This window comes from Nesoenas mayeri, assembly GCF_963082525.1.
Source record: "Nesoenas mayeri genome assembly, chromosome: 3".
Classification (NCBI taxonomy): domain Eukaryota; kingdom Metazoa; phylum Chordata; class Aves; order Columbiformes; family Columbidae; genus Nesoenas; species Nesoenas mayeri.
The window spans coordinates 47,208,844-47,353,022 of record NC_137544.1 but is presented as its reverse complement, the minus strand read 5'-3'; the positions used below and the strand labels follow the sequence as shown (position 1 = coordinate 47,353,022).

The 144,179-nt window shown below is 41.9% G+C and overlaps 2 protein-coding genes across 2 annotated transcripts; both read left to right on the top strand.

The window, feature by feature from the left end:
* Positions 1-39,296: 39,296 nt before the first annotated feature.
* Positions 39,297-50,008, top strand: OSTM1 (osteoclastogenesis associated transmembrane protein 1; the record flags this gene model as incomplete). The annotated part of the gene is made up of 6 exons (XM_080341643.1): positions 39,297-39,641; positions 42,628-42,742; positions 44,261-44,358; positions 45,757-45,921; positions 46,749-46,914; positions 47,222-50,008. The coding sequence occupies 6 exons, from the start codon at positions 39,297-39,299 to the stop codon at positions 47,275-47,277; spliced, it is 945 nt and encodes a 314-aa protein (XP_080197769.1). The 3' UTR covers positions 47,278-50,008.
* Positions 50,009-78,762: 28,754 nt separating this feature from the next.
* On the top strand, positions 78,763-138,781 carry SEC63 (SEC63 homolog, protein translocation regulator). Its single transcript, XM_080341109.1, has 21 exons — positions 78,763-79,088; positions 96,115-96,214; positions 97,183-97,297; positions 100,920-101,032; positions 103,553-103,614; positions 107,164-107,222; positions 107,965-108,015; positions 110,576-110,684; positions 111,336-111,430; positions 114,126-114,258; positions 116,180-116,272; positions 122,409-122,563; positions 124,294-124,441; positions 125,966-126,048; positions 127,708-127,767; positions 127,995-128,153; positions 128,880-129,038; positions 130,026-130,127; positions 135,619-135,717; positions 136,543-136,647; positions 137,160-138,781. The coding sequence occupies exons 1-21, from the start codon at positions 78,965-78,967 to the stop codon at positions 137,301-137,303; spliced, it is 2,268 nt and encodes a 755-aa protein (XP_080197235.1). The 5' UTR covers positions 78,763-78,964; the 3' UTR covers positions 137,304-138,781.
* The last annotated feature ends 5,398 nt before the right edge of the window (positions 138,782-144,179 follow it).

Genomic DNA, 144,179 nt, shown 5'->3' with positions numbered 1-144,179 from the left:
TAAAGAATGTGGCAGCTAAGCTTCCTAGGAAATAACATTTTCCCTGGTACCAGTGTTTTTTCCATGCTAGGGAAGAACAGTGTTAATTTACTTGCGCATTTCCAGGAGACTTGAATGAGTGAGGCCTTCATAGCAAAGATGCCACATTGGCATCTCTCACTCCTGACCTTCCTGGATATTTGACCATATTTGCAATTGTACCGCTTGACTTTCAGCCCATCTCAGTGCCTTGCACCATTGCAAGATGTGCCCATCCTCTCTTCTCTGCCTTTAGGGTCTCTTAAAACTCATCTGCAAATGGGGAAGGTCTTCAACCTGCCTGCTGCAACTGGGGACACTGTTGCTCTGCAACTGTTTGTTGAACTCTTTGTTGCCTGTGCTAAAGGCCATCTAGTACATGTGACACACACTGGTGTCTTCAAGCAAGTAGCCTGATGTTTTAGTTTTAGCTCAGTCTATTCTAGTTTTGCTGTAAACTGATTTCCTTGAAACAGTTCTAACCTAATTGTAAAACCTCCTGGTTCTGGTTGATTTGTAGACTATAGCCACTTATACCTTTTTCCCTTTCCAAGAGCGAGTGTAAGCAGCCTGAGGGGAATCTGGTGGGTATAAAGCAGGCTGGTGACATTTTTGACGTCTGTTTGGACTTGGCCTTCATTTTTCTTGTGTCTTTCAGGAAATGCCTTGGTAAGGCCATCAAATAAGCACCAGTGGGCTGGGCAACACTCAAACAATAAGGTTCTTTGAGTAATGTAGATCAAACCCATTTAAGATACAGCAAGACAAAAGTAATCTGACAGAAGAGCTAGACTAGCTGTCACTCAGCAATGGAGTCTACAGAGTTTATTGCAAAGTTTTAGGGCTGTATAGCTGCCTTATATCCATTTTTCATGTCCCTCCTTTTGGTCAGATAGATGCAGCAGATCTGCTTCGGCGAACTGGGTTTCTTCGGCTTTGTTTGGGAAGCCGAACTGCCTGAACAGCAATAGATAAACACCATGACTACAACAGAGCTATTTGTTCTCCTGTGAATTTGGCTTCTTTGCTGTGCAAGGCCTTCTGGGCAGGGCAGGCTATACTTGCTGTCCAGGTGATGAGCTAATGGTTTCTTGTTTGCAAAGTGCCACCTATACTGGGCTGAACAACCTCTTCCAGCCTTTCCAAAGAAAAAGTAGGGCTCTAGTTTTCAGCACCATGGTGCTGACAGAAATCTGCTAATCACCTCCTCGCCACGTGCCCAGCGAGTGTAACAGACGGTGGAGTCACAGGTAGATTAGGCATATATTTTTCATTTTTCCCCAAATTTGTGCTATTAAGAGGGATTACTCTGACAAGGTTGGGAATATTAGGGACTGGAAGGGACCTCAAATGATCATCTAGTCCTATCCCCCTGCCGGAGCAGGAACACCTAGATGAGGCTACACAGGAACATGTCCAGGCAGGTTTTGAATGTCTCCAGAGAAGGAGACTCCACAACCCGCTCTGGGCAGCCTGTTCCAGTGCTCTGTCACCCCCACTGAGAAGAAGTTTTTTCTCAAACTTAAGTGGAATCTCTTGTGTTCCAGCATGAAACTATTACACCTTGTCTTATCATTGGTTGTCACCAAGAAGAGCCTGGCTCCATCCTCGTGACACTCACTCTTTATGTATTTATAACCATTAATAAGGTCACCCTTCAGTCTCCTCCAAGCTAAAGAGACCCAGCTCCCTCAGCCTTTCCTCATAAGGGAGATGATCCACTCCTTTAGTCATCTTTGTTGCCCTACGCTGGACTCTCTCCAGCAGTTCCCTGTCCTTCTCTAACTGAGGGGCCCAGAACTGGACACTATATATATACATATATACATATATATATATGGACCTGGATCTGCTGGAACCCAAGCTGGAGAGACTTGGAGTGTGTGGGGAGGTGTTGTGGGGAAGGGCAGGTCCCATGTGTGAGCCAGGGGTATTGGGCAGTGCTACAACCTGAGGGTGGGAGCAACAGCAGCACATGTGAATAGCTGCAGTTTGCAATGAAGCGGGTTTGACCCTTCATTCATGGAAAATCCTTCAAGTCTGAAGGGGTGTGTGCCCCTAAGGAGCGGAGTAGCATTGGTGTGAGAGCAGGAAATACTTGTGGGTTTGTTTCACTGTTTTCTGCCTGGGATACGTGCCCCAGTGCACCATGCACAGGAGAAGCTACACCAGCCTGTTTGCAAAAAAAACCTACTTGTGTTGGTTTAAATGTAGATTTTTGGTAGCAGGACCATGGAGATGAGGCTTGCTGCTCTCAGACATGAGCTGCCAGTGAAGTGTTTGAGGCTGGGAAAAGTTGTACCACAGTGCTGTGTAGCAGGCATGACAATGCCATGTAAAAGGAGTTCCCTGAAAGGCTTTCGGAAGTCAGAGCAGCTATACAACAGCCTGGGAGCTTGTTAGCTCCCTTGCTACATCTGCCTTGAGATGAACAAGAGCCCCCATCAATGCCATTTCGCCCTTCGGTACCTCAGGCCCTGCGCCCACCCCACCTGCTCAGGACAGACACCCAGACAGACTGACAGACAGACAAGGATGCACTTGCTCTTCCCCCTACACTTCTTTTTCTCCCCTTTTTCCTGCATGGCTTTTTGCTTTTAAAGGTTGCTGCTGACAAATCTATCTATTTGGGGCAAATTGTCAGTGAGAAACTTCCGCTCGAACTCTTTGGGACAAAACTGCCTCTTTGAAAGGGTAAATCCCGTTGCATGAAGGTCTGAACAATGGCCAAATGTGTTGCTGCTACTGCTGCCGCTGCTGCTGAGGCCGAGGCTGTGACAAAGAGCGGATTAATTGGTGCCGCGGCTGACTGGTTCGAGATGGCTCCACTCAGCCCGCGCTGCGGGGAGCCCCATTGACTGGGCCCCGAGTCCCACTTTTCACAAACTCCAAACAAAAGTCAATTTCTTTTTTATAAGGCAAGGGAAGAAAAAAAAAAAATCAGTTCATGTTTGAGCTCGGGAGGTTGACTTGTTGGATTATAGGGCGTCATGCTCTCTCTGTCTGTCTCTCCCATGCTTTATAGTTGCTTCTTGCGCTAAGAGAAGAGAGAGGGGGGAAAATGGAAACAAAAGTGACCCATTCTTATCAGTGTGGATGTGAGAGTGGGCCCTGGGGACAGGAAGGTACCAAACATCCTGGACTCTGTGACTGTGCTGAGGACACAACCAGAGCTCTTATTTAGTGGAGATAAACTTCACCAGCTGCCTGACGCTTTCTCAAAGGTGTTTGTAGCACATTCAGTCCTGAGGTAGATGGTAGCACTATCAGGGAAAGAGGGTTAGTGTGATCAAAGTCAGCATATCCATCCAGAACTTTATGACTGGCAAAGTCTCCTTCTCCCTTCTAAAGGGATGGTTTTCTCAGGTGAATGTGGGCAACACAACTTGATGTCTTGTGTCCTCCTTGAATAACCTTTGGATTCCTCTGAGTCTAATCAGGTCCCACCAGGGAAAGCAGAATGAAGTTCCCAAGTGGTACAGGCCAGGCACTCAGAAAAACTATGATATATATAGGAGAAACCAGAGAGAGAGAGATGGAGAGAGGAAAAAGAAACAAAACCAGGGCATTACTCTTGTGCATACAGATGTTAATAGCCATTACCAAGCTGGCACAGTTTCTGCAGCTGAGGTGATACTGCAGCATTTTGGGAAGTTAATCCCTGTAGTTGGTTTGATAATCTTGTGGTATTTGAGATATCACTTAATCAATATTTAGCTTTTCTTTTGGAAAGTAGTGATCCCCAAATAAAAGAGAGAGGCTATTATCAGATGTAACTGCTGACCCTCTCCTCCTGGCGGTGGTATAGTATCAGATCTCCTAGTTACCTGCAATTTATTTGCATATATTTTGCCTTTGCAGGAGGACATTTCACACTAGATTCTATTTCTCCCTTTTCTTCAGAATGGGTCCTTTGATCTGACTCTCACTAATTGCTTTGACACACAGGGGAGGGAGTAGTGCATCTGACAGTTAAAGTTAATTCCCTTGAATTTTTAAACATAATTTTCTGTGATCTGTTATTATGTTACAGGAAACAGAGTGTGTTTTACCATCCACAGCTTTGCTGCAGACTGTATGCAAGTAAACAGAGCTGGAAACTAGGGCAGAAGGGTATAGAGTGTGGCAGTTTGATTTGAAGGTCATGATAATTCTCATGTTACGTGTCTGTGCGCTCTGTGCATGAACTTTTCTAAGGTACATGTAAAGTGATTACAGATTCTATTCCATCCCATCCACTTTTCAAGTAGAACTATCTTCGTAAAGATGGATACAGTGAGAGCCAAACAGCAGGAGTATCTTTTCATGTTATCCATGTAGTGCTCTGCAAGTATAGCCTAATTTGGAAAGAGCCTCTGGCTTCATTGCTGAGCTATAGGATTTAACTCCTCCCCAAACCTTTGACTGTGGCCTTTGCTCTGCCACTGCATTTGCTTTTACCCTGTACAATGTTCTTTGGCTTTCGGCTAAGATGACACTGGAAAGACTCCACTAGTGTCCTAGCCTGATCTTCTACCTGTCTTTATTGTATAAGTATACATAGTTCAGAATTAATCCATCTCTGATTTTAACAGTAAACAGAGAGAGCCATGAAACAACAAATCTGTAGAAAGGTGAAATTATTTGTTTAATTATTCTTCCTTTCCTTCCTCCTTACAAGAATCCATCAAGGAAACTATGAAGAGATGAGAGGTGAAATCTCTCATATTATACATTAAGTCTAGCATAAAGGTCTGTCGGAAGCAGAGATTTGTGTGTTGGGATTTTCCGTACTGTTGGGTTTGCCCTGAAAATCTTCTTGGTTTTCTAAGAGGAGCTTCATTAGTGCGCAGAAAACAATGCAAAAGAATTATCGTTTTCATTGTGTCCCTATACTTACACTTCTGGCTGTCAGCTACCAAGCTCTCCTAAAACTAAAGATGGCAATTTTCAGTAGAGCAGCTGAGTTGTGGGGAACTCCAAGGGAAGGAATAGTCTGATATGTCAAAGGTGTTGGAAAAATCAAAGGGAAAGAGGCTGGAGAAGAGGTTGTTAGAATTGACTAGAAGGACATCATTAGTGATTTTAGAGAGAGCAATTCCTGTGGAGTGAAGTGGCTGAAAACCAGACTGCTGAGTGTCAGAGAGGTGAGTTCAAGAGAATGGGAGTAAACTAGTCATTTGAAAAGATAAGAGGTAAAGGAGATGAGAAAGGTATAAGGGCATGTAGAGGAGGGTTGTTTTTGCAGGGACTTCAGAGTATATTTGAAAACAGACGAAGACGGCGATCCATAGAAAGAGTATGCTGGTGAGTCTGGAGAAGGAAAGTGCAAATCAAAGAATGAGTAGGGATGGAAAGAGGCTGAAGGGACCATAGCAGGGAACGTATGAAGTAAGGATTTTTCTTTTACAAGGCTGAACGCAAAGATGCAGAGGATGAACACAAGGGTCCAGACACATTCACCAGATCATGTGTCTAGATGAAATAAGGCAGTGCAGAGGCTGGCAGAGTTAGTAGTTAGTAGGTCTGGAAGGGCAACAAATGAAGCAGAGAGGAGAGTTACAGGTAACTATCATCAGATTGATGGGCTAAAGGGAGAACAAAGCAAGACAAAGAAATCAGAGCAGCCAAAAAGTAACTGGAGAGTGCACAAGGTGTAAAAGGCAGAAACAGCTATGCAGGGAGATCAGTGACTCTCTGTCAAGCTGGCAGCTGAAACTCAAAGCTTTTAAAATAGGACTTGAGCTGCAGAAGTCAAGGAGAGAAGCCCAATCAGCAACAGTGAGAAGGAACAATTACCAGGAACACACTATAAGGCAGTAGGTAAGAAAACAGGAGAAAGGGATGGGCACCACAGCTGGCAGATATAACAGAATTTACAGTGAGACAAAGAGAACTGGGGAGACAGCAGTGCCATTGTGTACTGCAAGGGATTTTGACATATTAATCTAGTTTCAGGCATTGCCATAGAGGTTTCCAAAGTCTGTAGTCCTGACTCGGTTGGAGTAGTTGGGAAATAGAAAGGAAACTCCTCAAATAAAACAACAGGCAGGAAGAATCTATGGATTCTCCTGTTTTCTTTTTCATCCGTATAAACCCCTTGGAATCCTCAGATCTTCTCAGGTATCAGGATTTGAATCCTGGACTGATGGACCTGCCTCCTGTTGTTGCTGCTCCCTTCCTAGAGAGTCTGCTGTTCAGCAATGGCATCTACTGCTAGGGCTGAGCAAAATGCTTTCCTTTCACTTCTAGTTTTCTCTTTAGTGCCTGAGATCAACACATAGGTGCCTAGATCAACCTGAAGGCACTTTAAACACCTGATTTTGGAGATTAAGCCTTTGCTTTCCCTACATCTCTGCTATTGAGCAATGCTGAGCAGCTCAGTCACCCCTCCTGTGTCTAAGACTGTTTTGTAAGTCTAGTCCTGCTCATCCATAAAGCTCTGGCAATATAAAGGAGCTTTTAGAGAAATAAGAATATGAGTTGTACTTTTTTGTATCACAAGGACTGCATGGACAGCTCTTGGCTTCCAAGAGAAGCAGGCCTGTTGCGCTGAAACTTTACCAAGGTGATCCTTGCACAGGGTGCTGTGTTTGCTGGTACAAGTTAGGCAACAGAATAGAGCTGAGTTTTCATGTCTACTAGACATGCAGATAAAATAGTAGCTACCAGGTTGCCAGTTGCACTGGGCTTCACTGTGCTCACCCAAAGCAGGGTCATCTGCCCAGCCCCATTGAGTAAACCTGTAACATCACTGCGGGAACAGCTGACTGTGAAGACGATACTCCTGCAGAGCACCAAGGTGATCAGAGTTGATCAAGACTTCTGCTTCTCAGAGCCCAGGCTGTCTCTGCCAGAGTGCCAAGTAGGTAAAGACACTTTTTTTTTTTTTTTTAATATAAATTAAGCACATTTGATATGGAAACCACCAAGAGGCTCAGGGCTGAGAATGTAGCAAGGTGTATTTTCTAGTCCAGGCAACAATACTGGAGCTGTAGCTCTTGCATTTCCCAGGGTTCAGCTCCAGTCCTGCCAAGGAAGTTGGAGTCAATGTGCTACATGCTCAGGACTTTGCTACCAGTTTGACTACAAAAAGATAATTTTTGTATTTTGAGAAGACAAGGTAAATGCATTTATGGAGCCCTGGTTTACGCTGTCTGCCAGTAACTTATTTTTATTGTTATTTGTATGAAATTGTTGTTGTTTCTGGATGACAAGTGAGCACAATTTAATTTAATTGTACACCACCATGTTCTTCTGCAAGACTATCTGGCAAAAAAAATTTCTTTCATCCAGAAAAGGGTAGGCTGATCTGGAAGGAGGCATCAGCCTGTACCTGCTGTGAAATATGACTTTAATGTCAGAAAGTAAAGTCCAGTTCTGGGTATACATGACCCTGTGAGTTGTGTCAAGGAGCGAGATAATGTATGTCTTATTTGCTGTGAAATATTTCTACAGATCATTTATTTAGTTTGAAATAACAAGATTTAAACTGTCATGTTCATTACTGAGGAAGAAGTCTTATGCTTTATTCTGTTGAGTGTTAACCAGGTTTTCCCAATTAATTAGTCATTGGATTATTTAGGATGCAAAGGCAGTTAAAACAGTATTAAAAGATATCTGTCTAAACTATATTCATTAGAGCTCTCTCTTGTACTGTATAAACAAATAGAGGAGGTTAATTTGACTTGACTTTAGAAATCCGAACTGCAGAATTTGTTTTCTCCATGTCTCTTTACGCTTAGAAAAAGGCATTTTAATGCTGCATTCCTCAAATCCATTTTATATTATAAAATTTGGATGAGATTAATTGTATTGTAAAAGTACCAATCTAGTAGACAGCCTAAAAGCAGCTGTCTGTTTCCTGCCAGGTGAATTCCAGACTGGTCTTTAAGGATATGTCCTGGTTTCATCTGGGACAGAGCCGATTTTCTTTCTAGCAGCTGGTACAGTGCTGTGTTTTGGATTTAAAATGAGAAGAATGTTGATAATACATTTATGTTTTAGCTGTTGCTAAGTAGTCAATGACTTTTCAACTTCTCACACTATGCCAGGTGCACAAGAAGCTGGGAGGGGCAACAGCCAGGGCGGCTGACCCAACCTGGCCAAAGGGATATCCCATTTCATATGACATCACACTCAATATATATTTTGGGGGAAGCTGGCTGGGGGAACCACTGGTCAGGGACGGGCTGAGCATTAACCACCAGGTGGTGAGCAATTTCATTGTGCATTACTTGTTTTATATATTCTCTCATTATTAGTATTAGTATTAGTATTAGTATTACTACTACTACCATTACTACTAGTTTTAGCTGCCTGATGGGTTAAACCACAGCAGGACCTTGCTTTTTAAGAGGGTAAAAAGGGCAAAAGATAGAAGAAAGGAAATATCATTGTCTCCATCTCACAAATGAGGAAAAGGAGTGCAGAGGGACTGAAGATGGGCTTCATCTGACCACAAAACAGATATCTGCAGTACTTAATGTTCAAGTTTGGTATATGGACTCTTCATAGTCAATTGGGAGAAAACTATTCTGGGGCATGGTTCATCCTTCATGTACCAGACATCCAAAATAGGCATTTCTGGGTTAGTAGTCATATGACATGTTCCACTGATTCTCAAGGCATTCAGTCTCACAAGGCTCAGATGCAGATATCTTCACATGGATATTAAAAGTCAGGTGGGGTGAATCCACTCAGTCTCCATGTCACATGGGAGATTCGTGTTCATGCCTGAGAATGAACCCAGTTTTCCTCAGAACCTTATCAGTGATGCCCTTCTCTGAACACCCCTTGCTTTAGTACAAATACTCTTCTGAGGCAGAGCCTGGGGATCCTGAAAGCTTTCATCAGTCTCTAAAGGGCAATAAATAACTATTGATGTGGGATCATTTGTACCCCACAATGTCTGTCCTCTGGAGAGTCAGGTAAAACATTGCCTGATTGCGGTGTTCATCTGGAGCAGGATAGAGCCTCGGGCCTTTGTACATCCTCCAGCTGTCCAGTGGCAGTGACTTCCAGAGGGAGGGAAGGTGTGCTGCTTCTTTGCTGGATCGTGATCCCGCACATGTCATTAGATTATCTTTCCTCAGCAGTCAAAGTCAGATGATGCGAAACCTCCTTTGGGACCTTGCAGGCAGAAACATAGAAGGCATTTAACTGAACATAATTTTTGCAAGGTGCCACTGTTTATATATGCTCAGAGTTATGAATCGACCACCAGGCTGTTCCTAGGACATACAAGGGACACTTGGGAAGATGATTAATATACCTTACATCACTCAACAGGAGAATAGAACAAAGAAGCAATAGATGCCATCTTACACGCCAATTATTCCATTAGAAAATGTAGATATGGCAGGATCAAACCATCAAAAAAATAATGTGGCTATTTGAAAACTCAGACTTTTGGTTTGACATGTTGCATTTTGCATGTCTACAGCTTTCATACCTGATCAGTTCAAGGCCTTCTTTAAAAAATGCTACTTCAGTGAAACATAATTCCTGTAAAGATGGAGAAACGGAACCAAGGTCAAAGTGACCATTTACCACTGCAAACCCATGGTAGTGAGGGATAAAATTGGAGACAGCCTGATTTTGGGGCCTCTTTTAATCACCGTATCATGCTCCCTACTCAGTTAATTAAAAAAAAATCCTCCAAACTATTCTGTCCTAGATTTTTTTTTCTGATGTAAATTTCGAGCTCAGTACATTCTGTCCGGGAACACAGGTTGTGCAGTCAGATGTTTGTGCAGGGATGTACAACTGTATGTTTATATTGGGGAGCAATTATTACTCTCTTCTTCCCTGCTCTGTTGTTCTGTGCTGAGTAGAGAAAACCAGGAACAATTAATTTCATGTCTCTTCCATAAGCCAAAGAAGCACTCTCAATCTTTACTTTCAGGAAGTAATTAACTTCAGGTTTATTAGTCAAGTTGTGCTATGAAGTTTCAGTCTTTCGTTGTACACTGTGAATTTTAATTACAATTTATTAAAATAATTTAATTGACTTCAGTCAATGAGCGTGAATGAGGGCAGAATTTCCCTGAGAAAGCTGTAGACAGAAGAAAAGGCCACCCATCCTAAATGCCTTCTGCCTGCCCTTTTTTGGGTTGCATCAGACTGTTTGAAAGAGGGCTGCATTTATCATCTTTGATGCCTCCAGCTCAATGGTCAATTCATATTAGATTCCACAAAAGGCAGTGAACCAAATTCATCTCTGATACAATTCCATTGACTTCAATGGTTTTACCACAGGGATTAATCTGGCCTAATATTATAGTATTAGAATGCGTGTGTGTGTACTATTAGCCCAGACTCTTTGCTGGAGATCATGCCGTGTAAAAGCTGATAGCTGCTGCAGTTGCAATTTGCTCAAGAAATCCAATTCCTTTTGTTGACCCACTGAAGTTCACATTCCAAAAAAAAAAAAAAAAAAAAGAGACTCAAACCCCCTCCAAATCCCTAACCAATTTGAAACTGCAGCTGAATTTAGATGCATATTTGCTAATTTGGTTTATTATGCATGCAAATATTAGTATAAAAGGTGTTTCAATTATTTTCTAAGGCAGGGACCTATGCATTCTCCACAGTCACAAAGAGTTTAAATGGAGTTATTTTTCTCTGCCTATAATCGTTCTCCCTTTTAAGTACCCAGGCAGAAAAAGTAAGTTTACTGCTTCTAGCACAATGGCTCTCTTCACTTTTAGGTTTGGGAGACCTGGGTGACCTACGAAAGTTAATTAGAAGGTTAACAAAGACTAAGGCAGAGTAGAATACAGCGCCTCTCCTCCAGCCAAAGATGTCATCCATTAATTAGGGAAATCGTTAAGGTGGCCTTTATTGAATCCATAGAAAATCGGCAGTTGGCGGTCGACAGTTTTGATCAGATTTTCCTCTCCCCAATAATACTACCCTTAATCGTAGGAGACGCGGAGGGTTTGGGGTGGGATGGGAGGGGTGAAGGGGAAAGTGTGTGTCCGCGTAGGGGGAGTATGTGTTTCAGCGACATTACAGTTAAACAGCCGCCAATTGTGACGGCTTTGATTCTCAGGCTTACATGGCATACTTTTTCCATGATGTAATCTTTATTGAACCTGGAAGCTTGGGGGTGGGGGGCAGGGGGCAAGTGAAACTTGCTGCTGCTGCCACTGCTGTCTCTCAGCCGCAGGAAGCCATGGAAGTTAATATTGCAGTCATCGTGGGCAGAGCTGGCTGCTTTTGCATGGTAATATGCTATCTGCCTCCCTTTCTCTCCTCACCCAAGCTGTCTGCTTCTTGCAATGAGAGCAAACAGCCATCTGCACAACAGACCCTTCATTTCTCAACAAATACATTCACTTCAAAGTTGAAGGGCCTTTTTGAAGACCTTAGGTTTTTTTTTTTATACTCTTTTTTTCCCACTACAGTACCAAAGTGGTGTTGCTATGGAGAATTTCACGTGAAATGTTAGACAGTCCTGGCATTTTAACATGTATATTTTTTAACCTACTGGGAGAATTGGCCTTTACTGGTTTAGTTTTGACAGTTTTCCCTACACATTGAGTACGCCATGTCAAGAACAGTGATTACGGCAAGTCCAGCCTGTGCAGTGTTGTAACCAAGTGACCTGGCATTGAAGAAGTGTTTTGTTTGAACATGGGAAGCCATCACCTTCTAGGAGAGGAAGGCAAAGACAAGGGCTAGTGCAATCTAGGATGTTTATGTTAAAGCAATACCACTCCAGCTCTGATGTCCTGAAGCCTGTGGCCTGGAGCTATTGGTTTGAGGGTTTTAAAAAATGTGGAATCAAGAGCTGTTTGGATATCTAGAGGACTATATCCTATGCAGCACGTGGCACAAAATGTCTTAGAAAGATTTTTAAAAAATAAAACAATTTAATGAATAATACTTTAATTAACTGGTCTTCTTCAGGATAAATTATGCATAGTTGCAGGCCATTAAAGACCAACAAGCTTCTGAAAAAGTCTTGTACTTATTCTTGCACCTCATATTCTAGTAAAAAAACTTCTTCATCTTAGCATGAATTTCTCTACCAAAAAGAATTCAAATGTGAAATATCGAGAAAAAATGGCTACATTTTAGAAACAAGTTTTAATATGCACAGGGCACACATCTCCCTCATTGCCTATATCATTCTGTACACAGTGGTTGACAGTACTTTATTTTATATATATCCTATAAGTCAAGCTCTCCCATAAAATAATTCAAGCTTACGTAGTATTTTTAATGTGCAAAGTATGTCATATTGAAAGCAAGTATCAGCACAGAAACAGAAGCAAAGAAATGCCCAGCTGCTTCTGATATGCGCCATGTGACCCTCAGCTTTTCTGCGTCCTTCTTCTTGTGTCAAAGGGAGATGAAGCAAGGTATACTCCATGAGCAAAGCTTTTTCCATGCTTAGAAGAGCTCCCACAGAATTGTGATTTGGCCTGGAGAGGCGTTGTGTTCCCACAGCTCTGTTTTGGACCTTGTTCTGCATTAGGCTAAGAGACAAACTAACTCACTCTTTGTGTAGCCACTGAGATCCCCAGATAAAGTGCTATAAGAGGGCCACACACTATTATTCTTTTATTATGGAGCAGCAGTGGCTGTTCAAGAGTTACTGTGGATTTTTATATGTTTTCCTACTGCCTTTTGTCTTCTAGTAGCAGCCCTGTGGCTTTGAGAGCTTTGGTCTCCAACTAGAGGGGAGTTCCTAAATTTAAGGTGGCATCTTTGGGAAGCTTTTGAAATTGTTCTGGGTAGGTGAACGCAGAGTCTCTGTTGCTTAGACGTGTTTTTGTATCACTGTAGCTTCTATATAAAAATGCATCTGAGGGTGGAGAGCTGGTGTCAGTGTTAACTTCAACACTCCTGTGATGACTTTCCTGACAATATTGAACAGCATTTGTACAAAGCCTCTGGTGAGCAGTGCATTATGTGGAGATGTTGCCAAGAGTATGAACAGCATGAAATCTCAAGAGTGAGAGGAGATTTTTACAGTCATATCTATAAGAAGCATGTGAATGAGGAGAAGGTGACTTACAGATCTTCTTTTCTCAGCTGATACTCCTGGAGGTGCAGCTGAAATCTGTAACCTTGGTATGGAACTTTACTGGATTTTTCACATGATTTTTTTTTTTCCTTGGTGGCTGTGACTGAGTTCAAAGCAAAAGAGAATCATTGCAAACACCATTTGACAGTGATATAGTTAATACAAATTTGAGGTGACTGCTAAAGTGTGTACAGTAGTATTACTTTTTAAACTATGTTTAATATAGCAGCACTAAGTGACTGAGAAGGGAGGAAATGGTTTGTTGTTTTTTTTTTTTTTAATCCACTTATTTTAAAATTTCCTGCAATGGCACAGGAGTGTATTTTTCTATTCAAAGGGGAGAGAGGAACACCTGTGAAGCTTATTTTTTTGACCTGTTTCAGACTCCCACATCAGGACAAGATGAACTGTGCCCTCAACATGCCTGTTTCCCTCCTTGGAGTATACAGAGGATCTGGACAACAGCTTCATCTGAGTTAGGCTCAACCTTCAAATTGAGCACCGTAGCTAAACCAGAAGCATTTTCTAGTGAAGGGGCACCAGCACATCTAGATTTCAATGTAACACCTTGTAGGAAGTCATGAGCTGAACAGTAGGAAAGGAGAATCACTGAAGAGCTATGAGGTGGAAAAGGAGTTGGCTAGACAAGAGGAGACAGCTGGCTATGCTGAAAGGGGAGGTGCCAGATCAAGGAAAATCCCTCCTGGAGTTTCTCAAGAGGGTGCCCAATTTATCTTTTTAGTATATACCTGGGTGCAAGATATAGCAGCATCAGCTACACAGGGGACAGAAATACCCAACAGGAAGAGCTGATGGTCTTTACAAATAGAAATAAGATTATTTGCAGTCATATAAATGCTCTTATGGATGAGTTGAAAGGATTTCCGTTTGAAGCCAGAAGTTCTTTACGTAGAAATGAAAAAGGGGAAAAAAAATCCTGTCCGCACTCTGACCATGAGACTCTGAAGTTACAGGGTTGCCAAGAAGGCAAATGCAATTCTAGGTTATATCAAATGAGCTGTTTCCAGTAGAGAAAGAAAAACAGGAATGCTGTGCTCTGCCATGCACTTAGACTTCTGTGGAATTCTCTGAACAAAACCTGCAGAAATGGAAGATATGACAAGTTACTAAAATAAGGGCTAAAGACCCAAGAAAAGAGCATGAGACTTCGTAGAAGGGATTAAAGCAACATCTGAAGGCTTTGCTGGAAGGCTTGGGAGATGGCCTGCAACTGGAGGTAATATTTTTGAGGGGCAGCAGAAGCTGGAACGAATTCAAAATGGATGAATAAGGAACCAGTAACCAGATGGCTGAGGACCAGCAGCTTTTCCGGGGACAGGGGAGGCCAAGGAATCTTTGGCAAGCTTGGAGGTTACTAACTAAGCAGGATGGCAGTGAGGATTTAAAACTCTAAAAATACCAACAGCACAAGGTAATCAGAAAGCTGCAAAAGTCACAAACCTGATGTGGAATTACAGCTGTCAGAGGACTTCTATTGCCTAGCTGTCCCTAACACTGTCACAACTGCAGAAACTGGAAGGGAAGAGGTCAGACAAACTGTCTAAATATATATGAAACTGCCAAAAAAACCTGCAGTGAATGATCGGAGGAAGCAAGCCCGGCACCTTTTTGTCAATATTTAATGTGTGGACCACATCAGTGGCAGAGAAAATGCAGAGCACCAGTGCTTCCCAGGAACCAAACAGGTCTGAAGCATTACATGCAGGAAAAAAAAAAAAAAAGACTCAGTTGTCCACTCCATTTCTGAAGCCGGGCACACAATCTGAAGCCAGAAACCAGCCTGGTAGGTCAGGGCTCAGCAGGGATCTCAGAGAAGAGAAAGAATGAAAGAATCTACCTAAGCTGGGGGGGGGAACCTGAGGAGCCTTCCCTCCTGGCATCCCTCCAGCAAGGGCTGCCAAGATGCTTTGGCAATGGACCAGTTGAGAGGGACTCAGCTAGACTTGGCCTGGCCAGCAAAGATCAGCAAAAGGAGGCCAGAGCTGTTCTGAGAGGTGATGGAATTTGCCATGGGGCTCAGGTGCTGCTGTACGCTGAAAGGGGACGCGTCTGCGGGAGAGATGCAGGAGCCCAGCCCTGTGGACATGGTGAGTAAAGGCCAGAGCCTGATAGGCGGGATGGGAATCCTCCTGATGGCACTTCTGAGTAGTTAAAAGAAATGATATAATCAGTTTGTGTGATGAGGAAAACGGTTGCTAAGGGAAGCAGCCCCTGTTAACTGCTCATTTAAGGGTACAGGTAGAGAAATGCTGCATTAAGAATAATGAGGTGTGTGGCCAAAACAGAGTAACTGGTGGTACCCAGTGAACAACCTTGCTCAGCTTTGAAGGGGAAAAATTGCAGCTTATTGACCTGAGTGTCAAAGTGTGGAAGTAGAAGGGTCCGAGCAGCTGATCTAGCCATCTACCTAAGATGACTGTGGCCAAATGTGTGAGGGGTTACCAGGTCTGGGGAACAGTGAGCACAAGCCGAACCTATAGGTCATTGCATGGGCATGGGCTGAAGAGAGGAGAAAGCATGATGGGGACTGTGCAGCCTGCTCTGCAGCTTGCTGTAAAAGGCCAGTTTCTGAGTGGTGGGGTCTTGCTGCGATGAGAGTGGACTGATGCCCTTGCAGACGTCTGTGCTGGTTTGACTGAAAATGAATTAATCACCCTTCATGCAGTTAGAAACCTTTGTTTTTCATAGCTGGCGTGGTCAATATTTGGATTTAGTTTGAGAACAAGAAGATAACACCCTGGAACAGGGTTAAAGCTTTTAATTGCTTTGGTCTGTGAGCCAAGGCCTCTGAGCTCTGCCCACAGGTGTGAGGCAGCTGGGAAGGGTGGCATAGATGGGGCACAGCTTGACTGACATTCAGGCTCATCAATGAGAATATTCCATGCCATTAGGAGATTTGTGAACTTCAGGCTGGTTCTTTTGCAGAGCTGGAACAGAGACCTGTTTGGGGGGATTCTGTTTGGAAATTTCTTTAGATCGGCCTTTGCCATCCTGCCATTTTGCAGAGGCCTCTGGACCCTTCTACCTTTTTCTCTCTTCTCTTCCTGGGATTGTCTGTTTAGGATCAGGTGCTGCTTCCTGGGACTGGCTGCTTGGTACCAATGGACTTAGTGAGGAACTGCACTGAGTATCTTTTTACTTTATATTATATTTCCATTTTATACATATCATGATTAGTAGTAGTATATTGGTGTTATTTTGTTACTTTATTAAACGGTGTTTATCTCAACCCAAGTTTCTCCTTTCCCTTTTGATTCTCTCCCCTACTTGGGGTGGGGTGGGGGGGAAGCAAGAGGGCAGCTGTCATGGTTATATTGCTAGCTTGGGTTAAACCACAACAATGTTGCATGGTTGAAGTCAATGAGCTCAAAGCAGCTGATCTATAGGGCATGGGCGACCTTGCTTGTAGGAGAAGGAGGTGTCATAACAGTCTGTACGCTGCTAGTAGAAGAAAGATGGGGATGATCCAAGATGCGTCTTGAGATCTGGGAAATCTTGGTAGTGAATGTTCCTGTGCATCAGGGTGGCACCTGCATAAACAGGTTGCTTTGGAGCCATGGTGCAGCTTTGAAGCTAATCCTGTGGTGACCCTCACTTGCTGCAGGTTGGCTCAGTGACAGAGCAGCTGGAGTGAGTATAAGCTCACCACCTGTCAGAGAACACTACTTGGGAAGCTCAGATGCCCACCAAACGTGCTCCAAGCATCCCATCCCCTTGTATGGCGGGGTGTTTGGTCCAGGGAAACTGACTAAATGTTACATGAAGAAAACCCCTCAGGCTGAATGCAGTTTAGATTTGGAGGCCAGTAATTGTTTCAGTCCTCTGTTGAGCCAAAGTGCTTGCTGCCACAGTCACTGCCAGGGGATATGGTAACTGTGCAGTTGTGAGTTATGGGCAACAAACAGGGAAAGGTTGAGTGCTTGGTCAGGATGTCTTTTAATGACTTTAGTTAATGGAAAAGACCATGAAGCTGCGCTTCTGGTAAGGGTTCAAGGACGGTTCCTCTTAGTCCTAAAGTCACTGGTTTTACTTCATAACGAAGACTCAAGGCTCATTTTTAGAGGCACTGACCCATTAAACTGCCCCACATGTGGGCAGAAGGCATTGTACAGACCACTGAAGACCTAAAGGTGCCTTAAGCAGCAACTTGGATGTCATCCATGGGTCTGGTTAAGGGAGACAAGAGTCTGTGCCTCAGTGCAAAGTATAACATGCTGAAAGAAATAAACACCATAGTAGGTGCAGTTGCTGTCAAAGGACGATAACACCTTGGATACCACAGTGTTTCAGTCTGTTTTCCATACTGGGTTTTAAGAAGAATTGGCAAGTGGCAGTGGAAGCAAAGAGCAGTGGTGAAGGGCAGGAGACAGCATTTCTACTGCGTCAGTAAGCAGCACTTGAAAGTGCCGGCTTCTGGCTGACACTGAGTGATCTTGGAAGCAGTCACTGCAAAATAAGTCCCTTTCAGCCTGTCTACTGTGCCGAGATGGCTCTGGGCACACTCAGAGACTGCTGGTAAGAAAGGCCGCATTTACAACCAGCCTAGGATCAGATCAAGGCTGCCACTGAACCTGAGCTTCCTGAAATGGGAGTTGCTTTGAAAAGCAGTACCTTCTCATGGACCGACAACCCAACGAGAGAGAGTTTTCTCAAAAAACAAACAAACAAAAAAAGGACTGGGAACAGGACTAGGCAATTTCCCAGGCAGTCACAGATGTGCAGTTTGTAGAGCTCTGAATTTACTACGAAGGACTTATTTGTGGATTTGTCAGTACTGCAGAGGCATGTCATGAAATGTGTGAGAAAGAGACACCAACCGCAGTGACATGTGAGACTTTTAACCACTTTCAGAATTAGAGTTGCTTTTGTCTTGGCAAATCCAAAGTTGAAGATCTAATATCAGCAATGGTCTAAGTAACTCAGAGACTTTGTGAATGGGAATTCAGAGAGGCAGTTTGCCTGGAAATGAGGGAAGAGGTTGGACTTTGTACTCACCCATGTCCCAGAATAAGAAAGGTGCTACAGACATCTGGTCCCAGTTACCTGATGGAAATCAGTTGAAAGTGTTGTCCTGAGTCAGATTGTCTGGGAGAAGTTTTGTAGAAGACGAGATTGTCTCTCCATTTTCATGACATGTTCAGGTGCAAAGGTTTCTGGTGGGTGCCTTGAATGCTACTATACACAGGGTCAGATATGCCACAGAAATGAAGCTACTTCCCAAAGACTCTGCCTTGGATGTAGCAGACTGGGTAACTACAAAAATCTATTGGCAAATGTACCCATCCATGAATACTGCAGAGCTGTCAGCATGACAAAGAGATTAAAGAGAAAATGATGTAAAATATGAGAAAACTTATCCAGTGGTGGTTCTGGTACAAGCTGGTGATCTGAAATACCTCATAGCTCAGTTCCAAGCTACACAAAAGTTTAGAAACTGCCAGATATTTGGAGAATGCAAAAAATCTTAGGCAAACTATTAGAGGATTTGTGCTGAGTAAAGCACTAGAAAAAAAAGCATAAGAGATTTGGCAAGAAATTAGCTCTTTGCAATAATAAAGCTGTTGGGATAGACCAGATATACAAGAATAAGGAAGAGGGTTAATGATTTATCGGAGAAGGCATGTAGAAAGTAAGCCCGAGACTTTCTTTTGGTCTCCTGAATTCCTCCTGCAAACAGGAACATATTATACAGCTAAGGACTGTAGGTCATGTCATCAGCTGGGAGAAATCAGCATGGCTTCATTCACTTTCATGGAACTACACACATTACTCCAGCTGCAAATTTGGCTCCTCTGCTCTTCTGCTCCACTGAGTGAGCTGTTTTTCCTGGCAACTTCTTTTGTTTGTTTGTTTGTTTTTTGGGGTGGTGGGTCGGATGGGGTGGTGGGAGAAGATCAAGATGCATTCTCCAAGAGAGGACCTTGGAAATAGTTGGGAAGATAACTCCTTACACAGCCACCCTTCTGCACCTGAAGTCAACCCAGCATGCACAGTAGGGCAGTTCTCTTACACCCTGCTGCAGAGAGAAGCCACCTTTCTAACTCCCTCTAGCTCCGTGGTGTGTGTGTAAGACCTTAAACTCAGTTTCAGGAAGAAGGAAAATAAAAAAGATGGATCCTCAAAGTTTGCCTTATTCTGATTGACATAAGTTCCTGTTTGCATTTCCAGAATACACAGACAAAATGCAGAGCTATGTCAGAGTGAATAAAATGTAACCCTACTTGCTGCAGTAAAAATGGATGAGGGGGAAGACTGGGAGGGGAGAGGATAAACTGAGGACATGACCCAGGAGACAGTGAAAGGCAGACACCAGATTTCATTCTGCATCCTGTACAGCACCTGACCCAATAACTGACAGCTGAGAGGCTGTGAGGCTTTTCTGTGGCATTCAGAACTGAGGAGGGGGGTTTGGTAGAACCAAAGATGTGTCCTATGAGCATTGTCCTATGAGCTGGAGGAGGACCTGAGAGGGGCAGTGGCACCCACAGAGGAGACTTGGAGGGAACAGACTTTGGCAGATGGAGACTGAGGCAGGGTGGGAGGTATGAAGGTGTCAAACTACAACAGAAGGAACTGGGGGTATTTCAGGTCTGCAGCGCTAAGAGACCGTGCTGGGGAAGACAGGGCCCCAGAAGTGGAGAAGATAAATCTCTGCTTGGAAGAAACATCTGCAAGTCATAGAATCACAGAACAGTTTGGGCTGGAAGGGACCTTCCAAGGTCATCTAGTCCAACCCCTCTGCAATGAGTAGGGACATCTCCAACTAGATCAGGTTGCTCAGAGCCCCGTCCACCCTGGCCTTGAATGTCTCCAGGAATGGGGCATCTACCACCTCTCTGGGCAACCTGTGCCAGTGTTTCACCACCCTTCATTGTAAAAAATTTCTTCCTCATGTCTAGCCTGAATCTCCCCTCCTTTAGTTTAAAACCATTACCCCTTGTCCTTTGAGCAGCTCTGTGCTCTGTATCTGTTCAGCAATGCCGCCTTAGCAGGTCAGGATGAGGGGATAGGTGCCCCTGGGGTACCTCCTCCTTACCCAGCCTGTAGGACCCACTGCCTCAGCTGCTAGTCCTTGCACTGGCCGAACCTGGAGGTCCCCAGAGAGACCTTCTGTGCTTAGCACCCTCAAATGCAGGGGGAAAGAAGGGAGAGTGCTGCATGCCTGTGGGAGCTCTCCTGCTTCAGGGACACTCATCAGAGATACAGGCTGGCAACGAGAATGTGTCACTTCTTAATCGATGTTCTAGTAGTCTGTGGAACCACATTGCTTTCAAAATCACCACATCACAAATAAACTGCAAACCCAAACTTTCTGATTTGTGAACTCTAAGCTGTCACAGGCTGTGCCAGCCCATGCTTAAGTTCAGAGCACAGCATCCCTCCCCAGCAATCACACCCCAGCACACCACCCCGCCGAGAGCCTGCAGAGGCAGCTCAATGCTCCCTCCGCCGGGGCTGTCATCCAGGGAAGCTGAGGAAAGTCTGTTCTTTAACTCTGGTGGGCCTGGGATCAGGTTATACTCCTTTTGAAACCCCTGCCACATGTGCAAACAAGTTGCACTGGGCGGTGTAATTTGAGAGCGAAATTAAAGGAAGAGGTGATACACCAACAGCATACACAAAACAAGGGAAGCAATTCCAAATTGCAAGCTGCCACAGAGCGAGGACTTTTTACATAATAGCAAAATTAGGGTTTGGATGACTGGTATTCTTCAACAAACTTTTCAGAAATATTTCCTGGAGCAAACCCAAAGAGAGAATCCTCATTTACCCTATTCCTTTCAGAAGTAATTGAATTCACTTGTTTAGGGTTTCTGCCTCCTCCACCTTTCATTCAGCAGTGATGTGAATTCTGCTAATCTCTCTACAAAACAGTCAATCTCCTCTAGTCTCACTAACCATCATTCAGCCACCCAGTAATGAAAAATTGCTTTGATCCTCTCCATTTACTTCATCTCTAAAAAACATCTCCATTAAAAAAAAAAAAAAAAATCTTTAATAAACTCTGCCACCAGAGGAAAGTGTATGATTAGTTCAGTAGAATTATTTTTTTCCCCCGCAGTGGGCTGAGAAACCCTGCAAGGTAAGAAGTCTGCAAAAGTGGCTCATATCTTTCGGAATGGGTATACGGCATTAACATGAGTATCCAAATGTTTGTGCAAGCCATGGAATATACATATAGGAGAAGAGGAAAAATGCAGGGAGTGGATTAGTAGGCACTCTTTCTGGATACCACATTTACAAGTAAACCTCAGTTACAGATTTTTCAGACTACAGCCATCCTGCTGCATGTAGCTACCCAGTGCTGTATTCACACTGTATTAACTTGGATAAGCAGGACGGTGCTTTCGACATCTACTCGGGGAGGAGATCTGAAAACCTTCTCCCCAGGAGATTACATTCCTTGCCAATCATCTATCAACTAGCCAGAACACTCTCCCCACATTTTTGGGGGGCAGCTTACTGCAGCCTCTCCACCTTCATTGAGTGTACACTTTCAGTGGTCCATTTTCAAATATTAATTTTCACAGCAATCAGTGAAAATTAAAATCTGTTCTGAGAAAATAACACCCACATTCCTTCTCTGTTCTCCTTGGGAAAAGTTCAGAATTGCAGAAAGTGTAAAAAATACTGAACTTCTGTCTGAGAGGGGATACATAAAAATTAATCCTTCCCAGTGCTCATTTTCTTCAGTTCCGAGGAAGCCAAAAACACAGTCATTTCTGCACTGGTAAAAGTGGATGCCTTTTCTCGTGCCTCTGTATCCCTCGGAAGAGAGTACAGCCAGCCTGATACAGCACAAATCTCCACTAATTTCTGTGATGAATTTGCAGGTTAATTTCCTCCTGCCTACTATTTTGAGTTGTCAGATCATGAGATCTGCTGCTGTAAAATACTCTTAACACCTGGAAAAAAGTTACCGTGCTTTGAAAGTCATGTAGCACTCTTCAGGCGAGAATCGCAAGGCACTCTGCAAACACTTGGAGCCAGATCAAGGGAACGCTGTGAGTGAGTCATTTTACTTGAATGAAACACACTTCCATTCCCCACACAAATATGTGTCTATATGTGTGCTTTTATTTTCCTAGACACATTAGTTTTAGTTATTTACCCATTTGTGCTCCAGATAATTACATGCTGCGGATTCAATTGGATGCAGATTTATTCTTCACTTCCTGTCCTAAATTCTCTGCAATTAAACAGCTGCTGTGTGCTTGGTGTAATAAATTTACACAAAATCTGGGATGGTTTGGCATAGCAGAAAGGTTGTTTGGCACGGGCTGAGGATGGCTACGTTACGTACAACTGGCAACCCCTGCATGGGTTCTGCTTTCTCTCCCAAATGAGAATTGCCCTACTGCTATGCAACCAGAATGGGCTGCTTGCATGACAGAAATGTTTACAAATTTATAACTTGTTTTACTTGGCTGTTTTGAATATTCTCTCCTAACCTGGGAAAAAAAAAAATCCTTAGGTTTGCTGGGCAAAGTCTTTTGGGAAGACTTAGTTGGAAAGGAACAATAAGAAATTCTTCAGGAAGCCTCTGTCTGAGGAAATACCTCCACATCATTTTAGCAGGTGGAGCTTTCTCCCCTCACTGCTGAGAAGGGTGGGAAATAGAGGAGGAGGCTCTTTTACATATTTCTGTACATCCCACAGTATTTTGCAGCATTTTGCACTGTAATTAGTAAAACGCAGATTAGATGGTGATCTTATCCTTTGCAAGGGCACACAGTGCCCAGCATCTCTTACTCCTCCCTGAACTGCACCCATCCACCTCCCCTGGGAGCAGGTTTCACACACCCCTGAATCAGACAAGAGCCCTTTTGACATCTGTCCATCGTCCACACAGTCTCCCTGTCTCTGATGGCATCTGCAGCCTCAAATGACTGCAGTCAGTGTGCCAGCATGAGCAGCACACAGTCCTTTTTGGGGCTGAAGATGTAAGGTCTGCTGTAGTGGGGCCTGCAAATGGGAATTAGTGATGCGCTCTTGCTTATGAGTTAGCACACGTGTCTTTTTGTTTCCTGATACCTTCTGCATAATGAAGTCAACGAGAGTTAAAGTCCTCAGCTGCAATTCACGTATTCATTAATCGCCTGCAGTAACAAGTACAGATATTACAGCGCATACAGTACGCTTATTACCAGTGTAAACAACTTGCTGGATCCAAAAAAGAGTGTTGCAGGAATTAGGTCCTATTGTATTGAGCTGAAGATGAGTTAGTAAAATTTGCTATGCGCTGCTGCCTAGGCCCAGACGGCTGCGATCTGATTATTGCACAGCAGTAATTCTGGATCTTCAGGAGTGTCATTGGGGTTTGCTGAAGACCCACAGGAATTAAGAGGGATTTATCAGACCCTGGAAGTTGCTAAAAAATGCCTAGAGAAATAGCACATCTGAAAGCAAGACACATTGTTTATTTAACTTATCAGTTCAGGGGTGAAATGATGCCCAGGCAAAAGCAGAGAGCAGGTCATGCTGGGTTTCTTCAGCAGGAGCTCCCGAAATAGCTTATTTCTCAAAGATTGTCCCCCAGACTGGCTTTTGGGGTCACTAACTAAGACATACCCTTCTCCCTAAGGACTCTGAAGGGATTTCTGTGGTGTATCTTCTCCCACTCCATGATGACAGAGTTGCACTATTGTGGTTCCCTTCAGAAACCCTCGCAGGGTACCCGTTCAGCTGCAGGACAGCAGATGCTTCTGAAATTAAAGGGAATGTGACATGCCCAGGATATTCTTCATAGGAAAAGCTGAAGGAACTCAGTTATTTTCAAGAAGAAACATCCATCTCTTTCTTCCGACTCTTTCCAGAACCTGTATGCCTACCCCTTCCCTGGAAATATCCCTGTTGCTTCACTTCAATAAACAACAAACCCAGTACACCCTTGGGCCTTTGGCATTTGGGGAAGGATAATTTTCCATTTCTCAAACCCCTTTGCTTTGGTTATAGAAGATTTTGCCTCCTTTTTTTTCCCCTCATTGAGCAAGGGAGGAACAGGATCAGGCCCATGACATGATACTATGATAGTTCTTGTGCTTTCTGCTCCTCAAAGGTTCAACTCTAATCAACATTTTCTTCCTCCTGTGAAATGAAGTCAGAATTACCAAGGCTTCTTGTCCAACTATAAGGGAGCTCTGAGCCAGATAAAAATACTGCATGGATGGGAGCGGTTAGGAGGTTATTAGCTCAAGGCTGCCTATGAAGATGTATGGAGAGGAGCATCTCTGCAAAGCAGGCTGACATGTTTAGTGACATAAAGTGGCTTGACTGTTAGCTTCTCTTTTTTTTTTTTTCTTTCTAAATGACAAGACAAAGCCATCTCTGCTCTCCAACACCCCTCACCCTCCCAGCCATCCCTTTCCCCCTAGATCCTTGGTGTTTCTTCTTTTTAGAGGGAAGAAAGAAAAAAAAAAAAAAAAAGAAAAGAAAAAAAAGAAAAGGAGAGAGACATTTTCTTTCACACAAGCTCTCAGAATTACAGTTCATGAACTATTCAGTAAACTGACCGGCATGAACCTCCCTTCAACGGCCTAATCTAAGGGGTGGATCTATGTGTTTTGTTGCTTGTCAAAAACAATCACTGCTCGGCCCATTACATTTACAGCACGTCGTCCTTTAATTGGTGTAACACACTGAGGCCTGAAAGGAAGAAAGTCCTACAAAAGCCCCCGAGTGAATGAACCCTGACTCACACAAAAATACTCTTCAGAAGTTCAGAGCTGGGCACTAACAAGGGAGGTAGAGAGTTAGCTTGAAAAGGGGTTAAGTTCAGAAATGTGCCACCTTGAAGACCCTCCCATCAAAGCCATGATAGCATTGACAAGATGCAGGGGGAAAAAAGTTAATATTCCGGCCTTTTGGGCTTGAAGGGAAGGCAGGGAAGGGCCGGAGATTCCTCCCGGCTCCCCTTCCTGGCCTAACCCTTTTCACTTCGGGGCCGTTCTCGTTGTGTCCTTCATCCGCTTCAGAAAAATACGAAAAACAAAACAAAACAAAAAACCACAACAACAAAACCAAAGCAAAACAACAACAACAAAAAAACCCACAAGAGAAAAAAAAAAAAAAAACAACACAAAAAGCGAAATGCAGCCCAGTTCGGGCCAGCGGAACGCTAACCCATCCCGGAACAAAGCCTTCCCTCCCCGCCCGGCCCCCTTCCCCGGCCGCTCTTCCCGGCCCTTAATGGTTAGACTAATTAACAAAATCGATGTTTAAACGCCCGAAGCCACACTTCGCGGGGAGGGTGCTGAGCTGTGCAGCCGCTGCCCAATGCCCCGCGGCGGGACCGGCTCCGCGCACCGGCCGCACCTCCCCGGGGAGACCTGGATGGGGCCGGGGCCGGACCGCCGAGTCCCCTTCCCTTCTACCTGGTACCTCCGCTGACACTTTTCTTCTTCTTCCTCTTCTTCTTCTTCTCTTCTCCCTTCATCTTTTTCCTTTCTCTTTTTTCCTTTCTTTGCTTTTCTCCTGTCCTCCACCTCTTACACAGACTGTTGCTGCTGCGGGATTTTTTTTTTCTCTCTCTAAAGATACAATAACTATTTTTATGTAAATGGCAAGCCTTGGGTGGGTCCCTAGGGTAGAGAGTTAATGATTCTTCTTACACCGGGCTGTTCTTTCACTTTTCCTGAGCACACCATGTTAATAAATTAATGCACCTTTCATTGCTCCTACACGCATCAAACCTCAGCTTTGTATTTTGCGGCCTGACCCTCGTTCCTACACTTTTGTGAGCAAGTTGCCCCCATGCTAAGGCTGGGGCACTTTTAAATGCAGCTCCATAGTCCTACCCAGGTTTGTAATCCGTCAAAAAGCCGTTGATTGCTGCAAGCGTTACTTTTCATTAAGAAAACTTAGAAGCAATTTGGAAGAACCCTTCTCAATGAATGCATTTACCCCCAAATGCTTTTTATTCTTCGCCTATACTTGATGAGTTTCTCTGGCACAAATCAGTTCTTACAGGCACAGAATGGGCAATCCCCTGATCCCCATCAATTGTCATCCAGAGTTTGGGCCACTTTGACCGCCAATAGTGGGGAAGTCAGAGCTAATCCTCAGAAGGAATCACGGGAAAAGAAAAGCAACAATAACCAAGTCAAGCGTAAAAAATGAAAGAGAAATCTCTATTATCACTCACTACATTTCCCAGCGATGTACTGAAAAAATCAGCTCGTTTGTCATTCGAGTCAGACACCCGGAGAAGAATATGGGGTCGTGGTGGGTTGGTAGACTCACACGACGTAAGGAACAATATTTTAGAGCAAAAGGCCTCTTCATTTGCCAAATCCTCCTCACATCCGCCATAACCATTAAATACAGACTGACTTTATTCTCTATGGGAAGAACAAGGGGAAAGGAGCCTTCAGCCACATAGCCAGACAAAAGTCCAAAGAGCTGGGGACCGGGGAGGCGAGGCGGGAGGAGAGCTGCCACCCTCCTCCTCCACACCGGTCCCGGGCCCTGGGTCGGGAGTCTGCGGGGGGACGAGGGCTGTCGTGGGGGGAGGGGGGTGGTAGTTATTTGGGAAGCGAGGTGTCTGTCTGAGGGCGTGTGAGCAGGTGAGCTTGCAGGGAAGATAGGGGATATGTGTATATGAGCGTGCTGGGGGCAAGCAAAGAGGTGTGTGGGGGTGCATGTGTGCAAGAAGGAGTGTGCAAGGGGCTTTGGGGGTGTGAAGAATTTGTATGCCCTTGCTCGCGAGTGTGCAAGAAACGGAAGGGACACGGGTATCCACGCGTAAATACGTGAGGGTGGGTCGTGTGCGTGCGCGGGAGGTGTATCCACCGCGGCGGGCGAATGGAAAAGAACACCTATGAAGAGAAAAAGGTGTGAACACGGGAGAAAATGACCGATGGCTATGGGTGCGTGTAGCCGGAGCACCTGGTCCTGCGTGTTTGTGCAAGGCGGGGCTGACCGCGGAGCTGCTGGGGGCGAGAGAGACAGTGAGACTTTTGAGAGGCGGCAAACATTGCCACTTTCCACGCTGACACCTACAATTAGCCAAAAGAAGGCCGTGAATCCTTTACTCCCCGGCCAAGCGAGGGGCAAAGTTAGGCGCTAATCGCCAGCTGCCAAGCCTCCCGCGGCTGATGCCTCTCGGGCAAGCAAAACAACTTTATAGCCACCAGCACGGTGCTGCGCGCCCTGGATTTTGTGGGGAGTTTCCCAAAAGCCCCACGAGTGTTCTTCCTCCCCGGAGGGCTACCAGAACCTGAGGGGTCTTGCTTGGGCTCGGGTCTGTCTGTACGGGTAGAGATGGGGCAAGACAAGAGGGGAACAAGGGAGAAGACAGTAGCCACGGTGAAAGGAGGGGGCGCTGGCCACATTCGTGCTCCGTGGGGAAGGATGTGTCCGGGTGCCTGCAGGCAGCGACAGGGGGAGGCAAATCCCAAGCCTGTCCCGCCTCGGCGCGGCCCCTCGAGCCCCCACGGCCGGCCCCGGGCGGCGGTGCCAGCGGGGGCGACGGGTGCTTCTCTGCCCGCGGAGGTGCGGGATCTGCTCCCAGACTTCCAGGCTGTGCGAAACGCTCTCCCTAGCTTTTGGCAACTCGTAGCTGCCCTCAGGCTCATGGGTGCCTTTAAAATAAAAATATTTATTATTTTTCATTAGCACGAGACTTACTTTTTATTCGGTTTACTTAAAAGCCGACGAATAAACCATGGAGCAAAGATGAGATTTTTTTTTTTCCTTCTTGTCGTGTCCCCCTACCCCGCAGATTTCAGGGCAAGCTCGGCACTTGCTGCGGCCGTGTTTGCCCCAGACGCCCGGGCTGCTCGGGGCAGTCGGAGTCCCACAGGCTCGGTGCGGCAGCAGCCGCGCACACTGGGGCCCGGCCCGAACGACCGCCAGCCCCGGGGACCGGGTCCGGCCCCGCTCGGCAATCCCTGCCGGGGAGCAGCACCCCAGTCGCGCTGTCCTGCCCTGGATTTACATAAAAGTGCGGTCTCTTCGCATCATCCCTCATCTCGGAAAGGGTGCTTGAAGAACTCGAGACACTCTGCAGTCCTAATTAGTGATTTTTGTCCTCTTGTTACGGGGCTCAGCATCTCATGCAAATGAACTCTTCATCGCCGGCACCATTACCCCTGCGCCAGAATTAACTGACTCTTATCTTTAATGATATGCCGCTGAACTTCTCGGAGCCCGGCTAGCTTTTTATCTTGATTACTCTAATCAATAAGAAATGATAGAGTAGAATTATAAACTCTATTGCCTTTTGAATGTTGCCGACAAGTCCTCTAGAAGCGCCCCCCTTTCATTGTTATTTATTAAAATGATCTTCATCTAACAGCGGATGCAAATAGGGAAATGAGCCAGCGAGGGGGCCCGGCACGGAGGGATCCCCCCGGCTTTTGGGAGTTCTGTCGGGGGTGTGCACAGATGGGGGCAGTGGGGCTTTATAAACAAATTGCTCTTTTTTTACGAGAAGCGCGAGTCAAAAACCAAACCAAACAAAAAACAATAACTAAAAAACCACATCAAAACAAAACAAAAATCCAAAGGAAAAAAACGGCCACAAAACAAACAAAAAACTCTACAACAAACCAAAACACCAAAAACCAACCCACAACCTCCCCAAGCACTCTCCCTTCACAACAAATTAGGACATAACCTTCCCACTCCTCCCCGAGGCCCGGTGCCCCCGGGAGCTGCCCCGGGGCGGGAGGGTAGGCACAGGCGGGAGATGGGGTGCTTCCCCCGGGGCAAGCATCCAAAGGGCCCGATCCTGGACTGCTTCCCCATATCCCAAAGGAGCCAAGGGCAGGGGTGCAGGATCCGGCCCGATCTCCCCTCGGACCCGCAAGGCAAGCAAACACCCGGTCCCAAGCGCCGGTAACAGGGGATCAACATTAAACCAGCAGCAGCTCAGGTCGCCGTGGCGGAGACTTTTCCCCAGCCTCCTCTCTGCAGGTCTGGCTGGGAATGAGCCCCGCACACCGCAGCCCCAGCTCCAGCCCCCTCGGTCCACACGAAAAGCGTCTTATCTGTCAGCAGTAATTAGATATCCTTGCGGGGACAGAGAGCTGCACGGCACCAGCACTTTGTCTCGGAGGGAAAGAAATACGTGGGTATGCGCGCACACATACACGCACGAACAGAAAGCGCCAATTTTGCCGCTGCTTGCTTTTTTTTTTCTTTTTTTTTTTTTTTTCCCCTTTTAAACCTGAAAGAGTGAAACTGGAAGGGCCGGGGATCGGTCCGTCGGTTCCGCTCGCTCCCCGGCGGCCCGGGCGGCTCCTCTCCCGCGGCAGGCGCAGCCCCTGCGAAGGAATTCGGGCACATCCCGGGCTGGCAGGGCGGATCGTTCCCCCGCAGCCGTTCTTCTGGTCCGCCCCGCTCCTTTCCTTCCAGCGAGGAGTCAATTTGCTGTCAGTGTTCGAGATTTTAGCTAAATTGTTAGGTGGGTTTTGGATGCAAATTTTCAGAGCTGTTGAACAGAAAAGGATACATTTAGTTATATGCATTAAAATGAAACATTTTTTAAACGAATTTCTAGGGAAGAAACACGTTGGCTTAAATCAGAGTGGTCTGGGGGCCATAATTTCTTCTCATTATGAAGGGTGAATTTCACAGCATTTCCAAACCGCGGTGAAGTTATTTCAAATTCCTGGCTCTTTGCGATCTCCCATCAGAGAACTCTCCATATTTGTTTCCTGCCGGAATCTTCAAGCTTGTTCGTAGCGTACTAACTCCTGTAACATTTTTTTAACAGTTTATTTACTTCCAATACTTTCAGTATGAACCTGTGCTTTTGGCTTAGGCAGATAATTAATCAGAGAAGATAAACTGTCGTAAGATTCAAGATGAGCTGGACGGCAAAAATAAAATTAGAAATCCACGAGGGACTAAATTGTTTTTCTACCCTTGTATCTGGCGTATTTTTTTTTTTTTTAATATTCAGACGACACATAGACACATAAAATATGTAATTGGTGTATAATGGAGCAGTATACAAAGTAAGACTATCAAAGTAGTCGTAGGCATGAAAATTGAAGTTGTATGCCACAAAGGCAGACCCTTTCATGGGGGAAGGGCTGAATGTGGCAAAATCATGTAAAATCTCTGTTCTCAGTAACATCTCGTTATTAGGAATGATGACTAAACCTCCAGGATTATTCTGGACTGTAAGTTATCAAGAGCCCACTAATTTCACATTAAAACCCATTGACTGCAACGGCGTGATTGAAGGGTTTTTAACAATTAACATAATCAGAAAATGAGCGGAGATAATTTTTATTCAACTCATTACTTTTTAATCATGTATTTCTTTTAATTAATATCTGCTCCCGGAAGATAACAAAAAGCCGGGTCCCAGCGCGGCCCCGGGCAGGGGAGGCGACCCCGGCGGGGCGGGCCGGGCCGGGGGGCCGGGGGCGGCAGGGCTGGGAGAGGGAGGGGACCTGGGGGCCGGGGTGGGAGGCCGGCATCACTTCTAAAGCCACCGCCGGGGCTGCAAGAGCGGCCGCTCCTAAAAAAAAAAAAGAAAATAATAGAAAAAAAAAACACCAAACACCAACACCCTCCCTCGGGAGCTGACCAGGGGGACACGGCTTGTGTCCTCTCAGTCCTCTGTCCGACCCCCCCAGCCCCCTTGCCAAAGGGATGCAGGACAGCCTTGGCACATCCAGGGTCCCCCTGCAGGGTACCCAGTGAGTCAGCTCTCCCCGACCCCTGCCTGCGGCGCTGCCCTGCACGGGAGGAAGGGGTGAGGGTTTTTTGGGGGGGTGTGAGGCCGCCCCAGCTCCGGGAAGGCTGCCTGTGCTGCCGCCGGTGCCCAACAGGTTGCTACTGCCTCTATTTTCTGGCAGCCGGTTGCTCAGCCCCGCTTCCCTCCGCTCCAGCCTCACCTGTGATTTGGGCGGTGCGCCCGGCTCCCGTCTGCCAGACGCTCGGAGCTCCCTACTAGCGTGTGTGGGGGTGCGGGGGCTGTACCCGTGTGTGTGCGCTGGGTTTCATCGGCTTTTCTGAGTCGTTTAAGCCTCCCCTGTGTAAGTTCAGGGCTTGTGGTGAGGAGGGGAATACCTGGTTTGGCAAAACAAACAAACAAGCAGACAAAACCCCCAAATCTGATCTCTAGATTTCGGCGCTCCGAGGGAAAAAAAATCACGGCAGCTCTCCAGAAGTCTTTGGGGGAGGGAGCCCCAGGGGAGACTGCACCAGCACTGTCCACAGAGCTGTGAGTGAGGGGAAGGGCACACCTGAAGTCTGTCCATCCATCCGTCCGTCCGTCTGGGCACTTATCTATCATCACCACCCCCCGCCACTCAGCTTGACGCCTCCCCACGTAAGTCGGAGTCCTGTAGGAAATTGCCGGGATCACCCCATCTTCATGCTTTTTATAATTTGTGGACAAAGATGCACATGTTTTGAATAGCTGGAAGACGGTGGAACATCAACTCACGTCAGACACAGAGTGTAAGACACGAACCTGTTGCTTTGCTGCTGTAAAAGGGTTCCCCAAACTGCTAAAGAATTTACAGGTTCGTGTTGAATGAGTAACTCCTCTCGTTCTAAAACTTCTATTAATACAGTCTAGGAAGAGTAGGAAAACAAAATTTTATTATTTTCTAGACTCCCACAGCCTAACCTCTATTTTGCCACTGAAAATTCCCTTCTCAATTAGGTTATTTGCTTGGGATCCCTCACTCGTGGGAGGAGGCAGTGTGACTGTCCCCTTGAAGCTGGAATAGGGCTAAATCCTGCCAGTTTAAGATTTCAGGAGCATGCTGTGGCCAGGACCGAGGACGGCCAGGGTGCCTGCATTGGCTCTGTGAGCAGGCTTCTGCAGTTCTCCCAGCAGAGAAAGATCGAGTACATAGTATTAGATCAATTTTAAGACTGGGAATGGGTTGTGTTTTGGTTTTTATGTTTGTTTGGTTTTTTGGTGGTTTTTTTTTTTCCTGTTGTTTTTGTTAGGGTTTTTGGGTTTTGTTTGTTTTTGAGGGGGGTGGAACTGACATTTTTTTTAAAATGAAAAAACTCTAAATGGAAAAATATTTGAAAAAGAAACTTGGCAATGGATGCTGTGAGGTGTGACGGTGACTGTTTACAAAATTTCATCAAGTTTTCAACTGTGTGTAACCTTTTGGAAGTGCTTGCTGGCTCCTGCTAGCATAAGGAAAGCCATCTGATATTCAATATTATGTTTGTAGCCTCTTGATCAGAGTGTGCTCCCCTTCTTAAATGCACGCAACCTCCGTGAGCTCCACTGAGCAGACTTGCAAATTCACACACGAAAAAGTTTGGCCCTTTGTAGAAACCACAATGGACCAATGCTGGCAACATACCCCAAGCAGGAACAAGGCTTGACTCTTCCTGAGTCCCTCACAGCTCCCAACAGCTCAGAGCCCCCAGCCTGTTTTGGGGTGTGGTGGCTGCAGAGGGCGGGTGGGAAGCAGCTGTGGTGGATTTCAACCATTGCGCACCAGGCTGTCCCCTCCAGTGGTGTCCTTGCTGACTTCTCACCAGCAGGCATCTTGCTGTTATAATAACCTAAAATTGTGCCAGAGAGTCTTGTCTTTTCCCCAGAATCAACATATGTGGGGAGTACTTCAGGTAAGACTGCAACTCTGTAGGATAATCGGTGCTTAAATTTTGATACCTTTACTGAAAGAATTTGTCATGTTTATGTCATCTTCTGTTACGGCTTGTCTTGCTGTGAACCTCTATCCAGAGAAAAAAGGTAAAAAATTTATTAGGGAAGTATATTAGGAAATAGATAATTTTCTACTACTAAGTAGTGCCCATCAGCTCTTGCACCATTGCTTCAATCCCAGCCATGTGTGGGCAGGAAGGACTCCTGCTCCTGTGGGGTGCTGGGGGCTGTCCTCCACTCACTCATCTGCGGGGGTTGCAATACCAGGAGTGAAGCTTGGTGGGTGCCCAAGCAGATCCAATGGTTGCTAAAGCCTGGCCATTCTCTTCCCTTACGAACCATGGTTCAGGCCTCTGCTCTGGGAACCTGATGAAATTCAACGGAGATGTATGAGTAACAAGAAATAATCTGTGCAGAAGAGAAGAACAGGTTTGTGTTGCTTCTTTCTGAAGAGGAGACTGAAATGAAACCACACCGACACTAGGGTAACTAAAATCAGAGTGTGGCTCATTGGGTATTTCTGAGCACAGGCAGTCATCCACACTTCAGTGAGCTATAAAAAGAATGTACCTTTCATACCATTTGCGTTGATCAAAAAGTTATTTGTGGTAATTTCACTATTATGCTGCTCCTGATGTTTCTGCTATGTTTTAAACATCATTATCTTCAAGAGTCTTTCCCCCCACCCCCGCATGCTTTTGTTCTTTCTCTATACATTAGGTATTACATCAGTATCATATTGGTTTACTGTCATGAAAAATATCCAGTGTAACAGCTCTTCTTTCATTTCACAACGAATAGCACAATTAAGACTTAATTAGATGCATATGAGTAAGGAAATGGCACGCCACCCAGGACCTTAAATGTGATATCATTCAATTGCTCAAGTGCAGCTTGCTTAAAAATAAAAAATTCCCATAAACTTATTTCAAGCTGGATTTTTTCAAACTGGCATGGTTGCCTACTGGCAATTAATTGTTTCCTACTCATTCTAAAAATATTTTTTTCCCCCAGCAAAAATTCTGACAGGTGCATGGAAATGACATTTCTCTGTGCATTAGATTCATGGAGAGTACTATGTGTAAACATCTAAGGTCTAAGTAAAGATCATATGGCACTATCTCTGATTTCTCAAGCTATTACACTGTGATATGCTTACAGAAAATAAAAGGCTTCATATGAAGATGGGGAGTAGTTGTCCCTCTTCAGAAGTATGATGCTGCTAAATAGGGAAGAGGGTTAACTGATGGATGGCCTGTCTCGGTGCCCTCTCTATATCTGGAAACAGGAAAATTAATGGTGGCTTTCTGGCTCACCATCTTAGGTCACTTCAGTGCCTTTTGATACCTTATCCCCAAGATCAGGACTGTGTCCAGGACTCCTCTACCCACCTTGTTCCAACTGAGTATCCACCAGAGACTACAACAAACACAGGCTTCAGGAGCGGGTGGCTATGGAAATAGCCACCTGGGTCCTGGGTAAGTCTCCGTGGACAGTGGTGGTCAGAAAAGTAATCTCTGAAAACTGAGGATGTTGGGTGGAGGTTTGGCCTCCCCCCAAGTGAATCAACTGCCTGTAAGGAGAAGCTGAATGTACTAAGTGGCACCTAACACTGATTAAAGCTTACTCTGGCACAGAGGAGGTTTGTGAGTCTCCAAAATGAGAACATAGTGGTTTGAGTTGGTGTGAGCAAATCACCTGCTCACAATTTGCCGTATAATTGACCAAGACAAACAGATTGCAGATACTGGTCAAGATGGCCAGTCAGGCACAGTAAATCTAGTCAACAGCTCTTTGGAAAACTTGGCTGCTACTAGTTCTTCCTCATTGCATTTGGTAAATCAGGGAATAAACCCTGAATTTGCAGAGCATTCCTAAAAAAGCATTCTGTATGAGACACTGACACTCCTTTTCTGTAAGGCTAAAATTCCTGAAGCTTTAGTTGGTGACGGCAGTTTCTTATACTCACCCAGAGAATGATGTTCCTGAGCGTGTCTTCACATTTCAGGTGTCTGACCTTCCTTGACTCTCAAGCAGCTGATGCAGCATTATTGCTCCCAAGTGCTTGAGGCTGAAGGACAGGATTTGGTATCTGATTTGCAAAGGCACTAATAAATTTTAGGGTTCTTCTGAATTAAATACTGAAATGGTCGTAAGTCAACTGCCTTTTTTTTTTTTTTTTTCCTGACTTGTTAGTTTGCTAATTCTCTGTGGTTTAGTGCAGCTGTGACTCTGTCTACTTGCCCTGAGTGAAAAGGTTTTCACATTCTTTGCTATGCACACAGAAAAACAGTGCTCCAATGGGACAGTGCTAACAGGCACGGTGGCTCAAGCTGGTCAGAAATAGACAAGACAAATGTTTGTAAATTGGTTTTAAACAAAGCACACATAACCTTTTGAAAATAAGAATTGGCTCAGACCATTGTAAAATATTGCCAGGATGATTTTCACTTGCAACTAACAAAAAATGTGTCAACATGATGATAGTTTATTTATCAGATTTATTTCCTCCCAAGCTCATTTTCTTGGGTGTGATGGGGATCTGTGCATGCCCTTAATTAATTATGTGCAACTGTCTTCTGGACCTCTTTCTGATGCTCTGAAGTGTCTGGAAAATAGTAATTCAATTTGGGTGATCTACTGTCAGGCTTCGATATCAGCCACGACCAGCACACAAATTAGTCAACATTGGCCCTGTAAATTAATAGGGACACGCAGGACTGTAATGGAGGTGGGGAAGAAAAGCTTTCCATAGGCAAGGGATGGTTGTGCAAGGAAGACATAACATGCCGCTCCTTTGCTCTTGTTGAGGGTTGCTATCTTTGCCATGAAATTAGCCAAGATTTAAACAAATATTTCAATTTCCACAACCTCGAAGACACCTCCTCGTGGGCAGCCCTCACATCTTCCAGCTCCTGCCAGCTCCTCTTTCACATGCTGAGCAGTGTGTCTACTGAGCAGCACTTTGGGCTCGGGAGGCAGAGCCCCTTCTTCCCTTTTCTCCTGCCCTCTGAGCCGCTGCCTGCCCAAGTCTCTCTTTCCAAGGCTACCCCACTCTCCAAGCACCCAGCCTCTCCCTTGCCCCTGATTCCTCTCCTTCTTTATTCCTTATGTTCAGGTTATCACCTAATTATCTGGCACTGCCTTGACGTTTATGGTCTATCCCTCCTCTTCCAGTTCTTTGGTTAAGAGGCTTTATCCAAGCCATCATCCTTCAAAGAGAACACGAAAACTTGAAAAACGGGTTCTGTTCTCATCTCGCAATGGCATAAATCAGGAGAAAGAGCACTGAAGACAACAGGGAGACAAACAGAGGGGAGAAGCAGGTTCACAGCCTCGAACTGCTCATTTTCCCTGGTTCATACTGCCATCTCCACAGATCCAGCAAAATGGCATAGGAAATCAATATTAATTTGCTGTGTTCTGTTTCTACACTGTTAAGGCAAGTTTCTTCCTTCTGCTGAATGATACACACATTTCCTTGTGTTCAGGCCGAGTATTGAAATACTTGGATGTGTTTTCAAGAATAATTAGGACTATATAACCACAAAATACTTCTGATATTATTAAAATTATGTCTGAGGCTTGCTGATTAAGGCCAAATCCTGCTTGCGTTCAACCCCTTTGATGAAATTGAGCAGAAAGGCAATGGCACCACTTGTGTAAGAAAACTAACCAAGTTCGCTTGACAGCCAAGTTGCCACTTAGAGTAAATGCCAATTTCTGCCTGGTAACAAAATTTGTCTGTTATCAGAGAAGAGGTTTGTGCCTTCTTCAGACCCTGTTTCTGAACCACAGCTGCAAAAGTGACCTTCTAATTTTGCCTTGCAATGTCGTGTTTATGACTGATGAAAAGGAGAAGTACTTAATGAGCAGACATCTTCCTTACAGATCCGCAACAATGCATTTATTAGTGCCAGAAATGTTTATATTCCAGTTATGCCTCAGAGGTTTAATCTGAAATTAAAGCTTTCTTTTTTTTTTTTTGTTACTCTTATTTTTCTTTTTTTTTCTTATTTTTATTTTTCTTCTTATTTTTTCCTTTTTTTTCTTTTATCTTATTTTCTTTTCCCTCTTTTATTCTTTCTTCCCCTCCAACCCCTCTTTTTTTTTTTTTTTGTTTTTTTTTGTTGTTTTTTTTGTTGTTTTTTTCTCCCCCTCCTTCCTTTTTCCCCTCTTTCCCCTCACCCCATGACCAGTTTTCCACTTGCAGGAGGAACGCATTCTCTCGCAGGAGAATATTTAACTCTCTCAAGACGTGGCAAAGCGGATCCCCCTTGACCCGCGAAGATGAAGACGCCGCTGTTCCCCCCCGCAGCCGGTCCTGCCCGGTGCCCGTGCAGGCTCACGGGAGGGACAGCACCGGAGGGGAAGGATGGCGAGCGTCCCGTTTTCCATCTCTGCTGGGTATGCAGACGCTGTCAGGGCGGTGTGGGACACGGCGACGGCCCTTTCCAGCCCCCCGGCGCCCCTCGGTGGGGCGACGCGCAGGAGTGCTGCTGCCCCCTCCTGGGGGATGCGGGCAGCCCGCCCGCGCTGCCCCTCCTGCCCACCCGCAGCCCCCGTCTGCCTGCCCGCTGCCCCGGGGGTGCAGTGCGGGGCCACCCCTCCCCCTGTGCCGAGGAAACGAGGGTCTATGGCCGCCGGCTGGGCCGAGGGTCGCTTAGGGGTGGCAAGAGGCCCCTGTCTCCATCTCAGGGCTGTGGCTGCCAGCTTGGTGCGGGCAGTGGCTCTGCCCCGAAATGTCTCAGCGTTTGGGCTGCACCCCTGCCAGTGAACTATGCAAGGGGGGATAGCCGTGCTGTGGCCTTTTAGTACTTAAAAGGGGCCTATAAGAAAGCTGGGGACAGACTTTTTAGCACGGCCTGTTGTGATAGGACAAGAGGTAACAGTTTTAAACTAAAGGAGGGGGGTTTCAGGCTAGACACAAGGAAGAAATTTTTTACAATGAGGGTGGTGAAACACAGGCCCAAGTTGCCCAGAGAGGTGGTAGATGCCCCATCCCTGGAGACATTCAAGGCCAGGCTGGACGAGGCTCTGAGCAACCTGATCTAGTTGGAGATGTCCCTGAGAATTGCAGGGGGTTGGACTAGATGACCTTGGAAGGTCCCTTCCAGCCCAAACTGTTCTATGATTCTACAATCCTCTCCTCCTGGAACCATCTGGCCACATGCATCTTGCTAAGCAGCTTCAGGCTTCCAAAAGCAGTGGCCTTGCTGGACGTGGTCCCCAAAACCACAGGTGCTGTGTGTGGGGGTATTGCGTGGGCTCAACCAACACCTCGTCAGGGCCTGCCTGGAGACTGGGCAGCAGGGCTCAGGGAAGGTCCAGCACCCAAACCAGGGCACTCACCCTGATCAGTTTGCAAGTACAAGCAAGCTGTTGCATTTTTGCCCACACTGTCATTTTTCTGTGTTGTACCCATGACATGGTTTTCATTTATTTTCATTCATCACTTTGAAAGGCATTTCTTTGGAGCTGAGGTGTTCAGCCCACCCAGTGAAGTCAGCTGCTCTCTAATGGGTCCTCTTTGCCTGTCTGATGGCATCTTCATCATCACCTTTTCTGTCATGTTTTGACCCAACAGCACGTCCATCCTGGATGTTTCCATGCTGTGACATCTGACCAGGTGGACCAGGTGACACAGAGCTGGTTGTGCTGAGTACAGTTGGACATGGGGAGCCAGTTCAAACAGTGCTGAACTCCTGGCAGCTGCCACAACCATCACACCATCGCGAGCCAGCACTGCCTCCTGTCACTGGTACCACATGTCCCGTACTGAACCAGCTGCAAGAAATGGATGTGTCCGTACCTGCCTGGCTCTGTTGTTCCCAAAGCACCGTGGAGACGCAGGGCACTGCTCTGCCTCTCTGATGTGCATGTCATCAAAGCATCAAGAAACCCAGACTGAGTCAAAAGCCCATTGAGATGACTGGAAGGGGCTTGAGTAACATGGGACAGGCAGGAGGTCAAGGAGGGCCTGGCACTATAGCCCCCAGCAAGGGGGTCACCTGCTGCTGTACTTGCTCCTCCTGCTCTGGAAGGAGTTTTCCTTTGGTGGCTGCAGTTTTATCTGGAAGTGGCCATGGGAAAGTTTGGGGCCAGGTACCTACAAAGGTGCCCAGCTTGAGATAAAATGTGGGAAATACTTTGTCTGTAGAAAGATGCAGTTTATTCCTTCCTCATCAACTCTGTTTTGGGGATTTTTTTTTCTAGTTGTTGCTGTATTTTCAGCACATTTCAAAGCCACTTCCCATGTGACAGACACTGTTAAATCCCCTTTTCGGACGAAGACGGTTGAAATACACGGCACAGAAACCGCGCTGCCCATGGAGCACAACGCGTTTCGAGTCAGGTGCACCCTCGCGGGTGCCACCCCCGAGCCTGGGGACACCCCATTGCCGCGCCCCAGGGACACCCCCCAGCCGTGTCCCGGGGACACCCCCCAGCCGCATCCAGGGACGGGCAACCCCCTCCCGCTATTCCCCTCCCCGTCCCGCCAGCCCTCGGGGCCGCCCGCCTTGGCCCCGCCCATTTCCCCGCCCACTCCCTGTCGCTGCCAATGAGCGGCGGCATCCCGCGGCGGAGGCGGGCTGTTTGCCGGCGCGGCGCTTCCGGTTCCTCGGCGCGGCCGCCATGGCGCCGCTGCGGTGCCTGCTGCCGTTACTGCCGTTACTGCCCGCCCTGGCGCTCGCTCTCGGCCCCGCCGCCTCCGCCGGGGAGACGCGCCGGCCCCTGGCGCTGGAGGCGCTGGGCGAGGCGGAGGGGCTGGTGGGGGAGCTGTGGGGCGCGGGGCTGCCCGGCGACCTGCCCGAGCTGGAGCCCGAGTGCCGCCGCCTCCTCGCCGCCTTCGCGGAGGGCAGCGCGGCGCTGACGGATTGCCTGGGCAGCCACGCCCGCCCGGTGCGGCTCTGCCAGGCCTGCCACCGCCACTACCGCCGCCTCCTCGAGCAGTATGGCGACATCGCCCGCGCCGTCGGGGTGCGTCCGCAGGGCCGGGGCCGGGCGGGCGAAGCGGGGTGCGAGGCTGCCCGGGGCCGGGGCTCTCCCCGCAGCGGTGGCGGGTTGGGGGTCCTGGGCTGTTCCCTTCGGGCCTCCAGTCGCGTAAGTTCTGTAGCAGCGCACAGCTGAGCCGTGCGCCAGTGATCTCGCCCCTGGGTACCGCTGCTTCGGCCTCCCCCGCGGCGTGACAGTGGGTGTCTGGCCAGCTCTGTGTGTGTGGTGGTGAGACCCCCGACACTGGTGTGGCCAGCGGAGCACCCTCGTGTTGGGTATGTGGATCCCCAGGTCAGTTCACACACTGTCAGCCCCACCGTGGGGGGGAAGCTGGTTTAATGGGCGCTGGGGATGTTTGGGAAGCAGTGATGTTGTCCTTCTGCTGCCTGGTGGTGTGGCATGGTCTGTGAGGGCAGCTCCTGGCGTGGTTACAGGCAAGTAGCTCCACCAGCAGAAAAAAGCTTTGCTCCTCTGTGCAAGCGGAAAAACTCGAGTTGTTCTTGCTGATTAAGCAATGGCTAAAGCGCTAATGAGGAATGCTGCCAGAGCTTAGTTGCCCAGTGCTTCGTGGAAAATTGATGGTCTCTGAAGCTGTGGCGAGTGATGCACGTTTGTCTGTTGGGAGCCATGTCACAGTGTTCTTGGTTCCAAAGTTGGTAGGAGTGTGTGGCAGCAAACTAGAAGTCCTGAGTGCTGGCTGGAGCCTGTGGACCTCACTCCTGGGAAATCTTGACTGAAGCTGGGTCTTGTCTTTACATCCTTCAGACTCTTGATCATATATGTTGTATTGGTTGGTTGGTTGTTTTTGGTTTGGGTTGGTTTTTGTTTTTTTTTTTTTACCTTTCTTAGTGCTGGAGATGTTTCATGACTAGTTTTGCATTTTCTTATCCAGTTTATCCATTTGTAAAAGTTAGTCCCTGGGATGATGTGAGGGTGACAATAGTGGATCAGACCAAAGGACCTTTGTCTGTTATGTGATGGTGGCTGGAAGTGGGTGCCCTGGTAAGGGTACAAGCAGCCAGCAAGTTTATAGTAGTGTGTCCCCTGGATGGTGCTTCCAGTCTAGAGATTTCTGAAGCTGTATTTAGAATCGCCTTTGATAAGGAAAAATTGTTTGCTGTTTAAACCCAGGTAAACTTCTGATGCATCAGTATCCTGCTGCAAGCCATTTCACAGCTTAATTACCTGTTGTGTGAAGAACTATCACTTTCTGGTTTTGATGTGTTGTCTGCCTGTTTCCCCTCACTACCCTTGTGCTTGTATTGGAAAAGTGCATGGACTTTCATTTGATAATTGTCCTCTCCAAGGCAAATACCTAGCTAGTGGCCTCTTGTTTTAGTTTGCAAACCTGTAGTCTGTTTCTCATACTGAATCTGTTCCATACCAGTAACCATGTAATGTGAAAGTGAGAAACTGAGTATGTAATTCTCTTGGGTGCTTTCAGGATGATGATTTGGCTAGGGTTAGGTTGCAAAACATGTCCTAGTACTTAGAATATATATGAACTTGTTGCAGCTGCTGTGCTGTATCTGATGATGTTATCTTTGCCATCCTATAACAGTTACAGTGTGATGTGAAAGTAGCAGCCAAGTTAAGTTTTGGACTTCTCTGAAGTGTATAATCCTCCTCAGTAGGATAATTAAAGAGTAAATTGAGCAAACATATTCAAAGAGTTGTATAGGTCTACTTGATTAAGTTTTGGATTTAAAGTGTTTTTTCCCCACTCATGAGTCCAGCTGGTGAGGAAGTTTCACAGCTAAAGACCTTCATGAAGCAACCAGAGAGTTTCCTGCATCAACAACTTCCTTGCATATCTGATTGTAATTTAGTAGATATGAAAGCGGGTGGACGTAGGAGTTAGCAGATGTGGCAACATTTGACTTCTGCAGTTGAGTCTCCAAGGGAAGCTTCTTATTTAAAAAGTAAATGTGTTTTAACAAAGAGAGGCAGAAACTAGATCTCTCATAAAGCTTTTTAAGCAACATGTTTCTTGTTAAAGAGATTTTCTTTTATGTCCCATGTTACATCAAAAAGGTTTTTGGCAGCTTTAGCAGTTTTGAGGGGTGCTGGAGTCAATTTAGCAGCCAGAAACCAGGAGTTAGAGCATAGGAGTCAGATGACTGAAGGTTGTGGTTTCGTATCAGTTGTCTGCGGGAGAAAATAAAGCTTTGAAGGAGAAAAACATGGTTCTGAATTGTGATAGGGATGCTTCCTGTTCATTCCGTAACTGCTTTTATAGTTGCTCTCTATTTTTTTTTATGAGCTTAGTCCAGAGAATAAGTGGCTGGAAGATTTGTTCCGGTCCCCGCTTTGGGTATGGGGTGCGCTGGGTGGCTGAGGCAGATGAGCTTGGGACCTGCCTAGTGTGGGGGACCAGAGCCTGGCCTGGCCATAGGCTTGGGGGAGCGGGTGCTGCTTCACAGAGGGCTGTGCTTCTAGTATTGCTGCACCGAGGAGAAGTTTGCTGCTGATAGAGTACATTGGTACAGTGGTTTTGGAGGTTGCTTTCTGTTGTTTGAGTTTGTTTTGTTTTGAGACCAGTCTGTTGGTTCAGCTTCTTCAAATGTCCCTTCAGCCCAATGAGAATGACCCCGTCCTTCTGTCTGGCTGCATGTGCCTTGAGCTGGCTCCTGGAGCAGCGGCCCAGAAATGGATGAGTATCAGCTACCTGCCAGATGAGGCCCTGTCTCTCTGCTTGCTTTTTTTTTTTATCGCAGTCACACATTTTTGACTGACTTTCGTGCAGTCCTAGTAGGTCTTCAAAGACCATGTGCTGTGTTGCTCATACTGTGAAATGGGGGATCAAAGATTTTTATTGTTCCGTCAGTTCTGCTCTGCCTATTCTAGAAATATCAGTGTAATGCATTGTGATTGTTTAGCTGTGCTTGCCTAAAATACATTTTAAAATTTCCCCTTTGTATTTTTAACATTTAATTGCTTTGTTGTTGTTGTTGTTTCCTTTTTCTTCTAGAATTCTTCTGAGAGCCACAACTGTGCCAAAAGCATCTTGACCTCAGACAGGCTGCAGCTAGTTGTGACCCTTTCTGAGTTTTTTAATGAAACCTGGGAGGCAGCCAACTGTGCAAGTACGTGATTCATTCTGTGTTATGCTACTGTTATGACTTAGCCCCTAAAATTTGCACAGGTCAGAATTGTATGTATTTATTTAAATACAGTCAGTAGATAACATGACAATCCTAAACTAGAGCCACTTCAATGAAGGGTACCAGAGCTTTTTACTCTCTAAGGTATACTGCCAAAATCTGAGGGCACTAGTTTGTTGAAAAACTTAGTCGTCACATAAATACTTATTTTAGGCTGTTATTTCAAAAGGTGGTCTTGCTGGTTTTCTTTGTGATTCACAGATCTTGCTGGAGACTTTCCTTAGCTTCATTGTGGTTTCTTCTGTTTTTCTGTCTTCCCATTTTTTAAAAAAACTTACCTAAGAAACTTTTCCTTGTTTGTTAATAAAGTCGGTAACTCTGGGATGCTTACACGTTGAACAGTATCTGCCTCCACAGCTGTGCTTTTGGTTTCATTTTATGGGTGGAGAGTGTCCAAGTCTATCCCTGTGCCTCACTGTCCCCACGCTGATACTGCTGTTCCACACTTTCAGCTAAACTGTGGCTTTTTGCCATTTCCCTGGTGTAGGAAGCGGGACCCTGCACTAGAGGTGCACTAGAAAACGGGAAATAGCACTATGCAGTTGAGTATTAAAGGTGCTGGGTTGTCTGCAGAGTCCCTTGAGAGCTCAGAAGAGAGTTTGTTTTCGTTTGTGAGCCTGAGCTGTGTGAAGACTGGAGAGGCAGCACAGGAGGAGCTCTGTGGTCTGTGCTGTCCTGCTGTGCTGAGCTTGTGACCCCTGTGCTGCCTGCCTGGCATCCAGCTGCATAATGCTTGCCCTCAACACTGATGGTGCTTCTTTCTTTTGGGAGAATTTTCTAGGGTGTTGGCTTGCTCTCACAGTGCTGTTGCTGAACATCTAAATTTCGAAACCACTGGTTGGTTGGTTTGTTTTCAAGAGTCTGTCTGGTTAGAGCACCTGAAGTGGGGTGTGATGGATGGAAGCAGTAACATGATAAGGTTGAGCCTGTGGTGGGGGAGAAAGCCCCAGATCTAACCTTGAGGCTAGTGAAACAGTCAGCTCTTTTCTTAAACAGTAATAACCTACACTCTGATTCTGCTGTTGCATTCATGGTCTAGCTTTTTCCTGGATGCTGTTTCATCTCCGCTGCTTCTGTGTTCACATAATGGCTGTTACTGTTGCTGGGCAAAGCCAGATTTGCAGGGTAGAAAATAAAAGTAATGTCTTGTTTTATCTTAAAGTCCAAAGATAATTCAGACCCCCTCTTCAGAAAGCTCTTGATGATAGTCTTCATCTTTCACTTAATCAAGGCAAATTAATTCTGAAATATATTTTCGATGAAGAGTTAGGTCAGCGGGTCTGAGACATCACTGGCAGGCAGATAAGGGAAGCGCAGTGTTGACTAGACCCATCTTTTATAGTCGAGAGCTCTTTTTGCAAGAGTGGAGTGTCTGAGGCTTGTTGGCTGTGGAAATGTTAGAAATTAGAATATCCTGATGTTTTTCTTTTTCTTTGACAGATTGTTTAAAGAACAGCAGTGAGGGATTATCGAATTCTACTGTAGAATTCCTGGATTTATTCAATAAATCTCTGACATGTTTTGAACATAACCTTCAGGTATTTGTGCTGTGTATTTGAGAGAAACACTAAATCCTCTAATTGCTAGCGAAATCTTATTTGTGCTGAATAAACTGCAGATATGTATTAGACAAATAAACTGCTGGTGAATTTGTGAATTTTAGGAAGATAAAGCAACAATCTGTAAAATGTAGATGTTTACAGATTGAAGTCCAAAATTAATTCTAATTGATATTCACCTTGACGTAATTTTATATGTAATTGCAATGCTACTCCACATCAGAACTTCTGAATTCACAGTAGCTGGTAATGATCTAGTAAGAAACATCATGTCTGCATGCTGCAAGTCTCTTTTTTTACCTGTTTGCAGAACCGTTGTCTTCTGACTTAATAATTCAATCTTCAAATAGCCTTTTGATAATATAGACTAGTTCAGAAAGACCAGTATCTTAAATCATTATGACAATTCTTTTGGCTAATAAAGTTATGGGTAGATAAAGTTTGTCCATATTGCCAAGTCAATATAATTCACTTTATGAAATAAATGTGGTAATTGTCCCCAAAGAAAACGCCCTAAATTACCTAAGAAATGGCATGTATTCAATTTCAAACGGAAATTGGCCATGTGCCGGGATCATTCAGTGGTAAAAATGGGAAATGATAGGTATGAGACAATCTCTGAGGAAGCTGTCTGCTTGCCTTATTATTATGTCTGGGAAATGTGCCTTTATAGGCCTTGGCCAGGAGCAGTGTGGACTGGCCTATTGATCAGCTCAAGTGTTGGCACTAGAACTTAACTCAGTGGGTAGCTGATATAAGCATTACTGGGTTGGAATATCTTTAGAGATTGTACTATTGTTTTCAGGTGTGTTGTGTTTCATTCAGGATGGTGAAGGCCACAGATGAAAATAATTACTTACTATGGCAGAGTCTATCCCTGTCAGTATACCTCAGCAGCAACAACAGTTACTTGTTAGGTATGGGCAAATGAGAAACAAAACACAGTATTAAGGAACCTTCTGGGAATTGGTACTTTAAAAATACATGGTAAAAAAGAAGGGGAAAAAAAAAAAACCCAAATCCTAACAAAAACAGCCCTTCTTCCCCCCAAAAAAAACAAAAAACCCACCAAACCAAAAAAACCAAAACCCACAAAACCAGAAAACAACAAACAAACCCAAAAAACAAACGCTAGTTCAGGGAGGAGTTTGAGATGCATAATCTGCAGGAAGTGGATCCTGTCCCTAATGAATTAGAGTTGTTCCCTTTTCCTCCTGCATGCTCATGTGTTTTGTCTGTCTGGGCCTCTACTCAATCCAGGATGTTAGAAATCTGGATTCAGGTTCAAGCTTGTCTCCAGTTTTTAAGTTGTGTTGGTGTTTTTTTTTTCTTTATAATGTCTTAAAATCTTTATTAATGCTGTTTTTATAACCCTAGGGACAAGCCATCTCTCTGTCACCAAATAACTACACAGAAGTGTGTAAAAACTGCAATGAAACCTACACAATGTTGAATGACCTGTATAACCACTTGCAAAGGATGAACAGGCAAGGTGGTGAGTCTGGGCATTCCGCGCACTTGTGCATCGATGTGGAAGATGCAGTAAGTAGTTATTAATACTCGGCAGGGAGAGCTTGTCACAGAAGCCTTTATTAATCCGAGCTATTTGCACTTGTCTTGCTAGGGATTGCCTTTTCCCTTTTGACGTGGGACAGCGGGAGCAGCAGTGCCTTTGGCAGGCTGATGTCCTGTGGGGGGAAGGCAGCTCAGTGGGGCTGTCTTGCTGGGTCCTGTCCTCAGGCAGTGCAGCAGGAGTGTGACTGAAGCTCCTGATCACCCAAGCATGTTCTAGTTTGAGTAGCTGCACTTTAATTTCTTGTTGCTGCGGAGGGGATGGATTTAAAAAAAAAAACACCAAAAAACAAACACAACAAAAACCTCTTAATCTTCTGGCTTTTAATGTGAAGCTTTACTGCTATTGTTCTAGCCAGTGTAATAATTGATTCCTTATTACAGCAGCTGTTTCTAGGGGTCCTCAGCATTGGCAACATATGTTTGGAAGAGCTTTGTTATATTGTGGGGTTTTAAGTGGCTGGGCAAAAGGAGCGCTGTCAAAAGTGTGGGATTAGCCCTGTCCCCGCAGGCTGGCAGTGAGTTCTCTGGGAAACAGACATGTGGCTGTGTCTGCAGTGTATTTGAGTGCAGTCTGTTCTTGAAACTTATGAAAGTTTTAATGTGAAATCTTGGCTTCGTTCGAATTGTCTGTTTCTACGTTTCCAGGGATTTGCTTGCTTCTGGGGAGAGATCTGTGAAAGTGGTGTTTTCTGAGGTTATATTTGAACACTTGAATGTCTTGAGGCCTAAGTGTTTGCCACACTGCACGGCAAAACTGCATGTGTTTTCACAGCTTGCTTCTGTTTTCCTTTTAGATGAACATCACTCGGAAGCTTTGGAGCCGGACTTTCAACTGCTCTGTTCCCTGCAGTGATACAGTCCCCGTGATTGCAGTTTCATCCTTTATTCTCTTCCTACCTGTTGTTTTCTATCTCAGCAGCTTCCTTCACTCAAAGCAGAAGAAACGGATACTCATTTTGCGTAAGTGGTGGTGCTGGCGTTTCACTGTTGGGGTTGGGTGGTGCCAGGGACTCGCTTGGCTCTAGTGGGAGCGGAGGCCCAGCCAGCTCTGCCTGCAGCTGTGCTGACGGTGCTAATAGCGACTATTAGTCTGCTGCTGTCCCCTGAAGAAGAGTAGTAAAGAGCTTCAGCCTTATCTTTTCATTAAAGTTTCTGGACGTGAACAGAAAGCTGTTTGCAAGTCTGTGTCGGATAAATAGAGGGAGTGGAGAGACTAGTTTTGTGGAATTCTTTGTGTTTAATTTTCATATAATTTTTCCCTTTCTAGCCAAGCGCATCCAGTCAAATGCCAGTCTTGTGAACATCCAAGAAAAATACAGCTGAGCTGCAAAACAAAACCTGAGAACTGCTGCTGGTATACAGTGGGTACAATTGTGTTGGAATGAGGCCGGCACAAAAGAGGAGTTAATTACGGTTTAGTGTAATGATACAGAGCAACACAAGTTAAACAAAATGCTGTCTGACTTCTAAGTGAGGATATTAACAAACATGACAAGGCAGGGCTGTGTGACACTGTATGGACTCTGGTTTCGAAAAATCTGTGGTTTTTTTCATTCTTGGGCTGAAGCTGGTGCTTTTTGTGTTTCTCAGCTTTTGTACTTATCAATAGAATAGCTACACTTTCTTTGCATGATATTTTTCCATATTTATTGTATTTGTTTCACAGAAACCTGAGATTCTGAATCTTTTTGAGGAGATTTTCATAGACAGACAGCCTGAAATAGTATTTGATGTTCCTGCTTGAAACATTATGTTTAATTCCACATAATACCCAGTCTTGCCAGATTTGGGATGGACAGGAAGCCTTTAATAAAGAAAAAGTTCTCATCTTTCCTATACCACTCTAAAGTCATGCTGCTGGTATCTGTTTAAAAAAAAAGGGGGCATGAAATATGCAGAGAAAGTGGTAATATATAATGTCCAAAGCCAGCAACAAAAGCAACAGAACTGCCAGTGCTAGGCTTGGATAGTAATCATTGATGACTCCAGTATTCAGTTATCTCTCAAAGAGGTGGCGTATTTAGTCATTTGCACACTTTAACCACTAAAATAATTGCTTTTCAAACGTTACGTTTTCAGAGGCTTATTATACATGTCTCCTTGGGTAACTGAATGCTTCACTGTTTGTTTATGGTGTTATTTCCTTTTTAATTATAAAGGTGTTTTGTTTTGTAGGTTGTTTTTTTTAGAGAATAAGTGTGGTAAAGTCAAGTCACTGGAGATGCTGAATTGCCTGGTCTAGAGCTTGCTGTGGCTTAATACAGAGGTGTTTACAGGAACTTTGTAGGGGAAAAGTTACCTTTTCTAGATAATATGTATTTTAGCAGTAAATGAACCAGAGGGTTCTCTAACTCAGAAATGGTCCTGAAGGACAATGAAGATACTGTGTTGGCAATCGATGACTTTCAAGAAACAGTTTTTAAAAAATTAGGCCTGTGAAATACATGAATGTAAACAAATTCAAGCTTGCTGGATTCCAAAGCTGACAGAGAAATTAGTGCAATAACTGCGGGGATGGATAGTGCTAATGACGGGCTGCGAGCACAATTCACCAGCTGCAGCAATAGCGATGGTTCAGTTTGGTTATGATAGTCCTGATTTGGGAGAGTGGTGGGGTTGAAACGATTTATAGCTGTAGTTGGGGTTAATGAATGCTGGAGTCTTTGCACCCATTTTTAAATGTGTTCTCTGACTTTGAGATGAAAATGAATGGCGATTACAGCTAAAAACTTAAAATTATCTTGGGATCTGTGTGTCTGATACCTGTCAAAAAAACCTGTGAAACAGTGTTATGTATTTGACTTGCTTTGGAGCCTGGAATGTGAAATTTTTCCTTTGCACTAAGGCTCAAATAAATGTATAACCATGTAACAAAACAGTCCTAAAGCTCTTCAAGTTATTTATTTTCTTGTTTTTCTTTTTTTGGTTGGTTTGTTTGTTTTTTTTAGTTAAGACACACTGTTGGTTTTAAAGACAAGTTGACAGTACGTTTAATATTCAGTAAAATACTGTGTTAGTGATTGGTCTCACCCATGTGATTGCCTTGTATTTTATCAGTAAGAAGTATTTATCTCCTCTGTTAAACATGTGAATTACTAGGTCAACAGTCAGTTTGTTCTAGGTAGTTTACAACAATAACATAAAGCTGTGTTTCTCTTGCCTGTTTCTTGAAGTTACCTTCTTGTGGCTGGGAGAGGCATGCTGCCTTTAAAAAAATATATATTTTTTATATCTATTATTCTTAAACTTCAACTTTCTGGGACTTATTCAGCTGCCTGCTCTAATAGCATTACATTGATTTGGGACATCATATGATTGAGAGCTGTTCAAAGCAATCTTTCATTCGTGCAGATAAAGCCAGTTTGTATGCGCAGCATTTCAGAATGACAGCTTTTATACTGTAAGCAGTGGCTTTTTGAGCACATTCATGTTAAGTAGGTCTGAAAGTCATTACTTTTGGATATGGTGGTTAAGCACTTTAAGAAAAAAAAAAATCAGCTTTTCTTTTTTGTCCCGACTGCTAAGCCAAACGGAAATACTCATGTGACTTTTGTTGGTTTTTATTTTAAAGCAGCAGTAAAGTTTACGCTTGAGATTTTTACTCTTACTTCTACTGTTTTGTCCTTTTTTTTTTTTTCCTCTTTCCCCCCCAACTTTGTACTACTAACTTTCTTTACACAGTATTATATTTTTGGTAGGATATTTCATATATCAATTGATTGAATTCTCTTTATACTCTGTTTCCTAGAGAAATGTAGAAGCACACAGACTGTGTTGAAGGAGAACTAGAATTCTTTTTGCTGCTAATCTATCATCTTGGTTTACTTTTGGCTTTTTTGGTATTATATTTACTAAACGAGATGAACTTTGAAATACTATTTGTTTGTATCTTTTTGTGCAAATAAAGTTTTCTTACTGTGGGGTAGCACTTTGATTCATGTTTATCCTTACTAGGAAAACTCTAAACACAGAAAGATCTAATAAAGATTGTCAATAAACAGTGAACGGTGTGGTTACTTAATTGCTTCATTTATAGTAGCTTTTTTACTCCTGCTGTTCTGGGTTTGTGTTCAGAAGCACCTGCTTATTATTCCTCATTATGCTATTTGCAGGGAAACAGCATCAGAAAGATTTTTCGAAGCTGTGCTGAATTGCAGAACAAATGAAGGACAACTGCTGAGAGCGGGTGGAGTTTGAGCACAGTCACAGCCTGCTGAAGTGTGGGGAAAGGCTCCGCTTAGTTGTGACAAGAGTTGTATGGATGGGTGCAGTGAGTAAGGCTGGTGGGGACAACTTGCTGTCTTTGTGGGGAGGATTTTTGCTGCCTGCCCTGGCCACTTACACCACTCCAGCCGGCACGGTGTTGGATCGCTTTAGAGCTGGAAGATTTCTTTAAAAATGACAGTGTGGTGCTTTACCATGGAGAGATGGCCGTCTTGCCTCACGGTAGGAGCCAGGTGGACTAGAGGTGGGATGTGAAGATCTCGAAGGCAAGTTCAAATCTTGGTGCATCACTTGTGAGGGACTTCCAGGAAGGCTGGGAAAGCTGTGATGCCAGTGCATGGGGTGCGGCTTCAGCTGGAGAACTGGGAAAGGTTCTGGTTGCCTGTGTGCTTGGGAGAGGGACCTGGAAGGGATTAAGTACAGGAGAAGGGCAAGCGGGAGGAGCAGGGGATTTACCCAGTGCATGGAGCAGAAGCTCAGAGGGTGATTGAGGGTGGAAATGGGGATCTGGATGCACACTTGAACAAAGCATTTTGGAGGGAGAGGCTGCAAAAGTTCACAGGTGGATGGAAGAACCTGAGAGAAGAGGGTACAAGTGGGGTCTTGGTTGCAGCTGAGCTGAGAACGGAGGGCTCTGGCTCCTTGGTGGAGGTGAGGTTGGGGACTGGTAGCAGAGAGACAGAGCAGCTGAGCCCAGGTCCCTCACTGGTTTGTGATGGGACACGTGGGTGGGCTGCCTGTGCAGGGTGGGATGGCAACAGGGACTTGCTTCTGAGTTATCCAAAAGCAACTGCTTTCTTCTGGGAGGGTGCTTGAATCGTGTGATACTCTGGATGTTGTTGAAGTAATCCTGGTTCAAAGGCTCTTTACAAAGCTCTTGTTCTGTTTCAAGCTGAGTGAAGGCTCCTGTTTAGCACTAAACAGGGTACTTTAAAACAAACAAAAAATAGTTGTGTTTTGTGCAATGGTTGCTTTTTTCCATCTTTTTAAAATGCCTGCTGCAATCACAAAATGGTTTCAGTTTCCTAATGTTTTGCTTCTGGTGCTTTCTGTCCAGTTAATCAAGTACCATCAAATCTTCTTGCATTTCTGCTAATTTATACATTAGTTTTCATAACCTGAATTTAGAGCTTCTCTGGAATTAACTTGTGTGATCAGCAAAGTCACTGCTCTCCTAATCAGAGCATAGGGGTAGCTTACCAATTTTTGTTCATGTTTTATTGTGAATTTTCCTTCTGGGACCGATTTTTAGTCTGATTTTCAATAAGTCTGTGCAGAGTGCACCTTCTGTATTTTTGCCAGTATAAAAAGTTACACATCGGAAGAGCAAAGCCAAGAAATTCTGCAACTTCTGTGAAGCGTTACTGCTCCCAGTGGTGCCATCAGTGTCTGTTGCTATTTGCTGGAGTCAGCCAGGGTGATTTATGGGCAAACCAGCAGCCTTGTGTTACTCTGAGAGCTGAAATGTGGTTTGCTATCCTTGAGACCCTGGTCTAATCCAAGGCAAAAAGAACATGTAAAGGGAGAAAACAGGAGGTGATATGATTGGTGACCAGAGCCAGTTGTGTGATAAACTTTTCCAAGTGCAGGTGTTTAATACAAAAATACCCGCATCTCTGCTGGCCATCAGGATGGGTTCTGGTGCAATCTGTACCCAGGACTGGGTATGGGCTTTAGGAGCTGTCCAGCCAGCGTCTGCTGCTATGGCACACAGCTTCAGCACTTGTGCTGGTCCAAACTGGTTTCCCCCGGCATCTGCTATGAGGCCCGAGGAGCTGCCTGGGACACTTTTGATTTGTGCTGGATAATGTGTGAAGAAAAAGCTGCAATTTTCTCCCAGATAAAACAACTTAGACTTGTAGAATCTTAAAATAGTTTGAGTTGGAAGGGGCCTTCAAAGATCATCTAGTCCAACCTCCCTGCAATGAGCAGGGACACCTTCAACTAGATCAGGTTGCTCAGAGCCCTGTCCAGCCTGGCCTGGAATGTCTCCAGGGATGGGGCATCTACCACCTCTCTGGGAAACATTCTGGTGTTTCATCAACCTTGTCTCTTGCCGAGTCCTTGCTTTGATTGCGTCTGCATAAGGTGTGCGGGACAGGAACTTCCTTACTGCAAATATCACTGGTGTTTTACAAGGGATCTCCACTCTACATGGACATAGACAAATTGGTGAGGCGAGGCTCTTTGGCACTGGGCAACACTTGGCTTTCACCTAAACCTGAACTGTGTTTCTTCTCCCCCTGTCAGTCCCACTTTGAGACCCAGGAGGTCACCTAGTGCAAGCCTCTGCTCAAGCAGGGCCACCTCCAATGTTGGGTCAAGTTGCTCCTACTAATTTCTCTGACCTGTGGAAGGATAGTGCCAGGAAACTGGCATAATGGGGAAGTAATAGGGGAATACTCTGTAGTAAAGTATAGCTTTGAAATGAGTCTGCTACTTGAAGTGTGAGCTGGGCTTGGGTTTTTTTTTTGCTTCTGTGCTTCTTCCTTGCAAATGGGACTGCACAGAATAGGGCCGACTGGGTGGCAGGACGGCAGGGATGCTGCTGCAATGTTTTGCAGAGTCAGAGATGCGAAGTTGCATTGAATGAACTGCTAATTGTTTCTTAAAAAAAAAAAAAAATCAGTGATGGAAATAAGTTAAACACTTAAATAAAGTCTGAAATCTTCCCCTACTCCCATCTGAGGTGAAAATATTGGAAAGCTCTTTAAAATATTTAATAATAGACACTAGCTAGTAGCTTGGTTGAAGTTTTAACTTTTAATACTGAAAATTCCCCTCTGGTGCCAGCACGGTAAGTATCATGGATTGCTGCAATTAAACCAGTGCCTTAAGTTATTCATAATACTCTTTCTGGGCAGCATTCCCACCTGCTTAATCTGTGCTATACAAGTGTTTATTAGAACTGACTGTTGAAAAACGCCAAGCTAAATTGGACATTAAAAAAAAAAATCAATACGATGCCCTAAACTGGTTTAATGTGTCTTTCCTCTTCAATAATCCTACACGTTACTGATTTATTTGCTGTAATGAACATGCCATTCAACCGAAACAAGATTAGCTGCTTAAACGGCAGCTTTAAGCACGGAGCAACTTTAATGCTACTTTCTGTTTCATTGTAATGCTCAGCACTTACAGTGTTGTCTCTTTTTCTCCTCTGCAATAAAGAATTTGTGTGAGGATCACAAAGGGCTCCAGAGTGGTGTTTTGTTAAAGCATTCGAAGCAGTAAATTTGAGTCGGGGTTGCAATGCGGCACCTCCTGCATCCAAACCTACGCGGAACCGAACTGGTGAGCAGGATTAATGCATGAATTTATATTCCCTGAAGGATTTTTCTGGGGTTAACCATGAAGTAAATGGCTTATGTCAAACTGATCTAGGTTAAGACAGAAAGAACAGCCACTGGCAGTCAGAATATTCCTTTGGACTTCATTCAGGTTTTTTTTTTTCAAGCATTTGACGCAGCAATTTATTGTGCTGCAGGAAGAACAGACTACAAGGAGTGGGGGTCTTGGTTTTGCAAGGAAGAGTTATAAGACAGATCTGGTAAAGACTGAAGATTTTCAGAGGGGTCTATAGCAGAGGACAGGGAAATAAAAGTGATACAGGTATCTTATACCTGTTCCAATATTGTATAATAGGAAGTCTGTTGTATTTTTTAACACTGGCCAGGTCTGAAAAGTTGAAGCTCTCCAGTTTCCTGGTAAAACTGTGTGTTCTTCTCTTCCTACTACAGGAGCAAGGCTCAGCTGGGAGTCTCTAACGCCAGTGGGTTTTGGTTATTGTTTTGTGCTTCCCTCTGCCATGGAAAGACTGCTTTAGATAATTATCTTCCCTTCTTACTGATTAAGCAGCAAGTTGTATTTGTTAGGGCATCTGTATATTCTCTGTGGTTCTAAATATTCCAGTGAATTTTCTGTTTGCAGTACAATATCATATTTCTTTTTCTTTGGAAGACTGTGATGAGTTGTCAATATATATTTCAGCAGCTTTTTAGGGCCTTGGAGTCAGAATGTTGAAACCGGAGAAATAAGCTTATAAGTATTGCAGAAGTGTGCTGAGTTGAGAGCAATTACTCAAAAATGTAGAAATGAGAAAAAATGTCAAAAGTAGCATGTTTGCACTGTGCTGGAGTAGGTTTTCAAATGGATGTTGTAGTTCTGGCTCTGGAAATTGCACATTTCTCCTGGTGAATGGTGCTTTTCTCCAGGTGATCAGAACAGGGAATTTAAAGTGATCTGGCAAAGGAGAGTTGAGGGATTGAAGGCAGCTATTTCTGGAGGAGGAAACACACTCTAGAAGTCTGTTTGGAGGAGCAGTCTTACTTTGCATTGCTCTATTGAAGAAAAAATAATAGCCTGAAGATGCTTTCAGAACATCCACCTGAAGTGTGTGTGCTGGGATGCCAAGAGAGGGCTGATGAGTGCTTGCAAAGATATTAATTTGCCATTGATATGATGCTGCTTCATGGAAAAACAGAATCTTAGGGTGAATGGGACGGAGGAGCCACCTCAGCACTGTTTGCTGTTGTTCTCCAGAGAGCACAGGTCTAAGTGATGCTTGCAGTGAGGCCCTGGGCTCTGATTGCTCTGCATTACAGTGAACTCTGTCCCTAGTGCATTATAAGTGTTGTGTTTGTTTTTTGTTGTTTTCTTTTGGAGTTTGTTTGGGTTTTTTTGTGTTTTTGTTGTTGTTTGTTTGGTTTTTGTCACACAGATAAACAACATATAAGGAGCTGCCTTTATTGCAGCTACTCACATGAGTTCTTTTAGGTTGACTCATAGGCTCCCACACTCATATTTTACTTAAAGACCAAGTGATTTGTGTGATCTCCTACATCACAGCATTGGAAGCACTTGGGCTGACCTGTTTGATGTCCAAGCAAGCATCAGGAGAAGGGACAGTGAGAAGGAAGGAATGAGAGAGCAAGAGAAAGCAGGATTGAATAGTCCTGGGAAAACCTCTGCCTTGGCTTGTATAATGGGAGCTTATACAACACGTAACCCAATCTGACCCTGACCCTGCCAGTTCTCAGCGACTATATTTTTACTAAGATTAAGCTTTTCTTTCTTTTCCCTGGAACAACTTTCTTGGCTTTTAGCTTGCCTGCTGCCTGGCCGGCGTGGCCAAGGCAACCTCGCCTGTGTATTTCTATGATATGTAGCCACCTGCAGCCCGGTGTGCGTCCAGCTTCCCCCAAGAAGTCCCACAGCAGCATCTCGCCAAGGAAGGCCACTGGCAGGAGGTGCACCACCCACCAGAAATGTTGTCTGTTCTCTGCTGGTAACAGCATTGTTAGGGAAGGAAAGAAGACTGTGGCAAATATGCATAGTATATAACATCACCCTTCAGTTTAGCAAAGCAACGGTAAGCTCCCTAAGTAAAATGTGTCTCTCCCTACTCAAAAGGCTACAGCACCTACCAGAGCTCAGTTTTATCCGGGAAGCTCAGGGCTTTCTGCCTTCTGGATTTTTATTCATGGTGGGACTGGAGCCTCTGGCCTCAGCCCACAGCAGTGCTGCTGTGTCTTTGTGCACTGGGCAGCTGCTGGAGTCCGACTCGCTGACAGGCCCTGACAAAGCCCAGCAGCCCAGTTTGACACTGGCAGCCTTAAAGCACCTTTCCCTGTGACAGCTTTCCCCACATCTAAGTTACCCATGGGGGAACAGGTAGGACTTCTGAGGGGAAAAATGATAACCATTTTTTGCCATTAGTCACTTGGGAGTCCAAATCCAGCCTTCAGAAGTGTGGTCAAACCCACTGACCCCTAGTACAGTGTAGCATCCCAATAGCCAAGCTACTCTGAAAGCAGGACTTGGGCTCCTATGCGACTTAGTATTTCTGAACAATATTCCTTCTTGTTCAGCTGTAAGGTATTTTTGAAAACACTTGGTCAAGTTCAGCATGGTCTTTAGTTCATGTTTGTCAACCTTATCTCAATTGATAATCTCCTGTTTTTCCACTAGTGGGACTTTTAATTTGCTTTATTCAAGGTTTGCTGTATAGGTTATGTGAACTTTTCATGGTCACCTCTTGTGGGGCCCTTCAGTGCAATGTGTGGCACCCCTGAGGTTGACAACCACAGCTGCAACTCAACCACAGACTGTTTGGATCAACACAAGAGTGAGTATCCTGACATCCCTGACTGGTGCTCTGCACCACGCCATCCTCAGCTTCTCTGACTGTTTCTTCTGGCTTTAAAAATCTACAGTCAACATGTTTCAAGTGTTGTTCTGTTCTCTCAGGCCTTGGTGTCCTGTCTCCCAGCTTAAAGTCCATGATGTCTGCTGGTTCTTCTGGCTCCGTGCCACTCCAACGTGATGGAATAACATTTGCTATCTCAGAGTGGTTTCTGTACTCTGTGGTTGCTGCTCCAACTTCAGTATCACAATCCTGATTCAAGCAGGGTGGGTGCAGCATCCTGTGGTTTCGCCAGATGAAAGCTGGGTTCTCATAATCATGGAAATGATTACGGCAGCTTTCCCTGAGGCAGCGTTATTCAGCTGACTGTGAGGGACAGCAGAGTCAGGATCGCTGTGGTCAGAAAGCAAAGAGAAGCCCATAGTCTGAGAGGGCAAGAGCGACTATTGGAGATGAAAGTAAGTTTATGTAATCTCCCAAAGTGCTGAGCAAAGATATCTTGCAGCAGAATCACTTTAACACTTGATATTTTGCAGCGCAAGTAGGTTGTGGCTTATTATTAGGAAGTGTTGCTTATCCGTCACTGGTACCCAAATGCTTCAAAATGAGCTTTACACCTGAACACTGAAGTTTTCTTCCCAGTAATACATTCAACAGTGACTCTGAGCTCACAGAGACTGAACGCTCCAAATCCTCGAGCTTTGCAGAGGGCTGCGGCGTACCGGAGCCCTTAGTGAGCAGAGGCTGTTCCCACACACTCTTGTGGCACAGGGCTGAAAGAAAAGCTGCCCACAAAGCTGGAAAGCAAACTTTAACCTGGCACTTACCAAGCAGGGAGTGAGGAGGCTCTTGTCTCCTGCCTGGTGTCAGTTCAGAGGTTGAAGCAGTGCTGACAGGTGTTTTCTCTGCAGAAGCACCAGGTCTCTCTTTGCGGTTTGCTTGGCTGCAGGCTCCTCTCCCCATGCGGTTGCTGTCAGGGACCTGCAGCCTCGGGGCTGGTGGGGCTGCCAGCAATACTCCTGCTGCCCCATGGTAAAGGAGGCTCATAGGCCCCAGTTCTTCATTGTGGGTTGTGCAGCATGTAGCCTAACAAGGTTCTGGTAGGTAAGCAGATGTTCAGGGTGCTAATGATAACAGTAATTGTTGGCTTTACATCTCTGAATGGAGGCTGAGAGAGTCCCGAGAGGCGGTGTCACCAGCGTGCACTGTGTTTGCATCCTCACAGAACCAGGTAGCGGAGGCTGCTCTTACCCAGCACCCTGTGTCTACCAGCCTTGCTGGGGAACGTGGGGCCATCTCGCACAACGGCTGAAGTGTGAGGAAGTGCTCCAAAAACTGAGCCAGTGAAGGGGGTTCCCACATCCAGTTCCTTTATCATGGCTTCTCTTGTGCTCTCCTTGGTGAACTGTGTATGAAAGCTGACCCCCAGTGACTGGTAACAGGGGTAGATTTCTGCTTCTTGTGCATACAGATGTCCGCTACTTTAGTCAAAGTGAAAGCAACCCCCACAATAAAAGATAAGAAGCAAAACCACGTGTTCTTCAATTTAGGCTGGCGATGCAGAGGGACTACAGCTCTGGGAGGGGGATGAGGCTTCTCCTTCAGGCACAGGGTTTATCCTCAGGCAGGGTGACCACCCTGCAGCACACACGTCCCTGTACGGCAGCCAGCGGTCTTGCAGATAGGTAGGTGACCTCAAGAAAAAAAGCAAAGCATACACAGATGTGCTCTGCCTCAGCCTGATCTCTCACCATCTTGGGGTTTTCCCTGCTGCCATGTCTAGAAGTCTGTAAGCAGAACAGCCATGTCACAGGGATTCAGATTCCTGGCTGTTCTGCATGAGGATGCCAGGATATGACCCACGTGCTCAGTTTTTGAACCGATGATACTGAATCAGTTATAAGATCTCAAAGGCACTTAAGCTGGGCAAAACCACGTTTTCTTCTCTGCTATGGTTTGTGAACTTTTCATATTCAAGAAACGTTCATATACACACATTCAACACATATGTATATGTGAATATTTCAATGCAAGACATGCATGTTTTTTCCCAAAAAATTATGTTGACCCAGCTGCAAGTGCTGAGTAAAGGAACAGCACCAGCCTTTATGTGATTTGGGCAGAAATTAAACTTTTAGCTTAATGGTCTGACACTACGAAACTCTCATATTTTTACACTGGCAACTCATTCCAAGGGGAAAATAAACATAAGACAACACAGACAGGTATAGAAGTGGCAGATAAAAATGCCTAAAATAGATTTTTAAATATGTATATAGATTTCTTTTTCTGCTAAGTGCAACTTCTTGATTTCAGAGAGCGTTAATTCTTAGCTGCTGTATCACGCATGAGTCAGATGATCTGTGAAATGGGGATGCATGGTCTGTCTAATGCACTTGCTTCTGGCATCTGAGGGGGAAGATGAAGGAAAAGGGGAAAAAAAGTAGAGACTAAGATACCCTGTCTTACTCACTGGTAGAAAAAAACGTGTATGCTGCTAAAACGGGATGAAAAGAGCACAGATTCCAGTCAGATGTGCCTCTTGTAAAAAATGACTAATTAAATGACATTGGTAGCTTAAAAATAGGCCTTGCTTTAATGGGAAAATATTTTAGAGGTCATTTAAAAAGAAATCAAAAACCCAGGAAAGATGAAGAGAGTATGACTGCCTGCCTATGGTTTGTTATTTCTTAGAAGTACATCTTATTTTGGGGGCAGGTTTCAAGAACAGCAATAACGCCCAGCATATGTTCAATAGCTGTGCTTGTACAAACAAGCCCAGTCCAGGCTCATCAAGGGGCTGCAGAGGTCAGAAAACAAGTGCTGAGTGGTGGGCAAGTGATTTCAGCCTCTTCCCAACCCTCAGGCAAACCCTCCTGTGCCTACCAGTTTCAGAGGGCTGGACCCAAGATTTGCCCCTGTGGAACCAGGAGCCTTTCTGCCCTCAGGCCACACGAGGAGGGATGCTCTGGGAGGAGGAAAGCCACCAGCTCCCCACACACCAGCAAACCCCCTGTCTGCCCGAGCCTGGCCTGAGCCTGGAGGTGGCCAGGTACTGCTCCTATGCTAGGCCAACGAGGCCCTTTCCATACAGTCCTTGTGTCACAGAATCATAGAACAGTTTGAGTTGGAAGGGACTTCCAAAGGTCATCTAGTCCAACCCCCTGCAATGACCGGGAACATCTTCAACTAGATCAGGTTGCTCAGAGCCTTGTCCAGCCTGGCCTGGAATGTCTCCAGGGATGGGGCATCTACCACCTCTCTGGGCAACCTGTGCCAGTGTTTCACCACCCTCATGGTAAAAAATGTCTTCCTCGTGTCTAGCCTGAATCTCTCCTTTTATTTTAAAAACATTACCCCTTGTCCTATCACAACAGGCCCTGCTAAGAAGTCTGTCCCCGTCTTTCTTTTAGGCCCCTTTTAAGTACTGCAAGGCTGCAGTAATGTCTCCCAGGAGCCTTCTCTTCTTCAGGCTGAACAACCTCCAGCCTGTCTTCATAGCGGAGCTGTTCCAGCCCTCTGATCATCTTGGTGGCCTCCTCTGGCCCCTCTCCAAGAGGTCCATGTCTTTCCTGTACTGAGGGCTCCAGAGATTGACACAGGGCTCCAGGTGGGGTCTCACCAGAGTGGAGTAGAGGAGCAGAACCACCTCCCTCGACCTGCTGGCCACACTCCTTTTGATGCAGCCCAGGATACAATTGTTTTGTTTGAAATGCACATCCCGAGCATCTGTAGTTTACAGGGAGGAGCTTTAGGATGGGCACAGCATAAAAGCAGTGTCAACTGAAGAACATAGAGCTGCTGTATGGGTCACCTCTAGTACAGGAGTCCGTCTCCACTCTGCCTGCCAGTTCTGATACAATGGGTAGGACTCATAATTTTTGGTTCACGTTCTTCTTAATTTCATAAACCTTCACTGTTTCTCCTCTGCAGTTGCCCCAGTAGCATGTACACCCCAAATATCTGTTTCTCAAACCATCTGCCTGAACACCTGCAGGATGAGTTTGGTTTTTTGTTTTGTGGTTTTGGTTTTTTTTTTTCCCCCCAAATTAGTTTATATACTGAAAACATGAAAAGGATTAATGCAAAAGGGAACTGTTTGATCTCTTTCACCAAATAACCATATCAAAAGCTCTTTTCAATGCCTTTTGTTGAAACACATAAAAGTCATGAACTCCTCGGCTGTCAGCCAAACACATCAGAGTGTATGGGCCAAATTGTTGCCTAGTGTAAGCCCATGTCCCTCTGCTGATCTCCAGGGACATGAACTGACTTCTGCCATGACCGGATTCAGCCTCTGGGGATTTACAAGGTGTTTGTAAGACTGGTAATGCTGAATGCTCTGCAAAGAAATGGGATAAATGTGTTTGAAAAACCTGCAGACGTATTTGAGAAGAAAAGCTAGCTCCTGAAATACAACAGATACTGTTTCCAAGAGAGACTGACAGACTGTTTATCTTTGAGATGATTAGTATGAAAACCAAACCAAAACAAACCCACATATTTTCTAAAAACCTGGGAATTTTTGTTCAAAACCTCACTTTGCTCTGAATACTCCAGTCTTGACTTTCTGTGTTTGCCAGGGAAGGCTCTTCCCCAGGAAAGAAAAAGTTCCCTTCAGGTCTTGTTACAGTAACAGCAAAGCTCTATGTGGGAAATTCTCCCTCTCTTCACATGAGCCATAGCTCAAAGGCAAAAGAAGTTTCCTACTTCGATTTTTCACCCTGTATTTTACTTCAGAGCTTTTCCATCTAATTTGGAGAGGTACTGAAAAAGGCAAAGATAAAATTATGAGGGTGCTTTGCAGCTGCAGTGAAGTTTATTACCAGGAATAGGGCTGGCACAAACACTTGGTGAACACCAAGCAAGCCAAGGAAGCTCCAGGGTGCAGTCAGGAGGAGCTGGTGGGAGAGGTTAATGGTGGTGGTTTTATGAGTCCCAGGACAACCATGGCCCCGTGCCACCAGCCTGGGAGCTCGCTGGCCAGGAACCACTGGGGAGCCCAGGGAGCTGTGATGCCGAGAAAACCACTGCCAAAATGGGCAGGAACACGGAGGGGAAGCAGGAGCTCAGAGCGGTGCATGAGTCGCTTGGGGATGGGTTTCTCAGCAGTGGTCCATCTCTTCACAGTTGTCCAGGGCAGGACAGCTGTCACAGCTCCTGGAGTCTGCAGGGTGGAAGAAACTCCTCACTGTGTCCTATAAGGGGCTTCTTAGAATAATAGAATCATTCAGGTTGGAAGAGACCTTCAAGATCAACGAATCCAGCCATAACCTAACTCTAGCACACTTCTTCTGCCTGGTTTTCGCACAAGTCCTTGGTTCTTCCCTCAAGTGCTTCCTTGCAGCATTTCAGCCATGTCCATGAGCAGCTCTCCACTTGCTGCTGCTATGTGAGCCTGCAGGGTGGCTTTGAAGATTCATTCATCACCACTTCAACAGTGGTTTGATTCCAGAATCATGGCCCTTGCTTCATGCAAGCTATGAAATGAATCCACATCTCAGTATTTTTCTGTATGTCAAATATAGACTAGTCTTCCTCACAGTATGACAGATCCATGGAATGGTTGAGAGTGGAAGGGACCTCTGGAGATCATCTGGTTCAACCCCTCTGCACAAGCAGGGCCACCTAGAGACAGTTGCTCACTTTTGCAGGGGCACCTGTGAAATCGAACCCGATGGCTCTAGGAAGGTGCTGACCAGAGGCTGCTGCTGGGTGTCAGACCCCATGCCCAGCTCCTTGCTGGGGCAGGATAGTGTCCAACATCATCCTACAAAAATCTCTTCTTGGCTGCCCCACGTCCTCCAGGGGCTGTGGCTGTCCTGTGCTGTATTTCTGTTGGCACCTGGCTCCAAACACAGCTGTCTCCTGGAGGAACATTATGTGGGTTTGGTGTGAAAGCTCCTGTTGTGGTCCCTGCAGGTTTGGGTAGTTCACTGTGCAGCAGCAAGGAGGTCTGTATCTGCTTCAGGGAAAGCCAAACGGTTCCTTAAATGTTTGCTGACCCCAGTCCAGGGTGAGGATGGGGACATCTGTATGGTGGTACTCCTCTATTTTCAGGCCAGTCCTAACCCAGGCCCCTTTTTGACCATGAGAGAAGCTGTTGCTGCTATTACTGCTGCTGTGTGACACTCAGTGCCTGTTGTAAACATGGGATTGCTAAAAGTGTGCTCTCAACATGGTATTTCAACAAAAAAAGCCCTTAGTGAATAAAAGAGCAGGAACATTTCTGCTCTTGGCTTCCTGGGCAAAACAAGCTTGTGTGCTTATGGGGTGTGAATGCAGATTATGCCCTTCTGGCTTTTGAATCTCTCAGCAAATCTTAATCAAATGGGACGGTGGGGAGAAGATGCGAAGAAAAATTATTTCCTACAAGTTTCATGATAAGGGCAGCTGAGAAGAGGAAAGAAATTACCTGGAAATTATCCCTTGGAAAGGCTGCTGCCTGACCTCACTGTTGGTTAGACATGACAAAAATCTCATGTGACAGAGCCTGTACAAGTCCCAGCTGCAGGGAAAGCTTCAGTCAGACTTTGCATCTTCCTGGGCACCACAACCAATGGACGACAGGGCACAAATGTGGCATTGTTAGTTCCAGTCCTCAGGGGGTACCCTAAGTCAGTTCTGGTTTACCCCTGCCTTATGTTTCCATGCTGCGCTGGCAGCACTGGGGCCCTCCTGGCCCTGGTGCAGCTGCCAGGCTGGTGTGAGGGCAAAATAACCAGCCCACAGCAGTGGTGGAACCATCCTTCTTCAGTAAGATCTTGGAAAAGTACGGCACATCAGAAATGTAGGTACCCACAATGCTGACGATGGCTGTGGTTCTCAAATACAAGAGAATTTTCTTTTCCCTTGGTACCAAGGAGTTTTATGCTGAGCTGACTGAATAAAACTTTATAGCAGAATAATTTCCCTGAAAGATTAGGAAAGTCAAATATTTCTTCGGACCTCTATCATGTCTGAGATTTCTTTATCCCACATATTAATTACGCTTTTCTTTTAAACTGACATACTCACTAAAGCCGAACTCAACGCTTTTCCTCCCAGCTGGTGCTGTTTAGCTGCTTCCCTCTCTACTTAAAAACTTTCTAATTTTTCTTTTTTTAAAGGCGAAAGCCTGAGAGAGGTCAGCTGGAGCACAAGTGCTCTGCTTCTCCCTTTCATTAGCACGAGTCATGGCTACCCACGGATTTCAAATTTGTTTCAGCTCTTACTGGGAGCTCTTTGCAACCTGAAGCAGGGGTTCATTGTTGGTGAAGAGGCTCTGTGATAACGAAGGCAGAAGTCAGGCAGGGAAGGTCTGACATGTGAGCTGTCAGAGGTGGTGTCACTGCCAGCTGACCCATCATAAGACCTCTGGGGGAAGCCAATGGGCGCCCTGCTCGGGAGGTTCTGATGCCCTGCTCCCCGCTAGTTTGTGCTTGGAAACAGATTGACTAACATAATAGAGTGATTTTGTAATCTGTCATAATACCATAAGCTACAGATCCACAGACTTTGACCCCTCGCAGGTATAATGAGCTCCTTTATTCAGCTGCACATGCTCTCTCGATGGGGGAGGGGGGGGGCTTTCTAATTATATATCCAAAGCATATGTTTTGCCCAGAAACAAAGCATTATATTCATTAGTAAAATCCTATAAGCTAGGCTCTTTTTATTAGCCAGTTAACTAATTGACAGTTAAGAACGTGTATTAATATCATGGTGTAACCATGCAGTCACTTAATCTGACAGCTTTATTAAAATCAGAGCATTGCACCTCTAAGTTGCTACAGTGAAAGGTTGTAGCATTTGCATTAGAAACCCCGTTGTTTGGAAATATATAGCTCAGCTGTGAAAAAAAAAATCAATATAACTTCATACAAAGTCTCAGCCTAGTGGTGATCTCTGTTAATCCTTTGATAGAATTGGAGAAGGGTGCTAAAGGCCCTTTCATTGGTCTTTAAAAATCTGCTCAATCAATTTTAAGTAGGTTTTAGGGGAACGCAAAACATATGGTAGTATATTTTCCTTTTTTCCTTACTAATTCAGAAAATGATCTCACTGTAGCGAAATGCAGAGCGTCACACATCTGAAAGAATAATGTGAAATGATTGGTGCAGTTTGGGCAGGGAGTGTATGCTGTGCCAGGGAGAAGGGGGAGCCTGAATACGGCCCTTTCATGTGCTATGGTAGTTTAAAAAGGTAAGTGACCTGTATATGGAAAAGCTTAGAAAATAAATACTGGTGATGGAATCAATGTCATCATGGTATGATGACATTGTACAAATCAATTTTACATACATACCTCATCTAAGTAATAACTCTCTATAGCAGCTCATGTTTGAAAAGGTTGTGGTTGCAGATTTCTGTCACAAAGTACAGAGCTTTCAGGAGGAATGATAATAAAAGCCCTACAGAATTACATTATTGCCTTCATTATGCCTGCACACCCTCTGAATTTGTATACAGATCTTTATCACCTGGTGCCTGACATACAAGTTGGAAAATACAATATGATTTTGGGTTTGACAGCCTGAATAGTTAAAGAGCGGGGGAAAAAAAATTAAAAGGCAAACTGGAAAGCAGTGAAGGAAGAATAAATATGAAAACACATAATGGTGTTTTTACAGGTCTTTACTTCATACAGGTTGTCAGACATCAAGGTAAAAAAGAAAAGCTTCAAGATAAACCTTGACTGAGCAGCAAAGCTGCCTGTTGCCTGAGCGCACCATCCCCATTGCAGCTGCGGGAGTTGTGTTTAGCTACACTGAAGCTACTGCTGACCAGGGGTGAATCACTAGATGGTCAGGATCTCCTGGTGGCCTGCCCCTATCGATAGCAAAGATGTGCATGTCCCTGTCCCTACTAGGTCAGATTCAACCATTCTGATTCAAGCATTTACCTCTGCTCCCTGCCGTCTGTGCCTGGATCTTCCCGTGATCATTATTTTAGCTCACCAAGGGGAAGATCAGAGTCTGGCACCAAAGGCCACCTTACTCCTGATGCTGTGGGTACACAATTCGGTCAGGCACTCCATGCCCAGAGGTGTGTAGCTGTAAGTTGCTGATGTTCTATTTTTTCATGAGCTGTCCCAGCTCCTCACCAGTAAATCTCACTGCAGCAGCTGTCCCATACTGAGAGTGTCCCAGGCTGGGTTGCTGCTGTGATGCACCAGGACAGTTTCAGAGCACTCCGTGGCTCCACTCCTTACAAAATAGCCTTCACCCCGTCTTCATTTATTGCAGACTTACCACCTGTTACCATGAGCAGCATTGAAGTACATGTCATGGAGCTGTGTGGCCAGGCCGATCCTGCATCCAATTCCCATTGCAGGAAAGGTCTCAGCAGGGATGGTTTGAACCAAGTGGAAATCACCTTGGGGTGGACATTTCTGACGCAGAAGCAGAAAAGTCAACATGTCCTCAAGAGACTGCAGACCAGAAGGCTGTTTGTGGAAAAGGTAGTTTTCTGAAGCAAAGAAACCTCTCTGCCAGAGGGAAGGAGTTGAAGTCAGTGGCTATGCATGAATATAAACACATATCTTACTGCTTTCACCGGGCAGAGGCAAGAGGAGAGGTTGTCCAGTGAGATCACCTGAGCCGAGCCACCTCCTGTAGCCCATTGCCCCCTTCCTCTGCTGTATCTAGTGCTGCTGGGCCAGGGATGTTCAGGCATATGTCCTGACCTTGTCCTTTTAGTGTCCATTCGTGGATCCACTGCCCATCTAACACCTTTATCAGCTTGCTGATACTGTCTGACACCCCCAGTTCAATTCCATCCGTATAAAGAATGTCTGGTTTAAACCAACCTCCTTCTAGCTGCCTCCAGTGTCCCCCATGCTGATGTTGCAATAATTGCAAGCAGCTCTTCTGCTTGGCTGCTGTTTCCAAAGCTTCATAAACCTCCAACATGTCCTTTCTTGGCCACCTCCTCTGCAGAGTCCCTGCCTGCCTCCCTACTCCCTGTATGATCTCCTTGATCTCCTTAATCATTTCAGTTGTCCCTGTGCCTCCTTCAGCTCTGCTTTCTATACCAAGGGTATATACCAACAAGCATCTGCTTTAGCCATGTTTTAGTGAGGTGTAGATCAGTTCAGCCAGAAGGTACTATTTTTAAAGTCCCTTCTATTTTTTTTGCCATGACTTCTCTTTGATATTGCTTTTTAATCTCAATGAAAAGTAACTTTTATCCTTTGCCTTCTGACACTTTAATTTAAACCCAGACACTCTTGCCCCTTAAAAAAAAAAAAACAACCAAAAAACAAACCAGAGAGGACAAAATAAATCAGAGAACTATAGTTAATTATAAAGCATTAATGAAAGCTGATAAAAACTCTCTGAAAGCCAACACAAGCCTTGTCCATAACATTGCATTTGTGGTTTTGCAATCATTTCTTAGGCAACTCTTGCACTGGTATCAGCCAGGCAAAGGTGTCAATGGGAATTTCGCCTGATCACCAGCAGCATGATTGAGATTATTGAGCAATAAACAAAATGTCAGGGAAAGCCCTTCTTAAACATTAAAACAATATTTGTTAACAAAGCCCAGCCATGGTGAACAGACGGCAGCGTTATGCTGCACTAAGCTGCTGTACCTTGGAGTTGGCTTGTGGCATGGACCATAATATCACACTTCCTGAGCATTTTCTGAGCAGCAGAGGAGTAAACAATACCTCTAATGCGAAATCAGAGGTAAAATGAATTAGGTGGTGATAACCCTTTAAAAAGAAAAGGTGTTTTGTGAGTTTCTGTGCAAAGACCGTTTGAGCCCTAAGCTTCATAATCAGCTTGGAAAATAGTTTAACCCGCGGGAATCTTTGTGACTTACTTCTGTCTTCCCCAATTTGCAAGGTCAACTATCAAAACAGATATTGTCTGAAGAGCTCTGAATGCCAAGTAGTAAGCATGATTTACAAATTATTTTCCATTTCTAAAGGTAGTGCTATTGCATCATTTTAAGGCCATGTTTAAAAATATGGTGTAAAATAGTTAATTTAAAGAAAAATGGGAAACTCGGAGGAAAAAAGGGGGGGAGGACTTTTCGATAATCCACTTACTGCATCTTTGTTGTGCCTATCCTCATAATACCCCTGAGTCCCAGTTGCTGGATTTAACCACAGCACTTATTAATTTCCAGAGAAGCAGCAGCCATACTCCAGCTTTCATCATTAGTACTCCCAACATCAGTGCCCTGTTCTAGTGCCTGTGAAGGCCTGTGGCAAAGCCTGAACCTCCTCAAGGTAAAGGTAGAGAAAAGGAGAAAGAAGAGAGAGAAAGAAGAGAAAGAAGAGAAAGAAGAGAAAGAAGAAGAGAAAGAAGCGAAAGAGAGGGAAAGAGAAAGAGAAAAGAGAAAAAGAAAAAGAAAGAGAAAGAGAAAGAGAAAGAGAAAGAGAGAAAAAAGAGAAAGAGAAAGAGAAAGAGAAAGAGAGAGAAAGAGAAAGGGAAAGGGAAAGGGAAAGAGAAAGAGAAAGAGAAAGAGAAAGAGAAAGAGAAAGAGAAAGAGGAAGAGAAAAAGAAAGAAAGAGAAAAGGTGAGAAAATAAAAATATAAGAAAGACAGAAAGAAGAGAAAGGAGAGAGAGAAGGGTTTTTTCTTCACCAAGGGACTAGAAAAACTGGCAAGAGACCTCCCTTTGATACTGCTACGAGTCAGCATTTTGGACCTAAGTCAGTGGAAACCTTCAACCCCTAAAGCACTGCTCAGCTTCAGTATTGCATCCCCACAATTACTCCCTGTCACCCAACAGGAAAGAAGACAATGGGCCAAAATGTCAACCAAACTGATTTCTGATGTAACTCAATGGTTGGATTTTCTTCTAAGGGTGAGGCTCCGTGGAATCGTGGTCGAAACGCCACAGATGAGCTGATGAGGTACATAAGTTCTTCTTTTCCCTCTGTCCTGGTTCTTCTGGCACCACGCTTTGTTCAGGAGCATTGTGGGGTTTTGGGCTGCCATGAATCTCTACACAACTGAGATACAAACTGCCAGCAACTTACTCCAGTACCTTTTTCCTGAATTTGCCACCTCCCAGCAGGAAAAACTCCCAGTTTCCTGTCATCTGTAGCTATCCATGGCATGAAGTTCTGCAGTACTCAGTACACTGCCCAGGAAAGCTCTATTCCCCCATCCCACAGATTTCCATACCGCTGCCCTTCCACACTTCCCCCCTGCCTCCCTGATCTCCTTGTTATCAGTCTGGCCAAATCCTTGTGCCCAGTCAGGAGTGGATCTACAGATGTTTTTGTAGAAATTGCACCAAAATGTTAGGAAGCATGCCAAGGAGAATATGATACCTACCTTTTCTCACTCCTGCTTGGAAGCAAATTGGACATTGGAGGATGCAAGAATGTGGTAATCCCAACCAGAAGGAGTTACACTCTTGTGGACACCCCAAGAAGAGGTTAAAACATCGGACCTTTCTTCCTTGTATGGCCATGTTAGTTGTGCTGTACAGTTCAACTTCTCTAAAGTCATGTGCAACTGTTAATATTAATCCCTTTAAAACCAACATGCAAATCCAAAGAAGACAGGTCCACTGTGGTCTCACGGTGGATCACTGGGCCATCAATTTGCATCTGGATTCTCTGCTGGAAACAAATAGGGGCAGTAAAAAGTAGCAGTGGGAAAGGCAGGGTGTTTGCAGGGAAATGGGTGCAGGCACTCGCCTGCCCTGGTGGAACTAGCTGCAGGCACCTTCCCTCCTATCATGTATTTCACTTCATGAGAATCTTTTGTTGGTTCATGGCTCTTCAGGTTTGTCACATGCAACTTTTGCTGAATGGACAACCTTGTGTCATGAGACACACACAGAGGAAGAACATTTCTATAATATCTGGGTCAAACATAAAGGCTCCTGTGTGACACTGCCTGCAGAGTGGACCACGAGCAGAAGAAAAGCAGGGATCTGCCTGGCCACCCAACACCACCAGGCAAACTGAAGTGGATCCCAGCTACATGCGCAGTGCAGATCCCACCGCCTTTCTCACACCTGTAGCTTTTCCATGGCTACAGGTGCTTCTGAAGCTCTTACAAAGAGCTATTTTGTTAGCAATGCCCATTTCAATGAAATATGCCATGCAAACCTGTTATCTTCTCTCTTACCTATACACACTAAGCGCCTTCTTCCTTTGTTGGTTTAATGGCTGAGATATGCTAGACTTATATAACGTCACGTTGCATTTTGCTGGACACTAATATACCTATAAAACTGGCAATTTGTTGGAAATCCATCACCGTCTTATCAGATTGGTTTGGCAATGGCATGAGCTGGAGAATTTCCCAGCACTGTGTTGGATTGTCATTGTTGTAGAAGAAGTTAGTCAAAACTTAGCACTACCAAATTAGACGTTAATAGTTAGACTAGACAAAGCCTACAGATTGTGGTATATGAATGCTAACAACGGTATTGCAACATGCAAAATAGCTAACTACAGAACTGGCCAAAACTGACCAAAGAGGATGTGTAACAGGATATAGAACCACTGTATATTGTATAAGAAGATGTTCACTTAGTAACCAGTTAGTAATGAAACAGCAAGCAAATCAAACCAATAAAAGCAAGATGACCTCAGACCCTAATATCACCATTGGTCCAAAGTGTCTGGTGAGGGGTGGGGAATTTAGATTGAAAGGCTATGATGACCCAGGGATTTCTTTGTTTGAGGGGCCTTGTCAAAGGCACCCGGCTCCAGCTATAGCACTTAATAAAAAGGACTTCACAGAAGAATCTCTTTTTGGTTTACTGATTCAGTGGAAACTGAGAGTTGAACCCTGTTATGGTGGCTGCCATGTGTAATGTCCAGAACAGTTTAGTGACCCCAATTGGACTCTAGGCAACCACCGCTGGATGTTGGACCCTCTTGTCTCCAAATGTCCAGCTGCCAGCATCGGCTGAGTTCACCTGGGAACTTTGGGGACGGGAGGCACCAACTGGCAAGTGTTAAAGTTCTGCTACTAAATTCTGGATATTCTGGGTTCGAGTGGGTTCAAGTCCCAGCTCAGAAGTGCTCTAGAGGAGGTGTGCATGGCCTGATCAGTGTAAGGCACGTGAATTTGGCATACAGATATGGGGAATGTACCAGCATAGAGAAGGGGACGCCCTTGGCCAAGGTACTAGAAAATTGGAGGAACATAGGTAGCGCTGCAAGTCTATAAAAACCCCCAAGCAATTGCATTATGCAAAGAAGAATGGCCGGCAATGACTGGATGGAGGGAAGGGGTGGTGGCACTGTGAAGGATCCTTTGACCAAAAGCGCTTAACTTTGACATATTCTGGAAGATGAAAAACCTTGTCAAATGTATTTTTTAGTGTGTATGGGACAACTGAGCATATGACTGCCATAGAGAAGGCGGGTAGAAAAATTCACAGAGAACCCAGGTTACAACTCCAGCTGCAGCAGTCGAAAGCGATCCAACAGATGTGCTTGTGGCATCTGCTCCACCCTATGCACCTCCTCTCCGCTTTCTTCTAACCCATCTTTTGCTAGTGTTTCTGCCACTCCTCCAGTTACTGCTGCTGCTAGTGTTCTTCCAAATCCAGCTGCGATGAAGCCTGCAGTGGGGGGAGCTTCTGCTCCTCCTCCAGTATTGCATGTATTTACTGATCAACCCAGGAATCCAGGAGATTTAGCTGTGTGGGGGAGTAAAATGCCTAGACTGAGGGAATATGTGGGTCAGTGTGCCCAATTATTTTAAAACATTTGTACTGGATATAATTTATCATGAAGGGATACTCAAACATTAATGAAGGAGATATTTCAATCTGATGAAAGGGATAAAATAATTGAAAAGGATGCAGAATTGACGTGACAGGCAGAGGAAAGCGGAATCCTTGGCTGGCAAATGATCCAAATTGGGATTATAATAATGCAGAAGGCAGAGCCAACTGTCAGACAGTGATTCAGATCTTAGTGGAAGCTATTAGAACTTGTGTAGAATCAGGAATGAACTGGACAAAAGTACAGGAATGTAGGCAGAGGCTAGATTAACACCCTAGTGACTACTGGGGACGATTATGGTGACCTTTATTAAAATATGGAGGAATGACTGTGCAGAACTTTAACAATGAGTTAGAGACAAGTGTATTTTTCGGTTGCACTGCCCCAGATACACAGAAATATTTTAAATAACATATGCCTGGATAGCAAGAGGAGACATTGCAGAAGATCCTAAGTGTGTTGGTGTTTATGTTTGTTGGATGGGAGGAAAAACACGCAGCTGAACTGACAAAGAAAGAAAAGCGACAAGAAGCTAGTCTTTCAGCAGCAGCACAGGCTTAGTTTACAACTAAGGCTTGACTTCAGTAAAGCCTTTGACACAGTCTCCCACAGCATCCTAGTTGCTAAGTTGAGGAGGTGTGGTATGGACAATAGAGTAGTGAGGTGGGTTGGAAACTGGCTTAAGGAGAGAAGCCAGAGACTGGTAGTCAATGGTGCGGAGTCTAGTTGGAGGCCTGTATCTAGTGGAGTGCCTCAGGGGTCAGTACTGGGGCCAGTATTATTCAATATATTCATTAACGATTTAGACGAGGGAATAGAGTGCACTGTCAGCAAGTTTGCTGATGACACCAAGCTGGGAGGAGTGGCTGACAACACCAGAAGGCTGTGCTGCCATCCAGCGGGACCTGGACAGGCTGGAGAGTTGGGCGGGGAACAACCTGATGAAATTTAACAAGGGAAAGTGTAGAGTCCTGCATCTGGGCAGGAACAACCTCAGGTTCCAGTATAGGTTGGGAAATTACATATTAGAGAGCAGTGTAGAGGAAAGGGACCTGGGAGTCCTGGTGGACAGCAGGATGACCATGAGCCAGCACTGTGCCCTTGTGGCCAGGAAGGCCAATGGCATCCTGGGGTGTATTACAAGGGGGGTGGTTAGTAGATCGAGAGAGGTTCTCCTTCCCCTCTACTCTGCCCTGGTGAGACCACATCTGGAATATTGTGTCCAGTTCTGGGCCCCTCAGTTCCAGAAGGACAGGGAACTGCTGGAGAGGGTCCAGCGTAGGGCAACAAAGATGATTAAGGGAGTGGAGCACCTCCCTTATGAAGAAAAGCTGAGGGAGCTGGGGCTCTTTAGTTTGGAGAAGAGGGGACCTTATTAATGTTTATAAATATATAAAGGGTGAGTGTCATGAGGATGGAGCCAGGCTCTTCTCAGTGGCAAACAATGATAGGACAAGGGGTAATGGGATCAAGCTGGAACACAAGAGGTTCCACTTAAATTTGAGAAAAAACTTCTTCTCAGTAAGGGTGACAGAGCACTGGAACAGGCTGCCCAGGGGGGTTGTGCAGTCTCCTTCTCTGCAGACATTCAAAACCCGCCTGGACATGTTCCTGTGCGACCTCACCTAGGCGTTCCTGCTCCAGCAGGGGGATTGGACTAGATGATCTTTTGAGGTCCCTTCCAATCCCAAACATACTGTGATACTGTGATACTGTAACTAAGAGGGTGAGGGAGGGGATTTCCCCACTTGAAGGGGAGAAAACAGGAAAAGGCAGGTCGGATAGGAGATTTGAAAGAGGAATGAGAAAACTTGGAAATAACTGGGAGGAAAAGTGTTATTACTGTGGGAAACTTGGTCACTGGTAAAGAGAACGCCTGCTTCATCCTAGGGCACCTGGGAGGGAACTGGACATGGGAAGTGTAAAACAGGAATCAAGAAGTAATCTGCAATGACTGGAGACAGGGGACTCAGAAGATTCTGTGGAAATCAGAGTCTATGGGATGTGAAATGCTCAGCTGAATTGTATGGGACATATAACTGGGAAAACAGAAAGAATGGAAGTCATGTTTTTAGTTGACATGGGAGCACTGCTATAGCTTTTAAGTTTTATACCAAAGGAATCTGTATCACAGGGCAAGGTATCAATTCAAGGGGTAATGGAAAAAGGAGACCATGTTTTAAGTAAGCTATTACTGTTAACAATAGGAAATAAAGGGGTGTGGGGAAGATCTGTAATACAATAGCAGAAGAGTCTCCTGCTTGTTTGTTAGGAAGAGATCTCCTCCGGACCCTGGATGTACAGTTACAGCCATCACCCAGGGGCACTGATTTGATAATCGCGGGTGTATGTGCAGTGTCTGAAGTGCAGGATCCCGACCTTGACACCAAAACCCCTGGAAGCGGTGCACAGGGAGTTGTGGAGTAAAAGCGGAGCTGGCGTGGGATTTCTGACACGGGGACAGGACACGCCACAAGAAGGGGAGGCGCGCCCCCTGCTGGACAGCGATGGCCTGGCCCCGGCGAGCAGGGGAAAGAGCAAAACCACCTAGATCATCAGCACCTTGCCCAAGGAATCCCGAACGCCAATCCCTAATATAATACCCGACTGTTACTAGTGATATAAAAGCAGATTGGATGAAGATGGGAATACTGAATTTCGATTTTTTCAAAATTCGAGAACAATTAACCAGTTTGTTATTGTCCTACACCCCATGTGCCAGATCCCTCTACCGCACTCTTGCAAATATCGCATTGGTATAAGGCTCCAGGGAGACCCTATAGCAGCCTTCCAGAACGTAAAGGAGACCTACAAGAAAGATGGAGAGGGACTTTTTACAAGCACATGTAGTGACAGGATAAGGAATAAGGACTTTAAATTGAAAGAGTGTAGATTCGGATTAGATACAAGGAAGAAATTCTTCCCCATGAGGGTGGTGAGGCACTGGAACAGGCTGCCCAGAGAAGCTGTGGATGCCCCATCCCTGGAAGTGTTCAAGGCCAGGTTGGATGGGGCTTTGAGCAACCTGGTACAGTGGAAGGTGTCCTGGCTAATGGTAGGAGGGTTGGAACTAGATGATCTTTAAGGTCCCTTCCAACCCAAACCATTCCATGAATCTCTGATTGGGCTAAGTGGTTTGGTGTGACTGATTTGACCGCAGCACTCTTCAGTGTTCCCACAGATGAAGAAAGCCAACCTTTGTTTGCTTTCACTCGGAAGGGATAACAGTTGATGTGGACTCACCTTCCACAGGGGTTTACTGGGTCTACCACCATATCTTCTCAGATATTAAAAGATTTAAACGATATTTCATTTCCTGGCAAATCAGTTTTAGTGCCATATGTAGATGATTTACTAACAGCTAGTAGAAACTGTAATGACTGTTTAAAAGATACTATACATTTATGTACTGCTTTAGCAATGAAGAGACATTGCACATCCCAACCTAAGCTCCAGCTGTGTCAAAAGGAAGCAAAGTATTTGGGATTCATTTTTAAATAAGGATAGCAGGTAATATATCCAGAAAGTTAAAGCCACAATTGAAATTCCTCTGCCAGTCATGAAAAAAAATGCCATGAGCATTTTAGGTGCAGTTGGGTTTTGCTGACCGTGGATAACATGATTAGGGGAACCAACCAAACCTGTGACAGAGAGAACAAAAATTGAAGAAACAGAATCCCTTACATGGGGGGCAGCATGGGAAAAAGTCTTTAGAGGTATAAAAGGGGCCTTGGCTTTGGCTTCAGCTTTAGGACTTCTAGACTACACGAAAACTTTCAGTCTGTATATACATGAACAAAAAGGGGTGGGTAGTGGAGTGCTAATGCAGAAATCAGGGCCTCATCAAAGACCCATGGCATGGTATTCTGTTCAACCTGATCCGGTGGCAGATGGAGCTCCAACATGTGTTAGTTCAGTGGCAGCAGCAGCTACAATAGTGGCAAAATGTTAATCTTTATTATTAGAGCTCACAATTATGATCTATGTGCCTCATGAAGTTGAATTACTTCTCAAGCAATATGCGAAATAAGCCTTGTCTCCCCAACAGGCACATAAATATGCACTAATTCTTTAAATGCAGATAATGTCACTCTAAAGAGGTCTAATACACTGAACAGAGCAACACTACAACCAACACCTGGAGAGCGGAAGAGCATCACCAATGTGACATAGTAATCTAGACTATCAGTAAGCCATGAGCAAACTTCACAGACATATTAAAGGCCTACCTGAGGATCATTTAGTGGATGAACAATGACTGGTGACAGAGGAATCTATCATGACCGCTACTTTGGAGACTGAAACTATTTCAGTTTCTGAAGGACAAAGGAGTTCTGAATTTGTGTCACTTTTGTTTCTTTTTCAGAGCTACTTGGGACTCCCCAGACACCTGGTTAAATAGACTATCTGAGACTGTTAATAGGAGAGTTTACCCCTCTTCGTATAGATACCACCCTTATAGGAGAGATGGTGGAGATCTGATGGGTAAAGTTACTAGCATTTGTTGTGCTTCTTACACAGGTAAAGGAAATATCTACATCTGTACAGGCCTATTATAAGTGGAAAGAAAACCTCTACTTTAATTTGTCACACACCATAGTCCAAATTACCAAAGCAAACCGTTGGACACATAGTCACTGAGCTTCAAGCACTCCCCTGTTAGGGATCCCTATACCAAATAACTACTTTCCATTGAGACCACATTGATTCACAATGGGAGGTGGTAATCCCAGGAGCAAAGAGCAAATATGTAACATGTGTAAAACACCAGGCTCTCCTCAGTCAACTGAAGCTCCTATGCAATGGCACTACCCTTGTGGGCAACTTCAACAATTGTAACCAAACAATGAAAATGGGAGTACTTGGAGACTTTTACAATATACCTTGGCCTCTACCTGAGGGAAAAGGGTGGACACGTGGTAAGAGAGCTCGCAAAACAATACCAGATTTGTTGGGCACTTGTACCTTAGGAGCTGTTACTCCTAATATTTTCTGTGTTCTCGTATTTGTCTATGGAATCAGGATCATGGTTACAACCATTTGTTCTTAGGACCAAACGTAGTAATGCACTAGTAGAAAGACTAACCGCATTCTGCTCCTTCACTATACGGTTTCTGCCCCGGTTGGGAGGGAATGAGTTAGAAAATGCCTTAGTTAACATTTCAGCAGCAATAGAATTTCTTGGCAATAACACTGATGAGGCAATTATGGTGTTACAAGGAGAGGTTTCACAACTCTCCAAAATTACACTGCAAAATAGAATGGCATTAGACAGTTTGAAAGCTTCACAAGAAGTATGTACTATTATTACCAGTTGTTGCATGTATGTTGACCAGAGTGGAAGGATTTCAGCTGATGTCTGAAAGCTGTGGGAACAAGTAAAATTAACGCATAAAATACAACTGGACAATATTTCAGCAGGATTTCAAGAAGTATGGTCTTGGCTCAGCTCTTGGGTATTGGGTCCTAGTAGCAGGGTACTATGATTCCCTCACTACGTAACTAATGCCACAGGCAAACCCTCATGAGCCAACAGGGCAAAGGAGTGATGTTGGCACAACTGACAGAAAATCCACAGCTGAGCTCCAAAACAATGGCATCAAGCAGTGTCATCATCTGCAACACAAGCGATACCTGCTTTCTTCCTGACCTGGCTCCTGTGATCACCTGAATGCATCGACCATTGATTTCCTACAGGGCGCTTACCCACACTGTCTCCTGTGTGGATTTTACAGTCTCTAGTAAGATTTTAGCTCACCTGCTGCTGGGCCTTCACGCTGCTGTATCCATGAACCTTCCTCATCTAACAGGTTGCTTTCACAAGACCTGTGGAAACTTAATCGTCTTTGGGAGATTTGCCTCTTTATCTGACTGAAGTAATAGACTTTGCAGATGAACACAGTTGCAGAAAAAGGGTTTTCTCTGCTTACAGAACTGAGCTAAGTACACGTGCAGATTTGTACCTGTTTTGCATCTTTTTTTTTTTTTTTTTTAACTGTATAGAAGCTTTTCACTGCCTCCCTGTGAAACATTAAGGACTAGAAACCCACAGAGGTGAGTTACATGCATTCAGGCATCCTCCAAAACAGCTATTGCAAGACTTGTCACTGCAGAGGGTTTACAATACTCAGAGGCAATGTACGTAGCAAAAGACATAGAAGAAAATACCTTAATTTTGCATATGAACTCTACAAGTATCTAACTGGGAACAATCAAAAGGGTATCAATGAAAAAAATGAATTTTTTTTTTAATTAATTAACACAAAATCCTTTATCAGAAAAAAATGAAGAGTTTTCTTCCATCTATGAATTACTATGTCATGGCACCAAGAGATTCAGTGTCAGCCACTGGTTGCAATCTTTCTTTCCATTTCCCGCATCAGAGCCCTCCTTAATGCTGGGACAGCGCTTTTTTTCCCACTAAGGTGTATGTGATGTCATCACAACTTCTGTGTCATATTTTCCCATCTTCTGGATTTACAAGTACTGCAACTCTGAAGTACTTCTGAGATCACATTTATGAGCAACTATACTCTTGACTATGAAGCTGTAGAGACGGGCATGTTCTCATGAATGGGCACGATTAGCAGCCTTTTCTACTTCAAAGAGGTAACTTGCCATTAGTGGTGTGACCAATGCCAACACAGTACCTGCCTTTTGCTTTCACACCTGTAGGGTCACATCCTCTTGTAGAGTATGATCACTGCTGCAACTAAATTCAGTATTAGACTCATTTAAAATGTTTGCCCTCACATGGCTTTATCCTTCAGCATCTGCCCTTCAAATCCTGAAGACTTTGTATGTCTGAACTACTTTCCTTATCTAAGTTCTTAAACATCTTAAGAACGCTGTGCCTTTTTGTCTCTTATTTACCCCTGAGTGCTGCTTCCTGACTTCTACTCTCCTTGTCTTCCCCTCTGAATGACCTCACGTTGTGCCAGGGAAGGTTCAGATTGGATATGGGGAAAAAATTCTCCACGGAAGGGGTTGTTGGGCAGTGGAAGAGGCTGCCCAGGGAAGTGGTGGAGTCACCATCCCTGGAGGTGTTTAAAAGACGTTTAGATGAGTATCTTAGGGACATGGTTTAGTGCTACAGTTAGGTTATGGTTGGACTCGATGATCTTAAGGGTCTCTTTGGACCAAAATGATGTTATGATTCTTCCCCAGCCCTGTTCCCGCAGCCTTCCCCGCTCCCGTCCCGCCGCACCCCTCGCTGCCCCGCGCCCAGCGCACACCCCGGCCGCTCTCAGCCAGCCCAGCTTCAGGCCCATGTCGGATAAAGCCAGCGCTGCCCCCACCAGCTGCTCTCCGCACTGCAAAACGCCCTTGCAGGCCCAGCCGTTGTCGCGGACACTCTTTGGCGCGGGGCGGGGGCAGAACAAGAGCGGGCCACGGCGCCGCTACTCCGGAACAGCGGCGCCATCTCGCGGGAAACAGGCGGCAGCGCAGAGGCAAGCCGGCGCTCGGCACCGCGCTCCCAGCAAGCCACCGCTTTCGGCCACCTGCCCGCGGGAGCTGGGCGGGGCACAGCGCCCCTGGGGACCGGGACCGGGTCAGGGACAGGGACAGCGACGCGAGGTGACGGGACAACACCGCCCCCGCCGCTCCTCACACGCTTCTCTCGGCGCGGCGGAACGCGAGGGGCGGGGCTTCGGGCGAGCCAATCAGCGGCCGGGCGGGGTGCGTAGGTGGGGGCGCGCGCGCCGCCCGTGACGCCACAATGCCTATGGTGGCTGCACAGTGACACGTCTCCTTCCGCGGCGGCGCCCGGGAAGGGGCGGGGGGGAGCGCCCGTTCTCGCGGGATCCCGGAGCGGCTGGTCCGGCCCCGCGCGCAGCCGGGACGGCGACACCGGGCCGCCCGGCGGGGACGCCAGCGGCGGGGACAGACAGACAGACAGACAGACAGGCAGGCGGCCGGCGCGGCGCTGAGCTGAGGCGGCCATGGCGGGGCAGCAGTTCCAGTACGACGACAGCGGCAACACGTTCTTCTACTTCCTCACCAGCTTCGTGGGGCTCATCGTCATCCCCGCCACCTACTACCTGTGGCCGCGGGACCAGCACGCCGGTGAGCGGCCCTGCCCCGGGGCCCGGCCGCCGCCTCCCCAATCCCCCTCTAACCTTCCCCCGCGCCGCGGCAGAGCAGAGCGGGCTGGGCCGGGCCCGCAGCGGCGCCGCTCCGCTCCGCCCCCCGGGGCTCCCGGCCGGCCCTGCGGGAAGCTCTGCGGAGCGCGGCCCGGGGGCCGCCGGGCTCGCCGGTGTCAGCCATTTAGCGGTACCTGGCGGCAAACGGGGGGTCCGAGCAGGCTCCGCGCCCCTCTCCTGCAGAGTCATTGCTGCGCTGGGGGATAACGCTTTGTTTGGGGCTTTTTTTTTTAAAAAAAAAAAAAAAAGAAATTTCCTGTGGTGTTTTAGGGAGGACGACCTAAATTTTTATCGTGGGAAATGAATAAACCACTGAATGTTGATTTGGGGTTGAGCCTGAAGAGGAGAAGTGACCAGGCTCTGCTCTGATGTGCCGTGAGGGTCACAGCGTGTGTGGAGACGGGGCTTTAATTCTTCCCGATGCAAGTCACGCTTAGGTGTCCTAAGTGCTAGATTCCTGTTCCGCCTTTCGGGGTGAAGTTTTATGGCCCAAACGATGCTACAAAAGTTTCTCTGAATACTCCTAAATTTAATTTCCACAGTCATTTCTCTCTTTGTTCTCTTTGCATCCCTCTGTTCTTGGAGAGAGAAGGCATTTTGGTATACAGGCTGCCAGGACTACATTTTTAGCTGCAGTTTTGGGATTAAAAAGACTGTAAAAATTGTGTTTAAAGGCAGAATAGTAAATGCTCAGTAGACTGGGGATGTTTGATGCTGATTCCCATTGCTGAAACTACTGACCTTTTAAGCACACCTGTGCTTTACAGCCTGAGAAAAAATCCCTTTTGTTCACTACATCTTTTTAATGTTCAGTATCTTGTGGTTATTTAGTGGGTTTGTATACTATTTTAAATGGCTTGTGTGGTTCTGTTTAACTTGGTTTTATATGTAAAAGAAGTACTCGACAATGAAATCTTACTCCTATGCCCTCTAGTAAGGAGTAAGTAGAAAAAAAAAAATCGATAGAACAAACGCAGTTTTGGTGCTAAATCATGGTTGTTTACAGTCTTGGTTGCCGGCAAGCATGCCTGGGGCTTCTGGCAGTGCACTGGCTAGAGAACCTCTGCCATCCGGATACTACCTGTTGTACAGCTGAGGAGTTAGTTCTTTCTGTTGTAAAGAAAGTTTTCTCTGCCTTGTCTTGCAGAGTCCTGACTGTTGCAAGAGTGAGGCGTTACTGTTGTTGAAGACATTTTGTAATCTTTGGGTTGTTTTTAGGGATCGGGGGATCGGAGAGGGAGGACAGCTCTCCTTCTATAACCTTTCCCCAAAACTCAAGACTTTTTTTTTTTTGGAGAAGAGTGGGAGGCAATATGGGGAAAAGTTGTTCTTTCTTTTGAATAATGTTTTGCTTCTTCCATACTTCTTAGCAGCTGCTTTTTGGGAAACCCAACGTGACTTAGTTGAGATCCTGTGCAGAACAGTATGGCCAGCAGTCACACTCTGCTCTTTAACTTCAGTTTCAAAGGGCTGACAGCTGCAGGAAAAGCTGTAGAAATGCTGTCAAACTTGGAAATGCTTTGCTAGCTTTATATTTGATCTTCAGTTATCCTTACAGAATGACAGAAGATGAAAACCTAACTTTGGAATATGCCTGTCAGGATTGTAACTAGTTGCCAAATAGGCCTGCCATTGAACGTTACTCATTTCTTTACCTCTAGCCGGTGTTGTCGAGTGTGTGGAGGTTCTGCTGCATATCCTTCTGCAATTAGCGCTAGATTCTTACAAAGCTGTGTCAAACCATACTTTCCAAAACACAAGGTAAATTTTATTATGCTGTTGGTACAAAAATGAGTCAACTAAGTGAAAATCACCAGGCATGGCAATGAATGGAAATGAAAGGATTATTTCTGCCTCATAACTGCCTTAATGGATTTTAAAATCTGAGCATAGTCCAATTTTTGGCACACAATTTAATAGTGTGCTTGAGTTCTGTTCTGCAGGCTCTTTTCAAAAAAAGAGGTGTTCTGCAGATTGTGTTCCGGGCTAGTGGAGCGCTCCTATGCTTCATTGTGGTGTTCTAGCTGTTTAATATATGGCTCTTGTGCAACTTGTTTCCAGCAAAGCCCTCTGGACAGTCTTCACACAGCTTCATATGTATTCAGCCATACCTATTCCAGCATTTGAACCGGATTTCAGGAATCAATTAAAACCTTGTGATGATGCAAAGTCCCAGTTGTTTAGCTATGACTTCTTGCTTTCAGAAAAGTTCATTAAAAAAAGCCAGCAAACCAAAATACATGTATGATTTTGGAAGCTAAGAGAAGACCTGTGTCTTCTGAAGAGAATTTTTTCAGCACTGCTAGCATTTGATCCCTGTAAGAAGCAGGAATATCTAGACTTTGATAAGAGATGTTTATTTTGATTCTAATTTAGAGCAGGTTTTTCAAACAGTGAGGCACAGTACTGGTCTAGACTCAATAAACTCTGCCAAGACCTCTGCTCTCCCTCTGTAGAACCAACTAACACTTTTGTTCTGGAATTGTGTTTTGTCCTCCATGTGCTAGAGAAGCCAGCATAGTTTTTTTGTGGTCTTGGGTGGAGTTGGTGAGATCCAGGTGGACTTCATAGCTGTTATATCTCTGGCTGCAGCAGAGCCTGGCAGGAGTGGGAAGAGTGGATTGTAGTGAAATTCTGAAGCAAATCACCTGCCTATCTTCCTCACTTAAAGAACCTTTTGCAATGTGAACCAGAGCACCCAAAAGATAGAGAGCAGATTCATTTTTTGGTAAAAAGTAGGTTGGAAGGTTGTGCTTCAGTCACATTGTGTTATGAGAGTGGACTAGAGCTAGTCTGAAGCAAGAGGGAAATGCTCATGGTGGGGAGGTCCAGCCTTTGATGCTCACTGCTTCCTTCTGCAAATGCGCTGCCACAGGCTGCTGGTACTTGGTACAGTAGAGAGTGCCAGTGAAGGGTGAGGAACAAGAGTGCAAAGTGTTCGTGACTCTCTTAAGTGAGGTTTAGCACCAAAAATCTGGGAATTGCTAATGATCTGTAACATTTTAGCATTTGTTCGGTGCTGTGGTTTTGTAGTAAGTGACCACAGAGTAAATTAAAGATAAAAAGTTGGTGGTTTTGCCATAGTGAAGTCTGGAAATTAAGCATACATATATATATATGTTGCTTTACTACTTGAAGAAAACTCAAAATGTGTTACCTAATGTCAGTTTTTTAGTAGGATAGTTTTTTGGCAAGCTGTTAAGATTTGCTCTTAGTTATTGAAAAGGCTTTTCAAAGCTTTTAAAAAATACCACTGTCTTGAAAAACAATGTGATTTAACTTTTTGTCTCTCTCAAGTCCTGAGTAAAATCTGAGCTGCTTTTATTTCCTAGGTGTCTAAACCTGCTTTCTCAAGGGATTCTGAGAGAGTTCGTGTGAAGTGTTGCTGCAACCTGTAGTAAGGATCAGTAGTTATATTTGGGAGGATTTTACTGTGGTAGTCACCCTGTGAACTGTCCTATAACTTCATTACCTTAGCTTTGATAAACCAAACAAGCAGGTAATTGACTCTGTAAAATGGATTTGTCGCAATGACTATGTCTCCTTGGCGTTCATTGTGGAGCTAATAAGGCTCTTGTAAAAGGTTAATTGTTCAGCTTTGTGTCTTGGGCTGCAGTTTCATAACTGCTTCAAGGTAGCAGTGCTCTGACAGAGCAAGTCTTATATTTCTCCCCCTCACTTGTGCAAAACAGAGCACCCTGGGCAGCATGAGGCACTGGAAGAAACTCATTTGAGCTAAAATGAATTTCTGCCTCATTTTTTTTCTGTGTTTTAATGTGTATTAGTTTCTGTGTAGGACTCGCTTTGTGGATGTCTGGGATGGTGCAGGATGTGACTGTGAGCTGGGGGAGAAGACTGATTCTTTTGATGGTGTTGATGGCTTCAGGTGATGGTAAAACTGCCAAGTCTTGGCTTTTATCTTTAAAACATATATGTGTGGTTTATTATTGGAAAAAAAACCAAACAGATCATACTTTTTGTGATTTACCTCTGTTGTGGGTAAATATTGATATAGCTTTAGGAAAAGTATTTCAATGACTGTTCTTGATCTGCAACAGAAGTGCAGTTACTAGAAAGTTATTCTGGTACAGATTCACTTCTTAACTAAAAAGTATTTTCTGAAATAGGGATTTTAAAGTTATTTTTCAAGAAGTTAATTGTGAGAGTTGAAGAGAAAATGTTGTGGGTTTTTTTTTTTTTCCCCAGCGATTAGGGTTGGGTAAGTGCCCATCAAAGTATCTTTGGATTGTTGGATTTGCTTTGAACCAGTTTCACTGTAGGCTTCTGTGAATTGAACATCAGTGTCTAGAAAGGAAATGGAAAGCAAGAGGTGAATGTGTTTAGTTGGTTAGTGCGCCAGTTGTTGCTCAATGCTGATGTGTTTGCTGAACTTTGTGTACTTTTTAACTTGCACCTGTGCTGCTGAATTGAGACACATAATTATAAAGCTGTGCTGAAATGTGATCGTAGGTCATGAGGTGCTTCTAATTTTTGAGTTGATCTTGAGGTCTATGTTAAATAAATTAACCTATTTCAGGGCACTGGGTATTCATAATGTGTTCCAAAGCTGCTGGAAAGAATAAAAGTCCCTTTCCTGAGTCTTTTACAGTAACTTGAACAAAACAAGATATTGGAAACAGTTCAAAAACCTCGAAGAATAATATCTGTGAATGGAGGGTTAACGTTAATGAAAGTTTTCTCTTTCAGTCTCTTCTCTGAGAGAAAAGAGGCTGTAGGAGCTATTGCTTGGAATAGATCTTCCTTCTTGAAGTGTGAGAATAGAAAAATCTGCTATAGGAATGGAGGAAAAAAAAGGATAAGCTGCTGCATTTTGATAGCTTAAAAAAATTGAAATAAAGGCCGTTCAGTTTACTTTCATTGTGATAGAAACCCAAATAAAGTGCATGTGTTTTTCCTTGGTCCACACCCCCACCAGGTATATATTTTCCTATTGCTCACTAACCTTCTCCCCTGCACCCTCAATTCTCAAATGTTTCTGAGATGTAGCTAAAGATTTCTTGAAGGACACTGGGCTAATGCAAACAAAAACTTAAAATCTGGTTAAAGGGGGGACTGTTGCCTGCTAATCTTTGAAGATGCTGTGCCTCTAGGAAGTAGCACAGGCCGTTTGAGAACTGCAGTTCTAGTCTAGTCTTTTTGCATTGAGGCTCGGCAAAGTACAGAAAGACTATAAAAATATAGCTTGTTAGGTGGGTACTAAAAGGGAGAATAGACTATAATGGTGATACTCAATAATATTTTGTTAGCTTTTTACTTTATTGCTATTTCGAAGCAGTAGGGGTTTTTGCGAGTTACTGTAGGTAGGTAACACTTTGCAGGTGTTCAAATTCTTGAACGGAAGTCCTGAGAAAGTCCTTCCATAAAGGTTTACTCTATGAGGAACCATACTTCTCTGTATATCTGCCCACTATACTGGATATCCCTATGTAGTAATGTGCGTATGAAGGCTTCTCTAATTTTTTTGGTGCATTTTTCATCTGTAGATCTCAAGGCTGTCTTGAGAGATCCATATTAATCTCTTGCTTTAAGATGGAAATAGAGGAACTGAGGCTCTTTAAGGACAAACAGTCTGCAACTTGGATGTGACTCAAGCCAATGTAGGGAATGCGGGCAGCATTTCTTCTGTTTTATCTGTAATGAGCACTTGTACCTTACGGCACCTGGGGGAGAAGAAGGGCATCTTGGTGCTACCTGATAACTGCTGCTCCCACTCCGGGGTAAAGTTCTTATGTGTTGCTTCTAATCCTGTGGTGAGATCAGATTGGTTGGAGTGGGTTGACTGTGACCCCTGTCCTTGCTCACAGCTCATTGAAACCTCATTAATCTTGCCTCAAAAGTATTTCACAGTGTTTTGGTATTTGGTGTAGTACAGGATGCTGGTAAAGAGCAGGATAAAAGGATAGAATAAAAACACAGGATGCTGTGCTCATTGCTGATACTTCTGTGGTGGATGGGCATAGGTGTGAAAACTTGATATCTGTGAATATAAGCATTTTGTGCCCACTTGTGTGTGTGCTTATCCTTTCCTGTTAATATAAACTTTGAGCAGTGTGTCAGGAAATGGGAGGAGAGTCAGTGAAACTCAGTTATGCATTTAAAAACTGTTATTACATATAAATGGATTTCTTTTGAGGTATTGAGAGTACTGTGGTTACCTTAAACCATTTCAAGTTCAGAAAATACAGCTTATTAGTGACTATTAAAAAGAAGACTATAATATAATGGTGATACTTAATACTATTTTGTTAGTGTTTTACTGTATTGCTATTTTGAAGCAGTAGGGTGTTTTTACAGAAACGTTTGAAGGGCAAACATCATGAGATGTCATTACTAATGCCTAGCAATTACCTCTAAAAATGCTTTTCAAAACAAAACATTTGGACAGAGTTATCTAAATGGCTCTGTTATTTGGAAAAAAGGCATGTCTTTTCCTATAATTTTTGTGAAGTACTGTAATCTTATAATAAGCATTGTAACCTCCTAGTAGTAAAATAAAATTAATAACCCTGTACTAGAGATTAGTTGAGTAGCTTCAAGACTGTCCAGAACACTTAATGCTGAAAAGCTTTTTGTTGCAAGATAAAGATCAAGCTATTAAAGGAAGTTTGTCTCATTACATGTAGATGGAAAAAAAGCTGTTTCTGTGTGTGTTTGTTTTTTTAAGTTCAATCTTTGTTATGGAAGCTTATGAAAACAGTGTTATAAAAGTTTATTATATACCTTGTTGTTAATTTTCTACTTGCTGCGGGAATATCTTGACTGCTCTTGTAGACAACACTGAACTACCAGGATGTACAGACCACATACTAGAGAACTCAAGTTAGTGCTATTTAACCTGATATATTCAAGGGTAAAGTGTGATGGGTCAGTTATGGTTTCATGAGCAGCTAAACCATTTTTGCAACAGGCCCAGGAACTTGAGAGAGGAGCACGGTCAGTGGTGAGGAATGGGATCAGTAGTGATTCCAAAGTGAGGATTTGGTGGGCTTGGTGGGGTGTGTGTGTAGTGTGGTGTTTTTTTTGGTATTTTTGTTTTGTTTTGTTTTGGTTTTTTTTTGTTTTTTGTTTTTTGTTTTTTTCCCCCCAAATTCTGTCCTTTGCCTCAGTTGTCAGCCAGGATCCGACACATGTGGTGCTTCCATTTCATGGTAAGGGAGATTGTGCTGGCTGGACCATATCAAGAGTAGGGAGAAGCCCGAAACAGTACTTCATTTCTTTCATGAGCAAGAAGATTTGTGCCCACACCAGGTTTTTAAATAAGTGTACAATGAATTGAGAAGATTGAAGAGGTGATTTCAGATTTTCATTTAATTTTTCCCTTGGACAGAAAATTATAAGCATTCTAAATATGTTTTAATTGGAGGTGATGTATTTTAGGTTCAAAAGATGCTTTTGTCTTGGTTGTCTGGTTGAACTGTTTGAAACTAGGATATTTGCTAATGTTGTGACTTATAAAGTTTCAAATATCTTTTTTTGAGAAACAGAAGAGTGAATATACTGGGTCAGGTCAGATGTCTTTATACAATATTACAAAAGTATATGCCTTAAGGAGAGAATAGCAGGGCAAGCATAAATGATGCTTCCTTTGCATATTCTCCCAGTTTCCAATGGTTTACAGTTCAATGACTCTCTTTTAGCACAGCACCCCTGCCATCCTATGACAAGGAGTTCACCAGCTCTGCTCTCCACATAGCAAATAATCACTTTTGTTTTGTATCTGCTTCTTATTCTATTTTATGATCCTTATTTGCTCTAATGGAAGAGGCAGTAAACATTCAATCCTGCATGTCCTGGCTGTCACTTGGGCTTTTTGCAGCCTTCTGTTACCTCTCCATATACTCTTCTCTCTCCCAGCCAAAAGATTTGTAGCTTATATTTGTGACATAAATTTTCTCATACATATAATGGCCCTTGTTCATCTTAATCGAATGTTTTCTAGTTGCCTCTCTTTGAGAGGTGGGAACTAGGACTGTGCATTGTACTTAAGGTTATACATACCTTGAGCTTATGTGGTGGAATAATGTTCTCTTCCTTTCCTCACAGGAATGCTCTAAACGTTTGCTTTGCTTCTTAAGATGAATAAGCATTCAGCTGAGGTGTTCACAGGGCAGTTTCTCACAACACCAAGATCGCATTCCTGAGAGGTGATGATGCCCATTGCTCTTTACATTTTCGTACCCTGAATTCCATGTGTCATTCTGTAGTTTGATCTTTGCGATTCTTTAGGGTACCCCTGCCTCTTACAATAAGTTAATATTGTCCAGAAGCTTTATTTTATTGCTTAACCCTTTACCAGTGTTAGTTCTTAGTGAAATGTGAGTATCATCAGTCCAACACAGATTTCTGCAGAACTCCTGGTGATTTTCTTCTGCTCTGAGAACTGACCATTCACTCTGTGTTCTAGTCTCATTTTTGTAGTCGTTAGGTAGTTGTCCTGAAAGACTTTAAGAGGAACCTTTCAAAAGCCTTCTGGAAACCACAGACTATGTCTGTAGGACCTCCTCTTCCATACATTTACTTCTTTTAGAGGACTCAAGTTTGTGAAGCTCACTCTCTCTTTACAAAAGCCCTATTGATGATAAATGGGTGTATGTTCACTAATTCTGTCCTTGATTATAATTTCTTCAAGGTGTGTATGAGAACTGTACTGAATACAGGCATTTTTAGTGACTGGTGGTATGCTAAGTGACTTCTATCTGCATTTGTTTAGGATTGAATGTGTTCTGGTTTCCTCCCCATACCACATTCATAAAATAAACCTGATAATTAAGGATGTATAAGTCTTGGAGCCCAGTGTTCTTGTTAATTTAAAATTGTTAACCTTGACTCATGGGTGTCATTTCATATTAAAATGGCTGGTTTTCTGATTCCTCTCAGATTCCATTAAAGTTTTGCTGATGCATGTGTAGGTCTAGCCCTACTATAAATTTGATAATTTAGGTGATGTAGCTTAAAAGTTATTGTAGTTATTCCCACTTAGACTTTTGCCAGCACAAATGAGACAGTATACTAGTAGGAAGGAGAAGGTTTTGAAATGGCTTGATTAGGAGTAATGTAATGTGGAACTGTGCCCCGAGTGCAGCAAGGCTGACTGTAAACAGAAATTCCAAGTAAGTCAGCTCTGAAAATAAGTTAACTTTCAAGATGTTGAATCAACTTATGTTACTGTTTATTAACGTCATTAGTAACAAATGCTGTCTTTTAGTCAGGAAACACATGTGGAACTGTGTGAATGTGAAGTTGAGCTACTTTTTGTCCCTTGTACTAATTGCTGAAAAACATGCTACAGAAAAGAAGCAGCCTTGCTATTAAGGTCTTTCACAGGACTTTTTGTAGCTTATGAACTGCTTGGAGTTTTAATAGTCAACAACGTGTTACTCAAATCAGCTAATATTATTTGATTATTTCTATGAATATTTACTATACAGAAAAATCGCTCTGAAAATGAGGGTCAGATTATTCAGCTATAAACATTTTAGTGAAGAGAGTAACTTGGGCATGACCTTTTTATAGATAAACTTGGGGTGATGAGGAAAATTCTTACAGTAATAGACATTAAAATCAGAAAGCATCACTTTGGATCACTTAATTCTTCACTGGAATGATCAGTTCAAAGACTTTCACCAGTGTTTTATGTGACTTGTAATCTTAATTGAAATGCTAGTCATCATCCGAAGGCTTTTGGATTTAAGTAACTGCATTTTAGAACACTTTTAAATTAATCTATTTTGTTTCATACCTTGTAACTTGAGATTTTAAACTGTAAGTCAATCCTGTTATAATGAGGTTTGAAATTATTAGTACTTCAGAGGAGTTGCTGACTTTGAGTTACTGTGAGTTTGAATCCTGCCTCTTATTTGCTAGGGGTTAATAGGGGTTACTACTTTAAAACATCATTGTCAGTGTTTGTCAGTGTCTTCATTTGAAAGCAAGTATAGGTTTTTTCCTAATTTTCTGATTTTTATTTTTTTTTCCCAGATATTTCCCTGTAGATATTATTTTATAATAATTATTAAGGAAAATGCCAATAGAGGTAAGCTAAAGTGACCTAGTAATGCAGTAGGGTAGTATTTTCATACTTACATTCATCACCTGTTATCTGAGAAATGGTTCTGTGATTAAAAAAGGCAAATTTGTTCAGAAAGCTCCAGTTCAACACCTCAATAAATAAATTGTAACACTGTTTAATTTCTGTGCTTGTTCAAGTTCAGCATTGGCATATGTATGTGTATACATAGTATATATTTACACATATACGTAGCTGTTGAAAGGAAATGGGAACCTTTTGAATGCATAGAGGATTAAAACTGTAGAACTCTGAATTAAAAGCAGCAAAATCAGAAACTCGAGCAGTGGTTCTGCTGAGCCCTGTTACCCTCAGTTTTAATGGAACAGGTTTAATGCTTAGAGCCATGGTACTCTTGGGTCATAACCTTTACTCAACCTGTGTGTACTACTTGTATCTCTTGTAGTCCACAGGTACCAATTGCCTAGGCAAGGGTAGAGAGGGGATGACATGCTGCAAGTAAGGTTTGTGAAAGTCTGTCTTTTAAGTGATCTTTGCATTTTTTGGGCTGCAGAACTCTGTCACTCCATGTTCCTTGCTGGAAGAAGTGCTCTTATTTTGAAACCAAGCAGTAATTTACCACTTTGGGTAAATTGTCTGCGTCTGGTATGCTGGATGTTTCATATGCACCTCCTCGTATTTCTTTTTCTGATGGAATCCACCAGAGCTGTATTTTAGACTTGCTGCCTTTGCTTTTCGCAGTATCCTGAAGGCAGAAAGGAGACAGGATGCTAGGAGGTATTTCTGTTCTTTCCTACTGTTTGAGACAGAATGATGGAAAACTGATGGCTTCCATTTATTCTGGATATTATGTTTTCAGTTAGTTTTTGGTTGTCCTAAAAATTGATCATGTGATCTTTTCAGACTTTTATATGCTTTTAGAGTACTGATGCCAGTAGTCTTATTTTGTGGCATTTTTTCCTAAAACTGATGTGTTTGTTGCAGCTGAACCAAGATTCTGGTGTTTAAAATTTTTCACTTTTGTATCATTCCAGGTGTATCTTTTTCCCTTCCCTTCTTTTCCTTTCCCTCTCTTCCAGAGTTGCCCATCTCCAAGAAATGTGTAAGCTTGTTTCTTAGGAGAATGTAAAAAATGAAGAAGAATCTCTCGTAGGTTTTCTTTTGGAGCAGTCGTTGGACCCTCTAGAACCTGAAACAGAAAGATTAGGTCTAGGTAGGGATCATTCGTCAAGCGTTCCTGAGGATAAAATGGATTTTCCTGTTTCTTCAGAAATAAATATATAAGACTTCTAAAGCTCTTTCAGTATGAGAGCAGTGAAGAACATTTCTTTTTCACTGTTGGAACGGTATAAGGCAGAAGTAATTTCTGAAGTAAAAGCTAGATTATGTTACCCTACATGGGTTACTAAAAATGAAACAAAACTTGTGCAGTGCTGTTGTATTTGTATTGCGTTATGGTGTTGACCCCAAAACACCTCGTATCCCACATCTTTCTTTTGATGGTTATATGTGATCTACAGAAACTGTGGATGCAGCCTGTGATCAGCTTCCTCGTGTACCCTGTGTTCTTCACCCAGCATGTGGTGGATAAATGAACAGATGTTGAGACAGACATGAGGGATTTTTTGCCCTATGAGGCTGATCAAACACTAGAACAGGTTGTTCAGAGAGACTGTGGAGTCTCTGTCCTTGAAGATACTCAAAAGGTCTACAGCCAGAGCCCTGAGCAACCTGCTTTATTTGCCCTTCTCTGAGCAGCAGCGTTCAATTAGGTGATTTCCAGAGGTCTCTTCCAACCTCAAATATTCAGCTGTTCTATGATACCCAAGAACTGTGTTATCTGGGTTACCCACCAAGAAAAGGTGGACACATCTGGCTTATTCATACTAAAATTGCTCTCTCTGAAGACCTGGATATTCAAGAGACATACATAAGTTCTGACAAAAGAACAATCAACTATTGACTTAAGCGTTCTCTGCTGATACCTGTATTGTTGCCTGGAATACAAAGGAAGAAAAACTTTAGTCACCAAATAAAAGAAATAAAGATCAAAGATGATATTTTTTTTTTCTCCATTTTTAGTACTTGCTTTGAGCTTGTAATTCAGATGTTGCATACCTCTTTGGATTCAACATAAAGTTGACTATATCTCAAATTTACAGATCGTTGATCTTTAGTCATTCTCTAGTTAAGGTATATAGCCAAATGGACAGCTGTCTTTAAGGAAGCAAAAGTCTAAAATATTTGCTAATTACTTTATTCTCATCCAAAAGTAGTAAGCAGATTAGTGTACAGATGAACTTTTTTCCCCCCCTCATTTAGTTAGCTTAGCTGTGCTAGGATCTTGATTTTTATTTTCATTTATCTAAAAGCTTTAGACAATGTTAGATTAAAAAAACCCAACCTGCTAGTATCACTAGAGGACCTGACTAGCTCTTTCTGAATATTTGAAAGAGATAGCACTCAGGTTTCCTTTTGTACCAGTAATTGGTTTATTTCTTGAAAACTTGAAGGGTGTATGAAGATGTAGTTTTGGCTGGATATTCACATACATTTGTTAAGATATGATTATAAGCATTTGTGAGAACCCTCTGAATGTAAGAGTTGTATTGATGAAAAGTTGCTTGTGAATCTCAGGAACTTTGGATGCATCTATAATAATTTGAAGAGAAATGGGAGAAGTATGGCGTGCTTCCCCAGATTATTTGCAAAATGAACTTATACCCTACATCCTCCTCTGAGAGATGTGCTTTAACAATACTTGGATGCATGGGTTATTGTTAGCTAGATTAATTCAAAAGCCCATGGATGGACCATGCCTTAGCTTTTCAAGGCTGTTTAATACCTATTTTAAAAGCCATAGAAGAGATTCACTGTTGTTGAGGGTTTTGCCCATCAAATGAGAAGTTGTTTTTACTAGAGGAAAATCATTGCCCCCACCACTTGTCTCCCTGTAATCCTGTATCAAAGGATGGCGTGTGAAGTGCTCTTATGGTTTAATGGGGAGCCGTGATCTGAAGTGAGAAGAAACAGAGAACTCTTATCTGCCTTTCAGACTCTGAACTTCTTTCCCTGACAGAGCAAGGATTCCAGAGCTAAAATCCAAAGAAGGTGCAATTCCTCTTTTGCTGCAAAGCTTTACCCTGAGCAGCATGTAATGTGTTTACTTGTGCGTGCTTGGGGTCTGCAGGATGCTACAGGGACTGTGGCACTTCTGTGGCACTGCAAATCCACTTCTGTAAAAGAAAGCTGCTTGGGAGAGGAAGGTAAAGCAAAGAAGGACCCAATTTATGCACAGCTTCTCATTAAGAATACATTGCTGCTTTATTTATTTTTTTTTAAGCACAGTACTTGTCTGGTATTCTGGCTCTTGCTAGCTTTTTTTTCCTTTTTCCTGCAGCCAGTTTTTTCTTAACAATATAAGTGGTTTCTTTGGTACAATCACATATGTTGTCTGTAAATTAACAGGAAGCCTGTTTTTCCTGGATACAGCAGGAATATAGCTTTTTTTTAAATCAGGGTGATGTTTTGCCAGTGGCTTTCTGCCTAAGCTGGGAGTGATGCTGTCTGTACTTCTGTACTCCTCCTTCTTTCTCCCAAGTAGCTGCTTGTTTTTGAATTCCACAAGTTAATACGTGTTAATGATGACATGTGACAGAGGAAGTGCCTCAGGATAGCTCTGAATAATTTGAATAGTCTGGACTTTAGCCTTAACTTGGAAAGAATGTGGTTCTTTATGTTCTGGATAGATAACCATAAACATTCATCTTTTTAGTGCTCTGTTTCCTTTTGACATCGTTAATCAGAGGAGACCATTGCCATCCCAAGATCGGAAATAAATTAATGAGGTGCTTTTGCTTTTTTATAGTTTAATCAACTGTAATTAGATTTGATCCAGAGTTGTTCAGATGTGTGTGCACCGTTCCGGGACATCATTGTCAGGGATTTTTAACTGACTTATGTGGAGGGCTTAAGTTTTGCTCATAGCACTCGCCTTGGTGGTGGTGTTTGGTGTGTATTGGTTTGTGTTGTGGGTTCCCCCCCTCAAACTGTTCACAAAATGTGACTTCTGTAGCTGCTATAGGAAAGCTGTTCCAAAAGCCTCAGTTCTCTCTTTAGTTTCTACCTTCATTTTCCCCTGTGGTCAGTTGTTATTTGACCTTATCCTAACTTTTTAATTTACTGTGTACACCTATTTTTCTGTTGTCCGTGGTGCCTTCCCCTAAGGGCTTTTTGGCAGGGTAAGGTGAAGGACATTGGCTGTTCTTGCAGGGAGGATGCAGAGGGGATCATCTGGCACTTGCGGGGCTGGTCAGTAGGCAGGTTTGAGAACTGGGGCATTGTGTTGCAAGGTGACACAGATTTTTTTTAAAGACGAGGAACAGCAGCTTGCTAAAAGCGCCCTAGCAAAAACACTAAAAGGAGTCATATCCTGTTAGGCTTAGTTTTACAGCGTTGGGTAAACGAAGTTGTCTGTCTTTGCCACCTTCTCCTTCTCCAAACACACTGGTAATGCATTTTCATGTTAGTTTTAGGTATTTGTGCAGTGTAGTCAGTTGAGACAGCTACCAAACAGCACTCCCTTTTGGTTTTCTGGCTGGTAATGTCTCTTACTTCTGCATTAAAAATCAGTTTAATGTTAAGTAACAATTAGCTCACTACTAGCTGTGGTGGATTCAGTTCTCAACTAATAGAGATATCCCACAATTTTTGCCTTAAAAAAAAATTGCAAATAAAAAGTGCTAAATTAATTTGCATTCTACCAGTAGGGAGTCAGAGTTACATTTTAATCCTGTTTTAATTGCCTTATGAATCTTTCCTTCACAGTGCTTTCTAAAGCCTTACACAAGTGAGGTGAAACTGAGTGGGCAGTTGCTTAACCAAATATTAGTCATATCCTTTTTTGTTTAGAAAGTTTCATGTTTAATATCTGATTTAAGTATGTGAACAATCTTTGCAGATTAGGAGAACCGCAAAATACCAGTGTGATTTATCTGTTGCATGAAATTTGAGACCAATTCCGAAGCTTATTTTGAAGCCCTGCAAGAGTCGGATCAGATGTGGGGGGCTGAATAATCTTCCATTGCGCCTCTCTCTCCCTCTTTGGGGGTGGTGGGATGACTAATCTGGTCCTCTCAAGGAATCTCATCACACTCTTGAGTGTTATATTGAGTTTTGGGGAAGATACACTGTATAGAATTAAGTAGTTCAGAATAATCTGATACAGTTTTTCTGGTTCCTGAACTATGTCTCTGCAAGCTTTAGTATTTTGTCTGCTTTACTAGTTTGTGGGTGGCCAGGTGGTATCTGTGTTCCCACTGTCTATTTTTGCTGAATCAGCTGGAGTTTGAAATACCGTCCTGTGCTCGCATATGATCTAGGTTAAACCCAAATTTGTGGTTGATCTGGTATGCAATATTGGCATTTATGGTCATGTTTCTTTGGCCTTGGATAGTTTGGTGACTGCAAATTGAAGTTCTAGATGTTTAATTTGAATTGTATGCTTACTTAGACATTCAAATAGATCACTAAGCACCATATCCCACCTCCCAGTATCTTCAGAGGTTGTCGCTGTCCTTCACAATCACCTTTTCAAAATTTGCTGAAGAAAAAATGTTTCCATCATATAATAACTGCTATTTTATTTAAGATGAGGGCATTGTATTCTTAAAAGTGCAAAGCTGAGATTTAAGACTTTTTAAGATGATTGACATGTGCTTTGGATCAAAGTTGGTAATATAATTCCTGCATTTAGATAGTTCACAAACTCATTTAAATTGGGAAGTTTAGTCACTTTGTTCATCAGCAATATCTAAATATATTGAGATGGGATTATTTTTATTCTCTTTTAGTTCTTTCTTCTTTAGCCTGAAAAGGGCCTAGTGGTCTTATTCTGTTGCAGGTAAGGTAATTACAGGTAATTACTTCAGAAGTGTTGCATGTCAGACTGCATAGTCTATGGATAGACAAGTTAGTTACAAGATAAACAGATTGAAATCACTTTATAACATATAATTTCGGTGCTAACATATAATTTCAGCGCTTACAGAAATTCTGTTCAAGCTATTTGCTTTCCACTGTAGTTTTCTTAGCATAGAAGATGACTTTGACTGAGTTGGTCTTGATTCATTCTGAAATACAACTAAAGCTCTCTTAATGGAGAGAGCTTTGTCGTGGTGACATTGACAGTACAAATACCATTTCCTTCCAACCCCATCCTGTCGTGAAAGGACACAGGAGGGAACCCTGTTGGCTACTTAATGTGTATACACTCTTGTCAAGGGTCGATATTATAGGTCTAGGTGGCCTACAAGTAGCTGTTATCTTACTCTTCCTTCCTTTTCCCCTTCAAAAGAAAAACCTAAATGGACAAAACATTATATAAAAAGCAGATGTTGCGAAGAGGAGGAAAACGCATCGTATATTGTACTGAGGCAGTAGCTATTGCTCTAGCTGCACTCTTTAGTTGTGTACAAACACGGTTTTGCATTTGGATTGGGATACTTTTTTTTGTGGCTTGTTTGTTTTTTCCTGTACACAGTAGCTGACGTAATGAAATGGGAAGCTTGGTTGAGTCAAATATAACATGGCAGCAGGAAAATTTGGAGTTGCGTGTTAGCCAGACAAAGGCTGGGTTTGCAAGAGATGGTTGCTGTGTGGCATGTGGACCACAGAATGGATTCCTTTTATGTAGCAGAGAATAATCCGTCCAACTTCTTATGTTTGTGGATGTGCAGTGTTACTTAAATGGATACAAAACATTCTTTTCTCCAGTATTGATGGAACTTTTGCTAGTTCTCCAACTGACCTTGTAGTACCTACTCCAGGATGAAGTGAGCATGTTTGTCATTCTGCTTTTTGTCATGTTGGTTAATCACAGTCTTTCTCTTTATTTTTACAGAGCAAATTCGATTAAAGAATATAAGAAATGTATACGGAAGATGCTTGTGGTATCGTTTGCGACTGTTAAAACCACAACAAAACATAATTCCTACAGTAAAGTATGTTTCATTTACTTGACTTTCCATTAAAGCAATTCCTATATTTTTATTTTTATAAAAATACATCTTTTGGTAATCAAAACAGCTGGAATTAGTTATACAGTAATTACTTATATACAATTATATACAATATATACAATAATTACTGTCACAGAAGAGACATTTGCAAGCTGCTATATCTGAATAATAATAATAATAATCGTTATTATCTAGTAGGGCTTGAAATCAAGATGGATGCTCTTTGTCCTTTATAAAATACCTGCTAAATGAAACCCATGAACCTCAGCACTAATAAAAAAGTAAACAATGCATTTATTTGTTCTAGAAAATTATCTTCCCTCTCTGAAATTGGTGGTGCTAGTGATGTCTTTTGATTTAAACATTTAATATGTAAACATATACATTCAAATATGTAATAATAATTTTTATGTTCAAAGTTGGTGGCTTTATGTCCTTCAGCTCTTTATGTATAACTCCCACCCTCAAAATAGTTTGTTGTCTGTTATGCATCTGTTTCAGCTTTTTTTTTTCTTTCCAAACATTGTCTAGGATCAGGTTAAAGTAATCCTTTAAAACCAGGAAATACTGTTGTATTCCTGCTGAGGACAGAGACTTAAAGAATGGGAAGAGTCTTTTTTTGATAGCGGCTTGCCTGAATTTAAAACAAACAAACAAAAAAACCCCAGCAAAACCAAAACTCCCACAAAAACCAACCAAACAAAAAAAGCCCCAAAAACCCCAAACCCAAAGAAAACAAATTAATTACAAGTCAGAGCAGCTGTCTCATCTGTGTCAAAGGTGGTGTTATAACTGAAAAACTCATACCTGGTTTAAAATGGCTTTAATGTGTCTCACTGCTTTAAGATTGTGTCTTGAAGACTGATATCAAGTGGCTTCTTGTGTTACTTGTAGAACTATACTAGAGCCAGTGGATTTGTACATTAAAAAAATTTATTTCTTCCAAACAGGAAAATAGTCCTCCTGGCAGGCTGGGCATTATTTTTGTTTCTTGCATACAAAGTTTCCAAAACGGACAGAGAATATCAAGAATACAATCCTTATGAGGTGTTACATTTGGATCCTGTAAGTAGTCTGTACTACTGTAACTGTATATTTTATGTTTAGATGTTGAATTTAAGACTTTTTTTTAAACAAAACAAGCTAGCTTTAGTGAATGTACCTAGTGATTTCATTCTTCTTGGCATCTGAAAATTACTGCTGCTTATTGTAAAGTCAGTCTTTACATATTCTTTGCCTATTATCTGTACTAATTTATAACTTCTGTGTCTAACTCCTTCAAAATTCTAATGGCTTTTTAAATATAGTGAGGTGGATTTTTTTAGTCTATTTTGAATCTTACCATGATATTTATTTCCATGCTTGGTACAGGAAAAAAAGTCGTACTGGGTGTGAAAATCCTCTCAATAGCCATTTTTAGAGATGCTGCGGAATAACGTGAATAAACAAGAGTGCAGATTCATTTGATTTACAGCCATTGTACAGCAATATTTCTCTTGTAAATGAAAGGTTTCACTAAAGGTTATTGGTGATGCACATTTTGATGTAGTAAAGGTTACCTTGAATCTCAGTTGCATCTGTGAATGCAAACAACAAATTCTGTATAGTGATACCAGCCAACTGGTTTATTGAACTCAAAAAAAAAAAAAAAAAAAAAAAAAAATAAAAATAAAAAAAAAAATATATATATATAGTGTTTATCCAGAAAGCAGATGCAGTACTTTATTTATATGGAAGGTCAGATTCAAAATGGATATAAGAAGTTATATATCCTGAGGAGACAAATAGGTCTTCTGGATGTGTCTTAAACTCTTTAGTCTTGTCAAACTCTTCACTTCATCTTAACCACAATACCTCAAGCAAATTCTTTGCTTATGGTAATTATTCCCTGATATAGCTCCTCTTTTGAATAACAGTAGAGTCGTCTTTTCAGTGCTGAAGTCTGAGGTATGTTTTACTCTCCAGTCTAAGGAAGTACACTGTGTGTACAGCTCAACACAAGAACCAGTTTTGATTAAACTTGATGCATATTGTTACTGTGGGAGAGCTTAATATGTATACGAACATGAACAAATACATCTCTTGCCATTAGTGACGTGGCTCGTTGGCATAAAGACTGGCATCACTGGTACTGCTGCTCTAGGCTAAGAAAGCCACTAGAGCAGAGATGTGACTCCAGCCTGTTTCTAGCTGGACAGGTAGAACAAGACCCCACATGCCATGTGCAGAGAGAAGTTATTTCAATTCAGCCTCTGCTCAGTTCCTCTGAATGACCAATTGCTGACTTGCATTCTCTCACTGACGCACAGGAATGAGATAAATTTTCACTGTTGAATAGTATCTGCAGTTTAAATGTTCATCTATCTGGGTTAACTTCGGTTAAACAAATATGGCTAGGGATTAGATCATCAGAGGATTTTCTTTTGTCATCCTTGGCAAACTTCTACAAGTAATAATCCTGAGGGGGGGAAAAAAGTTCATGTCTAGTGAATTGTAACTGAATGTTTGTTAATGTAAACCTGTATGCATGCTGGAGAAACGTGCATCTTACCCAGGCAAAGAAACCAATACGGGAATGCTCTGGTCACTGATTGGGGGATGGAGCATGTTGTCATAAGGACAAGTTGAATTAAAGCCAATATGTTACGAGGGGGATGAAGAGATGGGTGTGAAGATAGAGCAGTTGAAGCAGGGTTCAAATTAGAGTTCAAGATTCCAGAGCATGTTTGCTTTTTGTACTTGAGTGCTATCAGAGGACTTACGTTAGCTCCCCTTGAAAAACTTCTGGTTTGGGCTACATGAAAGTGAACAGCTTTCTTCTGTTACCATTCAAGTGGAACCTTTAGGGTTGTTGCCCGCCCTGCTGATGTTGAGGTGATACAGATGTTGAAGTGCTGTTAGATAATGGAAACGTTGCTGTTAAAAAAACCCCAAAACTTTAAAAAGAAGAAAAAATTTGCAGACAGGCACTTGAAAGTTTTAGTACACAATAATTAATTTGCTTCTTTACATTCACGCTGTGGCCGAGATTTTTTTGTTGTTGTTGTTTGAATCTTCTGTTAGCATATCAGCGTATATGACGAGGCTATTTCTCCAGAGGAGAACTATAATATGGACAGAATCAGATAACGTACATGTGCCTTATTTTGTATAAAATATCAGCCCTTTGTTTTGAATATAGAATGGCTCTTTTTGGAGCACATCACTTGAATTCACTAATACATAAGGCACTCAGTGTTACTAATTTATTGAGTAAACATCCTTACTGACATTTTCCAGGTAGGATCCGAAACAGAAAGGTGAAGCTCAACACTGCTTAGTTTTGAATTCTTTAAGTAAGACAATCAGGGGCATTAATTTTTTTTGTAAGTAGTTAATAGAAGGAAGCTCTGTCTTCCAAGCAGAGTGCTGACTGATACCAGCTGTCCTAGGCTGCTGAGTGTTTCTGTAAGTCAGGCCTAACCTCTGTAGTCTAGCACTTGAAAATGAGGACTAAGCAACTAATGATGGATGGAAAGTCTGTCATCAGCTTATTAGGGATCACATGCAACATCTGCAGCAGAGAGAAAAAATTAGGATTTTTTTTTTTAATGAGCAGCATTCATGTAAGCCATGAAAACCCAACTCTTCCTTTCCAGCCAACTTATTTTTTTTTCCGTTTTCCAGCTTCTGCTACTCATCTGGCATTCTTCATCTAGTTTTGAAATGGCTTTTTTTTACTTGAAATCAAATTTATTATGGAGTAAATGAATCCTGTGCATTAAATGAGATAGGCATACTGTTGAAAAATAGTGCTGGAAAATTATAGACACATTGTATAGAGAGAGATAACAGCAAATGAAGCCTCAGGGCAGTTTAATTTTTGGTTTAATTTTTTTGAAACAGTACCATCATTTTAAAATTACTTCTTGTGTGTTAATTATTCATTTAAGGTCAGCATGCTGGACCTCTCTACAACAAATGTTGAGAAGTCCTTTGGTAATGGTTTTGTGAAACTCAGCAGGTAGCTTACTAGAAAAACTTCATCTGCACTTGCTATAAACCTGAAAGTTAATGCATAGGGGGTTGTGTTGGTGGCATTTAACAATGTGCTGTAGTAGAATAAAAATTGATCTCTTTCTTAGTTATAGGTCATATATTCCCTTTATTTAAGAAGTTTTGAAATAATTTATCGGTAGGATGATTCTAGTCAAAAATATTCTCAGGCAGCAGGGCAATCCACTGTTCCTGGTGACTGACAGATTTATTTCTGCCTACAAGCTGCAAGTGAGCCATCGATCTAGATCTATGAGCTCTTGCTTAAACAGAAGAGTACTGCAAGTGAGAATTCCTTGTATTCATGTGTATATTTATGAAAACATGAGATTTGTCAAACAGATAAAAAGCCCCTTTTTTTTTTCCTATGGATGGATGAACTAGGCAATCCAGAAAAAAAAATATCCAGTTATCTGAATGTCTTTTTGTTTGACTGTGACCTCTAACTTGATTTAAAAATATAATGGTTATAAAAATGTTTTTTAAAAAAAGTCATGTTTCCATGAAATACATATGTAGTTTCATGATTAGAACATAATCCTTTAGTTCAATGAATGGTTTAGAGAAATATTGCACAATGTACTTTAGAATATATAGAAGAATGGATTTGATTTAAGATATTTATTAATAACTCAAAACTTTCCTTTTTAAGGGAGCAAGTATATCAGAGATTAAGAAGCAGTACCGTGCACTATCGCTGAAATACCATCCCGATAAAGGAGGAGATGAAGTTATGTTCATGAGGATTGCCAAGGCCTATGCAGCGTAAGTTTCTTTTTTGCCTACAAAAATGGGAACTTAATACTGTGAGGAGGGAAACCATTAAGGTAATAGCAGCCAGGAAAAATCTGTTTGGATAGGTAATGAAAGTCAAAACATGTCTTAGTTCAGCTCATACTTGCTTCATGCAAGTTGGGAAGGATAACTTAATTGTTTAGCAACTGTCAGAATACTCTAAGCTGTTGGGTCTTTGTATTAAACTTCCATGTCAGAGAGTTTCCAGTGTGATACATATTAAGTCTTAAAGGTGACAAAGAACAAAATGGATGATGTGGATTTTAACCAGCCAACCCTGTTGCAGCAATTCTGAAGTGTTACTTAGAGAATAAATACACTGTTAATTTTTCTGATTATAAAGCTGAAGAGTAGGAGACAGTATTTCAACTCTGCTCCTGTCTAGCAATAGAAATGTTTCATTCTGGTTCTGGCTTGGTTGTCAGCTCTCCCACATCCCTTTTAATTTACACTTGCCTTGTGGTCCTGATTTTTGACTCTGTGACCGCTTCATGTTATCAGCTTAGTTCTTAAAAGCTGAATCCTTGAATCCCATTTTCCTCCAGAGTATTTTTTGCCCTTACCTCTGCTTATAGCTTTTTTCTTTTTTTTGATCTGAGAGATTATGTGTAATATTACAAATCTGTATAAAGGAAATCCCTTTTTATTGAGTTTTTCCATATTCAAGATGTGGGTTTGGGTTCATATGTGGAATGTTAATGCAGTTTTATATTTTCTGCTCTAAATGGTTAGCTGTCAGAGTCGAATACTCTCTGACCAGGTTTGCTTAGATATTCCACATGTGGAGTGTATAATGTTTGATATCAAATTTACTTATCTGAAGATAGTTGATGTTACATGGGATTTCTGATTTAGTGGAGTGATACATTTGTTTTGCAGTTTTAGTATATTTTGTAAGTTAGATTTAGCAAAATACAGCAGTTGCAATACATGGTTCAATCACATTACCAGTGTTATTCTTGTTACCGGGATCTCTAATACACTTACTATGTTGATGCTGGGCATCCCCAGGCACCAGGAAGGTGTATGTGGGTCGAAGCCAGCTTGAACCTGTTGTTCTCTTCAAAAGTCATACTCTAGTTGTCTAGTTTTTATACTCAATGTTGGACTGAGCCAGTTATGCACTTCCCTCATGCTGGTCTGGCAAACTCAGGAGACGTTCATACTGTTTTAATACACTCGAGGAGAAACATTTATACTATCGGGTGATCCATTCAGCTGTTGGTAGGTGTTTATCTAAAACAAAAGCCACCTTCTGGTCCTCTTGGTGTTGTGATAGAGGCAGCTGCTTTGCAACAGCTGTGGTGAGTCACTGTGGTCAGTCTGAGTGTCATGGCACATCATCCTTGCTGTTCTCCTCCAAACCTTCTTCAATTGTAGAGGGTTATTGGGTCAGTCACATCATCTGAGAATGCAGCAAGCTGGTGATTTCTGCTTTTAAGTCAGTTTTCTATGTGGTTGACTTTACTCACTGAGAGTCCTGTTTGAGGTGAGGCCTGAAACAGAACCAACACCACGCTCACTTGTGCAATTTTGAAGTTGTCCTTTCTGCTTACGCACATCTGCATCACTTTGAAAGTCTCTTCAAGAGGATATTCTGTTACTGCTTTTTGAACTCTTGAAGCATCTCACTTTGCAAACTAGCACTCAGTGCTTGGTGATAGTTTGGTAGTTCAAATGCTAAGTGCACGGGTTGTGGCAGAGGCATATCCTGAAGTAAATGACAGTCAAGTTCCTTAGCCATGCAGTCTTGAAAGAATGTGGAAGTGACCCATTCAGTGAGCCTGCTTGTTAATGAGTGTGAGACTTGGAGATGATCAGGAGATGTCTGACTCACTACGTTCCTTCTGTGAGACAGAATCTTCCTTATAGTGAATGTGTTATGTTCTGTTTCCTAAAGCGGTATCCTTCCTGTAGTAGCAGGGATTCTGTTAGAGGTGGTGTAATATTGCCAAGAAACTGTCACTACCGGACAACCATAGAAACTTGAAGATTTAGGAGGTGGTGTCTTAATTTATTTCTGTCTTCTTAGATATGAAACTAGGGAGTTCCAGGAAAAAAAAAACAACCAAACACATACTGTCAAAGGCTAAAAATCTAGAATAAGAGAATAAAAGCTCGTATGGACAACTTCTGCTTTATGAACTCATCCTGCATGTTCACTTTTTTTCCAAAAAAAGATGATGTTTTCAGCCCTTGACTGTGCAGTCACTCTTGTGAAAGGGAGATGTGATTTGTCCATCTGCAGTATGAAGGTGCACCTTCTGTGTCTGTTTTCTTTTGCTGTCAGAGTGCTAAAAGAATTTGCCTGTGTGTCATGAAGGAATACAACAGCGTTGTTTCATACAAAAAATAGCAGAAGCTGTTGAATTTGTTATAAACCATCTCTGAAGGATAGTATAAATATCACATTATAGTTTTTCTGTATGTTAATGATTTAGAGAAATTAACCTACTTCTGTATTAACTCAATATCTTGTCTTGAATCTAGTTTAACTGATGAAGAATCACGAAAAAATTGGGAAGAATTTGGTAATCCAGATGGACCACAAGGTAACAACTATGAATGACAGAAGTCCTGTAATTTCTGTGTATTGAGCCCTGTAATACCTGATCATTTGAGAAGCACTCAGATATTAATATATATGTATATATAGAATATATATTTCCCATGATTAGAAGCAATGCATCTGATCAATTCTTTCCTTGTAAAGCTGACTCTGGGGTGGTGGTAGGAGGGAAAGGCAGGAAAGAGTTTGCGTTCTCATTTCTCAAACTTTGTATTGGGGGGGAAAAAAAAAGAGTATTTTTCTAATTAGTCAGCTTCAGTCAGTATCCGGAAAGAATGGCCAATATTGAGGGAGGTATAGGTGAAAAACAGAATATTTCCAACCAGGAACTTTCCAATTTTAAATCTTTCTTGGTATTTAAAATCAGATACTATAAATGTATGTTGAAAAATTAACAACTATCCATAATGCAATAAACACATTTCAAAGGGATGTATGTGAGAATATGTATATGTTTAAATAAATACCGTATACAAATCTCCCTTCAGTTTGCTGGAAGCAGTACTGTGTGAGTGTAGCTCTATGCCATCTTCATCTTGAAGGAGTCCTGGTGGTTGTCCCTATGCTGGTAGATTGTTCCTGGGCAGGTAGCTATGTGGGAATTATCCTGATGGTTGCATATTGATGTTTTACAGTAAACGATTGAAACTAAAACAACTAAAGACTGAAAGTTCAGAGATTTTTTTCCACCCATCTCTTGTTTGCAGTTGCATGAGTCACTTGTAAAACATCTTTGTGACTGTTGTTTAAGTGGGCTAGTTGCGAGGAAGAATATTGTATATTTAGCTGTGCTTATTACAAGCAAAAGGGAAACATGCCATCTGTTAGGACAGGTCTCCAGAGATATCTGCTTGTTGATGTCCTGCACTTTGCAGGACTAAGTTCTACTGCATACCAACATGGGATGAGTTAAGACTGGCTTTGGAAGTAGTAAATGGAATTTGTAACCGAATTGCGAAGTTACAGGATGGCATGATGGAAATCTGTGCTGGAAATTCTTCTTCTGAATGATATCCAGCCAACATGGGAAATTAATTTTAAAAAGGGGAAAAAAAGTGCTCCTAATCCAGTGTTTCAAAGAAATGATCTTCCCTTTCCTTTCTAAACAAAAACAAACAACAAAAAAAAAAACCAACTCTACCAACTAAATTGTAGTCTGACGAAGGCATTTCTTATGGAGTAAGGTGGTGGTTCTCTTTCTTTAACCACTGCTTTATAGCATAGCATATTTCTTTCAGTCCTAGCTTCTCTTGGTTTCCTAGCCAGGCAAGCAGGAGGACTGCATCCCTCTTGCTGCAAAATACAAATAAGATCTTGCTTCAGAAATGCTGTCACAATATCAGCACGATGGCACTGTAAATTTTACCCTGGTACATGCACAGGTAGTTTTACTAGAACCTTTTCTGATGCTGAACTGTTCTTTGCACGCACAACCTACAAACTTCGTGTTGCCAAATCACAGGATCTCAAGTTGGGCAGCATGTCAGTGTCCTTGAATGGACCTGAGTCTGTGACTTCAGAAGAAAGCTTGGCCTAAAGCTGAGGATTTAAAGGCATGAAGACCATTGTGTGGTTGTCTCAGAGATTGCTTTCACAAACTTAAGGGACTCTGGGTTCCCAAAGGGCAAAGTGAAATGATTCCTTGGTAGGGCAGCAGTTTGAACACTGGGTGTGAAAACTCCTGCTCTTCTGAAACTAATTCAGATTATGGTGGAGTTGGAGTTCTCTGATTTGCTTCTAGGTCTCTCATCATTGCTTCATCTGAAGGGTGGGAAGAAACCTGAAGTTTCCTTTCTCCCATCATCTGTTCTGTAACCTTGCTCCACATTGAGGTGTGAAGAGCGTAGTGTAGTGTAAAAAAAAAAATAAAAATCTGTATCAGAGAAATGCACTCTAGTTTTTTAGTTCTGTGTGGTCAAAAATGGAGACAGTCTCTTCTAGAGGTGTATTCTGGGATGAGTTGTAGCATATCTGGTGTTAGACATGTCTGCCCAAGTTAGATGAGGTACATCCCACCCTCTGTGCCTAGCGCAAAGGACCAGCAAGGAGTATTCCTCTCTGTCTAACCAAAGCAGCATGGAGGTTAGAAGCAGGCAAGAGTTTCTTGTCTTTGGCATGACTTGATCCTTTGCTAAAAGTGAAATACTTAATGTGCAAAATCATTTGAAGAGTGTTTAAAAGCAGGTGAGGGGACTTGGAAAGCAAAAAGATATGGTTTTGATAATGTAAGGCAGTTTTAGTAGACTGTTTCCCATTGGTATTTGCTAGTGCTTCAGCTCAGTGAGCATGGATGGGGGCAAGGAGACCCGCAGACCAGGAGAGAAAGAGCTTTGTTCTGAACTACTTTTGTTTCTGAAACAGTTTAAGCTACTGTCCTAAAGGTCAGAAATATTGTGGGGAACTGAAATTGATACCACCAGTAAAAGACACGTATTTTTAGTAGATTCTTCTAAAAATCCATAACCATTAACAGATAGGGAAGTGTCTCTGGACTCTTCTCCAGAGGACGGCATTTCCCATAACTTAATGTGGTAAGTTCACTGGTTGTTATTCTGTTGAGCTCCTAAGCTTGAGGTGTGGTCAGGTTGGTCAAATGTGTGAGTCTCAACAAATAGTTGTTTCCAGCTTACCTACATAGAAGTCATGTTAGGCTCGTGCGTAACAACTGGTTGTCTGAGTTAATGGCTGTCACAGTCTGTTAGATACAATTCTGACACTGTCTGCAAGTACATAGGGGATGCTAGCCTGTCCTTATTTAATATTCCTCATTGATACCTACTAGTTCTGAGGAAGGTATGTTTTCTGGTTTTGTTTTTTATTAAGCAAATCCTAGAAGTTTGTAGTTTCTTTTTTTTTTTACTTTAGGGTGATTAGTGTTTTCAAAGTTCAATTTATTACCACTACAGTGTCAGGCTATGTTATGCTATTCTGTATTCAGATCTGTGTATTGTACAATGTTACTGTTACAGAATCATGTCTTCTGTTTTCTGCAGACTAAATCCTTTCTAACTGAAAGGTATTCCTTTCTCTTGCTTACTAATCACACAAAAATTTGAACTGGCAGAGGGTTTTGTTTTTACAATTTACAGCTTGGAACACTTCTGCAAAGTTATAAAGTAATAAAACCTTTCATATAATTCATTTGCTCAAACAGTTTTCTTGCAGTTCATGTGTTTACAGAACTATATGTATTTAGACTGCTGAAAACTCTGCAAGGCAAAGCTCAAATATTTCCATCTGTGAAATCGTTCTTCTTTTTTTAATATATATTAATAAAGCTTGCACATCTTTCACTGCAATATGTTAAACTAAAGTCTTTGGTATTTCAGATGTTGTATTTGTCTTACTGTGTACTTGAGTGTATTTCTAATTTGTTTTTTGACTTTGCTAAGTTTGTTAGTATTTTGCATATCAAGGGTGTTAAACACAAGGATTTTTTAATGGGTTGGTGGTTTTTGTTGGTTAGACTTAATGTGAGTTTAAAACAATTCCTTAATATTTCATAGTGAATTCATTTTCTTTCATCCTACAGCTACAAGCTTCGGTATAGCTTTGCCGGCTTGGATTGTGGATCAGAAAAATTCCATTTTGGTGAGTCAACTTACTTAGCTCAAGATTTTAAGGTGAACTTTCAAGTGTTCACCTTAAAATGTTCTTGATACTGTGCATTTTAGTCGAAACATCTAGTTAATAATACTTTGGTGCAAATGCGCATATTTGAAGAAAATTTCAGGAGTCAGAAGTGATAAAGTAGCTTAAATCTAACCTTTGAAAGTAAAGTAGTAACATGCTTGGAAAGATCTCATTGCTATGATAATGAAGTTGTACTGTGGTCACCCCTGCTACAAAGTATGTGTTTGCTGTTGCAAGGAGGCACCACATAGAACTGTTATTTGCTGGATTTCTGTAGTTCCATCTAGTTTGCTAGTGATGCTGTAATCGGATAGTGTCTAAATGCTCTTTCTGTTGCATTTGTTGCTGCAAAGGCGTACCTGCTTGATTTCCCTTAGAGCAGTAGTTATCTCTGTCCACTGCATCACAATTCAGCTTCCAACTCTTTAATTATTAAAGAAACTCACCTGAGACAATGTGTGGATGATTGAAAAGATTACTTACACTGAACTGATGCTCCTTATTTAAACCCTACCCAACTGATTATATTACTTGTAAGCTGTTCTTCAGAAATAGTGACAGGCATTATGCAATAAGCTTGCTTTAATTATTGCAGGTTTGTCGTAATAGTACTTGGCTATATTTTATAATAAAGATTAAGCAAGAGTGGAATTAAGTAGCTGAAGTATCTAATGGAGTATCTTTCATAACCTTTCTCTAGGTTTTGCTTGTATATGGATTAGCATTTATGGTTATTCTTCCAGTTGTTGTGGTGAGTATTATCTATTTAATATTCTACCCTCTGTAACCAAGCTGTAAGCAAAACTGTCTTGGATGTAAGTAGAGTTGTTTGTTCTTGCCTTTTGTGGAGGCAGTGAGCAAACAAGCTTTTTTTTTTTAATATGGGTGTTTTATTATGGAAAAAGTGTAGCTGCTGTAGAGTATCCAGAAAAATGCAGTGCCATGATAGAGAAAAGGCTGTAGGGAAAATATTTAGATATCACAAGAGTTAGACTGAATTATGTAATTTGTCTTGTACCTTCTGTCATTCATCACATGAAAATTAATACAATGCGATAAACTTAACAGTATGTTCAGTGGTCTTAGAGTAGAGCCAAGACTGACATGTCTGTAGCTGGTGGTACTAGAATGATTACTGTATGTGGAACAGGCTGTTGGTTTGTTTTCTCCTAGCAGCTGTTTGTTTTTTTTTTTGTAACTTCAGTTTTTATTGATCTTCAGCATGCCATGAGATATCTGCCCTTGAGCTTTCATTGTGTGAGGGATCTGTTGCTGGGTGAGTGGTATTTCAGGGCTTGGGTTTGCCCTACAGTATCAGTTTCGAACAAAGTACCTTATCCAGTGATGGTGCATTTGGAGTATTGCGTAAATACTCAGAAAATTGACACCCAGAAACCTTCATGCTCTGGGAAGATGATTTTTCATTTGAGAAAGTGTCCTGGGGTCTTGGCAGCTGCTTGTATCTCTTTTTGCAGAGGCTCAGGCAGGTATTATCCCTTCTCCTTGAGAGTCTTGCTCCATAATTGAAGATTTAGTGTAGAAAATCAGATGTGTCAGTTTCAACAACTTGTTGAATAAGAAGTCTAAAATCCAGGGTACAAAGTCTGTGGTTTTGCTGTCTTTCCTTTTAGGTTTCAGTTAGTGTCTGTTGATGCTTTTTTGTATACGTGTACTTTTAGTGATTTATACCAGGTTTATTGTAGCTCAAGTGACAGTAAACATCCTTTCTGGTATTACAAAACAATGTCCTGAGCAGAGGAAGGAAATATCTGCCTCTTACCCTTATACCAGATGTAGACTGCTTCATTCAGACTTGTCACTGTAAATTTCTTTTATAGTCAGTGAAGAGGAATTGACGTTTTTATGGAGCAAGTTATTTTATAATTTCATTCTAAAGTAGACATACAAGATGATTCATGCCTTTAATGGGTCTATTTCTATTTTGTGAATCAATAAAGAAGCCGAAGTTAACTACAGTGTAGTCATCCTATATCTGAGATAGGCATCTAAAATAAAGTAAGGGTAGTTCCACCCTCTGAATCCAGATCAACAAAAAAGGAAAATACTGTTATGTAGTTCTTCCTAGACCTCCAGTGACCTAAATAATATTCTGTGCGTGAGCTGAGATAAGCTGTATCTGCAAAAGCAGTTAGGGCAGCCTCTTTCATGTAGATTTGGACTGGCTGTAGTTTTGTTTTTCTTTCAGTACGTATACTTAGACAAAAATTTGATAGCTGTGGGATTATAAACCAAATTTTTCTGCAGAAAAAGCTTCAAAAAAGTTGTGTACTGTTTTCTGTCAGGGTTCATCTATTTGTGGAATAATTAAACCTAAGTTATTTAAAATAAAAAAAAAAGTTTGTGGGGAGCCAGTCCTAGAGCATTTCCCAAATAAATAAGTGAATTGTAGAGGTCTTTCTGTATTAGGGGAATTTACACTATTGCCTATTAAATTAGCAGTAGTAAGCATCACTTACTACTTCGCATCTTGTTACTTTCCACTTGTGAGAAACTTCACAATAGATTGAGCTGGATCTTGGATGTTTTTCCTAATGCTAGTGAGCTTTGCTTACAAGGAGGAGTTTAGTGAAAAGACTGCAGGTTATAACCCAGCACACCATTTTTCTTAAAATACATTATGGAGAACACTCACTGTACAGTGAGTTCCATAATTTGAAGTCAGTAGTGTAATGCTAATGAGGGAATTAGTGGAGTGCTTCTGAAGGTTTAGAAAACCTTTTCTGTCAGCCTGAAGGTGTATGGCTTAATTCTGAAAATCTGCAGCAGGAGCACTGAGCTACCTCCAGATTCCCCTTCTGAAAAGAGTTTCCTGCTTTGGTGACTTAAATGTATATATATTTTTTTTAATCTGATGAAAGAAATCTCTTATGTTGTTATTGGTTTGGTGCCTTGGTCTGCCTAAACGGAATGTGATTTGAATGCTGTGTTGCATTGTAAGGAGAAAGTGGTAAGTCCAGTGACTTTACTGTTTAGTGGATTCACTAAAATAACACCAAAACTAAAGCAGTGTATATGTGTATGTGTGCCTGTGTTGTGTGGGAATTCTTGAGGCTAGAGATCATCTAAAAACTTTTAGCATCAGATTCTCTCAGATGAATATATTGGTGTGCTTTTGAAATTTGTGTCAGCAAATAATTTGTTGTTGCCTTCTTTCTGAAATTCAGTTGACCTTAACATAGGTAAAATCAGTTGGGCTGAGTTACCTGGTTGTAAACAGATGTGAGATGATCCAGCACAGCTGTTTTGATGGTGCATTGTAGCTGACATCAGTTTGTTTTTAAATGTTTCAGGGTTCCTGGTGGTACCGATCAATACGATATAGTGGAGATCAGATTCTCATTCGGACAACTCAAATATATACATATTTTGTCTATAAAACACGGAACATGGACATGAAACGTAAGTAAAAGGCACTTTGAAATGTTGCTGTGTCCATCTGGAAATATCAGTCTGCTGATGTTAAAATGCTTTTGCTTTATAAGCCTTTGTTAGGTTAAAATAAGGTTTCTTGATCTTTAGAGTGTTTTTAATAACTTCATTTAGTTTTAAGTGAAAAGTACTCTGTAAGAAGACTTGAGTATTTGGGAGAGGGAGTTATATAGATCTATATGTCTGTTTAAACAAACAAACAAACAAACAAAAAAGGATATTGCATGTTGCGAAAAACATGCTGACCTGTCTGTGGTCCTGTTTTTGCAAGCAGGCAAAAATAGCTTTGATTTGTTCAGAAGAGAACTTCCTCAAAAATTAGGAAAGAAGCTTGAGTAACTGTTGCTGAAAAAGCTGGTTTTGTGAAGGCAAAGTCAAATGCTGGACTTGGTGCCGTGCAGAATGGAGCCTTGAGTGAGTTATTTTGTCTTGTGCCAGGCATTGGTTCTTGCCTCCTTTGCCCTGTGGCAGCAGTGACTGACCCACTGAACAGAGAACGAGGATATTTATGGTTGTTGGGGGAAGAGTGGGAGTACGTTTTATGGCTGATGTCTCTGAAGAGCTCAGTGGCATAAGGATGTTGCTGACATTTTCTCTGCCTGCCTCTAATTATCTTTGCAGGGCTTATCATGGTTTTAGCAGGGGCATCCGAATTTGATCCTCAGTACAATAAAGATGCTACAAGCAGACCAGCAGACAACATTCAGATACCACAGGTTAGTTATATCAAGAGATGTTTTATAAATAATCAACCCATTGGAAGGAAGAGGGAGATTGTGCTTCTAGTTGAGCAGCTGACAGAATTCACTTTCTCAAGACACTAATTTTGTTGAGATGTCACTGTATCCCTTCAGAATTAGGAATTAGAAGCTAGACTTGATTTATTTTCATTTTTTTAAAGAAAATATAACATTATTTGGTGATAATGCTTAGCTTAAATGGAATCAGTTTAGTATATAGACTGCTGGGTTGGGTTTTTGGGGAGGAGTAAACTACATAAGGAATTGGTGTCAGTCCTTATAAATTTTGACTATTGATATAAAGAGATGATAATCATTTGATGAAGTTCTTTAGAATCACTAACACAGATCTGGTTAAATATGTTAATACTGACATAAAATTATCTGATGTTGGAATTAATAATGTCTTTAGATACTATAAAGATTCCTCAATGAATGTATGTTCCCCTCTGGTTGCCTTTTATTTTCATTTCTATTCAGTCTTCCCAGCAAAGATGGCATAATGCATACTGTGGCAAATAATTATTGCTAGCAGAATTTTAGGAAGCCTTATTTATCAGAAACAGTTCGGTTTTAAGAAGCTTAAAGTGCAGTATAAAAATGCTTCAATGAAAGTGTTTCAAGTTGGCAAAATGGGGGGCTGGTAGTCTCACAGATTTAACCTTTGGATGCATGCAATTGAATTTTCAAGTTATAAACATACTTTGATGTCCTGAACATAAAGAAAATAGACTGAGATACCTCTCTACTGAATTGTCTCTGTCTCTTTTACGAATTCTTTATCATCCTGTGTACTTGAAGAGAGGGAGTTGGAATTGTGGTTACGTGAGGTTTTCCAGCAGTGGGAGCACATGACTGGAAAAGATCACCTTGGTCATCACTTCTTCACCTGTGCTGTTGCAAGCATTGGTATTGTGCAAGTCCTTTTGCATTTAATTGTTTTTTATTTGAAAGGCAGTCAAGCCTCCTGTAGCCATGTCCTACTGAGAAGCTGTTCCAGAACTTGTTCTTCTAGTGGTTAGGAAGTCTTGTTTGTGAGCAATTTATAGCCATGGTTTTTGTCATCATTGAGTCTAAATGATTCTTGATGATACACATATCAATGCATTTATAGGCAGAAAAACAGCCCCATTTGTTCTCTCTTTATCTTTATTTAGGTAAACTAGCAAAGCTGCTGTCTTAATTCCCTCTTTCCCAAAAGGCTCTTGATTTCCCTCATCCTGCTATGTGCTGAATGAGGTATAGTTCCCAGTTGATATATTTCTAAATTTTACATTATTTTTAAATTTTATCTGCTCAGAATTGTCCACAGCATTCCATGTTGTCTTAGTGCCACCAACTAATGCACTGCTATTATTCCTGTATTTCTGCAGGGAATAGCTTCCAGCATGCCGTTCTTTACAACTGTTTTGTATGGTGGTTTAATACAACCCGTGTGGGATCACTGCATTTTTATGAATTTCTCTTGTCTTACATACCTCTGTCTTCCAGCTAATAAGCTGGAAATCTTTGACCTGCAGTTCTTGTTAGTATGCAAGTGCATGACATTGCATTTTAAAAAATTGGATTTAGTTTTTTCTAAAGGTCCAGTAATCAGTGTTATCTCTGTTCCTTTTTTTTCGGCAGTACAAGCCTCTGAAGCATCTGTACAGAAGGATATTGCTAATAATTTTTATTAGTGTATCCTGCTTTTGGTGGCCATGATCATCGTTACTGTTTATATTTCACTGTTTTATCGTAAACCCAGTACCAATACTTTATAAAAAGTTTTCTTACCAAAGTTTTACTCTTTTGGTCTGGTGTTATATGAGGATGTGCTTACAAGCAACTTCTTGTTAAAAGATCTTTTTTCAAGTGTAGGGAAAGACTTGTCAAAGGTCAGCACTGCCTGGCTGCTGATATCCTAACTTTCCTTTGTGGCTGGATATTTTGGAACCTCAGTGTCTCCTCAGGTGGCTTGTTGGTCTAAAAAGCGTCGCTTCAGGGTCATGTGTGGATTCTTATAAAGTATGAGCTTCTGTTCCTCAGCATTGCAGCTTCTCCCTCCAGGGTCTTCAACAAATGCAGATGAGAGAGAACTGTTTGAACTATGCATCTTGGTCTAGTCAGGATCGAGAGAGATCATCCTGAATAAAGAAAACCACAATTTTTTTTCAAGTTGGTGCTGTTTATGTATAAGTTAAAATACTTCATCTAGAGCCTACCAGGCAGTTCAGGCTTAGAACACTTCTTCCTGTGGTACCTGTGACTATTTCTGAGGAAGGTGGCTGGGTCTTAGCTGTGTAAAAGGTCTCAAGGTGATGATGTTGCTGGTGCATATTGAGTTTAATATAAATACCTTAGAAAACCTTGGCAATAAAATTGAATTTAAAAACCCCATATCTATCAATACAATTTTACTCATTGCTATTCCAGGCAAGTTTCTTGTATGCAAATCTTAACTTCATCCCCACTCCCACATTGAAACAAGGCATTTGAAGACTTTTTTGAGTTTTTGGAGCTGGGATCTGGATAAAAATGGCTAATGTTCATCTCTACAGAACTTTTCAGGGAAAAGTTACTTAAAGGCTTGCTTTTGTGAATGTAACTTTTTTCCTTGTAAACTTTTCTCCTCCTGTATTTTTTTCTTTATCACCAAACTAGCTATTTGTGTTTAACTACTTTATTTTAGCTCATCAGAGAAATTGGTGGCATAAATTTAAAGAAGAATGAGCCTCCGCTTACCTGCCCTTACAGCCTGAAAGCCAGAGTTCTGCTATTGACTCATCTTGCCAGGATGAAAGTTCCTGAGGTCCTTGAAGAAGGTAATGGCTTCTCCCCTAATTGAATATTGTTGGAAACAGAACAACACATTGCATGCTACAGTACTTGTAATTCTTGTCCATTATGGTGCTGTATGGTTCTCTGCTCAGTAACCTCTGTGTAGGGTACTTAGTTTTTCAACTTCAGCGACTTTTTAAAACATGTACTTAGCGCTTACTCATTCTTTTGGCAGCCCCATAATACTGATGTCTTACTTTTTAATGCCTTTTGGCTGCAAATATGAGTTTGATAACTTTTTTCTCTCGGTAATAGAATAAAAAGTTAAATATCTGAAGTATATTTGCTTTTCAGAAATACAATATTAGCATAATATCGCTCTCTATAGCATTTCCATGCATGGTTATTTTTGGAGTTTTTTTGCTTGCTGTATGAAGCAAAGATGACAAGATTAGAACTTTAAATAGCAGTTACATATGAGCTTCAGGTTTTGTTTTGCAGTTTTGCATACTTAGGATCATAGAATGTCCGGAGTTGGAAGGGACACACAGGGATCAATGAGTCCAGCTTGTGACCCTGCATATGACAACCCCAGAGTTCACACCATGTGTCTGAGGGTGTTGTCCAGTCTCTACTTGAACACTGTCAGGCTTGGGGCTGTGACACCTTCCTGGGCAGCCTGTTCCAGTGCTCCACCACCCTCTGAGGGAAGAACCTTTTCCTAATGTCCAACCTGAACCTCCCCTGGCACATCTGCTAAAGAGAAGAGATCAGCACCTGCCTCTCCTCCTCCCCTTGTGAGGAAGCTGTAGCCCCATGAGGTCTCCCCTCAGTCTCCTCCAGGCTGAACACACCAAGTGACTTTAGCTGCTCCTCATACAGCTTCCCCTCCCAACCCTTCACCGACTTTGTACCCTTCTTCTGGACACTCTCCAGTAGCTTTGTATCGTTTTTATCCTGTGGTGCCCAGAACTGCACACAGTGCTCCGGGTGAGGCCGCACCAGTGCAGAGCAGAGCGGGACAGTCACCTCCCTCGCCCGGCTGGCAATGCTGTGCTTGATGCACCCAGGACACGGGGGACCTTCTTGGTTGCCAGGACACTGTTGGCTCATGTTCAACTTGCTGTCAACCAGAACCCCCAGATCCTTCTCCGCAGAGCTGCTCTCCAGCATCTGGTCCCCTAGTCTATGTGTACAGCCAGGGTTGCCATGTCCCAGGTGCAAACTCCAGATCTTGCCCTTGTTGAACTTCACGCAGTTGGTGATTGCCCAGTTCACTAGTAAATATACAAACTGAAATGTTTTTAAATGCTGTTCTTAAGTTTCAACCATGAAACTCATGGTTTCTTAGGCTGACCAGCAAACTTGAGTTGTTCTATATTTTGGTGCAAATTAAAAAAGAAAAAAGAAACAAACAACAAACCAGTGAAGATGCTGTAGTTCAAATTTTCCAGTTTCTGTTAAAAGAAAAAACAGTTTTAAATCTTCACTAGAAATCTCTCGTCTTCCTTGCTGCTTTTCCTAGTTGCTGTTTTTACTTACAAATTCACAGATCTATATTCAAGAGTAGTTAGTACTTTACAAATGTTTTTCCCCAAAATAGTGTTTCACTTAAAATATTTTTTTTAACCTGTGATTACCTGAAGAATTCAAGCTTTTTCATAAGACCGGTAAATTCCCTGTGCCATGCTGTTGCTTTTCTAAAGGAATGTAATAAGTACTTTGTCGTTTGGTGTGGAAGCTTCTTGTCTGGCTTACAAAATGTGTTCCCTCTCAGCACTTGTTCTTTCCTGTTTTGTTACGGGATCTTGCAGGTGGATGTGCCAATGAGAATGAAGTGGTATTTTCAATAACATGAGAATGAATGAAAATGAAGACCACACCATTAAATGTCCAGTTCCTGTAAAATGTCTCCTTTTTTCCTAATAGAAGTGCAGCATAATTGCAGCCAGTTATTTCTTGCAGATCAGCAGTTTATCCTGAAAAAGAGTCCTGCACTACTTCAAGAAATGATTAATGTGATCTGCCAACTCATAATAATGGCTCGAAGTCGGGAAGGTAAGAAAAGAAACTGTATAATTAAAGCTAGTAAATATGATTCTTCATTGCAGTACTTCATGAGGTCTTTGGTTCTTTTGGAAGACTTAACCTGTGATATTTAGAAATGCCTAAAGGCACTTTTGCTCTTTTTACTATAATGAGTTATCTATTTTGGGAATGGAAATGCTGCTGCCTCTTCTAAGGTCTGCTTTGAAATCTTGAGTATATGTGTATGGCTTGTAACTTTTGTAATTAAAAGCTTATCCTTACATGCAATTAAAAACCTGTTCTTCCAGATCTGGTCCATTCTCAGTAGCAAAGCTCTTAGTATAATACAAATTAAACCTTTTGTTCATCCATCTTCTCATTTGCACTTGTACAGTTCTTTCCTGTTTTGAGTGTCACTTCTTTTTTTGGATCATTTCTTTGCTGTCATTTTTGATTGTTGTTCATATTTCTCTATTTCAGGATCCTATGGTGTTTAGCCTGCTGTGTAGTTTCTTTTTTTTCCCCTGAGCTTATAGAGGCAGGTGCTTTGCTGTAATTGCCATAGAAATTACAGTTTAATTGAAATAGAATATTTAAGTCTTTATTTGAACTGTAAAAAGGCAATTACACTGAAGGTAGTTGCTTGCAGCGTAAAAAGCCAAAGACTTGGATCTCATTGCTTTATTACAACAAACATAAGCAAGGCATTTTTTTATGCCAAATTGTTGACCATTTTGTTTGCTATCAAGTGATACGTATTGGTTGATCTTTACTAGACCAAAACACCATTAGCAAGCATTGATAGCCTCCTTAAAAGAATGGTTTGGGGCAAGATCTTTCCCATCACTATTGCAAGTGGTGCTGGAAATTGTGTTCTGTAACCAAATAAAGTATGAGAGAGGGGTTATGAGCAGATAAGGATGTTGTGTGCCGGCTTATGTGTCCTACTTTAGAAAGAACTATTGATTAAATCTGTTTCTAATTCTCTTTTAAACCCTATCTTTACTAGCCTGTGAGACTACTGGGGAGAAAACTTGGAATGTGGAAGTAATCAGTAGCCATATTTCTTGTTGTAGAAGTAATCTTCACCTAACATTAGATTACATTTATTAATGAGTGTCATATTAAGAGTTCAACCATGCATTTTTTTGTGAATATTCTCCATACTAGCACTGTAACAAAGTTGCAAAGATATGCTGTGAATCTTTGTTCGTTTAATGGTTTAATATTTTTTTTTTTATAAAAAACTAAGTAGCTGTTTTAGAAGTGTGGTGTGGGTTTTTATATATATAGATAGATAGCTTAATAAAAATACTTCAAACCTCCAAAAGATTTAAGATAGCCTGTGTATATATTAGTCAACTAGGAAATACTTGTTTTCTCTTGTGCAGAATGCAATCCAAATAATACAACCAGGAAAACTTTTTTATGCAACAGAGCTAGAAGTCTTTGGAAAATGAGAAACACCTATAGCTCTTCTTAAAGCTGAAATAAGATACTTAACAGAGTATATGATATACATTACAACTTGAATAACCTCCAAGTAGCTATATTTTTTTCTTCTTCTATAGGTACATGGAGATACTTTAGTTTGACAGTAAAATGATTATTTATAGATGCAGTGTATTTAATAAACTGCCTTGATGCTCCAGAAAATGTAGATTTCAGCTTAAATTAAAATTAAAAAATCAAACAATATTTTGGAAGACATTGGTGTTAACTGAAGTTTCCATTTGCATGTGAAATGGAAGTGATGATTGTTTTTTGTTTGTTTGTTTGCTTAATAAACCTGAAGAACTTCTAACAATTTCTAGAGGTTACCATGATCCCTTCCAACATCAATGAGTCCGTGAAAGTGGATGGGAATTTACAGCTGTCATTATGTGTGGTACCTTCCATAGATTTGGAAAAAAAGTGTATCATAGATACAGTTGTCTATTTCTTTAGCAGGTTTTCTCAGAGTTATTTCCAAAGTTTTACAATGGCAGTAGTCAGAAACTTGTACCAAACATTTCTTCTCGCTCCCATGCCAGCGCTCTCAGCACAAATCATTAAATGGAAGGTGATACCAAACAGTTGCCCATCAGGACAACAATAATGAATTTGAGGACTTGAAGGTAAACCATTGCAGAATTTTGGTCTTTGATCTAGAGGAAAATCACCATTTTACTACTTATCACTTAGCAAATTTAAAATGTTGACCCTATTCTTGATGACCATACATGTAGAGGGAATTTTGCCCCCCTACTGACTACTGTTTGGAAACAACTGGATTTTTTTTTTTTAAGATAAAAGTTAAATTATAGTTAGATATTGACATTTTTGAGAGTCTGCTTTGTTTAAATTTGTGTATTTGTCATCTTAATGTAATTTTAAATTGCTTTAAACTTAACTACAGATGTTTTTAGGTTTAGTTCTAATATTCACTTAAATCAGCCTTGACATGGTGCATAAAGTTATGACATGCTATAATTAGCCATAGATGTTCAGGAGTCCTGATCTCTGAAAATACAGAGGTGATGGCATGTATTAATATTATCTAAAGAAATATTCTGGGGGCAGATCTTATCTTGTGAAACCTAAATTGATGGTGGGACGAGGAGTCTCACTTTGCACGACATTCGTGTCTTTCAAATATCCTGAATTACTGTTGTTATTGTTATTAGTTTAAGAATATCTGTAACCATTTATGCATGCTTTGTAATCAAGTCTTTTGAGGTAGAATATCCTGATGAAGCCATATAGCATTCAACTATTGATCCAGTATCAGCTGTTCTTGAAGATGAAAGAAAGAGTGAGAAACATTAAAGACAGCACATCACAGAATGAGGTTTATGAAGTTCTGCTGTCTAAACCCTTTGCAGGGAGAAGCATCCCGCCTCCCCAGGCAGCAAGATGTGGTACCTCAGTCTGCTTATGTATCCTGGAAACAATCTAGCGTGAAACGATGAGTGTAGGTTTGGCATAAAAATGAGTTAATCATGGTTACTTCTTAATTTTTAACAGAGCTGTCATTCTTTGCAAATGAGTTTTGGTTCGTTATTACCTGGATTCGTTTTTGCAAGGAATGGTTTTAATTTGCTTTCATAAAAATAAAATGGATAGTATTTTAGTTTTGGCTTTTAGTTACTGCTGAGCCCTTTATGGCTACCTTTAGATAAAATGTCTTGTACCATCTTGCCTGATTTCTGCATGGTCTCTGAGACTTCATTTTTATGTACAGCTCCCTGAAAATACACTTGGCTCTGTAGCGTCCCTTGCTTGCATCCATTGTTTTGTGATGCTTACCTGATAGTTGATAATCAGTGGGTCTAAATTATTTTGACGTAGTCTTTGAGATCAACCTTAAGTATCATAAGTAGACAGGTGCCCTGCTGAGGGCACATGGAATGTACTCCGGTGACTGTATGCAGACAGGTGAGGCTTCACTTCAACTGTCCAAAGCGCATTTCTTAATTCAGGTTGGAAGCTGCAGTGTTGTGTAGAGGTTGTGGTTGGAGCCAGTTGTATACCATTCCTTCACAAGCAACTACGATTTGCATTTAAATTTGTGATTGACTACTTTAATGTCATTTTGGGTGACTTTATGACCTTGGATGAAAGGTCATCTAGTCTTGTGCACTTTGACAAGCAGAAGACGTCAAAATATGTGCAGCGGTGGCATTCATTTTATGGTGGGAGCAGTTGGCTGTTAAAAGCTATACCGTCCTCAAATCCATTCTCGGGGAATATAAAGTCCTGTGTTATTTTTGAGAAACCAAAATAATCTCCAATTTTGTTAAAATATTTTTCTACTGACCCGTGAATGATAAGTCAGTGCTTTGAGAAAGAGAATTTCTACTGTGACTAGTGCTCGATGGTCTCAAAGCTCTGGCTGAATTTCCTGCAAAAGCCAGTTTGTCAGAGAATATTTAGGATTCTTTTATCAACTTGATTTGCAGCATGGGGGCTTTTTAAATGTAAAATATCCTGTGACTTTCTGTAGCAGCAGCCAAAACAAATCACAGGGGACATGGAAGATAGGTAAGATGGAAAATAAATTTTGTGTTATTTAGTTGGGAGATTAGTCTTTCCATGACTTTTTTTTTTTTTTTTTAAAGGTAGAAGTTACTTAACAGTGTGTCCAGCCAGATAGTTCCATTCATGTGTTATTTTCCTCTTCGCATTGCATGTAGTCTTCACAGTGTTTATTAGTATACTAGGTTAAAAAAAAAAATCCTGCCATGTAATTTGATTTGTTAGCTGATTATATTTATAGCTTGGTGTAATTAATGAAAAAATAGGCTATTTGAGGGGAGAGGTGGAGGTGGGCAGGTGAAGAGGTGACTTGAGTGATCTTTTGGGTACATTTAATGTGCCATAGGAGCTACTTACAGATTTGCAGAAAGGTAGTGGTATAAAGGAAGGAGAAAACATACTGAAGACACTTTTTTTTTCTTGGTCAGATTTACTTTTTCATACTTCCTCTGTAAAATGTTTTAAAATTAACTTAAACTTGCTTTTTATCAAAGTGAATGGCCATTGGCACTTAAATTAAACATTCAGCAGTTTTTGCTTTGGTACCATTTTGTTCAGGTTTAGTTTACAGCCTGCCTGCCTTTTCACCCAGGCGCAAGTGAACCTGCATTTATTCACATCTCTAGTTGCCTTTACAGGGTGGTAAGCTGCATCACACACCCCTAGCGGAGTGAGCATATTCCTTCTGACAATATGTCTAATCCATCTATGGAAAGGTGCCTCTGTGCCCCTGTTGTAGTGTCCCAAACATACTGATACCAGCCAAACACATCCTTACCAAATGCACATATTTGTATACATGAGTATGTTTGTGTATATACACACACAGGTACCTGTATTCCTACTTATCTATTGATATGCAGAATATACATGTAACAGTCAAGGTAATTGAAGTGTGTGGTGTTTGTTGTTGTTTTGTTTTTTTTTCTAAGAAAAGATTTTAAAGTATAGGGAAAATACATATGCTGATTCTTAAATAAAATGGTAGGCGTCATAAATTACAGGTGTTTTTTTGAAATACATGTTTAAAATTGCCTTCAGTTCTTTCATATGCCACGTACGAGTTCAGAAAAAGATTTCAGTAGCTTAAGTTCCTCTTGGCTCACAGAAAAATAAGTTAGATTCTCTTCAGTTTCATGGTAAAGTATATATAGAGCTACCTGAACACTGCTGATTCTGGACTTGCAGCAGTGCTTGGGCTTCAGAGGAATTTTGAAATAAGTTTTCTAAACAGTGTTTTGGGAAGTTTTATTTACGAGTGGACAGTGTCTAACAGAGTTAAAAAGCGGTATGTGGAAACCCATCTGCTTTGCTTTTTCATTTCTTTGCGGACATGATGAAGGGTATTAAATGATTTTTTTTTTGTTTTGTTTAGTTTTGCTCTGTTCTGGTTAAGAGTTTTTCCTTTTCTCTCTTTTAATAATTTTAATTATGTAGAGTTTATACCTCTTTGTACTTAAAAACATCAAAGGAATTAGAGAAGATTTCTAAAGGAAAAGTCAAATAGGTATTTGCTCAGACAGCCCTCTTAACCTTTAGGCTTAGTTATAAAAGTCATGCCTTTGATATTTTTACAGCTGTTCTTGTTGCCTTCTAACATAATATGATCTGCTTAGCTTCAGTTATACCTGTTTATTTCTTTGCATTCAATGGGCTGCTATCTTTATGTTAATCTGTCAAGAGGAAAGTCTTATAAAGTGTTGTGTTGTTAAAGATTTATGTCTACTGGTAAACTACATTTAATGATATGCTTACGAAGTAGAACTAAACATGTCTTACACATGCATCATGTGTGTTATAGAAATTTAAAACAAGTTGGTTTTGATGCTGCCTTTATTTTAAACTGAAGTTGTGGCATTTTTGTCTGTAGTAATTGCATAGATACGTCATGCTTTTGTTCCTGGAGACGATGTTAGATGGAAGTTTGGTGTTCAGCTGTGACAGCCTAAATAGAGGGAAGGAAATATCTGTGGAGCTGTGTGACTGCAATGAGAGCAAAAAGGCTGTCTGATTAATTGTGCTGGACATTTTAAGATGCCTCACTTGCTTGACTGAAAACAAGGTTTTCTCTGGTCTGTAACACAACTATAAACTGTAAAAGTTTAAGGAGAAAAAAAAAAATAATGTTGTCTTTTTCATTCTCCCCAAGAAAGGGAGTTCCGTGCTCCATCTTTGGGATCTTTGGAAAACTGCATGAAGCTTTCCCAGATGACTGTCCAGGGACTTCAGCAGTTCAAGTCTCCCCTTTTGCAGCTGCCTCACATTGAAGAGGACAACCTTAGGCGGGTCTCCAATCATAAAAAGGTATAAAACTATGAATGATACTTGGTAATGCCATACAAACGTTTTCTCTTACTGCTTTCACCTCTTTGCCTATAAGGAAGGAAGTTCATGAATGTTAATTCATAACTAAGAGAGTAAAACTATATTTATCTTTTCAGGAATTCAGTACAATACTTCATAGATCTGTGTTACTTTAAAGTCCATCTTAGGAGGTAGGAATTAAGAACACCAATCTTATAAGTATAAAAGATCAGCCTACGTTGACTCCACAAACAAAAGAAACAGTTTCCTTCTTATTGTAGATTACTGTCTCCTATTTAATATAACATTTTTCCAGAATACAGCTGGAATATCCTACTGGGATTTTTTTTTCCTTGTTTGGCTTTATATCATTCTTAATTTAGTTCGATAGGAAATTTATTTGGAAGGTAGCACAAGGAGTTCATAAAAAGAAAAAAAATCAATTACTTTGAGAAGCATTTCAGGTTTTGTGATCCTGTTGCTGTGTAGTTGGGTAAGTGTTGGTATTTGTAGAATTTAAGGACAAAAAAACCTATCTTTTCTGAATATCTGACTATGTCTTCATCCCTGTTGAACCGACTATATCTCTATATTCAAACCTGATTGTTTGGTTGACTGTAGTATGTCTTCTAGTAATGCCTGGCTAGAAACAAGCAGTTATTTTCTAGTAGAAGCTGTTGACTTTTGTGACAGTCTTCTTACAATGGTTGATTCTTATCAATCTCAAAAATATTCCTTTTATCTCATGGAAGTTTTGTTTAGTTTTGACTGTAGCCTTAGGTAGTATTTAAATGTTTCTGTGTTAGTATGAAGATAAAGAATTCTTGAGTACTGCATTTTTAATCCTCTTTGAAGGTGCTTGTTCATCAAACATTCAAGTAGTGTTTTCCTTTGGATGAAGTAAAAGAACTGTTCTCCTGTAGGTATCATCAAACACTTTTCTTAATCCAGCTCTAAACTACAGGGAACATACAAAAAAGTACATAATTTTAGATGTATTTTTGGCATGTGCAGTGTAACAAAATAAGAAATCAAGAATTTGGCTATCTCATAATCCCACCTGTCCTTCCTCTGAAAGAGGGATAAGACCAGTTTATTAGGCTTGTTTGTACAGGATTCCCATACACTGAAGCCTTGAAAAATACAATCCTCTGAAGGGGAGGTAAGACTAGTCTACCTCAGGGATGTCAAACTCATTTTCACGAGGGCCACATCAGCCTCATGGTTGCTTTCGAAGGGCCAAATGTAATTTTAGGATCGTATAAGTGTAACTACTCCTACTGTGCTTATTTTACTGTTTTCACTCTGCTCTGCAGCTCTTAATATGAATGGTTTTAGATGTGTTTGTGATTTGGTATTAAAAAGAAGAAAAAATGTAACTAGTTGTCCCTGCTAATATAAATATAAAATTTATTGGCTCAGCTTTCTGAAAAAGCCGTCTAAAGTAATAGTTTTGTAACAAATGTATCCAGTTTCTAAGAGATGACATAGCATGGAACACACCAATATTCAAAGAAATGTTATTTAGCAGGTTTGAATGCAACCTCTTTGTTTTATTGTTTCTCAAGACATATGCTTGCTGATTTCCTAAAGTATGGTTTTTATAAGAACAGATCAAATGGCGTGTATGTGTTACTAGTGTGAAGAGACAAGTGAAATATTATCAAGAGCTTATTTGTGGACTGTGTTCTCTGCTACAATGTGACTTCCTTGTTCTTTTTTAAATTCAGTATAAAATAAAAAGTATTCAAGATCTGGTGAGTTTGAAAGGCACTGATCGTCGCAATTTACTACATTTCCTAGAAGATAAGAAATATGATGAAGTTATGGCTGTCCTTGGCAGCTTTCCATATGTCACTATGGATATAAAACCACAGGGTGAGTGGGAGGTCCTTTTGTTCTGTAGATGTTGCTCTTCTGACATTTTGATAGTGTGTCAGTAGGCTTTTGGAGGATGCTGAAACGCAGCTCACTGTTATTTTTGTGGCCTGGAAGTGACATACTTTCTTGAGTGGCGGACTCTTGTACATGAGATTTATAGTCTGAGGAGATAAAGTACATTGAAACATTTCACAGATTCCCAAGCCAGCAGTAGTTTCTCCTACAGGAGCTTATCTGATATTTCATCTGTTGATTTAATATTTCACAAGCAATGTGGAATTCTGATTGAAATACCACTTTTATTAGCTATCTTAAAATGTTCTGCTGTGCCAGAATTTATGCTCAGCTTACTCCAGTGCGGAGAGTCCTTTGTGAGATTTTTTTGAGTTGGAGACCCCGATGCCTAAATATTCATCGTTTCATTTGTGATAATCCTCATACGATTTTTATATCTGACAGAATTTGTCTATGCTGTGCTTAACTACCTCTTGTGTGTAATGTTTCAATGACTGTGTAGTGCTCTTCCTCTCTGAAGATTAGGTATGTTACGAAGTAGTTCCCTGTTAGGCAGCATCTCCATGGAAAGTGAATCGCTTCTGTGGTCTCTGTTAAACAACATTTAGAAATATCAAGTTTATGTGTGTTTCTAAAAACAAATACAAAATTAGACTCTCTCGTAGCACAGGATTGTGCACAGTCCTGTTAATCTGCTTAAAATCTAGTCTTGAAGTACCTTCTCGTATTTTGGCAAGCAAGCCTTTTCTGCCCATAGTCTTTGTCACACAACGGTACTCAGGTGTGATATGGAGGATTAAACAATGCATATGCTTTTAAATTTAGTTTCGTATTACCACTATATAAAATATATATGTAGAACTAGTGAATAGTAAAACTGCTTTCTTGAGAAGGGGAATCCACACTGGGATATAACTCTATTCTTCCTCAACCTGGCACATTCTCCAGTTCATAGACTGGAGAGATAAACTCCTCAGTGGCTTTCCTGTGGGTTTTATGTTTGATGTTTTAGTTAAAATAATCATTGCTTTCTTTTATTTTCCTTTGCCTTCTACTTAAATAAAAGAATTAAATGCATGATTGTTAATGTGGCATTGAAATTGAGTTGTTAATCATATGAAAGTCAGGAAAATCAAAGTTACGATTCCCAGAACAAATATAACAGGGTCCCTTTGGTCATGTGCGGTATTTCACGTTTCTGAAGTTTTATGCTTTAATATATAATGCACAATATTATAGAGTTATGGTTCCCACAGCAGCTATAACTTTGAATTTTCTAACTTTCATGCAATTAACATTTCAAACTCAATGTTGCTGTTTTATGGCTTTCTGAACTACCAGCCCTAATCCTGATAGTAGACTTATTAAATAATATTTTGGAGGGTTTTTTTGGTTAAAAATTCTCGAGTTTGTATGCTTATAGTTTGGCATAACAGAAACAATGTTTAAAGGAAAAAAAGGTTTTAAAGACGTTTAATAGGTGTGTTGCTTTTCTTTTCACATTAGTTTTGGATGATGAAGACAGCAACAATATTACAGTAGGTTCTCTTGTCACTGTTCTGGTCACACTAACAAGACAGACCATGGCAGTAAGTATTAAGAATGCTTGTTCTTCCAGAGTAACTGCAAGTGTATACTAATAAATGGGCATTTCTCCTTTGCAAGCTAACATAGTGTTTTGTAAATATAACTGTAAAATTAAGATTTGAAATTGAGAACGTGTGCTCTTAATCCTCCCTTATGTTTTTGTTTCTGAATGAGAAAGTTTTCCTGGAATCAAACCAAAGTTCAGTCTGACCTGCTGCAGTTGTCTAGGGAACAGTAAAATAATACGACAAGTGATACTGCCCTGAGGTTTGTAAATAACAGGAAAAGAGACATTCAGAAACTTAGTTTTTGAGCCAGAATAAAGTATTCACTCAAGTCCTTTGGACAGTGTTTGATTTCAATTTATGTGGGCTCATAATGTTACAAATCTCTTGGGTGTTTTAGACACTTACGAAAGAAACTCAGTCCCACAGAATGCAAAAATATACATAATATAAAGGAAGTACTCCAGTGCCACATGAAGAAAGTGGGGTTAATGTGACATGATCAAAAATGTTACTACACCCTAGTAGTTAAACTTCTAATTTTAGTTTATTTTTTAGCTTAAAATGTAGTAAATAATGACTTAGAAAAATTTTAATGCAAAGAAACTAAACAAGCTTTTATCTAACAAAGCCTACAGTGTCATTTTTTGTATCTGCACTGTTCAGGTGGTTGTCTTAAGTAAATAGAAAGTCTTGTTTTGCCTCTGAGGTAGGGCATACAAGCATGAGTAAAACAATTGAGGATCAGATGAGCCACTGCAGCCAGTTCAGCAGAAAGCAGCCTGTTTATGTAACTAAGTGTTAACACTATGGAATTTCAGAATGCATCATCTCAGTGATAACTGAGGATGTAGAAAGCAGAAAGTAAAAGCACAGTATCACTGTGCTGGACCTTAAAAATGAAGGGAACTGAAAATTGTGAGCATATATAAGTGTACTTAGAAATTAATTAAAATGTCTGACAGCATACAGAAAACTCATTTAAGATGTTTTTGATGTGAACCCCACTAGGCAGCCTGGCATTGAGGTACATGACCTGAAAACTAGAGCTATCCTTTTATATGATGCTTTTTTTTGTGGTGGTATCTAATATTTGCCATCTTTGTATAAGACAGCTCCTTATGACTGTTGTGGGTTTTTTTAATGGCAAAAAGTATATTTGGAAGAAATGCATGAAACAAAATCCATTTGCATAGAGATGTTCTGGTCTGCATAATACTAGCATTGTGTTTTGCCTTAACGTTTTACATTTTTGGTTTGATATGTTGTCTTGTGTCCCTGAGTAGCAGTGCAGCTGTTGAAGTCTTTAATGCTTTGGCAAATGGAGCAGAATTTGCATTTTACTACTGCTTGCTTTTGTGATACAGGATTTCTGTGCTTTATAAAACAAGTAGATTCTTTGGAACAAGATGACATGTTGTTACTAAATTTCTTCATAATGCTGGTGATGGAAAAATCCTAGACCAAATGTTAGAAGCTGTTTGATTTCGATCTGTTAATTCCCTTTTGTGTTTGTTACTGATTAAAGAGTTTGCCATAATGCGTAAAACCTTCAGGGCTGACTAAGGTGATTTAGTTTAAGTTAAAAAATAAAATAGTAATTTGGTGTTTTGGTATGGAAAGGCATTAATAGTTTTCACATCTTTCCCTAACCAGGAAGTGTTTGAAAAGGAACAGTCTATATGTGCAGCAGAAGAGCAACCAGCAGAAGATGGGGTAAGTGAAAATGAATGTTCCTTGTGCTAACTAAAGAGAACTTTATTTCAGATCTTGAGTTGTCAATTGTGCGCTTCTCAAGCATTTTTTTTTCCCAGAAATACCTACTGAAGTGTCTCTTGAGCTGTGCTTTCGAACTTTGGTTCTCAGCTTAAAATGCTTAAAGTACAGCAAATGCCTGAAGTTTAATGAGCAGAATAAATATTTTAAATTCTGCTTTCCTACAGCAAGGAGATGTCAACAAAGTTAAGAGCAAAGGATGGCAGCAAAAGAATAAAGGAACCAAGAAAGCTTCAAAATCAAAGAAAAAGAAGCCATTGAAAAAGAAACCTCTGCCACCTTCATTGCAACCACCGAAACAGCAGAAGCAAAAACAAGCTAATGGGGTAGCTCATAGAATTCATTGATATTTTAGTATTTTGTTCAGTTTATCATTCCTAATCTGATGGGGTTGTTGTAGCTATCTGTTACATTTCATTCTATGCTTTTGTAAAGCATATTTCTTAAACCAGCTTTTTTTTCTTTACACTTAAAAATTACTTGTAAAATAATCAGGGAACCACCACATTAATGTTTCCAGTTGCCTACTGAAAGTTGTGCCCTACTACTTTAGAAGCCTGGCTCCACAGTCGCTTTTTATTAGTTCTTGTTATGCTGCCTTCTGGGTGGTGAATTGGTTTGTATCTTTTACTTTTCCTTTAAAGGAAAAAAACTGAAATGAGACTTTTTTTCTGGTAAATTAAGTAGCTTTAATACCTTCATGCTCCCACTGCATTGTGTTTTCTCTACCTCCTGGGCTGTGTTGTAGGTACTTTCTCTCATTTTCTCATGACTTTTTGAAATGTGAACCCAGAATCAAATACTATTTTCTCCTTTTCGTGTTGTAGATGCCATATGGAGAAGTAAGATTGCTTCCCCACTCCTCTTAGCACATGAGGGGAAAAGATTAATCTTCCCTGTAGATATACTCTGTGAAACCAGAAGAGTGTAGATCAAAATAGGAAATAAAGTCTATGACCTTAAGACAGGTGCTGTCAATGCTACATACTACAATAATGCAGACAAACTAAGTTAGAGGTTTTCAGTGTGTGTTTCTTTTTCTTTCCCGCTAGGAAATAGTTGCGAAGGAAGAAGAGGAGGAGGTTTCTGATAAAGGAAGTGAATCTGAAGAAGAAGAAACAAACAGGGACTCTCAAAGTGAGAAAGATGATGGAAGTGATAGAGATTCTGACAGAGAGCAAGACGAGAAGCAAAACAAAGATGATGAAGCTGTAAGCCTCAGTTTTTCTTTAAGGGGAATATTGCCTCTGGGGTTGAAAGCAAATGCATTTTAATCCTCCAGCATCCCCTCAGGCCAGGCAACATTAGGATGAAGGAGCAATATCAGCTTTCCAAAGGTTTTCAGACCTCATTACAGCATAAGAGCTTTGTCATTGCAAGTCTGCTTTGGAGAGAGCAGTGAAGGATCTTTGGAGAACAGACAGAAAAATGGTGTGAGAAAAATAGCATAACTTCAGGGGAAGATTGTGATATTTTATTTCGGCTTAAATTGATTAGTAGCTGCTGTAGATGTTGCGAGATAAAGTCTCTTCTTTGAACTTTGTTCTTTACCTGTAATGGCTATTGCATACTGCATACTATAAGCATGAAATAGTTGAATGAACTTGTACATGTGCTTAATAATAAACTCTAGTAACTGTTAATTATTTAGTCACTCAAAACTGTGGATTAAGAGATTATAATGGAGAATGAGGCATTTTGGTGGCAGATGGTTTCTGTGCCATGGGTCTTACAGCCAAAGACTTGAGACTGAGAGCTGGAAGTCTTGGACAGGGTGAGAATAAGTTTCTGATGAGAAAAGAATCATCAAGCTTTTAATCAGGACTCTTACAGCTCAGGTAGTGAGTGTTTATAGGCAGTGCTGTGGAAGTGAATTTTGAAGAATGTTTGCAAGCCCTGCAGATCTGTGGTTTGGGTTTTGTGTGTGTGTGTGTTATTTTTTTATTGTTTTGTTATTTGTTTGGGCTTTGTTTTGGAGGGGTTTTTTAATATTTTACATGATTGGTTTTTAGTTTCTGTTTGATTTTTTTTTTTTCTTTTAATCATACTGTGTAACATAAAAAAGGGAAATGCACATAGAGGTTAATGTATAGCGTAGCACAAAAACTTGACATATATATCATTTCCATTGGCTAAAACCTTTTTTTAATGTGAAAGATGTCTAGCGCACAATAACTCTTTAAACTTGTCTTTGACAGGAGTGGCAAGAGTTACAGCAGAGTATACAGAGAAAGGAACGAGCCCTTCTTGAAACGAAGTCAAAGATAACGCATCCTGTTTACAGTCTTTTTTTTCCTGAGGTCAGTAACAGAAAACATTATAGTTGTGAAACATGAAAATTAATATCATACAAATTAATTGCTCTTATTGTAGTAAATACTGGGCTTTTTAAAAAGTGCTGATCTTCATTTGAACAGCTTTAATTTGTTAAATCCTCTGAAACTCCTTCAGATACTTCCCTAGGAAACTTCTAATAATTGTTCTTTCTATTCAGATGCCAGAGACTTGCAAACTTGTAAAGAATTTAAGGTTCTTTTCTGATGGCAATAACACTGGATTTTGTTTCTGCTGATATGCCACATACAGATAGATTCAGAATGAAACCTTTCAAATATATAGGGACCTAATTTATAGTCCTTTTTTTTGCTATAAAATATGAAAGCACAGCAGTGACTCTAATACAGAATTAGGAGTAAACCATTACTTGCTCTTCAACTGACTGCAGGCACCTGTGAGAGGGGGAGGTCCTGACCCCCCCCTGTATTAAGGGTAATGGCAGGAGAGTCTGAGGGTCAACAACAGTGTGGTGGCAACACCGAACACAGCTGTAGAAGATGGAAAGGGTTGGCAAAGCTGTCTCTTCCTACCATAGCGTGGTCTGGAAGTGGCAGAAACCAATTGTGGAACAATCTTATAGAACTCAAAAATAGAAGATCAGGTGTGGATGGATATCAGAGAAAGGGATGTATTTGAGAGTGGTCACTCAGTATAGTAGATAGGCTGATGTGTCTCTACAGCAGCCTTTGATGTTGAAAATATGTTCTGATATGTCAGTTGTTACTCACACAAACAGCTAACTGCTGATAGATGTCTGAAAACCCATCACAGTGATGAAACCTTGGCAAAGGTGGGATTTTTCAAAGTGTGGGTTTTGTCTTCTGAGCCAGTAAGTTAGGTCTTTGGGAGGCAACCAGATTGGAACCAGGAGGAAGGAGTATTTGGCCACACTTTTCTTCCCAGGCCAGTGGTTCAGAGGGTTTCCTTTGCTTCCCTGCTGTCTGACCTGAGAGCTGATCTGGGATCTCTCCTCCTCTTGTTGTGCTGTCTCCAGTAACAAGGAGGTGGGGTGCAAGGCTTATGCTTCCTCTTGTAGCTTAAAGGAGCCAGTTGAGATGGGGAAGAACAAGAAAAGATGAGAAGAAGGGAAGACACTGTATATATTTGCTCCCTCTTTTCAGTCCCCAAAGCTCTTTGTGTCTAGACCCTGTATAGCTTTTTGCATGTGTAAAACATACTACATTGTCCCCATGCTTGTAATCATACTGTTTCTGCTGTTCTTACCTAGTTTAAAGTGTGGGAAGCAAGACCTATTTCTAAGGAGCCAGACAAGATGTCCAAATAAACCAAAGAAATTGTTTTCCCAAAGGCCTTAGCTGAGAGTTGTGTGGCCTCACCACATCTAGCTTTGTAATGGCTGAGCTTAATGCTGTGTTTTCCTGATGCCGTTAGGTACCCTCCCATCTCAGTACAGCTTCCAGCAGTACACCAGCGTAGCAGGAAAAGGTGTACTGCCGTTCTGCTCTTCTGGCTGCCTTAGATCATGGCAAATATGCAGCAGAGCCTTAATACCTCCTTGCTGCAAAGGCAGCTGGCCTTGGTCATCAGTCTAAGCTCAAACACCGAGTATGTGCTATGCCCAGTGCCACAGGGGCACTAAATGTTCGTATTTCTTTTTTACTGCGCTGAGGGTTCCTTCAGAGACTTTGCTTATACTTTCTCTGTACAAAGCTGCTTAATCTTCAGCTGTGTTTAATGAAGCTGCTGATGGATTTTATAATAAAAGCTAAATACAGTACTATGCTAAAAAAAAAAGTCTAGTGCTGAACTGAATACTTGAAAGAAACACGTGTATTATCTCATGGTACTGCAGCTGTAAATTTTCCAGCTTCTCTTCACTGATTTCCTGAAAGCTGAATGTGGCTGTGCTTAGTGCTGGAGCTGCAGTTGGAACATGTTCAGATAGCCAATTTCCAGCATCTGAAGAACAAAATCCATTGTATTCTGGTTTTTTTATCTGTGGTTTAGAGTATTACATGTATTATGATGATGGCTAGTTCAGAGATGCAGAGCTAAGGACAAAATTCTGTAGTTAGTGAATCTCTGTTTTTCCAGAATTCATGGATGTTTGAGTGTAACTGAGCATAATATACTCATTCTCAGAAGGTAGCCTTAACACTATTTCATCTAAATTTTTGGGCAGTTGATTACTCTGCCAGGGATGCATTTTTAATCTATGCAGATTCCTAAATAATTATCTTCTGCTCCTGCATCCATGGATCCAGAAGCTGCACAGATTGTAGTTTTGACATTTTTAGGTAGAAACTGGCCCTGTTGTTCCAGTTTCATGAACATACTGGTTCCCTGGCATGCCAAACCTTGCACCCATCTGTTAAAGGGCATTTTGCCCGCTTGCCTGTTAGCTTGCCAGATTCTCACAGGCACAAACTTTAAATTCCACCCAATAAGAGAGAGAGGAGAACGACGTTCCTGCACAGTTGTCCTTTCTATAAAAAAAGCTGTGGTACTGTGAGGTCAGGAGCTTTACTTCCAAAGAATTTACTCTATAGAGTCTATTGAGCATTAGATCGATGAATATCTTTTGTTCTGTTATTTCTTTCCCCTTTTGGCTGTTATTTTTACCAGTTTTTGTGAAAATGCAGTTGACATTTTTGATCTTTGTTTTTTTTAAAAAAAAAAAATACTCCTTGCCATTGAGAGTGATGGAAACATACACAATGTATGGTAAGTCAACACAGTGTTTTAGTAACATCAAAAATAATGTATGGATACAAATGCAGATCCTTTTTTCTATGGTCGGAGTCCTTATAGGCCCCAAATGGCAAGTAGCCATTGCTGTGATGGGTCTGTCTTCTGTAGTTCTTGTTCATCTGTACTATTTATACTGTTTATCCTTCTATTCCGAAAGGCCCTTAGGCTAGGAAATAAACACTTCAGCTGCATAAGATTCTTCTTTGCTACAGCTGTCAAGCACATTGACAATATATTTATTATTGAAACTTACAGATAAAGTAACTTATGCCTTATAATGACATGAGGAACTTCATAAAGAAAATTGCTTAGAATAGTTGGAAAAAGAACATCTTACAATTCTACAAATTCTGGTATTAAATACCATCTGAAAAGTTTTTTGGCCTGTTCTTGGTGCCTGTTGTTCTAAACACGTCAAAGAATGCTGTCACTTTACTGTGATGCAGTTGCTTTTACTTTTATATGCTGTAAAATAGGCATTAACATTGAGTTAATTTTACACTGGTCTGCTATGGGAATAGCATTCATCAGGGTGTTTGGGTTGCTGGTGTGAGTGTCTTGCCATTGTAAATCTGTAGTTTGTTAAATGCTTCAGTTAGGTGGTGGTGATTATTAAAAGCATAACAATTAGTCACTTCAAAAAAAGAAAAGGAGTTAACTTAGCTTTTGTAATTTTTCAGCCTGCATTATTTAAGTATCAGGTCACCAAACATTGGCTTCTGAAGTGTTAAAAACAAACCCCAAAACAGCAACAACAAAAACAAAAACCAGAGCCACAAACAAAAAAACACGCCCAACACACACACACAGAGACTACTGAACTTTTGACTCTTTCAATAGAGACAAATTAATTCAAATTCTGCATATTAACAGTATTTGGAAGGGGCTCACTGGTGGTGTTGAAGTCCACTGTATCCTTTCATTTAGTCCTTCCAATGCTGTTAGATTAAAAATGAAGCAAAACAGAACAACCACATTCATGTGATACTGAAGCAATCAACTGATTGTTGTTGGTGTGAGTATCTAAAATTTGCCTTCTGGTTTGGAGCTTGACTTTAAACTGTTACAAGAAAGGTTCTCCTTCCCCTCTACTCTGCCCTGGTGAGACCACACCTGGAATATTGTGTCCAGCTCTGGGCCCCTCAGTTCCAGAAGGACAGGGAACTGCTGGAGAGGGTCCAGCGCAGGGCAACAAAGATGATTAAGGGAGTGGATCATCTCCCTTATGAGGAAAGGCTGAGGGAGTTGGGGCTCTTTAGCTTGGAGAAGAGGAGACTGAGGGGTGACCTTATTAATGTTTACAAATATGTAAAGGGTGAGTGTCATGAGGATGGAGCCGGGCTCTTCTGGGTGACAACCAATGATAAGAAAAGGGGTGATGGGTTCAAACTAGAACACAAGAGGTTCCACTTAAATTTGAGAAGAAACTTCTTCTCAGTAAGGGTAACAGAGCACTGGAACAGGCTGCCCAGGGAGGTTGTGGAGTCTCCAGCTCTGGAAACATTCCAAACCCGCCTGGACATGTTCCTGTGTAACCTCATCTAGGTGTTCCTGCTCCGGCAGGGGGATTGGACTAGATGATCTTTTGAGGTCCCTTCCAATCTCCAACATTCTGTGATTCCGTGATTCTTGTGTGCACTCTTTTTGGGTTCCAGTCTATGTGATCAGTTACCAGACTATGAGGGTTGGGTAAAAATTGTTTTGGAATACAGTTCAGCAATCTAACATGTAGCTTGTCTAAAACATGTGCATTTTTCCCATTTTCTTACCTAAGGGTAATGACTGCAGTACTAAACCAACCTCTTTGCAACAGAAAGGTTTCAGGTTCTATTAAAACAAAGTTGGATTTTACCTGAAATGTGTGCCAGAGGGTTTACCAAGAAGTGGTTAAATGAAGAGCATTGATGTTGAAGAGCTGGAGTCTTTCCTGTTTGAAAGTGGTTCTGTCTATGCTGCTGAACTGCACCACAGTCTTAAAAATCCAACTCCAATTGAGGGATAAACTCTTATTTTTGTACAGTGTTGCTGTCTCTTCTGAAGAACAGCTCGCCTTTAATTTCATTTAGTTTAGGAACTCTGCTTCAGTGCCTGCAGTGGTGAAACCTTTGAGACCTGTAGCTATTTAGAGAGCTCTGTGTGACAGGCAGCAGATGTTGGGTATCCTTTACAAAAATCAATATTGCCTGCGGTTCGGGCTTCCTTGAAGTGAAATCTCAGTATGTCCAGATTCTGACTTTCAGCAGATTCCTACATTTTGGAGGGGGAGAGAAGAATTGGAGCAAAACATACTTTACTAGAAAAGGATTTCTTTTTTTTTTTTTCACTGGGAAGAATACTTTGTCTATGTTTTGCCATGCCTTGCTTTATATGCTGACCTTTTTATCCAGGCTGGATTTCAGTTAAAGAACCCAAGGTAGTTTTAAATTACATGAAGTTGCTTGTTAATCATCAGTGGACACAATTCTTCAGAGCAGTTCCATGTCTTACGTGGTAGCTTAGGCCGAATATATGGAATGAAGCCTTTGGAGACCAACAGTTATTTGTGGTAACCTCTTTGCTTTCAGTGTGCAGTATATACTATATATTAACATGCATCCAAGAGCTTAAAACAAAACCAAACCCACTTCCTTTCTCTCTGTATTAAAGGGACCAGTGAAACATAATTACCTGTTTATAAAGTGCATGGCCATAATTTTTTATGACTTCAATAATCCCTTTTTTGTATTTTTTCTTGTATGAAAGGAAAAACAAGAATGGTGGTGGCTATATATTGCAGATCGGAAGGAGCAGATGCTAATATGTATGCCGTATCACGTTTGTACACTAAAAGATAAAGAAGAGGTAAAGTACTTGAAGAATTTTCTTTTGTGGTATTACAACACTGTACTAAAGTGCCTTCTGGTATGCAAATACATTTAGATCTTTTTTTCATACTTATCTCTTAAGACAGAAAACAAATTTTGCTGTCCTGATAGAAGTAGAGGGGAACCTTTTAACTGTGAAAATGGATAATGGAGAAAGAAAATATAATTTAAGAAGACTTTCAAGTTTCTTTGCAGAATGTTTTTTTCCCCTGATATCAAAAGCTGATGAAAACCAGTATTTGTACACAATGAAAATTCTTAAAGTTATTCAAATGTGTGAGAAATACTAAGTGTTCTTTTTCTGTAAAGCAGAGGTTGTGACAAATTAATTAGTCTTGGCTCATGTGTTCTTTTCTGAGACTGTAACCTTTGGCTGTGTTCTTTGCTCTTCTGAAAAATCTAGATTTGATGTATTTTTTTTCTTGCAAACTGAATTTTTATGTTCAGTTTCAAGTAATAGAGTTAAGCTAATATTTTCAGCATACTAAAGATTTTAACCTGTTTGGGTTTCTGAGATTTAGGGAAGCATACAACAGGGTGAGATTGTGTACTTAAAAGGGGTACTTTGGTCTAATTCAGAAAAAAGTGTGACTCGATTATTTATCTTCCATGGAACGTATTGTGCTTGGGTATTCTGTGTCTTTTCTAAGGATATTTTGTTATGTAGATTTTCAAATAGGTTTCACTTGTAAATATAAAAAAAGATTATTCTGTAGTAATTTTTATTGCGTATTATAGAGTACTTGTTCTAATGTGTCACTTGAAAGCAGTAAGAACTTACGGCATGAGCTCTGTTTTGTAGGTAGAGCTGAAGTTCCCAGCACCAGGCAAGCCTGGAAACTATCAGTACACGGTTTATTTAAGATCGGATTCATATATGGGATTGGACCAGATTAAACCATTGAAGGTGATGTTTCTGTTAAGTATTTGTATTATATTGAAAGCTACTTCATATGACTATTAACACCCTAGGAGTCCTGTCATCTTTAAGAATTCAAGCTGTTCTGTTTTGAAAACAGTGGCACGGAGAGACTTGTAAGCGATTTCTGCATGATGTCAGTAGTGACAATTTTATGATGGATTAAATGGGACTAAAGTTTGCGGTGCTTTCCAGTGCCTGCATATTTTAATAGACATCTTCTCATATTTATTCAACTTTTGTAGTATGTCTGGCTCTGCATTTATACCTTGAAGTCTGCTATGCTATTTCCCTCCCTTTAGTCCTAGTTACAACCAGTTAATTACAAAAATCTGGCATGCTTTATTTCTTGAAGCAGGTGTTTTTATGTTGGTTTTTTTTTAATTATTACTTTTTGTTTGTCTTGGTTTTGTTTGTTTTTCACAAATTGGTGTATATTGTCTGTAACACTTACCCCCCACATTACCTCCTTTTCTTTCTTTTTGTTTATGCAATTACAGCTGGAAGTTCATGAAGCAAAACCAGTGCCAGAAAATCATCCACAATGGGATACAGCAATAGAAGGTGATGAGGACCAGGAAGACAGCGAGGGCTTTGAAGACAGTTTTGAGGAGGAAGAGGAGGAGGAGGATGATGATGATTAAACAATACTGTTGATTGACTACAATATCTGCACACACTGCAAACTCATGGTCTGACTGTGGAACTGTACAATAACCAAGAAACACAGTACAGAAGCTTTGAGAAGGCTGAGTTTAATTTTTCTTTACCAATTAAGAGTGCATTATTATAACTTCTCAGTGGAGGTGAAACAAATCTGTTGCCATTGATACACCTTGGAATATGCTTATGGCTCATTATAGCCTTCAAGTGCAGGATGGTGCATTTGTTTCAATTGAAAATAAAAGCTTTTTTATTATAAATGTCTGAAAGTGTGGGCTATGTATTGTCTGATCAGTTTAGGGTCCAATTTAAATAAAAGGTACTATTAGCTAGGAACAAACTTTAAATCATTTTTTCTGCATTAGGAATTTATTTTAGAAAACATTTTGGTATATTTGACATTGCAAATTTCTGTTGATTGAAACAACATCTGCTCAACTTTAAAACTTGATTGGTTCTGTGATATTCATTAAATATTTTGCTGTGATAATGCTCACATCATTGATAACATTAAAAATCTGTTTAACTTCACAAAATCATTATAAATTGGCATCACACCCATTGCCACATTTCATGTATTCTGGAGGGCTGCTTTTTTTAGGACTGTTGCCTTTTTATGCCCAAGATTATAATGGAAATCATAAACTTTCTTGATTCTGCCATAGGGTACTTACTAATGGCTTAAAACATTTTTAAGCCTTTATTTAATCAGGTCAGCAGAAGATCTGAGTGTTTTGATAAACAAAATGTCTGGAGGCAGTTTTGGGACCATGTGTAACATAAGTTTGTGGCTTTTGTGTAATACCTTTATGAAAGGTACATCCTGAAAGCTGAAGTATATTCTTAACTCTGAATCTACCTGACGCTGTCGGAAACATTTTAAAGGTTAAATACGACATGCAAAGAGGGCATGTTTTGTATAAATTTTGAATTCCCATCAATAAACTGGACAATTTGATGGCTATTTGTATTAGTGTGCATCTGAGTTGTTTTTTACCTCAGTCTCCTGTAGGGCTCTAAAGAAGACAGTGATTTAAAAGGACAAGTCTAATTAGATAATAAATTCAGGGAGGAGAAGATCAGGGCTGTTAGTGTATTGTGTTACTTGACAAAAGCGATGGATGGATTTTTTTCTTTTTCTTCCTCTAAATAAAGCAAATGAAAGTGATTAAAAGTTGTATTTCTATATTTCAGACAAATCATCAGGCAAGAAAATTTCCATCCTATGAAAATTGCCCGAAGCCAGAATAGTTGCACACTAATTTGTGACCTTGTTTATTAGAAAGGGTTGCCACTTTAAATGCAAATTTATGTCGTTATATTCTTTGTAATTGCAATAGTTGCAAATAAAATGTGAAAGTGTTCTAAATGAGATCACTGTTATTTTTCAAAGTGCTTCTGAAGTGCATATAATCCAGGGAAAACTCTTGTCAAGCATAAGCAGTGTCAGATGTTCAAACTCAAGAATGGAGACGAGGTTTAAATTAGATGGTTTGTAAACTTGACACCTTTTAACTCCAGTTTCTATTTGCAAAATACAGCAGCGATATATCAAAACGCACTAGTTGCATTCCATAGGTGTTGAAGCCAAATACTGCACAGATGAGAGAAGTTCTTGAGGAAGAGTCACTGGACTCCTTTTTATGAAGTAATCAAAATGAAGGCTAAACTTGAATTATTCTGCCACAATTCATAGTGAACTGCTGCAGTTGTTGAAGTTGGGAAGTGATAATCGTTAGGAGATATAATTTTTAATAAGAGCATGGGGAAGGGAGAGTGCTCTGACTCCTGATCCCTCAATTTTACTATTAAAACCCAAGGTGTATACTTGAAAGATGTAAGTGCATAGAAGTGATTAAAAAAAAATAATCATGTCCTTGGTGTGAACATTGAGTTATTTTCTTAAAGATTGTAGCTGACAGATTTACATTGAAACACTGCAAACCAATGATCATTTTATTGAGCTAACAAAGGCTAAATTTAATACTTCATCAAATGTGGGTCTCCGGTGTAGTTGGGGCAACTTAATAGAAGATGCAAGGAAAAGAATAGCAGTGGTATTGGCAACAGTCATAATATGAAGAGAGCATGTTGGTGCGTTCTCTCCTCAAAATGTCAGCTATGTAGTTGTGCACCATCTTGCAACACCTTCCAAGACAGATGCAAAAATGGGGCTCAGGATGTATTTAAGAGTTTCATGCAACTAAAACCACCAACTGCAAATGCTCAACTCTTAGTAAGAGTGTTACTATATTACTGAACTGTTAGTTGGTCTGTCATGTGATGTGACCATTAATAACCGGTTTTTGAAGAACAATTTGGTTTGTCATTCAAAGATTCAATAGCTGTCTCAATTAAGAGTTACCAGGATGGGTAAAAATATACAGGAAGAGCCAACTTTTTGTGTTTGCTGTTGTGGGTGTTTTGCTTTTTGATGGGATTTAGGAATTAATTCAACTGATTTTTATATCTCACTCTTCTGAAACTCTGGAAGAGTAATGAGTAAAAAGAGTTATAGAAACAGAATCTACTTTTCTGCTGCACCCCCTGTTCAATAGTGACCCCAGTGTCATTTGGAAGCATCTAGGACTGTTTCAGCGTCAATAAATTAATTTTTGCCCTTCCACTGTCACATTCCTGCTGGTAGCCTTTTGTTCTCCATCTGAGCGGGTATGTGCACAGATGACTGTCCACCCCAGCAGAGATGCTCCAAATACCTTCAGGACTTGCAGAAGCCACTTGGAAAGGGAAGAAATTGTATTTGGCTGGATTAACCAGAAGGGGGATGCAGCGCAACTGGCCCTGCTCCTCCTGGCCCGGCTTGGAAGCTCGCGGTTACCAGATGGAAGTACCATGAGTTACTTTTGGAACAGGTAAGCACTGCTTGTTGAAATATCAGATAAATTTGAAGTTGATATGTGCGTGTAAAAGGAACAAGTTATAAAACTGGGATTTTTTTTTTGTTGTTTTTGTAAAATGATTTAACCCTTCCGCCCTTCAAAAATGTTGCCAAGTGTTTGGTTAATATTAAAGGAAACTTCACTTTTTTTTCCTGGTCTGCTGCAGGATGACTACAAAGTTATGGTTCTGCGAAAAACTGGTAAACTCTTAAATTGCAGAAGTCTTGTCAGTGGGAAAATCCCTAAGCTCTAGAGAAGAAGGTGCTTTGCCAAGTAAGCGGGTGCAGTTCCCGCCGTACTCAGCAGAGGGAGGCAGGGGCACGGATTTATTCAGGAAACCCCGGGATTCTTCCAGCGGATAACTGGTGTATTTTGAGCTGTAGGTTTGGTTTTGTCTTCCCACTTTCTGGAGGAGGAAGGCAAAGATGGACGTTCCTTCTCTCTATTTCTTTTCTTTTAAGCAAACGCTACTGTTACGTGTGCATTCTCCCTATTTTTGTATCTGTTTATCTGTGGGCTTTTTTTCCTCCAAGCACCCTGTCGACTCTTCATTTAAAAAACGGCTGAAGGAAACCCCTTTTACAATTGGAATTATTATTTCTATTATTATTATTATTATTATTATTATTATTAATTATTATTTAAACATAAAAATCTGTCAGAGAAAGAAAGGTAGAGCTTTCTTTTGTAGCAGGAACTGGGGTGCTAATGAGTCCATTTTGAGCCTTTAAAGTTGCTTTGCATTAGTTTTTGGAAAAGCGTTTGCATAAGGTGGACGTTGTGAAGGTATCTCCAGTTCGGCTGTATTTTAAGTTCTGTGAAGTGAGATGGGTAAGTGGTTCTACCGTGAGGATGCCCATGCCTTGAAGAGCTGATTTACGGGGCACCTGGGGTGCCTCGCAGGCAGCTGCCAGAATCTGCAGCATGCTGTGGTCACTCGAGTTTTACATTCTGTGCAGAGACACGTTTTAAAAATCCCTGGCAGTATTATCTTTAAAATCTGCACAGGCCAATGGCACTCTCTTTTCTTATGGTTTGTCAAAGACTTGGCAGAGCCCCTGAGTGCTGGGTTAGAGGTAAAGCCTGGGCTTAAACTCACTTCTGTTCAGTAAGGTGAGCAGGTGTGTTGTTGGCTGTGCTACGTTGGAGCCTTAGCAGATGGGGGAACAAATAGAAGAGAGAACTTTGGGTGACTTGTGTTCAGTATTGAACAGTATTGCACTCCAGACAGAATACCAAATTTGTACACACTGTACATCTGAGTGATGTTTATGGTTTCCACTTTGTTTCTTTCATGTCAATGTTTTGTTTCAAGATTCAATTTGAGCCCACAAAGACACTACTTAGGTGGCAGAAATAATTTTCTGCCAAAATTATTTATATTTATTATTCAGTTAAATAACGGAACTGTTATTGGCAACTAAACCTATTAATAAATCTAATTGGTACAATAGATTATAAAGCTAATGATAATATTTTTAAGCCAAATTGCATATACTCTACCAGAATTTTATTTGAAATGTGTGCCAAATCAGGAAGCATTTTCAACCTTTCACTGCATATAAGCCTTCCACATATATGCTTGTCATGGCTTAACCCCAGCTGGAAATGAAGCACCACCCAGCTGCTTGCTCACTCTTCCCCGTGGGATGTGGGGAGAGAATTGGAAGGGTAAAAGTGATAAAACTTGTGGGTTGAGATAAAGACAGTTTAATAGGTAAAGCAAAAGCTGCCCATGCAAGCAAAGCAAAACAAGGGATTCATTCATCACTTCCCATGGGCAGACGGGTGTTCAGCCATCTCCAGGAAGGCCAGGCTCCACTACATGTAATGGTTACTTGGGAAGACAAACGCCATCACTCTGAATGTCCTCCCCTTCCTTCTTCTCCCCCAGCTTTATATACTGATCCTAATGCCATATGGTGTGGAATATCCCTTTGGTCAGTTTGGGTCAGCTGCCCTGGCTGTGCCCCCTCACAGCTACTTGTGCACCTGGCACAGTGTGAGAAGCTGAAAAGTCCTTGACTACTTAGAAACAGCTAAAACATCTCTGTGTTATCAACATTATTCTAATTCTAAATCCAAAACACAGCACTACACCAGCTATTAGGAAAAAAAATCAGCTCTGTCCCAGACGAAACCAGGACAATGCTCTAATTATTAACCAGGGAAGATATTACAGTTACATTGTAGAATTTAATAGCAGAAAGGAGGCTGTATTTGTTTTTAATTTACTGCATTTGCTTTCAAATTTTCCACCTTTAAAATAAGGTATGAGTGCTTTTCTTTTTATGCAAGAAACATAGCTAGGTGAATCATGGCACAAAGCCAGAGGCATTCTGGGGAGAAACCCTAGAAAAGCTGCATATCTTGCAGGTATCTCCTGCAGGGCAGCCCCTGAGCCAGGAGGGACCCAATGCCACTGAGGCGTTTTCAGTCCCACACAGGCCAGTGAGGATCACCCAGGTGTTGATTTGGGCTTTGCTTGGGCACAGTTAGTAGATGCTTCGAAGATGAGGCTGGAATGGAGCCAGCTTTAACTTCAGGTGGCTGAAAACAAAATGCTGTCCTTGCTGTGAAAGGTTATCCTGGCTTTTATGTATGGTTTTCCAGCACTGGAGTTGTTCACATGTATGCCACGGATACAGCATCTTTTGTAGACTTTATGCCCTGTACCATCATACCCGATCAACCCACTCTGCTCACTCCAATGGATACACACCCCAAACATATGGAGGGATCAGGCTGTACTCACTGGTACTCCAGGCTGATGTTTCCCACAGCTGGGAAACGGGATAGCAGGGACAGCAGGGTTTTTGCTTTCGTACCTCCAAGCATCCACATGGAGATGCCTGGATTTATTTGTGTGCCATCCTCCCACCAAGGAGGCCCCTCAAGAGAATGTGAGCTGTGGAAGGCCAGTGATGTATTGTTTATTGTTTATTTTTTCCTTTCTCCATGCCTTTCTCCATGCCTGGATGAAAGCTATAGAATTTGTGCTTTCTAATGCATGCATGTGCAGTAAATTAAACTCCAATTGAATGACTAATTTCCTGACAGCTGAAGCTCCATTAATTACTGTGTGTAAATCACATTAGCTGAAATTAGGTTATAATGGCTGTAAAATATACACTGTCCGTGACAGGGTGGTGAGATTTGGAGGCCCAGGTGACAATCACTGTGATCACTTGAAAAGAACAGATGAAACGTGATCGTTCTTGCTTCGTTTTGCACGAGGCATTTGATCCACCCGGGCTGCCCAGCTGTGCGGGTTCCCTTCAGATCAATCCATATGCAGGAGAGCCCATTGCTCTCTGCGTCCCATGAACAGCACAGGGGTGGCAGTTTCACATCACAAGACAATCTGAGCAACCTCACATCATTAACTTCTCTTAAATGTCACGTGGCAGAAGGCACTGCTGCCCACAGGTACTTCTGCCTAAAGCTATGAGGATTTACTCTTTGCAGTTAACTTCCTCACATAAGGTTTTATCTCGATAAGGTTTTATCTCAGTTGTATCTTTTTATGGTTCCCTGCTGATGTAGATTTGTTAGGTGTATTTCATTCCTTTTTTTTTTTTTTTACCTCCTTCATAGCTATCAGGGCTGAGTAGTTCATTCAGATGATGAAAAGCTGTCTCATTAGATTTTACATTCAAATTCACATTTAATATATAGTATGTACACTACAAGTTACTGGGGATTTAAAATACTGAGACTTCTATGCACAAGCCCTCCATTTCATGGCAAAAGCTGCCTTTAAAATGTCTGGCCCATCTCTCAGAAAGCTTATAAAACTTATAAGCAATTCGGCAGAGCAGCTGTGGACAGAGCTCGCAAATGTCCCATGTCACTTGCTTGTCCCACTGTCCTGTGCCCCCAAGAGACCATCTGCCCCTGGCTCCCTGTGTAAGGGGTCAGGCTGTTTTGGATGAGTGAAGAATCTCTTCTCCCATA

Coding starts and splice junctions, on each gene's coding strand:
- SEC63 (XM_080341109.1), top strand. CDS start 78,965: ATGGCGGGGCAGCAGTTCCAGTACGACGACAGCGGCAACACGTTCTTC. Junction 111,431..114,125: donor ACAACATTCAGATACCACAG/GTTAGTTATATC, acceptor ACTTTATTTTAG/CTCATCAGAGAAATTGGTGG. Junction 124,442..125,965: donor TATGGATATAAAACCACAGG/GTGAGTGGGAGG, acceptor TTTTCACATTAG/TTTTGGATGATGAAGACAGC.